At 42.2% G+C, this 144179-nt stretch overlaps 1 protein-coding gene across 2 annotated transcripts; it reads left to right on the plus strand.

Moving 5' to 3' along the window:
- Positions 1 to 24901: 24901 nt before the first annotated feature.
- cacul1 (CDK2 associated cullin domain 1) lies at positions 24902 to 119569 on the plus strand. Of its 2 annotated transcripts, XM_078223240.1 has the most exons (9): positions 24902 to 25413; positions 44765 to 44891; positions 54673 to 54775; positions 80114 to 80209; positions 86506 to 86608; positions 90619 to 90708; positions 98559 to 98697; positions 110850 to 110893; positions 112351 to 119569. In XM_078223240.1, the coding sequence occupies exons 1-9, from the start codon at positions 25098 to 25100 to the stop codon at positions 112398 to 112400; spliced, it is 1068 nt and encodes a 355-aa protein (XP_078079366.1). In that variant the 5' UTR covers positions 24902 to 25097; the 3' UTR covers positions 112401 to 119569. The 2 variants fall into 2 exon arrangements, with proteins under 2 accessions (XP_078079366.1, XP_078079367.1); XM_078223241.1 differs by lacking the exon at positions 80114 to 80209 and having other exon boundaries at positions 24924 to 25413.
- Positions 119570 to 144179: the final 24610 nt, after the last annotated feature.

Below are 144179 nucleotides of genomic sequence, written 5' to 3' on the forward strand. Positions count from 1 at the left end.
GGGAATCGAACCCAGGTCCCAGGTACTGTGAAGCAGCAGTGCTAAGCACTGTGCCACTTGTGCCACCAGAGAGAATATGGGACCTTGTCTGACCTGGGCAAAAAAATGTTGATTTTCACATGATGATGTGCAGTCCAGCTGTGAGGAACAGGCTGAATTAGCACTGGAGGAAAAAATATGTTTTTGGATTTGTGGCATTTTAACATTTCACAAGATGAAACAAGAGAAAATACACCAATAACAGTTTGATTCTGATTCGTAACTTTTTAAACCTTTTGCTACATTAACCAGGTCAGACAAGCCAGTGTAATGGTGCTGTACTCGTGGCATACACTGACAGCAATGAATAATTGCAATGTCTTATGCAGTGCGGAGTAAATCCCAGCCATATTGTTGGTGGGGATGGGGGAGGGGGGGACGAGGCAGGCAGGCCCTTACCGGAGGTAAAATGGTTCCAACAGGGAAGAGGGAAGTAATCCTAATCTGCTTTCATTTGTGTGGCTTATTACAGAAATACATTGTCAAAGGGTGGAGGTGGGTTGCTTATCAATTCTATTGACCAGAGACAGGAGGAAGGGAAATTGAAAACTGGGGGTCAAGGCTCACATTTATTTATTTATCTTTATCGCCACATGGTACAAAGCACATCGGCACAGTATTAAATACAGGAACAGCAACAACAACATCAGATAATGCATATTTGTATAGAAATCACACTGTCTTTCTGACAAGTCTAAAAGTCATTACATTTTCAGCATTCACAACAAGATCAGGCAAAGAATCAACAATTATATGTGGAAAAAAAAATATTGTGAATGTCAAGACCTGAACCAGTTTATACTGATGACCACGCAAAGTCCTGTAATTGCGAGTAAAGGCCTTTTCAGGCTTAGAGATAGTAAGACCATGTATCAATTTAGAAATTTCAACTGAACACATGCTGTAGGGGAGAGGGCTTTAGATTCCTGGATCAATGGGTCAGTTTCTGTGGAAGGTGGGACTTGTACAGGTTGGATGGGTTGCATCTAAACTGGAATGGGACTAACATCCTTGCAGGGACGTCTGGTTTGCTACTGCTGTCGGGGGATGGGGGGGGGGGAGGTTTTAACTAATTTGGCAGGGGCATGGGATATAGCATGATACAGTGTGGAGGTAGAGTATGGGGTGATGCACAGCCAAATATAGAAGAAAAAACTACTCCGTCTGGAAGGCAGAGTGAAGACAAGTGAAGGCTTAAGTGAGTTAACACACGGAAAATGATATTATTGCTATCACAAAGACATGGTTGAAGGTGGGGCAGGACTGGCAGCTCAATAACATAGGGTATAGAATATTTTAATTCCAATACATAGCAGGTCCTACAAGAGAGAGGGTGGTGCTGGACCTAGTTTTAGGGAATGAAGTCGGGCAGATGGAGTTTCAGTGGGGGAGCATTTTGGTGACAGTGACCATAACTCAGTAGGATTTTAGGTAGTTATGGAAAGGAACAAAGATAGACCGGAAATAAAGGGGGAGCTTTGGGGGAGCTCCAATTTTAATTGGATAAGACAGGATCTGGCCATAGTTAACTGGGAGCAGCTATTTATAGGAAAATCTACATCAGAGCAGTGAGATTCATTCAAAAAGGAAGTAGAGAGAATACGGAGCCAACATGTTCCTGTGAAGGTGTGAGGGCAACAAATCCAGAGAACTGTGGATGTCAAGTAATATCCAGGGTTGATAAGGAAAAAACATAGAACATAGAACATTACAACGCAGTACAGGCCCTTTGGCCCTCGATGTTGCGCCGACATCGCAACAAAAAGGGGGGTTTATGGCAGATACCGAATGTTCAAAGCAGCAAAAGCCCTAGAGGAGTATAGGAAGTGCAGGGGGTTACTTAAAAAAGAAATTAAAAGAGAGAAGAGGGTGCATGAAAAAACACTGGAAGGTAAAATAAAGGAAAATCCAACAGTGTTTTATAAATATATTAAGGGCAGGAGGATGATTGGGAAAGAGTAGGGCACATTAGCAACCAATGTCGCAATTTGTGTGTGGAGTCGGAAGATATTGGTGAGGTTTTAAATGAGTATTTTGTATCTGTATTCACTATGGATGGTATAGAAGTCAGGGAGGGGAATTGTGATTGACTTGAACAACTTAACATTGAGAAGGAGGAACTAATAACGGTTTTAACAGGCCTAAAAGTGGATAAATCCCCAGGCCTAGATTAAATGTATCCCAGGCTGCTGTGAGAGGCAAGGAAGGAAATTGCAGCGGTTCTGACAATAATTTTCAAATCTTCTCTGGCCACAGGAGAGGTCAGTAAGAGTTTTAACAACACCAGGTTGGAGTGGAAATGGAAACACATTTCCACTCCATCTGACGAAGGAGCAGCGCTCCGAAAGCTAATGGTATTTGCTACCAAATAAACCTGTTGGACTTTAACCTGGTGTTGTTAAAACTCTTACTGTGTTCACCCCAGTCCAACGCCGGCATCTCCACATGACTACCATCGACACAGGAGAGGTGCCAGAGGACTGGAGGATACCTAATGTGGTACTATTATTCAAGAAGGAAAATAGGGAAAAACCAGGAAATTATAGGCTAGTGGGTCTAGGTTCAATAGTAGGGAAACTGTTGGAAAAAATTCTGAGGGACAGAACTAATCTCCATTTGGGGAGGCAAGGATTAATCAAGGATAGTCAGCATGGTTTTGTTAAAGGGAGATCATGCCTTCCAAATTTGAATTAATTTTTCGAGGTGGTGACTAGGTGCATAGATAAGGGTAGCGTAGTTGATGTAGTCTACATGGAATTCAATAAGGCTTTTGACAAGGTCCCACATGGGAGGTTCATGAAGAAGGTAAGAACCCATGAGATCCAGGGCAATTTGGCAAACTGGATCCAAAATTGGCTTCATGGCAGGAGGCCGAGGGTGATAGTTGAAGATTGTTTTTATGTCTGGAAGCCTGTGTCCATTGGTGTTCCATGGGGATCGGTGCTGTGTCCCTTGTTGTTTGTAGTGTACATTAATGATCTGGACATGAATGTCAGAGGAATGTCAGAGGTATGATTAGTAAGTTCACAGAAGACACAAAAAATGGTGATGTGGTAAATAATGAGGAGCAAAGTCTTAGATTACAGGACGGGCAGAACAATGGCAAATGGAATTTAACCCTGAAAAGTGTGAGGTAATGCATTTTGGGAGGACTAACAAGGCAAGAGAATATACAATGAATGGTCAGATCCTAGGAAGTGCAAAGGATCAGAGGGACCTTGGGGTGCATGTTCATAGATCTCTGAAAACAGCAGGACAGATAGATAAAGTAATTAAGAAGGAGTATGAGGTACTTATCCTTATTAACCAAGACATAGAATATAAGAGCAGGGAAGTTTTGATAGAGCCTGGATAAAACATTAGTTTGGCCATAGCTGGAGTACTGTGTGCAGTCTGGTCACCACACTATAGGAAAGAAGTGATTGCATTAGAGAAGGTACGGGGGAGATTCATGAAGATGTTGCCTGAACTGGAGTGTTTCAGCCGTCATGAGAGACTGAATAGACTGAGGTTGTTTTCCTTGGAGCAGAGAAGGTTGAGGAGGGACTTGATTAAGGTGTTTAAAATTATGAGGGGCATAGATCGGAAGGCACTTTTCCCCTTTGCAGAGGGGTCAATAACCAGGAGGCAGAGATTTAACGGGCAGGAGGTTTATAGGAGATGTGAGGAAAAATGTTTTCACCCAGAGGGTGGTGCGAATCTGGAACTGAAAGGGTGTAGGGGCTGGAACCCTCACAACATTTAAGAAGTATTTAGATGAGCACTTCAAATATCATAGCATATGAACGTATGGACCAAGTTTTGGAAAATGGGATTAGAATAGATAGGTGCTTGATGATTGGTGCAGACACGATGGGCTGAAGGGTCTCTTTCTGTGCTGTAAAACTCTATGAATCCAACTAAATCAAAAACCTGTCTTCTCTTCTCTAAAAGTTATAACCTCAGGATTTTTAAATGCTTCTCATAAGGTATTCCCTCATGCCTTCCATTATCCTGGTAACACATCTTTACACTCTCTATAAGTTGTCTATCTCTCTGAAAATGTGGATTCCAAACTGTGGATGCATACTCCAGATGTGGACATTATTCATCTGGCAGTAAGAATACTTTAGTTGCAAGCAATAAAAGAACTAACTTCACAAAGTAAATCAAAGCAAAAGATTTAATAAAGAAGCTTCATTGCCCCAACACCTGAGTGACACCTGGACCATTCAAGCTGACTACATCATTTTGCCATTGGTTACATTGTCCACCGGGTCAGCTGACCCTGACAGCATGTTACCTTTGGTTACATTATAACAGATTCCAATGTTATCATTGGTTACGTTAGAACAGGCATACTAGTTGCTTATAGATTTTAAGATAAACGCTGAGATTTTGACTCAAAAAGGATGCTTTCAGCGCTTGTAAAACACTTTCTGCCCGCTGTACTGCCTGAGCCGCATGATTCGTAAACTTCAGATTACTTGTAACAGTCACACCCAAATCCTTTTCAATAGTTGAATGTGCTTGTGTGACCATCGATATGGTACTGTGAATTAGGATCATTGTGGTCGAAATAGAGAACAGAACACTTTGCCACATTAAAGGTAAGTTGCCACTCCTTGGACCACTGCACCATATAGAGTGTTCACTCTGGAGAAGTGCATTCGAGAGCCCTGGATTATTTTTCTTAATTTTAACGTCATCCACAATGTCATGACTGTACAATGATGAAACTGACCATCAATGTCATTGATGTGAGCCACAAATAAAAGGGGCTCTAAGACACCTCCGTGAGGGACTATTTGATAATGGCTCCATTAACAGTGACCACTTCCACACGGTCTAACAAGAATGATTCATCCACTGGGAACGTTTACCTTTAATCTCCAGTGCAGATAGCTTGTTGAATGATAAAATATGTGGCATTGAATTAAAGGCTTTTGAAAAATCCATTTAAATTACATCACACCATTGGCCTCTCTCGTGGTCACATCTTCTACAGTGTCAAGTAACTGTGAGACAGGCAGATTCTAAGGCAAATATCTTTTTTTTCATATCAATATGTTCAACTTTTCTTTAATGGCTGGGGTTCTTTGACCTCACCCGGGACTGGGATTCTTCGGTCCTGCTGCTGCGAATGGAGATTTGGCTGAGCGCGACGAGTGACGGGGCGAGTGGCATTGGAGAATTTCAGCCAATATTTCTTGAAATTTCTCATGCATATATTTACAGGAACGTCGATGGTTGAGTTGAATTGAAAGGTTGGTAGTTCATTAATTAGTAATCTGCCTTGTTAACCATTTACTGAAATCACACTTGCAATAAATAAAACTTCAATACCCTGTTTTGATTTAAACCATGTGCCCCAGACGTGGTTTCTAAGCATAGAAGAGATTACGCAGCTCCAGCACAGTGAATAAACATCAGTTCACAAATACTGCTCTGTGCCTGGTACAATCACTGAGTAGTGGTATGTTTCTCATGTTAAAGGTTACGTTTATTTTGGACTGAGATTAATTCAATAATTGATGTGTTTAGTTTGAAAACAGAATCGAGGTGTGAATTATGCAGTGGACAAGTGATGGCAAAACCTTTGGAAAGCAAAATTGTGTCAATAATGTGCATGGCTGTGTGGTGGAGGTAGGATAGGGAAATTCAAAACTAAATCGTTTGATCGTAATATAGAATCCCTACAGTGCAGAAGGAGGCCATTTGGCCCATCGAGCCTGCACCGACAACAATCCCACCCAGGCCCTATTCCCACAACGCCATGTATTTACCTGCTAGTCCCCTTTACACTAAGGGACAATTTAGTATGGCCAATCAAGCTAACCCGTACATCTTTGGAGGGCATTGTGTTTTGCTATCCCAACACACTCTGCCACAAAATGACAAAGGCCAATTTCATACTGATGACTACCCACATAGAAGGCATAGAATCCCCACAGTGCAGCCATTCGGCCCATGAAGTCTGCACTGACCCTTCAACAGAGCATCTTACCCAGGCCCTATCCCCGTAACTCCGTGCATTTACCCCACTAATCCCCCTAACCTTTTGACACAAAGGGGCAATTTAGCACGGTCAATCCACCTGACCTGCACATCTTTGGACTGTGGGAGGAAACCGGGGCACCCGGAGAAAACCCACGCAGATATGGGGAGAATGTGCAAACTTCACATCGACAGTCACCCAAGGCCAGAGGCCGGAATTGAACCTGTTTCCCTGGAGCTGTGAGACAGCAGCGCTAATCACTGTTCCACCAAGTGACAGGCTGTGCTCCAAAAACGGTAATAACTGGATGCCAGGAGGTGCCCACAGTGTGATGGCTGCTGCTGTTGATCTTCTCCATATGCTACATTGAGTGGCTGCGGTTCCTGAAGAGGATGTTTTGAGTTTGGAGCATTGGCGAGTAATCTGCTTATATATAGGCAGATTGCATTTTCCCACTATGAGGGAGTAGGCTGCTTAGCAATGCATCTGCAATGTGTTATTTATATTGGGATGCTAAATACCTGCAAACTAACAGATTTCAGGGCAAGTTGAAAAGTTTGAAAACCAATTAAGAAGCAAGATAAAACCAACACAAAGTCCCATAAATACAAAATGGAGCTGAACAGACCCAGAGGATGGGTAGGTTTTGTTTATCTCCAGTGTGGCATCAGTTGTACTTCCTTACATTCAATAAAAAAAAAGTTAGGTAACATTGTTTGTTAGGCTTATAATGTTGTGATTAGTAATGGAGATTCTTGTTCCTTGAGATTTGATCTGTAATGCCTATGAATATGACTGTTGCTTGTAGAGTAGTACATTCATAACAGTAGTTGCCTCAGACGTAATGAAAATAATAACTGCTATAATTTTGCAAGAACAATTTTTAACATGATTGCCTTTAAAAATTACTCTTGAATATGGTTCAATTGATAAGCACATTGCCAAGTGTGCAATAGGATTGTGCTGAACGCCAAGGACCCAAGCTGAATTGCTGACTCGCGCTGAATGATTGATCTCAGCTCAGGCAGAATTTTGGATGTTGGCCTTACTGACTGGATGTTGGCCTTACTAAGGATGTCCCGAGGCATGGTACATTGGGGAAACTATGCAGACGCTGCGACAACGGATGAATGAACACCGCTCGACAATCACCAGGCAAGACTGTTCTCTTCCTGTTGGGGAGCACTTCAGCGGTCACGGGCATTCGGCCTCTGATATTCGGGTAAGCGTTCTCCAAGGCGGTCTTCGCGACACACGACGGCGCAGTCGCTGAGCAGAAACTGATAGCCAAGTTCCGCACACACGAGGACGGCCTCAACCGGGATATTGAGTTCATGTCACACTATTTGTAACCCCCACAGAGTTTCACTGGCTGTCTTGTCTGAAGACAGTACACATCTTTTTAGCCTGTCTTGATGCTCTCTCCACTCACATTGTTTTATTTCTTAAAGACTTGATTAGTTGTAAGTATTCGCATTCCAACCATTATTCATGTAAATTGAGTTTGTGTCTTTATATGCTCTGTTTGTGAACAGAATTCCCACTCACCTGAAGAAGGGGCTTGCAGCTCCGAAAGCTTGTGTGGCTTTTGCTACCAAATAAACCTGTTGGACTTTAACCTGGTGTTGTTAAACTTCTTAGTGTGTTTACCCCAGTCCAACGCCGGCATCTCCACATCCTTACTGACTTGGGCAGAGGAATTCTCCTTCTCATTGCTATCTGGTGACCCCTACTGGAAAGTCCACATCTGTGTAAATGTTGGGCACATGCACAATAGTCCTCGACAGTGATGATCCCCAGTTGGAACATTGAAAAAAATGTACAGTCTGTTTTCACATTCTCGCATATGAACAGCAGCTACTTGGTTGAGGTATGGGAGGAGGACAGCTAGTATTTTTGGAACTGTGGATTGACACATTCAGGAAATAAGTGGTGGGGGTGAGCGGGGGTGGGGGGATCTTAAGATTGTCTCCCGAGACTGAAACTAGCCACAGAAGGCTGAAGTATTTTCTACTCTAATCAGTGATTAGCACACAATCAAAGGCTTACGTATTTAAACAAATTATTTTAAAAATTCTTCTTCTTCGTATACAATGTTTAAAGTCAAAGGCTTGGATTGCATTGTTGGAATCTGGAGAAATCCTTTTCCTTTCCCTGAGCTTCTCAAACACAAGTCTTGAAGGAAATTATTCATGCGATATGACAATGGATTGTATTTTGCTTTCTTTACAATGAATGAAGGCGATTGAAATAAATTAGCATGGATCGTTAGAATCTACAGAATGGCATAGAGAAATTGAATAATAGTTTTCAGCTCCAAGGTTTACCATTCGTATAGTGACCAGACTAATGGGACAAAAGCCTTCGTCCCTGGGTGGTGTAAGGATAGTATCTGAAATGAATTTGGGCTGCTTCAATTCAGGTCCTGGTGGGCGCTGGCATACAGTACAAACTGCCCAGAACGTTGTACTAATTGGAAACAAACCGGTTGTCCCACGCAGAAGAAAGCCCCAGAATGATGTATTCATTGGAACTTAAACCAGTTGTCCCATACACAGCAAGGATAAGAATGGCGTGCGCCACAGAAATGTTACACCACATCAATAGGCACTGCTATTCGGAGGTATTCATGGAAAGCATATTCTTGAAGGAGGTTCAGCCTTCACTTAAAGGTGCTTTTAGCAAAGGAGGAGCACAGCTGACAGCATCCACAGGGTTCTTCCACCATCAGCTGTGAAAGAATTGACCTTCATTGTTCTGGTAGCAGCACTGACCCAGATTTTTTGGGGTCCCAAGAGCTACGGTGACATTTCTATTTAAAAATAAAAGCAGGCAGCCAGATTGCCTCATTTCTTTTTTTTACCGGTGGGAATTGTGGCTCTACATCTCTAGGCTGCAGTGTTGGCACCAATAAATAGAAAGGCTGAAATGGTGTGTGGAAATCACAGGTCTCCCTTTGAATGCTGCACTACTGGATCCTTTTAGCAAACGCCAAAATACAGTAACATGTCCCGTACCTGACCCAGGAATGCCTGATGCCGAGATATGCGATCACATGTTCCTCCATTTTAAGCTAAAAGGTATGTGGATATGAACGCTGGAAGCATGAGGCTGGGAAACTGACAGTTTATCAATTTATTACAGTGCTCGTGGCATTTCAGTCCTCAGATTATGTATGAAAGGTCAATTCCACTCACGTTATCAATATTTTCTAAGAATGGTCCAGATGTGAGAAGACATTCGTGAGAAGCATTGAGGAAAGGTCAAAAACACAATCTGGGACTTATCAGTCTTGAAAGGGGACAACAAAGACAAATTCATGAAATGATTCATAATCATAAATCCCATTAAAAAAGATAAATCTGGGATGCGAGTATGTTGTGACAGAAAGGGGAATGGTGGCTGGCAAATCTGGACTAATGTCAGAAATGTTGTCTTTACACAAAAAAAGATTAACATTGGGGTGGGGGTTTAGTGAAAATATTTTAAAAACAGTTAAAGGCCGTGATGGGAGGCAAGGAAACCTTTTTTTTAGATGAATCAAGTATTGTGATATAAACCAATGTTGCAGCTTATTATATGAGCTGTGGTACATGTCTGATGACTGGGCCACCAATATGTGATCCTCACTGGATCACTGAAAGCTCCTTCTGATCTTTGTGTATTCTGTCAAGGACAGAATGTAAGCACTGCATTACTACCTGTAATAAGTATGATTTTTATGGAAAGTGTGTCTTTTCTTATCAATCAATATAATTCAGAAGCAAGCTTTCATGAGTTTAAAATAAAGGTTATTTATTCTCCCACGTTTACCCTGAATAAATGGAATGTCATTCACTTGGACACACGCGCACAAAAAGATTGGTTACAGATAAGGATAGTGCACTTTTACAGATTGTGGTCAATTCAGTCTCTGTTCACAACTTCCAATCTTCCACATGACAGGCTTGTAGTTTCTTGAATGGATTGATGACTTAAAGTTGAAGTGAGGTTCTTGTAAAGTCAAAGCTGGTTGTCAGGTTTCTTGTAGTCGAATATCGAGGAGGTTGGTTCTCAGGTGAACTTTGAAACTGGAACAGGTTAAGTACCTTGGCTGCTTGATGACTTGTAGCTAATTTCAGTCTAGTTCTCCAATTGGCTGATGACTAATGGTTCTGATGGATCTGCTGGGTGCTGGGGTGATAAGGGTGCAGTCTCTTTCCCTAAAAGACAAAAAAAAGGGTGCAGTCTCTGAAACCAAACTCAATCACATGACTATTGGGTGAACACTTCTGAGGCTCAGCAAGTTCAGTTTGAATGTGGGAGGCCAATGCAAATGTGAGAGTTGCCAATTAGTTTTGATCTTCCCTTTGGTCCAGTATGAAACATGGAGACAGGCAGTCTAGAAACCCCACAGTCTTTAGATGTTGGCCCACTATTAAGCAATGAGATGTGTGAATTCCACAGATAGCTGTGGAATTGGCTATTTGCTGGAGACTTCACACAGTCTATAATCCAAATGGCAAAAATCACATGATTTGTGGCAGCCATCTTAACAGCTTATTTGCGTCCAATTTTTCAAAGTTCATAACATGACATGCCTTTACTGGGCATGACTCTGCCACACAGCAAGAAATGGAATTCGATTATATTTTAAAACACATTCTGTACTCTTTCTACCATCCACACATTAATCTTATACTGTAATTGTCTGTAACAGTTTGATTTCAAGCTTGGGTTTCTCATTGTCTCTCTTAGGACAAGGCTCAAATGTGATTGTATTTTTATCAGGTGTTGATGTCTCTCCTGGAGACCCCTTTTAAATTTCCTCATTAAATTTTCTCGAGTGGGCTTGGATTTGTAATAACATTTGGTTGCAGCGCTTGTACCACCAGCAGCATGTGACTTCTGGTGAGTGGGGTGTCCAGATTAATCTGCAGTACTGGAAAGAATCCGATTTCACAGGATGTTTAAGGATAATGGGTCAGATTCTCCAACCTCGCCCACAGCTGTGATTCTCCAGATTCACTGCAGTGAACGGAGATTTGGCTGAGCGCCAAATTCTCTGTTCTTGCTGGCAGTGGGGCGTGAATGGTCAGAGAATTACAGCCAATGTTTATAATATGCAAATTTCTGTTCCTACATAGTTAGAACATAGAACTGTACAGCACAGGAACAGGCCCTTTAGCCCATGATGTTGTGTCAAACATGGCGTCAAATTAAACTAATCCCTTCTGCCTGCCTTGGTCCATGCATATTCAAATGTTTCTCTAAAAGCCCCTTAAATGTCCATATCATATCTACCTGCACCCACCCCTGCCAGCGCATTCCAGATACCTACCACTCTCTGTGTAAACAACTTGCCCCCTCACATCTCCTTTGAACATTCCCCCTCTCACCTTCAGTGCATGCTCCCAAGTATTAGACATTTCAACTCTGAGAAGAAGATTCTGACTGTCAACCCAATCTATGCTTCTTGAATGACTTCAGAGTTGCAGCCTCCAGAATCTCAGAAGGACCACAGCCGGGATTTACCATTCCAATTCACAGCCGGTGTGTTCGGCAGCGTAACTAAAAATTATCACGGGAAGGCCCTGGATGTGTTTCTTGGGCCTAAATCCAGAACTTGATCATCCCTTCCCGCCCTTGCCATTCATGGCGAGCTGTGCTTCCCGCCATCCAACTTCAGAGACATTATTATAATACATTTGCATCTCATTATAGTGCTCACACGACAGAATCATTCCCTCCCCTTATCAAGTTTAAATCACATGGCGCAATGCTTTCTGAACGGCACAATTCAGAACTGTTCGTTGAAAGACGAGTACCCGGCATGCAATTGCCAAAGCATTTCAGGATTGAGCATTCTTCCATAGCTGAGACAGTTCAATCTCAGCTGCATTGCCATGCTTGGAGTCTGACATTTGAAACAATTATGCCCACTATTCCTTGCATATGCTTATCTAAAAGCCCCTTAAATGCCCATATCGTATCTACCTGCACCCATCTCTGGCAGTGCGTTCCAGACACCTATCACACTCTGTGTAAAAAACTTGCCTTTCACATCTCCTTTGAATTCCCCCCCCCACTCCTCGCGTTAAGTGCATGCCCCCTAGTATTAGACATTTCAACTCCGGAAAAATGATTCTGGCTGTCAACCCTATCTATGCCTCTCATAATTTGATAGACTTCCATCAGGTCTCCCTCAGCTTCCAGAGAAAACAACCCTAGTTTGTCCAGCCTCTCCTCTAGCTCATACCCTCTAATCCAGGCAGCATCCTGGTAAACCTCTTCTACACTCTCTCCAAAGCCTCCACATCCTTTCTGTAATATGGCAAACAGAACTGAACGCAATACTTTAAGCTACAACATGACATCCTGACTCTTGTACTCAATGCCCTACCCCCAATAAAGGCAAGCATGCCATATGCCTTCTTTACCACCCTAACTACTTGTGTTGCCACTTTCAGAGAGCTATGGGCTTGAACCCCAAGATCCCTCTGTGCATCAATGCTGTTCAGGGTCCTGCCATCAACTGTATACTTCCCGTTAACACTTGATTTCCCAAAGTGCAGCACCTCACACTTGGCTGGATTAAACTTCGTTGTCATTTCTCCGCCCATATCTACAGCTGAACTATATTGGAGAGACCAAGTGTAGACTGGGTGATCGCTTTGCTGAGCACCTTCGGTCTCTGCGCAATCAGGACCCTGACCTTCCGGTTGCTTGCCATTTTAACACACAATCCTGCTCCCATGCCCACATGTCTGTCCTTGGCTTGCTGCAATGTTCCAGTGAAGTTCAACGCAAACTGGAGGGACAGCATCTCATCTTCCTGCTCGGGATGTTATAGCCTTCCGGTCTCAACATCAAATTCACAACTTCAGATGATTTGCTCTACCCCACCTCGGCCCCCTTTGTTTTCATTCTATTTTATTTAATTTTTTACTGTTCTCTACCTTTTATTTCTTTATTGTCTTTCTTCATTTTTCTTCCCCCCCACTCTTTCCCCCCACTTCATTCCCCTTCCTTTACCTTTTCTTCCCCCCGCTTCCTCTTTTCTACATTCTACCTCTGTTCTATTCCTCCCCCCCCCCCCACCCCAGCCCCCCCACCCCCAATATCTTCATCTGTCACAGTTTACAGCTTCTCTGCCATTTAGCCATTCACACCCTTTATTTTCCCTGTGGACAGCTATTAGCAGTCTTTTCCCCTGGTTTCTATGGCTATGACTCATCTTTCATTCCCTCCCCCTGCAGTATAAATATCTCCCACTTTCTATGCCTTTTTTTGACAAAGGGTCATCTGGACTCAAAACGTCAGCTCTTTTCTCTCCTTACAGATGCTGCCAGACCTGCTGAGATTTTCCAGCATTTTCCCTTTTGGTTTCAGATTCCAGCATCCAGAGTAATTTGCTTTTATCCAATGTTGAACTGTATCCTGCTGTATTCTTTGACAATCTTCTACACTATCCATTACTCTACCTATCTTTGTGTCATCTGCAAACTCTCGGTACATGTCTTAATCCTTTGATGGCTGTTTTTGCAACCATGGGTTGGATAATTCTATTTCCTGCACCTTAGTAAATCTTATTTCTATGGCTGATGAACTGATTATAGACCACTGCAAGGTGCCCAAATTCATCTCCTACACTTGTCTTGAACTGTTTAGTTTGGTGATACTTGAATTTTAAACTTGTCCATCTGGACTTTTAGTGTGTAATTTTGCACATGTTGCACTTATATTCCCCTTGTGGTTTTTTACAAGTGCTGTTTGTCTTAGGAGATATCATCTTCTGTTTTTTTCATTTGCCTCAGGGGAGGGATTCTTCCCCAATCTGTCCCCATGTCCTCAGGGACACCACTGTTGGCGATCCAGCTTCTGTTGGGTGAGGTATCCATCACTTTTTGTCAGCCTGTTTAGAAATTCTCGTGGTCCCTATTTAAATCCTGGAAGAAGATTTCTGATAACCACAGCTTAGGTACATTTCTTTCAACCTTTGCTGTTATCCCAGTAGTGTTACTTTCCTCCCTCACTATTTTTGGCTGTTTAATTACTACAGGCCCTACTTTAGCCTCTCTAGATGTGGCTACTTTAAATCCTATCCGCTCTAATCTAGTCCCTCTAGACTCTGCTGGCATCTCTTTAGCCATTTTAGTCCTGACTGGTTCTCAGGTGAACTTTGAAACTGGACCAGGTTACATACGTTGGCTGTTTGATGACGCAGCTAATTTCAGAGTCTGGTTCTCAGACTCGCTGACGACTAATGGTTCTGATGGATCTGTTGGGTCCTGGGGTGATAAGTCCCTGAAACCATATTTAATCACGTGACTGCTAGGTCCGCACTTCGGAGGTTTGGATGGGGGAAACTATTGTGATACAATGGGAAGTGGCCATTGAGTTTCGATCCTCCCTTTTCTCCAGTATGAAACATGGAGATTGTTGGAGGTGTAATTGCCTGGCACTTGTGTGGCACAAAAGTTACTTGCCACTGATCAGTCTAAGCCTGAATGTCACCCAGGGCTTGCTGTATAAGGGCATTGACTGCTTTAGTGCTTGAGGAGATGCAAATGTTGCTGAACATTGTGCAGTCATCCACAAACATCCCCACTTTTGACCTTATGATGGAGAATAGGCCAATGATAAAACAGCTGAAGATGGTTGGCCTAGGACACTGAGGAACTCCTGCAGTGATGTCCTGGCAGTGATGACTCCAACAACCACAACCATGTTCCTTTGTGCTAGATATACCTCCAAGTAGTGTAGCATTCTCCTCCTCATTCCCATTGACTCATTTTGCTAGGCTCTTTGATGCCACAATCAATCACATGCTGCCTTGATGTCAAGGACAGTCACTCTCACCTCACCTCTGGAGTTCAGCTCCTTTGTCCATGTTTGGACCAAGGCTGTAATGAGGTTAAGAGTTGAGTGGGCCTGGTTGAACTCAAACTGTGCGTTAGTGAGCAGGTTGTTGCTGAGCAAGCATCACTTGATAGCACTGTTGATAACACTTTCCATAACTTTGCTGGTGATCAAGAATAGTGATGGGTGGAAACGGGTTGGATTTATCATCCTTTACTTTGTGGACAGGACATATCTGGGCAATTTTCCACATTGCCAAGAAGATGCCAGTGTTTCAGTTGTACTGGAGTAGCTTGGCTAGGGGTGTTGCTATTTCTGGAGCATAAGTCTTTAGTACTATTGCTGGACTGTTGTCAGGGCCCATAACCTTTGCAGTATCCAGGGCCTCCAGCCGTTTCTTGATATTATGTGGAGTGAATTGACTAGGCTGCAGATAGCAGGAGGCAGAGATGGATCATCCATGTGGCATGTCCAGCTGAAGATGGCTGCAAATGTAATTTGCACTGATGTGTGGGGCTCCCACATCATTGAAGATGGGGATTGTGTTGTGTCACATCCTCCAGTTAGTTGTTTAATTGTCCACCACCATTCATGACTGGATGTGGCAAGACTGTAGTTTAGATCTGAATGGTGGGTGTGGGATTGCTTAGCTCTGTCTATCGCATGCTCCAAGAAGTCATGAGTTATAGCTTCACCAGGTGGACACCTCATTTTTAGGTATGTCCGGTGCTGCTCCTGGCCTGCCCTCCTGCACGCTTCATTGAACTAGGGTCAATTTCCTTGCTTCAATGATAATGGTGGAATGAGGAATCTGCTGAGTCACGAGATTATGGATTGTGGTTGTATAAATTCTGCTGATGGCCCACAGTATCTCATGGATGCCCAGTTTTGAGTTGCTAGATCTGTTTGAAATCTATCACATTTAGCACGGTGGTAGTGCTACACAACACAATGGAGGGTGTCTTCAATGTGAAGACAGGATTGTCTCCACAAGTACTGTGCAGTGGTCACTCCAACCAATACTGTCATGCAAGTAGACTTTTTCCTCTTATTAGCTTCCTCACTACCTGCTTGAGACCCAGTCAAGCAGCTACATCCTTTAGGACTCTGCAAGCTCAGTCAGTAGTGGTGCTCCTGAGCCAATCTTGGTGATGGACATTTGAGATTTCCCCACCCAGATTATATTCTCTGCCCTTGCGACCCTCAGTGCTTCTGTCAAGTGATGTTCAACATGGATGAATACCGATTCATTTGAAGGGGTCAAGGTCGAGACTAGGGTGGTAACCAGCAGGAGGTTTCTTTGCCAATGTTTGAACTGATACCATGAGACCTCATGGGTCCGGGGTTGATGATGGGAACTCCCAGGGCAACTCCCTCCCGACTGTATGCCACTTTTACCTCCTCCACCTCTACTGGGTCTGCCCTGTCAGGGTTGGATTAGCCATTATCATTTCCGGTGTCTTGGTGGTCAATCCAATGTCATTCCTTTTAGGCTTTATGTAGGTTTGATACACCGAGTGGCTTGATTGACTATTTCAAAGGGAATTAAGAGTCAACCACATTGCTCTAGGTCTGAGGTCACATAGAGGTCAGACCAGGTAAGGACAGAAGCTTCTCAGATACTGAGGCAGTCCATGTCCAAATGCAGTAAGACCTGCGCTGACAAGTGACAAGTAACATTTGGGCCGCACAAGTGCAAGGCAATGACCATCTCCAACATGAGAGGACTTAACCGTTGCCCCTTAGATGGCACGGTGGCACAGTGGTTAGCACTGCTGCCTCAGAGCGCCAGAGACCCGGGTTCGATTCCTGGCTTGGGTCACTGTCTGTGCAGAGTCTGCACTTTTTCCCCATGTTTGCGTGGGTTTCCTCCGGGTGCTCCAGTTTCCTCCCACAGTTCGAAAGACGTGTTAGTTTAGCATTGGCCATGCTAAATTCTCCCTCAGTGTACCCAAACAGGCGCCAGAGTGTGGTGACTAGGGAATTTTCACAGTAACTTCGTTGTAGTGTTAATGCAAGCCTACCTGTGACTAATAAATAAATGAAATAAAAATTGACATTCAATGACATTACCATCACTGAATTCCCCACTATCAACATCCTGAGGGTTACAATTGATCTGAAACTGAACTGGAGTGGCCATATAAATACTGTGGCTATCTGGGCATGTCAAAGGCCAGGAATCCTGCAGCAAGTAACTGAACTGCTGACTCCCCAGAGCCTACCTACCATCTACAAGGCACAGGGCAGGATTATGATTAAATACCCTCCACTTGGCTGGATGAGTGCAGCTCCAACACTCAAGAAGCTCGACACCATCCAGGACAAAGCAGTCCGCTTGATCACCAATCCTTCCACAAGCATTCACTTCCGCCACTGCTGACGAACAGTGGCAGCCATGTATAACATCTACAAAAAGCACTGCAGGATCTCACCAATGTTCCTTAGGCAGCACCTTCCAAACTCACAACCATGACCATCTGGAAGGACAACAGTAGCAGATACATGGGAACACCACCACTTGGACACTAAGGGACAATTTTAGCATGGCCAATCAACCTAACCCGCACATCTTTGGACTGTGGGAGGAAACCGGAGCACCCGGAGGAAACCCACGCAGACACGAGGAGAATGTGCAAACTCCACACAGACAGTGACCCAAGCCGGGAATCGAACCCAGGTCCCTGGCGCTGTGAAGCAGCAGTGCTAACCACTGTGCTACCGTGCCGCCCTAATAACCTAATTTTATATTTGTAGAGTGTCAAATTTCTCAATTACAATAAAAATACTATGGGAACAATCTTACCTGCGAGGTCAGAGAATTTGGCGCCCAGCCAAATCTCCATTCACTGAGGCGGGATGGGAGATTCCGGTCCACATCTTTTTTAAAAGCTTGATATTTCAGTTTCTACATTAATCTCATGTGTATGTCCTAATTGTTTAAAGTATTAATTAAAAGTGAAGGATAATCAATGCGTTTACTTCCTGGCTTGTTGCCTGTGAGAATATGTGATTGCCTGCTTATGTTGCATGATGACGTTACTATTTCTAGAATCCTGGAGATTGCCTTGACTTGGTGCTAGATTCAAACTGGTGTCAGGAAGGGGGGTGGCGGGGGGGGAGGTGGAATCCATGCCACGGGGATTGCTAGACGAATGGTCTAGTTGGACCAATGAACGGCACAGGCTTGGAGGGCCGGAGGGCCTGTTTCCTGTGCTGTACTGTTCTTTGTTCTTTGCTAGATCTTTGTAGATAGATTTCTTTGAGGTCAATGGCAAGGACCATCACTTTGTCACTCACTGAGAAATCAGGACCATTGATTTCTGGTCTCTTCCAGATTAATGAAGGCAACAGGCTGGAGCATCTTGGAAAATTGAGATGATAGGTAATCTACTCTGTCTTTAAGAACCTACTTGTGCAATCTTATTACGGAACATAAAAGAGTCCAAGATTTTTTTTATTAGAAGTTAAATAAAATCATACAATCATAGAATGGTTACAGGACAGAAGGCCATTTGGCCTGTCATGTCATCTGTGCTACTTTAAGGGTAATATTGTCCAAGCAGTCAAAATCAGTGAATGTTCCCAAATCCAGCTCATCATTGTTCATGTTTTGAGCAACAGAAAGCTCTGATAAATGGGTAGTAGAGTCAGATCAGGGCTTATGATGCATCTTTCTTGAACCTCAGAAGGTGACAGTGCTGGAATCATTACCTACACACAAGCAAAGGATTTTGCCTATGTGTAGAAGACAAATGAATCAGACCAATTTAGGGCCCCACTTGCAACCAAAGTAAGCTCCTGTCATATGGAGTCTAATGTTGCCTTGAAATTGATGTAAGCTACCCAGAATCATAGAATCCCTACAGGGTAGGAGGCCATTCGGCCCATCAAATCTGCACCAACCACAATCCCACCCAGGCCCTATTCCCATAACCCCACATATTTAACCTGCTAATTCCCTGACACTAGGGTTAATTCAGCATAGCCAATCGACCAAACTCGCACATCTTTGGACTGTGGGAGGAAACCAGAGCACCCGGAAGAAACCCACGCAGACACAGGGAGAATGTGCAAACTCCACACAAACAGTGACTTGAAGCCGGAATTGAACCTTTGTCCCTGGCGTTGTGAGGCAGCAGTGCTAACCACTGTGCCACCATGCACCATCTGTAATGGATTTTAATGTTCTTTGCATTTATAGGCTCTGATGCTCAGTCCCAATATTCGATCTGATGGACTTTCCCGACATGCTGTCATCGACCCTTGCTTAAAATCTAAATCCTCCCAAGAATTGTATGTGCAGACCTTTCCCCAAACTTGAAACTGGGTTATTAACTAGTTTCCATGTATGGTTTTGTTCTCTTTGACTGTCCAGACTGTAATGATTATCCACACACCCAAATTCCTATCATTACCTTTTGCTCCCGGGTACTGCATTTCAACTGAAGGACTTTAGTGCATATTTCCTTTCAACAATCATTCCAAATATGCTAGGGAACGTTCTCTCTTGACTTACTGAATGGAGGTGTCTGCTTCCAAGATGGTGGGTGGATCATAGTTAATCTTAGGGTCAGGTGTGGCTTCATTTGCTGGTTCATAGAATCATAGAATCCCTACAGTGCAGAAGCAGTCCATTTGGCCCACTGAGTCTGCACCGACCACAATCCCACCCAGGCCCTATTCCCATGACCCCACATATTTACCCTGCTAATCCCCCTGACACTGAGGGGCAATTTAGCACGGCCAATCAACCTAACCCGCACATCTTTGGACTGTGGGAGGAAACCGGAGCACCCGGAGGAAACCCACGCAGACACGGGGAGAATGTGCAAACTCCACACAGACAGTGACCCAAGCCGGGAATTGAACCCAGCTCCCTGGTGCTGTGAGGCAGCAGTGCTAACCACTGTGCCACCGTGCCGCCCGTTTTCTTGCATGTTTCTGAGAGCCTTGTTAGAGGAAGTTCAGGAGGATTGCAAACCAGCTCTTCCATCATTCCACTTGTTGCCCCGGTGGATAGCAACTGACCATTACTGTATCTGATTGGACTAGCTGATGATACCCGCGACATTCACTTTTCTCCTGTTACTTTCATTTTAAAATTAAGTTACAATGGACTAAACATGTAACATCAGTAACTTTAGGAATAGATGAAGGGCAGGGGAGAACACCAGAGGAGACACACACACACAGCTTTGGTTTTCTTTGACCTTGATGCCAACATGGGAAACCAGTAACTTTATGCTGAGTATATCTTAAACTATGAAGCATTATGCTAGTTATAAGGCTACCTCCTGCAGTTAAAATATCAAAGATATGGCCACTTGGGGAGCACTCCTAACCAAGATGTATTATTTGTGGGTCACAGGTGTGTTGTGATCAGCAACACAATGCAACACATGTGCCCCCTGGTGGCCAGCAATAGTTGCTATTTATATTTCTTTGGTATTTAAGGTAGATTTTATAATGTGATGAAATTTGCACCTACCCATGTTTTGGAAAAGAAGTGCTAATAAATTAATCAGCAGGAAAGTCTCAATGCTGCCAAATGGACTGATAGAAAAATAGTCTCTGTATCTGGATTGGTGCAGTAAGAAGTCTCACAACATCAGGTTAAAGTCCAACAGGTTTGTTTGGTAGCAAAAGCCACTAGCTTTCGGCTTTTGCTACCAAACAAACCTGTTGGACTTTAACCTGGTATTGTGAGACTTCTTACTGTGTTTACCCCAGTCCAACGCTGGCATCTCCACATCTGGATTAGTGACCAGTGTTACGTCACCGACAGACTCATGGTTACATATATGTTTCACTCTGCCAGGATAACCAGTGAGGACAACAGCTGCTCAGGCACATATTGAATCTGTGGTGGCCTTTGGAAAAAAATGTCCTTAAGCATCGTAAAAATAAGATCTTAAGTAAATCAGAATCCCACAAGATCTCATGATGTTGATCCTGTTGGTTAAGCAAAATCCAGTCAGATACTACACATTTAAAAAGTCTAGCTGCTAATTACTTTGACAGCATTAAAGAAAAACTTGACAATTTTTGTTGCTGTTGCTCTGAGTACTGATAGCAGATGTTCGTACCCCAGTAATATGGCAGATTGGGTTGAGACAACCACAAGGATGACATCTTTGCTTTAAGTAATATTTGGTGCCTCTGAATGTCTGCAGCCATTTAGGAAAATAACAATTTGTTCATATTGGCAGCTCTGTGATTCTTTATGAACACTGAACATTTTCCTTATGCGGATCATTTTGAAGCAGAATGAACTGTTATTTTCTGAAATGGTTACTTCTGATGGGTACAAAGGATCCCCCTTCCCACCTGAGAGCAGCCCACACAGTGAAAGCTGCTGGGACGCCTGCTTTGCTTCCAACTAGGTAAGAGTTTTAACAACACCAGGTTAAAGTCCAACAGGTTTATTTGGTAGCAAATATATGGTATAATGGTATTTGCTACCAAATAAACCTGTTGGACTTTAACCTGGTGTTGTTAAAACTCTTACTGTGTTCACCCCAGTCCAACGCCGGCATCTCCACATCATTGCTTCCAACTACCACTGTCACATGTAATATAGCAGTGGAGGTGGAATGAGGTCCTTAAGCAGTTATTAATTGGGCAGGCTGCCTGAATCCACTCACTGTAACATGGGACACATGTTGAGGGTTGGCAGGAAGGTCACCATTTTATTTTACAAGCTGCCCTCCCCCATCCACCTTTGAATACACTGGCAGAATCCATAGAACCCAGCCCATGATTACTAGTGAGCTAGGAGGAATTAAAGTAAAGTTTATTTATTAGTCACAAGTAAGGCTTACATTAACACTGCAATGAGGTTACTGTGAAATTCTCCTCGTCGCCACATTCCGGCACCTGTTCGGATCAGTATACCTAACCAGCACGTCTTTTAGAATGTGGGAGGAAACCTATGCAGACATGGGGAGAATGTGCAAACTCCACACAGACAGTGACTCAAGCCGGGAATCGAACCGGGGTCCCTGGCGCTGTGAGGCAGCAGTGCTAACCACCACTGTGCCACCCAAAAAGAATTAGAGGTTCATGATGTAAATTAAACTTAGCCGAGTTGCATCAGGGCCAATAGCCAAGTTTAGGCAGGAAACTGAAGCGGATCAAGTTTTAAGTAATATATGCATACAATATGCACCAGTAGCAGCACTGTAGCTTCTACAGCTAAAGGTAATATAGCAAGCACTTAAGACAAGTTTCATGATGCTGCATCTCATAATTATGACTCAACAATAGAAGTAGCTAGGATGGAATGAGTGTGCAGTTTATGCCAAAAGACATTTGAAGGACAATGTAAGAATAGATACGCAAAAGTTCATGCTGTCTGATGAATAAATAAAGGCACCGGCTTTATTAAAAATGTTTGCCAATTTTTTCTGCAAAATTGCAAACTATATCATAATGCGCCATTGTCACTGTATAGTTTACACAAGATATCACAATCACAAAAATATCATGCTACTTCTCTGCATTTTCCCCACATTTAAAAACATGGGGTAGATGATCTGAAATTCCTACTCAGTCAGATGGTGTGAATAAGAAAAATGTTGATCATTAATGTAAATGATCTGTGTATCTTTTTACACTGGTACAGCATACCAACTGTTGTGCATAGTATTGCTCAGTAGAATGATTCAACATTGACATTGGCTGAATCACCTTATTTGCATGTGGACATACAGGGCGGGATTTTATAGCCTTACTCGTCCCGAAACCATAAAATCCCACCTGAGGTCAACGGACCTTTCCATGGTCTGCCCCTCGCCTGCTCCGATTCCCGTGGTGGTAAAATTCCGGCTATATTGTGTATATCCTTGCCCTCCAGTGGTTGATATCAAAAATTGGGCATGGCCCAGTCTTTTCATAAATGTTAATAACTAAGTAGTGATTTGAAGCTACAAATGTAATTCATTAAAAAGAAAACCAAGATTATAATTGAGTTCTTATTTTGGAAGATTGGTAGGCTGGAATTCTGAGGGACTAATATCTTTTCACCATAACCCTATGACTCAAAAAATTGGATTCATCATCTGAAGTGATATTGGTATTGTCAATAGGAGCCACATCAACATGGTGTCAATAGTTACGCTGTTTGAAAAAACGTAGACGTTAATTAGAAACAAATACAATGACCACAAATCAATTGCAGTATACAACTCTGGTTGCCCTGTAATAAAAAAAGGAGAAAGGGTGTACAAAAGATTTACAAGATACCAAAATTGCAAGGCCGTACCTCACAGGCTTTGTCCCTTTGCTCTTTTAAGATGAGGCTGAAAAGTGACCTAATAGATGTATTTATCACGATGAAAGGTTTTGATGGAATGGACACAGATGGAATATTTCCATTTTTAGGGAAGAGCAAAACTACAGAGGCCATTAATGGCGGGAATGTGGAACTCTATCACAGGGTGTGTGGTTGGGGCAAATCTGATTGATGTATTTGCAGGGGTGGGGGGAAACTAAAGCATGTGTGCAGAAGGGAATTGAGGGTTACACTGAAAGGAGTTGGGGGGGTTGGAAGTGGGTGCAACATTATTCATCGTTGCCTGGCTGGGCGGTTTCTGTGAAGTTCAGTCAATCACAGCACCAGGGATCCGGATTCAATTCCGGCCTCGGGTGACTGTGTGGAGTTTGCACGTTCTCCCCATATCTGTATGGGCTTCCTCTGGGTGCTCCAGTTTCTTCCCACAGTCCAAAGATGTGCAGGTTAGGTGGATTGGACATGCTAAATGGCCCCTTAGTGTCCAAAGATGTAGACTTGATGGATTAGCCATGGTAAATGCACCGGGAGGTTACGGGGATAGGTGGAGGAAAGATCCTGGGTGAGATGCTCTGTTGGAGAGTCGGTGCAGACTCGATGGGCTGAATGGCCTCCTCTGCTCTTCAGAGATTCTACGAATGCAGGAGCAAATCTCACAGCAAATTGCGGTGGTAATTTCGTGGGTTCCTTTGGAGTAGACAAGCAGGAACTGCAGGAAACCTGAACCCCAAGAGACCTGCAGCCTGAACTCCTCAAACCAGGAATTTTGGGTGCAATGGAGTTCGGCCCAGTGCAGCAGTGCGCCCCAATCTCCTGAACTGACCCCTCGATCCACATCCCACCCCCAGTCTGATAGCAGCAGGGAAGAAGCTGTTCTTGAGTCAGTTGGTGCAATTGAGTTGGTTAACAGCAAGCAGGGCTCTACAAGGGTTTTTTTTTATTGTCACAAGTAGGCTTACATTAACACTGCAATGAAGTTACCGTGAAAATCCCCTAGTCGCCACACTCCGGTGCCTGTTCGGGTACACTGAGGGAGAATTTAGCATGGCCAATGTACCCTAACCCGCACGTCTTTCGGACTGAGGGAGGAAACTGGAGCACCCGGAAGAAACCCACGCAGACACGGGGAGAACGTGCAACTCCACACAGACAGTGACCCAAGCCGGGAATCGAAGCCGGGTCCCTGTGGTGCTGTGAAGCCAGTAAGAAGTTTAACAACGCCAGGTTAAAGTCCAACAGGTTTATTTGGTAGCAAAAGCCTCACAAGCTTTCGGAGCCCCAAGCCCCTTCTTCAGGTGAGCGCTGTGCAGCAGCTGTGCTGACCCGCTGGACAATGATGATGGAGCAGCCAGACAGGGATTTTCCGGCCGCATTCGCCGGTGTGAAACCGGAAAATCCCGCCCGAGATCAACGGACCCTTTCCACATCGTCCGCCCGGCCCGATTCCCGTGGCGGGACGGGAAAATTCCGCCCGGCCCGATTCCCGTGGCGGGAAAATCCCGTCGGCCCATTCCCGTGGCGGACCGGACCGGACCGGACGGGACGGGAAAATTCCGCTTCCCCTCCACCGCGGGGACAGAGTCACTCACCCGCCACCCGAGCCACAGGCTCCGCTCACAATGGCGGCGTTCCCTTGGTTACCGTCGCTAAGGAATGCCGCCGGCTCCCGGCATGCACCGGGCGGGGGGAGGGAGGCGACTGGGCAGCGGCGTCGGGAAAGTGTCGCAAAGGCACAGGTCTGTCTGATCGGCGGCAAAAAGCCGTAAAGTGGAATTGGGTGGCTGGGTTTGCGCGGGGGGGAGGGAGGAGGAGAGCTGGCGATCCCGGGGAGAGAATAAAAACAAACAGTGACATTCATGTCGGAGCAATCTAATCGCATCTGAATATCAATCCAGCGGCGGGGCTGGATTAACAGTGACTCCCCTCCCTCCGTCCCCCGCGGTGACAATGGAGGAGAACATGGAGGAGGACGCCAGCTACCAGCAGCTGATGGTGGACGACCACAACCACAACAACTGGGAGGCCAACGCGGACGCTTATCATCACCAACAACAACAACAACACCACAACCACCACCCCAGCCAGCCTGCCCTGCCCGAGCCGGGGGGCTCGCTGCCGGCACCCCGCGAGCCCAAAGAACTCCTGCCGCATCCCATGTCCCTGAACGGGGAAGAGCGAGGGCCGGCCGCGCACAGGGAGCCTGACACCGAGCCCATGGCCAGCAAAGTAACCCTGAACATCAACAGCTCGGCCTCCAAGTTCTGTAAGTCCCGCCGGGAGAAATCCGAGGCGGATAAGCCCCGTCCACAATCGATGGTTAAAGCCAATAAGGATTTCACAAGTGTGTGGTTTTTTTTTTAATGGGCTGTATGTTTTTTTGAAAGCTCCGATTAATCTGTTGGGAGACCTGGATTTTGCATTTTTTTTTTATACCGTGATCAGTGCCATCTGCATTCTTCCACCTGTTCTACAAGGGGCTTTTAACCATCAACAGTGTGTAGGGGTGGCACAGTTGGGTGGCACGGTGGCACAGTGGTTAGCACTGCTGCTTCACAGTGCCAGGGACCCAGCTTCAATTGCCGGCTTGGGTCACTGCCTGTACAGAGTCTGCACGTTCACCCAGTGTCTGCATGGGTTTCTTCTGGATGCCCCGGTTTCATCCCACAGTCTGAAAGATGCGCTGGTTAGGTGCATTGGCCATGATAAATTCTCCCTTGATGTACCCGAACAGGCGCCGGAGTGTGGCGACTGGGGGATTTTCACAGTAACTTCGTTGCAGTGATAATGTAGGCCTGCCTACACGTGACACCAATAAACAAACTTCAAAAACTTCATGTAATTATTGTAACTGCGGATAAATACAAAACCGGAATGGAGATACAATTCAACTGAGAGGCCTAGCCTCCCGAATGCCAGTCCTGAATCAGCTGTAAACCCGAATAACAACCTATCTGTGAACTCAAAAAAACTAGAAGACTAGATTGTTGTTTTTTTTTTTAAAGAGTAATTAGGAACAAGTCTTGGGATGGCAATAAGGAAGCACAAAAATTAATTTAATCAGAAAGGATTTTATCTGCTTAATAAATGTTCGGATGTCTCCTGTGGTGGCCTGATTGTGTTCTCTGTAGCAATAATTTAGACATTCTGGACGTGTTGGACTTGTCTCTTTGACAACCAACAGTAAACCTAGGGTAATTGATAACTGAGAGTGATTCAATAAATTGATTGTGTTTAATGTAGTGAGAATGGTGTGCCATTCTTTCAGGAACATCAGGACATAAAGACTGAGTACTGCCTTACGACTAATGTCAGACATTTGTTATTTGGTTTTAAAAAATATTTTGAGTGAACTGTGTTGTGAATAATAGAAAAGGCATGAAATAGAACCTGGAATTAATGGGATGACCTAATCATGTTAAATGTTATTCTAATGATGGTGTGCTACTGATTAACTGTGAGCATACAGTCCAATATTGTTGGCTCAACCTATTTAAACATTAATTATTGCAGTCTCTTAAAAAACAGTGTAAACGAAATAGCTTTCCATTTCCATTCTATAAATATCTGAAAATTTGAAGTTCAGAAAATAAATAGTGCCAAAACACACACACAGCAGTGTGTCACTGCAGCCATCCTGATATTTCAGTTTGCATCTGCAAAATCCATTGTAATGCTGAGCCATACAGAGCTGGAGGATTTTGGGCTTGATCCTTGTGCTGAGTTAGCTCTGATCTCCCAGAGCAGTGGAGCTATCGTTGGTTTAGGTATCATGCTACAAGAGGATAAGATGTTACAGGGAAGAGAAAAGCTGGCTGGACTCTCTGCTTGTGAGTGTTACCCCGTGATCCTCTGCTATCAATTGCACATGGGCAGGCCAGCGCCAGAACTTTGCTTTGAAGTGATGTGATGCTCGGTGTCTAGGGACCTTTGTGAAGAATGACTATTTGGATGGTGTGCTAAACTGTACCCCAGCACTGATCAGAGGATTGGTGAGAAGAGTGGAGCAAATTGAAGAACAGAGAGCTCCATGTGGTTCGAAGTTACTGTGTGATTTGGTAAAAGTGATTATAGTAGCCTTTTGGAGTCATTCAATGCCATTAAATTCTTCATGACCCAGCATTAGGGTGAATTTTGTGGAACTATTTGAAATAACCCATGGGACTCCAAGTCTTTTGAACAGATCTGTGACTCTGTTCTGCAACCAACGCTGAACTTATTTACATTTTAGTTTAGTCTCTGGAACAACAAGATTAAAAAATAGGCAACTAATGTGGTTATAGTGTCCAAAAGTGAAATACACTTTTGCAACAGTAATATGTTTAAGAAAGGGAGAAATTATATTTTGATGAAACTTGATCGCTTTATACAGCACAATTTGACCTCGGGAGGTTCAAAATGCTTTATAGTCAATGAACCACTTTGAAGTGTGGTCGCTGTTGTAATGTAGAGACATGGTTGCCAATTTGTACACAGCAGGAGCCTGCAAACAACATTGAAATATTGACCAAGTAAAGGCAGGAATTTCGTGGCCATTCGTGCCGCACCGCTGCTGTAAGTGAGGGTAGAGAATTTGGCGCTCAGCCAAATCTCTGACTGCAGTAGGACCAGAGAATCCTGCTGGCGTGAACGGCTGGAATTTTCCAGCCGATGTGCTTTTGATAATGTTGGTTGGGGAGATAAAGATTGGCCAGAACATCAGAGTGAACTCCGTTGCAGACCTTTGAAATATCGCATTAAATCTTTTATGCCCAACTGTGAATGCAGACCAGGCCGCAGTTTACTCTGCCCTTTCTAAAAAAAATGGTACCTCTGACTGTGGAGTATCCCCTCAGTATTGCACAGAAGTGTCAACCTGGATTATGTGCTTGGCTTTCTAGAATGGGATTGGAACCCACAACTTTCTGACTCTGAAGTGACGGTGCTAGTTCAAGGTTTGTAGGGGCCATTTGTTTGGGATTAGTTCAACCCTTGAAATGTTCTCAAGATTTTAGCAGTGACTGGACAGAAGAAAACATTTTGCACAAGCGAAGTGTGTTCTCTGTTGGGTATATCCAGCTTGAATATTTAAAAAGTTGCCCACTCATCATCAATTAAAATGTTTGTGTCCCCTTTCTGAATTTCTTGATTTTCTTCTTCTGGATATTCTGTTCCAAATGTTTTGCTGTGCGTTTGCTACAAGGCAATTTTTTATTTTTGTCCTTGAAAGATTAAAATGATTTTTATGTTTTTTTTATTCTATGGGCTGGAAATATGTTACATCAAAAGTTGCTGCTCAAAATATTTTTATGGGTAGTGAAGAGCAGAAGATCACTGTCTACCTTGGGATATAAGAACATTGAACTTTTTGATTGCCTCTATTGTTGAGCACTTGAAGAAGCGATAGGACAACTGACTGCCTGCTTGCCAAAAAGAAATATGTGATTTGAAGTCATGTTATTGGAGAGAAAAGGGAAGTAAATATAAAAGGAAAGTTTTGGCAAAATGTGATTGATCACTTGTGATTCTGCAAATTAGACACTTTTCAGTCTATCTCTGCCTTAGTGTTTCTTTCCCTTTAACTGTCTCTCTCTAGTAATTGGTAGTCGCTTAATTTTTTTAATCATTTACTGCTGGGGGTCTTTTCCATTATTTTAATTTATTTTTGTTTTGGTTCTGATGTTGGAACTTGGGGAGGAAGACATTGATAAGGAAAAGAATTACCAAGGAGAGGAGGTGGATCTAATGGAAAGGAAATGGAAAATAAGTTTACTTATTAGCATCACAAGTAGGCTTAGATTAACACCGCAATGAAGTTACTGTGAAAGTCCCCTAGATGCCACACTCCGGCACCTGTTCGGGCACACTGAGGAGGAATTTAGCATGGCCAACGCACCTAACCGGCACACCTTTCTGACTGTTGGAGGAAATCAGAGCACTGGGAGGAAACCCACGCAGGCACAGGGAGAATGTGCAGACTCTGACCCAAGCCGGGAATCGAACCCGGGTCCCTGGAGCTCTGAGGCAGCAACACCTCCTCCACAAACTTCCTCAACGCCGGTGCTCCACAAGGCTGTGTTCTCAGCCCCCTACTATACTCCTTATACACCTATGACTGGTCATATTCCCCCTCCAACTTGATTTTTTCAGGTTTGCTGGTGACACCACCATAGTGGGACGGATCTCAAAGAATGATGAGACGGAGTACAGAAAGGAGATAGAGAATCTGGTGAACTGGTGCAATGACAATAATCTCCCCCTCAATGTCAACAAAACGAAGGAGATAGTCATCAACTTCAGGAAGGCCCCTGTCTACATCAACGGGGACAGAGTAGAAATGGTCGAGAGCTTTCAGGTTTTTAAGTGTCCAGATCACCAACAACCTTTCCTGGTCCACCCATGCCAACATTATAGTTACGAAAACCCACCAATGCCTCTACTTTCTCAGACGACTAAGGAAATTTGGCATGTCCGCTACTACTCTTTTGAACTTTTACAGATGCACCAGAGAAAGCATTCTTTCTGGTTGTATCACAGCTTGGTAGGACTCCCGCTCTTTCGAAGACCACAAGAAACTACAAAGGATCATGAATAAAACCCATTCCATCACTCAAACCAGCCTCCCATCCATTGACACTGTCTACACTTCCAGCTGCCTTGGAAAAGCATCCAGCGTAATTAAGGACTCCATGCACCCCGGACATTCTCTCTTCCACCTTCCTCCATCGGGAAAAAGATACAAAAGTCTGAGGTCACGTATCAACCGACTCTAGGACGGCTGCCATCAGAGTTTCGAATGGACTTACCTTGCACTAAGTTGATCTTTCTCTACACCCTAGCTATGACTGTAACACTACATTCTGTACTCTCTCGTTTCCTTCTCTATGAACGGTAGGCTTTGTCTGTATAGTGCATAAGAAACAATACTTTTCACTGTATACTAATACATGTGACAATAATAAATGAAATCAGTGCCAACCTCTGTGCCACTGGGTAGTCAAGCAGGGATTGGAGGCAGGGAAAAATACTGTTGGAGCTGAAGCCAGGTGAATGAGAAGGGGGGCAGTGGTGGTGATTTGTGGAGGTGACAGGAGAATAGATTAGGTACTTGGTGTGGGGGGGGGGGGGGGGGGGGGGGTTGTATGGAAAATGCAGTGAGGAATAGTTGATGGGAAAACTGATGGAAAGATGGATAAAAATAAGATCTGCACTATTTCTGTCATTGCGCAATTGAATATCTGGGTCTGATTGGTGTGTGATCTCGATCGCAAAGCATTTTTGGGTTGTGCTCTTGTCTGCCAAAACCGCTCTCTATTCCAGGATTATCCAAGGTTTCTTCTTTCTACTGCAAACTCGGTCCTTGAATCATCCATTCTCACCTCCCAACAAGTCAGAGCTGCTCATGGATTTCTTTGTCAGTAAGTTTGAGACCATCCGATCAGATGCCTTTTCCACATGCACAGGATTACACAGGCTTTATGGCACAGAACAGGCCATTCGGCCCAACCAGCACAAGTGGTGTTTACCCTCCACCTGAGCTTCCTATTGTCTGATTTAAGAGAAATTTTCTCTAACTACATAGATGCCAAAGATGTGCGGATTAGTTTGATTGGCCATGCTAAATTGTCCTGGGATGTGTAGGTTAGAGGAATTAGTGTGGTAAATGTGTGGGGTTGTGGGGATAGGGCCGGGGCTGGGATTGTTGTCGGTGCAGACTCGATGGGTCGAATGGCCTCCTGCACTGCAGGGGTTCTGTGATTTCTTGTATATCGAGAAGATCGAAGCCATTACTTGTGGTCCCTACCCAAACTCCATTCCCTCGACTCCATCCCTCTTTTTGCAACTGACCCTGTAGATTTTGCAAACTTGGTGTCATATTTGGCCCAGAGGTGAGCTTTTGACCATATATCTGCATCATCACTAAGGTGGCATATTTCCATCTCCAGCACTTGCTCTAGCATCTCTTTGTATGGTTTGGTTAAACTTCTCTTTGATAATGCTCCTGTTAGAAGTGCAATATCAATACATATTTTTGTTGCTGTAATGACCTCAGGATTGGGTATAAATAATCTCAAGCATGAACCAGTGAGTAGTAGTATTTCGCCAAGGGTACATTCACACATCTTTCCTGGTACAATACCTTTTAATAGTGCGTATATTGATCCATTTTCGTTTCAAATCAGGTACGTGAACAGAGACTCCATCTATGTGAGAAGGTTTGCAGTGACAACTTGCAATAGTTGATGTTGGAACGTGCACAGTTTTCATACTTTTGGTTGTCTATGTCGTGGTGAATTTATTATTGTGGTTACTAAGTAAATATTGTGTAGTGATTTATTGTTGCATGATACTGGATGAATGTGAAACAGTTGATTTTAATTAAAATAGTTCAACATGCATTTGGTTAGAACAATGTGTACGTTAGAGTTCAGAAGATGAAGAAGAATATGTAGTTGGTAATGGTGTCAGATATAAAGCCACTTGCATTTTTGCAGTGCTTCTAATGTCGAAAAAAGGCCCACGGTGATTATAGGAACGTTATCAGAAAATATTAAAATTAAACCAGTGAAAGAGGTTAGGTGACAAAAAGCTTGGTCAGGGAGCTGATCTTTAAGCTGAGACTTAAAAGGAGAGAAAGAAAACCTTTGGAAGGAATTGAGTTTTTAGAGCTTGATTTAGATGAAACTGGTTTTCTTGCTCTTCTCTTGCTGTTTCCTACATAGTCTGTGTATTAGACAGGTGTGAGAATGAAGATAGGATGCACTTGCAGCCAGTTTGATTTTTGTCTAATAGGCTGTGTTCATGGCTGATGTGTTCATGCCCACAAGGCGTTGGTTAGTTTCATCTCTGTAATAAAGATGAGAAGAAAATATGAGTGAAAAGATCTGTACGCTCCCATATTAACTGAAACAAGACATTCTCTTTGCTGGTTCATAATTATGCAAGCATAATTAAGGACCCCACGCACCCCGGACATTCTCTGTTCCACCTTCTTCCGTCAGACAATGATACAAAAGTCTGAGGTCACGTACCAACCGACTCAAGAACAGCTTCTTCCCTGCTCCCATCAGACTTTTGAATGGACTTACCTTGCACTAAGTTGATCTTTCTCTACACCCTAGCTATGACTATAACACTACATTCTGCACTTTCTCCTTCTCTATGAACGGTATGCTTTGTCTGTCTAGCATGCAAGAAACAATACTTTTCACTGTATATTAATACATATGATGATAAATCAAATCAAGCAATAAGTCTATAGTAACAATCTGGAAAGCCTGCTTTTTTTTAAAAAAAGGATGTTTGTGGCCACTTTGATCTGCGTGTGGGTATGATTAGAATGTTTGGAGCTGTTTGAAACTGTATCATGTCACTGGTGGCAGGAAAAAAGTTGAATGTGGAAGTTATGACATATGAAGATTACGTTTTACAGAAAAGGCAGCTATGAAAAATTAAATCGAAGGTCATGAAGATGTGCTTATTTGAAATAGTGACTTTTAATCCATTGGTTGGAAACTTGGACTTGAGCTTTTAACTTTTACTTGAACTTTTAAGAAAACTTTATGAAAGCAACAGGCTAAAGCTGAAGACTGGAATGCCAGCCAAAGAAATGGCTGCCCAAGCTTGCATTACTATGCAGTCCACATTCCACTTCATTCGGATGGAGTTGCCAGCTCTGTGAAAGAGCCCACGAGAGACAATAAACCCCTCCAAGGAATATGAAAGACCTGATCTTCACTGGCATTAACGAGGCATTAAAACAAGTTCCGGACATTCAACTGTTGGAGATGGCATGTTAAATCTAATCAGTTGGACGATGATGGTAACTTTTGTAAAAATGAGCCAATCAAACTATCTTTTGGAATACTTAGACTGCGGCCTTATTTGGATTCCCCCCCCCCCCCCCCCCCCCCCCCCCTTACTCTGACAGTCGAGAGAGCAAGTCATGTGGTCAACAAATCCCTTTTTATGTGTTTAAACAAAGAGACATTTTTGCCGCTGATTGATGCTGAGATGCTGATGAACTGAGTACAAGCAGCTGAAGCTGTTGAGCCTTGCTCTCTCTCTCTCCTCCCTCCCTCGCCAGCTTCCAGTCCTGTTTGCTGATGGAGACCAAGCAGAGGTATACCTATTGCGAACAATGACCTCTTAAAACAGAAATCCTGCTCAACATCACTGTCTCCAGAGAAACACCTAAATTAACCCACCGCAACTTTAAATTGAAACATCAGGACCACTGAAGTACCAACAGAATCACTGACTGGATATTACTTTCACTTGACATTAATTTTATCAACTTACCCTTCCTCACTTTGTAATTTGTATTTATATGTGTGGATCCTATGACTGATGTATGCATATGTAACTTGGTGAGTAATTTATTATTTTACCCAGGTCAAGAGTAAACACAAAACTAATGTGTATTGATAGAATGGATTCTCAGAGGCTTTTACCCAGGGCTGAAATGGTTGCCACGAGAGGTCACAGGTTTAGGGTGCTGGGGAGTAGGTACAGAGGAGATGTTAGGGGCAAGTTTTTCACTCAGAGGGTGGTGGCTGCGTGGAATCGGCTGCTGGTAGTGGTGGTGGAGGCGGATTCGATAGGGTCTTTTAAGAGACTTTTGGATAAGTTCATGGAAGTTAGTAAGATAGAAGGTTATAGGTAAGCCTAGTAGGTAGGGACATGTTCGGCGCAACTTGTGGGCCGAAAGGCCCGTTTGTGCGGTAGCTTTTCTATGTTCTAATGTCTTTCCTTGTTAAACTTAACCTGTCCGATTGGTTATTTTATGCAATGCGTAGAAAGTTAAATGGTTAGAGAACTGTCAAATATATCCTTTTAAATAAAAAAAACCAGTTATAGTCAAACGAGCAGGAAAAGAGGGGAACCATTCAACTCCTGCTCACTTCATTTCGTCATAGCAACATACATTAGTGCTTTAAGGTGTCTGGTCTGTCAGCAAGCTCAAATACATAAATAATGGTGCATGTTTCATGCCTGTGCTGCCTGTTTGAAAGATGTCCAATTAGCTTTTGAAAGTTCTGATTGAATCTGCTTCCAGGACCCTTTTAGGCACCGCATTCCAGATCATCATTCATGTATTTTTTTCCCCCATTCTGCCTCTGTCTCTTTTGTCAATTATTTTGGTTACTGAGCCATTTTCCAGTGGAAACATTTTTTCTTTTCCTCTGTGATTTTGAAGGCCTCTGTTAACTGTCCACCTAACCTTCTCTGCTCCAAGGAGAACAGCCACAGTTCTCTGATCCTTTACGTAACTGTAGTCTTTCACCACCCTCTCTTTGGCCGTGATATCCTTCTAAAAATGTGGTGCCCAAGTCCAGCATGGGCCTAACCAGTGTTTTTAAGAGTTAATGTAACCTCTTGACCTTTGCACTTTATCATATATTTATAAAGCCAATGATCCCGTATTTTATATTTCCAACATTTTTAAAGTTCCTAATATTTGTATCTTGAGTTAAATGTCACTTAGAACTTGTGTGTCCTGTTTCCTCCTGCTGTGTTTTGGTGAAGCTTGAATAAAGGTAGACTATCTCATGCAGCAGACTTGAATAATTTTGTGGAAGTTAAGACTTAACCTAGATTTGCTCACAGTTCTGTGTATGGCTGTTTTTTGCAGAATTCATGGGGAAATTGTACAGGTTATCACTATAGGATAACTCTGGTTGGAATAAACAATGGTTGATATGGAAACACAAAATGCTGGACAATCTCAACAGGTCAGACAGTATCTATGGAGAGAATAGTGCCAACGTTTTAAGTCCGGGTGACCCTTCGTACAGCTCTGACGAAGGATCATCCTGACTCGAAACATTGGCTCGTCTCTCTCCACAGATGCTGTGAGACCTGCTGAGATTGTTTTCGTTTCAGATTTCAGCAGCCGCAGCAATTTGCTTTTATGGTAGAGATGACCTAGTTTCAGTTTGCGAAAAGCTTGATTTGTACCCTGGCCCTTTCATCTCTGTACAATATTTCACTATTAGTGAGATTTTTGTCAGTTGTCATTCTGATACAGTAACCAGTTAAGGTTACAACCTGCGTTTGAGCAATTGGTGGCTATAACAAGCGAATAAAAAAGTAACCTTTGGGTGTCATTGGATTTTCAATGTTGGGTTGTTTAGAATTTTTTTTAGAAATGGAAACATTTATTTGGGCTTTAGTGAGACCTGCCTCTTTTCACAGTTCAACGTTATCTATCCATCTTCCCCAGATATCCTTCCAATCCCTTCTTTTGCACCAGAAACACATCAAATTCCATAACCCTCTGGGTGAAAACATTCCACTTCATATTGTTGACTTCCTAATTTTTAGCGTGGATGGTTATGGAGGCAGTCCAAAACAAAATGATGAGTTGGAAGTAGGCAGAAAGACTGAAAAAGACATGTTTTTCATTTTCAGTTCTGAAAGGAGGCAGGGAAGATATAGGAGTGAGTGACGTGTTGAATTAACATGGGTCCAAGTTGATCTGGCGATTAAACCTGTATCATTTTTTGTGTCTGTCTTTTTATTATGTAATTGCTCTTCATTCCTCATCACCCTCTTCACCTCAGTTTACATTTTCTTTCCTACAAATGTGCTGTTATGTAGATTACCTTTCTCACATCATTCACAAATGGGGACTTTGAAAATTACACAAAAGAATCATAGAAATTTGGAAATTAAGTGCAAGAGTAGGTCATCTGGCCCTACGAACCTTCTCCGCCATTCAGTATGATCATGGCTGATCCTCTATCTCAAGACCATACTCCCACACACTCCCCGTAGCCCTTGATGTCTTTAGAGTCCAGAAATCTATTTATTTTCTTCTTAAATATATTCAGTGACTTGCCTTCTGTGGTAGAGAGTGCCACAGGTTTACCCCTCCCTCTGAGTGAAGTAAATTCTCCTCATCTCAGTCTTAAATGGCGTACTCTGTATCCTGAGACCCTGACCCCTTGTTCTTGACGTCCCAGCCAGAGGAAACTTCACACCTACATTCAGACTGTCCAGCCCCGTCAGAATTTTATAAGTTTCATTGAGATCCCCCCTCGTTCTTTAAAATTCCAGTGAATATAGACCTAGCCAATCCAATCTCTCACACCACGATACTGCCATCCCAATAATCATTCTGGTGAGCCCTCTATGTCAAATATATTCTTTCTTAGGTAAGGACCAAAATTGCACACATTACTCCAGGTGTGGTCTCACCAAGGTCCGGTGCAGCTGCAGTTAGGACATCTTGCTCCTGTACTCGAGTCCTGTTGCAATGAACATACCATTTGTCGTCTTAACTGCTTTCTGTATCTGCATGTTTGTTTTGAGTGATTGAGTATGAGGACACCCAGGTACCATTGTACATCAACCTTTCCCAATCTGTCACACTGAACTACCATTATGATTTTCCTGCCAAAGTGGATAACTTCACACTTATCCCACATTACACTGCACCTGTCATGTATTTGTCCAGTCCCTCAATTTGTTACATCACCTTGAAGCCTCTTAACACTCTCCTCACCACTCAAATTCCCACCAAGTTTCATATTTGCTGTGAATCTCCACCCCATTTCAGCGGGCAGGAAAGCTGGCGATTCATTGGGAGTCCTCCAGTGGCTTTTATGCCAGCAGGATTTCCCATTCCCATTATTTCTGCCAATGACATTTTGGGGTTCCCTCATGAAAGTTAGAACCCCATTACCATACAGTTTAAATATCAAGTGGGCCCCCCGCCCCGTCCCCTGCTGATGACCATGAAACCATTGTCAATTGTCGGAAAAACTCATCTGGTTCATGAATGTCCTTTAGGGAAGAAAATCTGCCGCCCTTATCTGGTCTGGCCTACATGTGACTCCAGGGCCACAGCAATGGTTGGCTCTCAACTGCCTTTGGGCAACAAATGCTGGCCAACCAGTGATGTCCCATGAATGAATAAAAAAAAGTGGGGTTGGGGGGCTTTTCTGTGTCTATGGGAGAGGTGGGGGTGGGGTGGTGGTACTGGTATCCTGTTTGTGGGGGTTGTGCAGCTGAGTCACTTGTGGTGACATGGACTTGGCTTTAGCTGCTTTCCCGTGTGAAAACATCTCCCCAAACTGTATCCAAAATGGAAAATCTCTTGGGAGTAGAGAGACCAAGGGGTCTCCTGCATTACTTGCCCTAGCACTTTTATTTTGTTTGGCAGTCACCCATTCTTTTCTGCCTGCACACTCTTTACCTATGGTGTAATCAACTCACTTTACCTGCTATCCATAAAGATCTCCTTCCCTTTTTCATAGAATTTTCTCACTCACCATACTCCAACTGACACAATCTAATACAGCCCAGAACAGCACTCGAGTGCAATTATCTTGGAGTGAGTTTTAATATGTATATGTGTTTTGACATGGGGTTTGCCTCAAGGGGGAGGTGATGGCCAAGTGGTATTATTGCTAGACTATTAATTTAGAAACTCAACTAATGTTCTGGGGACCCGGATCCGAATACCGTCATGGCAGATAGTGGAATTTGAATTCAATAAAAAATATCTGGAATTAAGAATCTACTGATTGTCAGAAAAATCCATCTGGCTCACTCGTGTCCTTTGGGGAAGGAAATCTGCCGTCTTTACCTTGTCCGGCCCACATGTGACTCCAGATCCACAGCAATGTGGTTGACTCTCAATTGCTCTCAGGCAATGAGGGGTGGGCAATAAATGCTGGCCAGCCAGCGATGCCCATGTCCCACGAATTAATTATGAAACCTCCTAACGCCCTAATAAATACAAAGAGCTCAAAATTAGTGTTAAAATGACACTTCACAATACTTAATTGGTTACTCTCTGATTCTAATCCTTCTGGGGCAGCACGGTGGGACAGTGGTTAGCACTGCTGTCTCACAGCACCAGGGACCTGGGTTCGAATCCCGACTTGGGTCACTGTCTATGTGGAGTTTGCACATTCTCTCCTTGTCTGCATGGGTTTAAGTCCTTACAGTATAGTCTGCCTTTGTGTGTTTTGGCTGCCCTCTCTGATCTTCTGGGCTTCCCTGAAACCCGCTCCGCTTTATTTAAGTCTGCTTCTCGCAGCTCTCCCTGTTTAACTTGGATCCAATTTCTCTGCTCCTTTCTCTCAACTTTACTTAGGATCTGTTACTGACCTCTATCCTTCTCCCTTACCTGGGGCTGACTCCTGGGACCACTTGCTGATCCCTTCCTTTGTTTCTGGGATGTTCTTTTGGGACCTCTCCCTGTCCTGCTCCCTAGGACAATTTGTCCCAGAATGATGCTGGTTCAGGTCACTTGACCTGCAGTTTCATGCCATTTCACCTCTTTGCTTCTGTTCCTTCTGTGCAGGTGCAGAGGTCTGGTCCTTGGTCAGAAGATGATAAAATAAATGAACTGCGTGCGTGTCCCTTTCCTAACTGGAGCATGTGCAGACAGCTCTTGAGCTCCGACCCCCAAACTGTATTTTACTAAAGTATTTGCTTTCTGTCACACTTGTGTATAGTAAAATTTCTTTTATTGGTTTAAAACCATGCAATCCTGTAGCTTTATTCTTTTACTGAGTAACGGGATTTCAAATTTCATCTACTCGACAGCAGAAGTTACTAGGCTTTAACTGACAAAATTTAGGGTCTGTAACAATTTGGGATTGTAACAAGAGAAACTAACCTCCTCCTAATCTTCTCCTTGGATTAGAGGAGATTTGATGAACCAGTGAAAGAGATGTGGGAAAAAAAATGTTCTAAGCAGTGAGTTGTTATGATCCTGAATTCACTGTCTGAAAGGCTGATGGAAGATTCAATCATAACTTTCAAAAGGGAATTGAATCTGTACTTGAGGAAGAAAAATGCATTGGGAAATGGCGGGGGTTGTGGGACTAAGGGAAGTGAAATTAGATTGCTCTTTCAAAGAGTGGTCACAAGCATGATGCACAGGGTAGTGAAGAAGGCATTCGGCATGCTTGGTTTCATTGCTCAGAACATTGAATACAGGAGTTGGGACGTCTTGTTGAAGTTGTACAAGACATTGGTAAGGCCACACTTGGAATTCTGTGTGCAGTTCTGGTCACCCTATTATAGGATATTATTAAATTAGAAAGAGTGCAGAAAAGATTTACTAGGATGCTACCGGGACTTGATGGTTTGAGTTATAAGGAGAGGCTGGATAGATGGGGGCATTTTTTCCCGGAGCGTAGGAGGTGCAGTTGTGATCTTATAGAGGTCTTTACAATAATGAGGGAAATGGATAAGGTAGATAGAAAACATCTTTTCCCAAAGGTAGGAGAGTCTAAAACTAAAGAGCATAGGTTTAAGCTGAGAGGGGAGAGATACAAAAGGGTCCAGAGGGGGAATTTTTTCACAGAGGGTGGTGAGTATCTGGAACGAGCTGCTAGCGATAGTAATAAAGGCAGGTAAAATTTTGTCTTTTAAAAAACATTTGGACAGTTACATGGGTAAGGTTGGTATAAAGGGATATGGGCCAAATGCAGGTAATTGTGACTTGCTTAATGGTAAAAACTGGGCAACATGGACAAGCTAGGTCAAAAGACTTGTTTCCATGCTGTAAAACCTCTGACTGAATGGCTTCCTGTGTTGCTGAGTTTGAAATGGTGATAGCAGCTGAAAACTGCGATCTATGTGCTAACACGGAGAACTGTATTGGCCATAGAATTTCTCCAGTATTTGGAGACCTGGTACTGATCAGAAAAATTGGAGTAATTTCTCTCCTGCTTTCTGCTATTACCAGTTCAATCTTCTGGAGGTAGGATCTGGCATAGCCTGTAACTGTAGAGCTATGAATAATTTGATACCTTGGTGCAAATTAGTGTGCAAGTTGTCACACATGGGTGTTTGAATTAGATACATTTTTTACATTTGAGTTACAGCATGTAACTCTGTGAATATGGTGACTGTCTTTTACAGACCGTTAACTAAACTCCTTCAATGGCTAACTATAAATCCACCACACGCTGTCACACTAAGCGAAGCAGGCTAGGAACGTCTTCATTCGGTGCTTCTTCAATTGGTGTCATTTCACGCTATGATATTATTACAATTGGCTTCAGTGCCTTTGCACCGGGGTTAGTTATGCCCACTTTCGTAAGGGTTAGTAATATCTGATTATCCTATGCGAAATGCTTGATGCTTGTTTAGACTTTCAACTCGTGCACCGTAAAGTTGAGCAGGAGTGTCACTGAACGGCTGCTGACGCTGTTGAGCTAGGAATTTGTGTACAATGAGTTCATAAATTGCAGTTTAATCTCCATTGTTCACATTTGTTTCCTGAATTATCAGACTGGAAATTTTACGGGATAAAGCTTTTTGCAAGATATCACCGGATTATTGTCTACCAACCTCAAATTGCTTGTGCCTGATATAAACTTGATGTCCAGCTTTAATTTCAGTTTATGTTTGCTTTGTGACAGGACATTGCAGCACCAAATGTATCAGACTATAATTTGGAGACTCTTCATGGTCCTGGAGACTTCTGGGGTGAGGGCTGTAGGACCCAGGAGAGAAGAGTGCTCAAGTTGATAATCACCAGGGCTGTCCTCCAGGAGGTCTGTTGATCTGGATGTTCAGTATCCAAAACAGCCAATCTGGTGTGTAGACCAGCTCAGTTGGCAGGCTACTTTGCTAATGATTGCACTTGTTCTGAACAGCAATATTCATCTCCTGAGTAGGAGCTGCCAGATTTCCCAGTCCCTTCTTTGTTGATCACATCATCGATTGTTGTATTTAGGCCTCTGTGGCTGCTGCTTTGGTGCAGAGGGACCTGGGGGTCCTTGTGCATGAATCGCAGAAACTCAGTTTGCAGGTGCAGCAGGTGATCAAGAAGGCAAATGGAATGTTGGCCTTTATCGCAAAGGGGATGGAGTATAAAAGCAGGGAGGTCTTGCTGCAATTGTACAAGGTACTGGTGAGGCCGCAACTAGAATACTGTGTGCAATTTTGGTCCCCATGTTTGCAAAAGGATATATTGGCCTTGGAGGGAGTACAGAGAAGGTTCACCAGGTTGATACTGGAGATGAGGGGGTTAGCTTATGAGGAGCGATTGAGTAGATTGGGCCTGTACTCGCTGGAGTTTAGAAGGCTGAGGGGAGATCTTATAGAGACATATAAGATAATGAAGGGGCTAGACAGGGCAGAGGCAGAGACATTCTTTCCACTTAGAAAGGAAACAAGAACTAGAGGACACAAAGAACAAAGAACAGTACAGCACAGGAAACAGGCCCTTCGGCCCTCCAAGCCTGTGCCGCTCCTTGGTCCAACTAGACCAATCGTTTGTATCCCTCCATTCCCAGGCTGCTCATGTGACTATCCAGGTAAGTCTTAAACGATGTCAGCGTGCCTGCCTCCACCACCCTACTTGGCAGCGCATTCCAGGCCCCCACCACCCTCTGTGTAAAAAACATCCCTCTCATATCTGAGTTATACTTCGCCCCTCTCAGCTTGAGCCCGTGACCCCTCGTGATCGTCACCTCCGACCTGGGAAAAAGCTTCCCACTGTTCACCCTATCTATACCCTTCATAATCTTGTACACCTCTATTAGATCTCCCCTCATTCTCCGTCTTTCCAAGGAGAACAACCCCAGTCTACCCAACCTCTCCTCATAGCTAAGACCCTCCATACCAGGCAACATCCTGGTAAACCTTCTCTGCACTCTCTCTAACGCCTCCACGTCCTTCTGGTAGTGCGGCGACCAGAATAAGGGGCTATACCTCCCAAAAGGTCCTGGCTTCCTGACCTCCCTCAGTTCACAGTGTCTGTGGCCCATAGCCCTTCCTGACCTCCTTAGTTCCTGATGATAATGTGTCCCTGGCCCTGGCTTCGCATGTGTGATTCAGAGAGGGAGGGAGAGGGGGATATAGCGGGGGGATGCGTTAGAGAGGGATATAGTGGGTGGGTGTGTGCGTGCGTGTGCGCGTTAGTATTGGTGAGAAAACTGGTGTGGAACTCTCCAGCTCCACTGGCCACTTTTCTTTCCAGATCTTGTGACTAACTGCAAAAACAAAGTGGACGTGGTTTGTGCCATCACTCTGGCGAGGCAGGGACTCTTAGAGCCGGAAACCAGCTCCACTGAGATCGAGGCACCCTTTTTAAAGAGTATTCTGATCACTGGAAAAAAATTAATCTCTCTCCCCCTCCACTACGGAGGTTTCTGTGGCCTCCCTCCTCCCTCCCCACCCTGATCATCACCGTCATTGGCCCACTTTCCCCCCCCCCCGATCAACGCCGGCATGTCTGCTTCTCCCTGCACCACAAATAAATGAGGCACCGCATGTGAGGCTCCCCGCAGGGCCTGTCCCTGGTAATGCTCCCTGGTACAGATTGGCAGTGCCAACCTGTGCCAGGGTGCTGCCTGGCCATGTCCCTTGGCTCCCAGGGCTATATTGGCTGGGTGAACCTGTTATAAAGCTCGCCGGCATGACATCACGTTGGTGAGGTATGAAAATCTATTGAGGGAGGTGGAAGATTAGGCAGGGGGGGTGTTTATTAATTATATTTAAATTTATTAAAATAAATGCAAATCAGATTATTGCTGACTTTGGGCATGAACCAGATTACATTATCCGGGGGGGTGGTGGGGGATCTTGTTAGTTCAAGATGTTCTCATTTATACATTAGATTGCTTGAGGTTTTCAGTCTTTTGGATGTCAATGTCTGGATATCGCACAGGGCGAGGTTCAAAGAAGTTCCGAATGAGTGACCAAGTTATGTGTACACGGGTCACAGTGGCACAGTGGCTAGCACTATTGCCTTGCAGCACCAGGGACCCAGGTTCGATTCTGACCTCAGGTGACTGTGTGAAGTTTGCACGGTCTCCCCATGTCTGCGTGGGTTTCCTCCCACAACCCAAAGGTGTGCGGGTTAGTTGGATTGGCCATGCTAAGTTGCCCCATAGTGTCAGGGGGATTAGACGGGTAAATATATGGGGTTATGGGATAAGGGCCTGGGTGGGATTGTTGTCGGTGTAAGTTCGATGAGTCGATTGGCCTCTTTCTGCACTGTAGGGATTCTATGTACATATCTAACAAAGACATGGCAGTAAATTGTATCATACTGAAATCCTGAGATTTTGATGGTCTTTATAAATTGAGGTACAGGGCAGGATTTTACAGTCTCGCTCGTTCCGAAACCGTAAAATCCCACTCGAGGTCAATGGATCTTTCCATGGCCTGCCCCTCACCTGTTCCCATTCCCGTGGCGGGTGGGGCGGTAAAATTCCAGCCATTGGTTTCAAAAACCGGGAAGTTTTGCTAAACTACAGTTTGGCTCCACTGTGACTGTGATTCCCAATCCTGGGTGCTTGAAAGATGCGGGGGTGGCATGGGGTTAAATGAATGGCAAGGGGGTGAATGGAAAGGACCTAGAAGCACAAGTACCAGGGCCCCTGATTCCTCTCCTTATCCCTGTAAGGGACTTCATTCAGGTGGATAGACCAGAGAAACGGAGTCGTTCTGCTTAGTAAAGGGAAGGTTGAGAGGAGATTTAATGGAGGTGTTCAAAATCATCAGGGAGGAGATATAGAGAGACTGTGTTTCCATTGGCAGAAAAGTCCTCAACCTGAGAGCACAGATTTGATATTTTGGGCAAAAGAATTGATGATGACATGAGGAAATATTTTATTTTCATACAAAGAGCAGTTGGGATCTGAAGTGCGCTGCCCGGGAGTGTGGTGGAGGCAGATTTAATCATGGGTTTCAAAAGCCAATTGGATAAACATCTGAAGAAAACAAATTGCAAGGTCATTCCAGGAAAGGGTGGGGAGTGGTACCAGCTGGCAGGGACTCAAATTGAGTGGCCGCCTTCTGTGCTGCAACGTTCTATGATTCATTCTGTTCAAGGTGGAAATAAATCTGAGGCCTCAGAATTATGTTTGCTTCACCTTTTTCCATTTGGCATCATTTACTGGTATCTGTTTGTCTATTGAGCAATAAATGGATGGTACAAGATTGTGCTTGCTGTACAGTGACAGTTAACACAACAGGAACCAGTGCTTTAGGTTTAGTTTCATGCAGCTTCCCCCTTTTTTGGTAAAAAGAAATTATCCATTGACAAGTATATCCTGTACCAGAGCATAGTTTTTGATCATCAACACAGGTAGGTGGTCCACTGCTCAGCTTGTAATTTTCTGAAATGGGGAAGGGTATTGGAAAGAAATGGAGCATTTTTTTTAATGGAGAAGCACTCTGACTAACTGGAATTAGGGATTCTCTGGTGGCATTCTGCATCTGTCGTCGTTCCCCGAATTGTTGGACTACAACCTCTGCAGCTATGATTTTATAATTATACTTAACATTTTCTTTTAATAAAACCTATGTAATCTTATCAGGAAATATCTTAAAATATGATGCAGCAAGTGTAACTGTTTTGCAGGAAATATTGATGGTTTGCTTCAGGCCAAAACCATACATGATGAATTAAATTTGGAGTGTTAACAAGAACGTTTCTTCATTATCTTTGCAATTACTGGAGCCACAACTCCCGTGTCTACTGCTGATCCAGATTGCAGTCCTATTTGTTAAGCTTGGGAGATCCATCAATTACTGGCCATCCCAAAAACAAGGAAAAATTACAAAATCATTTCTTGCGACTCTCTTTGAATTTCTTTTCGTCTGCGTTTAATTTGGCAAATTGTGATTTTTATTTTTAATATTTTGTTTAGTGATGAATGTTATAACGACAGAAGACTACCAGCGTACTTATTGGCCGAAGCTGGACAGTGCCATCGATCAGCTCTTGACACAGTCTCCTGGAGATTGCATCCCTATATCTTACGAGCAAATCTACAGGTGAGAGAACAAAGAATTTGGATCATCGATAATACCACGTTTAAAAGAAGTGATCGGAATTTAATGAGTTTGCTTGTAAAAGTCATGCTAGTGATGCCCTGTAGGGCAATGAAGTCCAAAATTTAATTTGCAAAGTTTGAGAGACCCACTAATGTCTGCTCACTCTAGGAACTAGAAAAGATTACAAACAACATGCTGATCTAGTTCCCAGATGGCCACGGGAAGTAGTTTTTACCTCTTATTTACTCCGGAGATTTTATTTAGTGACTTGACCACCTCGTGCCAGCCTCTGGCGCATTCCTGGGATGGCACCGCTGCCTTACAGCGCCAAGGACCTTGGTTCAATTCCGGCCTTGGGTGACTGTTTGCACGTTCTCCCTGTGTCTGCGTGGGTTTCCTCTGGGTGCTCCGGTTTCCTCCCACACTCCAAAGATGTGCGGGTTAGGTTGATTAGCCATGGTAAATTGTCCTTTAGAGTCAGAGGATTAGCAGGGGAAATCTGTGGGGTTATGGGAATAGGGCCTGGGTGGAATTGTTGTTGGTGCAAGCTCGATGGGCCTCCTTCTGCACTGTTGTGATTCTATGATTCCTCTGGCATATTCCTCTGTTTGTATACTTGGGTAGTTCATAGAACAATCATAGAAATCATAGAAACCCTACAGTACAGAAAGAGGCCATTCGGTCCATCGAGTCTGCACTGACCACAATCCCACCCAGGCCCTACCCCCATATATTTTACCCACTAATCCCTCTAATCTACGCATCCCAGGACACTAAGGAGCAATTTTACCATGGCCAATGAACCTAACCCGCACATCTTTGGACTGTGGGAGGAAACCGGAGCACCCAGAGGAAACCCACGCAGACACGAGGAGAATGTGCAAACTCCACACAGACAGTGACCCAAGCCGGGAATCGAACCCAGGTCCCTGGAGCTGTGAAGCAGCAGTGCTAACCACTGTGCTACCGTGCCGCCGTTGAGTTGTTGTTCTTGATTTTGGGTTGGTTCCTTGGCCAGTCTGAAGTTCCAACTTGCCAATCAAATGCAGTTGAGCTGACGACATGTGCTCTATGCCCTCAGCTTATTTCCTGCGGAAATTGGAACTCGTATATGCAATGCTCAGTTTAGACCATTTTTTATTAAATCAACCTTTTCCAAAAGCTCATCTCGCCTTGCTATATTTCTCGCCTGAACTGTTCAGATTTCATAATCATAAAACAGTCTCAAATTAAACTTCAGTTTGAACAATAACAGAAATCTACACTTATAACAAGGGATGACAACTGAACTGTTGGAAAACCATCCATTATTGCAGTATCTTTCTTCAAAGCCTCCATTATTTATTGATTTATGTTCTGTTCCACAGTGTGGCTACTGTCGGGCCTATAGACCACTGCACCAGTGACTTCTTCCCTTTACTGTTTCTTATCTCAATGCAAAATTGATCCACGTTTTGGTCCTTCAAACCAAGATAATTTCTTACATTGCACTGATCTCCTCCTTTACTAGCAAGCTACTCCATTTTATTTTATTGTCCTTCCAATGTGTCAAATACCCTTCAATGTTCAGGTCCCATGTGTGGTCATTTGGAAAACATGTCTGTGTAATGACTAACATATTGGACTCTTATTTCTACTTGTGTCATAAATTCCTCCATCTTATTGTGAATGCTGTGTGCATTCGAAATAAAGAGCCTTTAATTCTGTCTTTTTACCATTTTTCCTACTCAAGTTTATTTGCCGCTACATTCTTAGGTTTGTACACTCTGTCCCTTCCTGTCACAATCTAGTTATCACTGCTTGCCACCCTGTACTATGATTGCTTTGTCTTTCTTTAATTTGCTACAGATTTTTTTTTTCACCCGCCATTTTGGCTTTCCACTTAGTTCAGTGTTGGAAATAAAGTTTGTACACAACAAAAAATGCAACTTGCAAGAAAATCATTAGATTGAATTATAAAACTAACAGAGGCTTGAGCCTGTTGGTAGCCCGAGCATTGAAATCTTACAGTTTCTCAGACATGCAGTTGACTAAAACAAATCTAGCAGCTCTTGGGTTGCACAATTTGTGGACTACTTCGATTGCCAGCAAGTCTGGTCAGTCCGATTATGCCCTCCTTGTTTTTATAAAATCTGTTGCTCCCCTTTCTACTCTTTGTTATCAAAAAATATATCGGAGCCTACAAGATAAAAATACAGTTTCCATATTCAGAGTATAGAATGACAAGCCAAGTACTTGAGTTGTTTGCGCCATTTATTTTTTTAAAAAATAGCAATGGTGCTTTTATTTCCTGTTTCAGGCCATCAGCCTCCTGTTTCTCCATCCATACTATGGCAGAAATACCATTTGGTTTATTTTTGTTGCTTTCAATTTGCTGGCCTAGGCTTAGTTAGGTGACGCCCCAGCTTTTTTATATAGTCATATATTCATGGGTGTCACTAGCTGGTTAGTATTTATTGCTCATCCCTAGTTGCCCGAGGGCAGTTAAGAGTCAGCCACATTATATTATTTGGAGCATTATGGGCCATGATCAAATGGCGGAGCAGACTCGATGGGCTGACTGACTTAATTCTGCTCCTATATCTTATGAACATTGCTGTGGCTCTGGAGTCACATGTAGGCCAGACCATGTAAGGGCGGCAGATTTCCTTCCCTAAAGGACATTAGCGAACCAGATGGGTTTTTCCAAAAATTGATAATGGTTTCATGGTCATCAGTAGATCCTTAATTCCAGATATTTTTTATTGAATTCAAGTTTCATCATCTGCCGTGGCAGGATTTGAACCCGGGGGTCCCTAGAACATCAGCTGAGTTTCTGGATTAATAGTCTAGTGATAATACCACTAGGGCATCACCTCCCCTGCTAACTCCTCCCCCCTACTCCTTACCCTGCCTCCTTTTGGTACATTTGATCAGCAAGAGAAAACAAGTGTATGGAGAAGACTCTGATAGGAAGGTCTCTCTGAAAGGGGGTGGAAGGTTTCTTTTTAAAACTGGGGTGCTGGGACAGGGAATAATGTTTGTAATGATTAAAAATATAACATTTTTGATAAAATTATCAAACTTACCTGTGGTGTGGCCATATAATGGTGTAGTTGAAATGTGTCGAATTGTTTTATTTTGAAAGCCTGTACAGCTCCAAGAATCCTAGAGTTTGAGTTCTTGCCCTCCCACTAAAATCAACAAAGTAGGATGTCACAATTTACAGCATACTTGGATGACTTCTCCCAAGATATTTTATACTTGATGGAAAGGTCAATCACAGCCTGTGCCAAGACCTGCTCACCTGTCTGCCCTCCTCCGTTGCTCTGTATCAACAAATAATTACTGCTGACAAACTGCTCTTTGTGTCCTGGGAAAATCATTTTTCAAACCAATGAAAGTTACCTGTTCCTGATGCTTTAGACACAAAAAGCACAAAACAGGTTCAGCAGAAACTCGTCACTGCTTTCTCACATAACTTTCCTTTTTAAAGTAAAACAGACAGAGACAATGTTAGTTACTCTATTCAAGCAGTTCTTTTACTGGTAAATAAAGCATGCTACCTGTAAAGAAATGGAAATCAGTATTTTGAAATTCCTTCAACCTTGTATGTTGAAATGTTTTAAATTGTTAGACGACCTACATTTCTTTCAGTTAGTATCTGAACTCAAAAGTAGATAGCCCAAAAAATGACACAAGCATGATTGTGCCATTGTTTATGTTTTGAGAGGGGGGGGGGGGTTTAATTTAAACAGTATCTTTTAATAATAATCGATTGCTGCAGAGATATTTGGTAAATGTTAAAAAACAGGAGAATGCTGATTTGATCTTTTTAGGTAAAAGACTGCTTCTCGCCTGTGAGGTAGGGAAGTTTATTTGTGTGATCATGGTATACCAGAAATGATTTATTTACTTGGTCATTGTGGGCAAGAGTAATGTTGTTTATTTTTCAAGATTATGTCATGATTCATGTGGATGTTTGCCACATTTCAGATGTTGCACTGCACAGTGTTACAAAGGAGAAGAGAAGCTGTTATTTGTTCTGATCTGGATCTGGGGATTAATAAGTGTGTGTTTGACTGCAAATTTCCCTCATCAGTAATAACTACCTTCACATTGTCCCAGTGTATGCAGTTAAATGCCCTGACCTTGAAGAGATAGGCCAGGTTCAGCATAACAGCAAATAATATATCGTGTGTTAAACTCATTATGAAACTTGAATTTATATGTGCTTTATGCCAAATACTAATGAATTACTTTAAGATTGCACCAATAGACAAGCGTGAGGAACTCATCGACTGTTTTGTCACTAAGATTAAGATCGTCTGCTTAGTTGCTTCTGTCGCATCCCTTCCATCTGCTTGTCTGCTCCATCTACCTCAGCCCTTAATTTGCATATTTCTCCTGTTTCTGTCGTATTTGACCTCCTGCTCTATCTGACTTTATCTTACTCATGAGACCCATATTCTGCTCTCTCCGCACCATTCCCACTCAACCGCTGATCACCCAACTTTCCTTTTTGTCCTCCGTAGTAACTGATTTGTAAGTAGTTCCTTCTCCTCTGACACTCCACCCTTTCAAATCAGTCATCATCCCTCCACTCTCTCCTCAAAAAACCCACTTTTAATAGTTTGCCCATACAACTTCCCATCTCCAACTTCACTTTACTTCTAAAACTGTTGTCACCTCCCTAATCGATCTCCACAAGAAAGGGCATTAGTGAACCAGGTGGGTTTTTATGACAGTCGATATCATTAGCCTTTTATTTCCAGATTTCTTTTCATTGAATTCAAATTTCACTGTTCCAATTTGGGATTTGAACTCTGGTCCCCTGGTATTACTCTGGGTCTCTGGATTAATAGTCCAGTGACAATATCACTATGCCATCACATGCCCTTTGTGGAGTTGAATGCGACAACTCGTACCTAAAACCAATTAATGGACACTTTTAGCACCTTTCTCAGCCTTTTTCATCATCATTTACATTTCCTTTGTCCAATTACAGCACCCCCTTCCCACTCCCATAATATAAATCTCTTCTGATTTTGTTTGCTCTTAGCTCTGATGAAGACTTATCCAGACTCTCAACGTTGGCTCTATTCTCTCTCCACAGATGCTGTCAAACCTGCTGAGATTTTCCAGCATTTTCTGTTTTTGTTCCACTTTACTATCCAGGTGTAGCCACAGAATCCCTTGCAATCACTTCTCTTCCGATCCTATATTTTTACTTCTGGAGCCCCACAGGATCTTTCCTGGTCCCCTCCTATTTCTCATCAACACGGTGCCCCTTGGCAACATTGTCCAGAGATATTGGTGTTAGTTGCTTAATCCACGCTGGCAACACTCAGCTCTACCTCCTCACCGCCTCTCTGGAAAACTTCATTGTATTTATGTTGTCAGACTCCTTATTCTGGATGGGCAACACTTTCCTCCAATTAAACATTGCAAAGACAGAAGCCATTATATTTGACCTCTGCCAAAAACTCTGTTCCTTGCTACCAGTTCCATCCTTCTCCATGGCTACTACATCAGGCTGAACAACACTCAGTCCTATTTGTTCCTGACCTGAACTTCCAACTCCAAATCCGCTCCAAGAAAAGAGCCATCAACTGCCACCCGCATAACACCTCTTGTTTCAATCCTGTGGCTGAAACCTTCAAGCATGCTTTTATTAACTCCGGATCTTCTGATTGACTTGCAATCTTCCATCTCCATAATCTTCAGCTCTTCCAAAACTCTACTGTCTGTATCCTAACTTAGACCGAGTTTCGATCACCTGTCATCCTGTGCATGCTGATCTATGGTGGCTCCTGTCCCAACATCTTGTTTTTAAAAATCCTGAATCTCGTATTAAAATTCCTCCATGGCCTTATCCCATCCCTATCTCTGTAACCTCTTCGAGACCTATACTCTCCAAGAGCATTGTGTTCCTCCGACTCAAACCTTTGCGTATCCTCCCCTCCCCTTTTCCCCTCTATCAGTGGCCATGCCTTTTGCTCTCTTTGCTCTAAGCCAGAGGGCTCCCAATCTCTCAAATTAGGGAATGAGCTTTATGGTAACAGTGGTGGCTGTGGAGCACAGTCTGAAATTTGACTGTTCTGGGGTCGGCTGCAAGGCCCTTTTAAGAGTGAACAATTTCTTTTTGCCTGTGGGTGTGGCCCAATCAGAGGCCTAATCACTGACACCATCAGAACCTGCAAAATGGTAGGTGCCTTTGTTTCTTTGTGTGTGTGTCTCTGTATTGGCTGAACCCTCCCGCATCTGCAACTTTCAATCTGGGTCGCACCAGGTCTCAAGCATTAAAATGGGGTCACAGCAGAAAAAGCTTGGGAAGCACTGCCCCAAGTTTGGAATTCCCTCCTGTGTATCTCTACACCTCCCCATCTCTCTCTGTCTCCTCTTTAGACACTCTTTCAAGCCTGTTTCTTTGAGTTTTTATTCACCCATCTTAATAGATCCTTCTTTCATTTGCTGTCACGTTTTATCTAATAATGCCCCTGTGAAGCACCATGGCTATTATAGATGCAAGTGAATGCAACAGTTATTGTTGTGTAAGCAAATCATTAAATACAATGGGATGGCATGGTGGCACAGTGATTAGCACTGCTGTCTCACCGCTCCAGGGACCTAGGATCGATTCCCAGCTTGGATCACTGTCTGTGAGGAGTTTGCGCATTCACCCCATGTTTGCGTGGGTTTCCTCGGGGTGCTCCAGTTTCCTCCCACGGTCCAAAGATATGTGGGATAGGTTGATTGGCCATGCTAAATTGCCCCCCTTAGTGTCCCGGGATGTGTAGGTTAAAGGGATTAGGGGGTAAATATGTGGGGTGATGGACAGGGCCTAGGTGGGATTGTTGTCAGTGCAAACTCCATGGGCCGAATGGCCTCCTTCTGCACAGTAGGAATTCTATGAATTCTCGCAGATAAACGATGTATGTGCTGACTGATATTATTCATAGTCAACTTTGGACTATCGTATTCTCTAATATTGTAATGATGATATCACAGTCCTGCAGTTCAGTTTAGATGCTGTTGTCTAATGCTGACATTGTGTATGTGGATAATTTTTATCATTTTGTGAGAGGGAGTCATCCTCATGTAATGCATGCAAGAGTGAATTTAATCACTTTTGGGAATGAAGAATGTTAGGGTACCAGATCGAAAACCCCAAGGTATATTATGAAGCCAGACTAGACACCAACAAATTTTCTATTTTGGCATTAATGTGAAGGTAGGATGTTTCACTCCGTGTGATTCTGACAAACCAAAATATCAAAACAAATTTAATTTGATAACGCAGTTTGACTATAACAAATGAATTAACTTGACTTTTAACAATTGAATAATACTTAAACATGACAAGATATAATCCTTAACTACTAACCTAATACTATGAGTTCCAATCAAACAAAATTTCCCTTATAGACTCAAACCACTCTTTATAATTAGTTAGCAAAACACAGCAATACTTGTTTTCAGAAAACCTCTGGAGAGAGACACTTCTTTCTTCGACCAGCTGCAGGCAGCAACTGCTGTTGATTTATAAAATGAAAATAAAACTGTCTTTTTCCTGCAAGCTTCGCTCCTTCCATTAACCACATGACTCTGTCCCTGTCAGTCAACCTAATCGCGTTACTAATCTAAAATCCCAGAAGAATTTAAACAAAAGGTCCATTAACTCTACAAAGTAACACATCCCTAGCTAAAATCTGTTATCCTGCTCTCAGCATTTGAGCTGCATGTTTTCCCAGACAAATCGACTCTTGTGAAAACAGTCTCACCTTAGACATAAAAGTATAACAAAATAGCACAGTATCTTCAGAAGAAGATGAATATAAACCAGCTATACTTCACTCTGCTTAAATTCTGAACTCCTAAAAGACGTTTCTGCCTTGTAATGTTTTCTGTTTAACCAGTTTTCCAGCTGTGAAAATTCCAGAGCATTTAAGGTTTGGCTTTGGTACTGTGTAACTATATATTACGCTTAATTCCACTTTTACCCATTTGGAATATAGACAGTGTTACAAGGGACTAGGGTGAATCAGTGGGAAAGACGCCACAGGCTTTTTTGTCTCTGGGAGTGATGTTCAAATCAAACCCTAGCTACTGTGATGTAAAGTGCCTGGAATTATGCTCAGTCCAGTTCTTTACACCACCGAACTTCTCAGATTTTATAACAGTGGGATTAAATTGGCAATCTCTTACTGGGCAATAAATATGGATTAGAATTGTCCACCTGTTAGAGTAGGAGATAATCTACTTGGGTCGGTTATCATTCTCCATGTGTAATGTTACAGAATTAGTATCTATAAATTAGACAGTTATAGTAACAATCACAAACCACGGTCTCAAACCTCTGCTAACTACGAGTAATGACACGAGATATATTAATGTTGAATGTGGACAATTGCATGCACCAACATTTTAGAGACAAATGGAAATGAATCAAAGATCTAAAGCAGGGGTCTCCAAACTGCGGCCCGCGGGCCACATCCGGCCCGCAGCGGGCCGTATCCGGATCGGAGTTTGGAGACCGCTGATCTAAAGGATTAATTGTCTGAAGCCACCAAATGAACCCCTTAGATTTGACTGGCAGTGAACTTGAAGTCGACTTATGTCCCTCCAAGTTCCTCCTGGCCTTGCAACAAATTCAGTGTTTGTTGTAGCAGTGGTAGACTTGGAACACTCATCCGCAAATGGCAATTGATGCTTGATCAATTGTTAATTTTAATTCTGAAATTAATAGATGTTTATTAACTAAAGGCAGGTTGATGGAGTTAGGCCACAGATAATCCATGATATCACTGAATGGTAGGATGGCCTACTATTCATGTATACCTCTCCCTGTACCACTGGCAGTGAGGCTGCATTGTGTACCACCTACAAGGTGCAGTGCAGCAACTTGCCAAGCTTTTCGACTGCACCTCCCAATCTGTGACCACTACTGCCTAGAAGGACAAAAGCAGGAGGTGTATAGAAACACCAGCTGCAAGTACCCATCCAAATCTCTCACCATCCTGAATTGAAAAATATATTGTCAGTCATTCATCATCACTGGGTCAAAATTCTGGAACTCCCTACGTAACAGCACTGTTTAAATAACTTCACCACACAGACTGGAGTGGCTCAAGAAGGCCACCTTCTCTTGGGCAATTAGAGATGCACGATGAATATTGGTCTTGTCAGTGACTCCCATATCCCAAGAATGAACTAAAACAAGGGAACAGGCAGTACGAATTGATGCAGAGTAAAACTCGCTACATTGTCTCCACAATGCTCGTTAATCTCAGCGTTGGAAAACCACTTCTACTAATGATTCCTGGATTCATTATGCTATCACTTTCTCAGGGTGGGATAGCTAGATTATTTTCAAATGGCCAGTTTTAATGCTGACTCATAACCGGATTGAGTATTGAAACTCGCACCATTCCCTACCTCCGAGCACTGTGACTGTACCTATATCAATTGGACTGCAGTGGTTCAAGAAGGCAGCTCACCACGATCTTCTTGAGAGAAATTCGAGATGGGCAATAAATGCTGGCCTTGCCAGTGACACTCGTATTCCCTGAATGTAGGAAAAAATAAGATGATTTTAATCTGGATTTGAGCCAAGGTATCTGAAGAGAAAAGACGTTGCTTTAAGTGGTCTTATCCCTTGGTTAATGCAACAGTGGTGCCCGATTTTTAGAAATTTACTTGTCCTCTGCTTATCTGATGCGCACAATGAGGAATAATGTAACATCTAATGAGTAATGTACAGGCTAAAAGCTAGATTATGTTTCTTTTTCTTTATTTTTAGCTGTGTTTACAAGTGTGTGTGCCAGCAACATTCAGAGCAGATGTACTGTGACCTCATCACAAAGATAACCAGTCACTTAAGGCGAGTCTCAGAAGAGCTGCAGGTACATATTATCCTGGATGTTTTCGTTGCTTTCTTTGCACACCGTGTGCAATATTTTACACAGTGAAAGTGGTGGCTGTTATAATAAATCAGCGCAATCATTTTTCTGTTTAAAATGTGAGACTAAGGACATTTCATATGACATTAATATCGAGCTTCAGCACCTGAATCCAGTTAAGAATGCAGAGAATTCGACCAACACAAACTGTTCTCATCTCTGTGATATTGTTTGTTGGAGATTAGATCTAATATTTGACTTCTGCTGGTCAGTATTCGCCATTGTGAGTGCTTTATTCTAGTTTGGTCCAGGCATCATTAGCTTGGAAACTTTTGAAGTATAAACTTTGCCATTCTACAGATGTATCATGTCTTTTCTTGTTTTGAACTAAAATAACTAGGAATTGTTGATGCTTTTCAACACAAGTTTTTTTGTCAATGTGCCTGGTAAAGAAAATAGCTCATCAAACTGATTTAAATATTTGTTTCAATATAAAGCCTTTTGTTATCTAGGACATCCGAAAGTACTTTTTGAAGTGTATCACTATTATATTGTAGGAAACATGGCACTCAATTTGCACACAGCAAGCTCCCACAAGCAGCAATGTGATAATGACCAGGCAATCTGTATTTATTTTATGATGTGGATTTGAGGGATGAAATTGGCCAACATACCAGCATAACTTCCCTACCCATTGAAATAATTTTTACATCCATCGGAGAGGATAGACAGGACCTCAATTTAATGTCTCATTCGAGAGATGGCACCTCTGACAGTGCAGCACCCCCTCAATGGATTTTTACTTTAAGTCCTGGAGTTGGACTTCAACCCACTCAGAGGTGAGAATATTACCAACTGAGCCACTGCTGCCATCAATTTCATGTTACATGGATAGATGGACAAAGCTGAGGATGTAGAGGAGAGAGGGTTGAGAGTCGACATGATAGAGGTGCTCAATATTGTGAAGGGTCAGGATAGAGTAGGTATCGATTTAAGGTGATCTGGAATGCACTGCTCGAGAGTGTGGTGGATGATTCAGTTGTGGCTTTCAAAAGGGATTGGAATTATTGGAAAGTAAAATTTGCAGAGTTGCGGCAAAAAGGCAGGGAAGTGGTACTAACTGAATAGCTCATAAAGAACAGCACAGACACAACAGTCTGAATGGCCTCTTGCTGTGCTGTGAACATTCAATCATTCCAATTCACCTCATTTTCAAATCCCTCCATGGCCTTACCCCTCCTCTTGCAGCCCACAACCCTCGGAGATATCTGCCAAGGCCTCTTGACCATCCTCCATTGTAATTGCTGCACCATTGGTGGCCGCACCTCAAGTTGCCTAAACTCTGGAATACCCTCCTTACACCTCTCTACCTCTCTATGTTGTTCTTGTTCATTAAGACACTCCTTCTAACCTACATCTTTAACTTTTGGTCACCTGAACTAATGTGACTCATGTGGTTTGGTCTTTTGTAATGCTCCTGTGAAGCACAGTTTATTATTTTAAAGATACTATATAAATATGAGTTGTTGATTCTTTTGAAATGGATGCTCAGTGTTAATGTGGAGTTGATAACTAAGACTGTGTTTTGAAACTGTGCCTTTGTGCTGTGTGCCTGCAAAGTGGTGCTCAAGTGAAACCTTGAAATTTCTGGGCATTGCCTTGCTGTTTTACTTTAGAATCATGCTGATAATTATGCATCGCATTGATGGATTATTAGGGCAAAGGGCACCTTTGTGTTTGCCATGCCTTTTGCCTCTAACCATTTGTTCACCAGTGCTGTTGGGATCCCAGAAAGTGGGCTGTTTTCACTTGTGGTAATGTCATAAACACGATGAACTGCTCATCGATGCATATCATGAACGGAAAACTGGATTTTCATCCCAGCGGGCAGTGCAGAGTTCCTGATGGACTTCACCATCTTCATGCTCCCTGTTTGACTTGTCATTTTAAAGGCCTTCTGGAAGGCCCAGGAAGTTCAGTGTCGTGGCATCAGTTTAGTGCAACAATACAATCTGCTGTATGGCTGGTTTAAATTTGATCATACAGGAAGTTGTCACGGTAAACATCTTAAAAGAAAATCCCCTTTTTGGACTTCATGCAAGATTCAGCTAACCAAGTTATGGTGTGAACTGGAAGCCCAATGACTGTCATAAATTGGCCATGGAGCCCCAGTGTATGATGCTGTCGTCAGTGCCTCCAGAGGCAGCTCAACTCCATGGCGCAATCAAGTATGGGTCCCTTGCCTTGTTGGTGCTGATGTTTGGGCAAGTCCTGGGGGAGGGGAGAAGAATGAGAGAGGAGCAGAACATGTCCTGGCCTGATTGAACTTGGACCCCAAATTCTGGTCTTGCACCTGTATGTATTTTCTCTGTTTAATATTAAACCGTAGTTAAGGAGCTTGATTTGTTCCTTATTTGGAATAAGATGATGCTAGTTACAGATCAGGAAAGTCACAGATTTTACTTCTGATCTGTATCTAATGCACTGTTCTTCATTGGGACAGCAATGAGTTCATGTGCATTACAATGGTGAATACTTTTAATTTGCATTTCAATGGCTGAAAATGCTTTGGGACATCTGAGGTTGTGAACGGTGCTATCTAAATCCTTCTAATTGGTATCAGCATTGAGTTATGGAGAAGATTAACTAACATGTATGCTCCTGATTGCTATCAAGTGACTTACTGGAAAACCATTTTGGGCAAATACTGGATTGAAGTTGGCAATCTAAGAAATCAGACAGCCAAACTCCGAAGACAGGACTGAGGTCAGTTTGACTTGTAGCACCCTTGACCTTTGAGTCGGAAAGCTGTGGGCTTGGGTCCCACACCAGGATTTGAACATCTGGGTTGACATTTCATTGCCATGCCAAGAGAATGCTAGGCAGCTGGACATGTTAGCATTTGGGTGAGTTGCTAAACCAAGATATCGAATGCCTGATCAGGTGGAGCTTTGAGGTCCTGTGGTATTCTTCACAGGATCTTTGGTGCCCTTTTTAACACTCCTCATTCAAACATTAAAATCAAATGATCATTCATTTAATTGTTTGTATGGAAAATGGCTGCACCTTTCACCAAATAGCAGCAGTAATTGCATTTTTGGAGTAACTAATTATATGAGATGCATTTTTGAATATATTGAAAGAGATGGATAAGGCATTATACAAATGCAAAACTTCTGAAAAGTGAGAGAGTCTGGAAAAGGATAGGATAAAGTCTTTTTTCACTTAATATGTTATCATTTAATACCTGTTAATGCTTCTTAAAATATGCTCAAAGATATTTAATTGAAACATGTTAAGCATTCATGCTATAATGTCACATTGTGCAATTTCATCATATTATGTTGCTAAACTGCTGGGAGTGTATTTTATGGTTATGCAGTAGTCACTGAATACTTTAGAGGCATCTTCAGTGCTGGTTGAATTGCATTAATGATTATCCATTTAGCTGCTTTAATTACATCCTATAAACGTAGTACCGTCTTTTATTTATGATCAGAGTTTTCAGGAACCTCATCCCACATCTTATGTTCTCCCGACGGAACATTTAGCAGGATCAGTCATTAAGTGTCCATTTTGCAGGGTTTCAGAAAATACAGATGTGGACTGATTCTTCGATTCAACATTGATCATGTTCCAGCAACATTCATGCATTTTAGGTTATAATATTTGACCTCATCAAAGAGGCAATCCCTCACTGTATGCTGGATAACCATAAAGTTAAATGTTAATAGCTGCATATTAAAATTGCTAGGAATTAAATATTTTAGATAGAAAATGATGATGTCCATGCAACTCGCCTTTCAGATTATGCTGCTTCTTTTGGTGCAAATGTCATGTGAAGTGTTTAAACTCCAATAAGTTAATTTGCATTTGCATTTAGAAGTTCAAGAGGTACGGGGAAAAGTACTTGTGGATACAGGATCGAAGATCAGTAATGGAAATGAAAGCATGTGCTTGTAGGGATTTTTGCCATGACAGTAAAGTTGAATGTTAAAATCAGTCCTCCCTGTAACCTATCATGAGAGGATTATTACCGTAGGATGGTCAAGGGACGATCAAGCACAAGAGATTTTTTTTTTAATGAAGCAAGCAAATGGAAGTAAATAGTATTTGTTTGGAACAATCCTTTGTTCCTTTAAATCGACCAGGTTTGCACTGTCTACAATTGTAGTTTTCCATACACTTATTCTATGCTATTCTGGCAAATGTTTTCTTTCTAATTAAGAACATCTTAGCAACACATTTAAACAGCATGCAATAGCTTATAACAACTTGCAGAAAAATTCCTTTTGCCGTTAGCTAATATGTACTGTAGGTGGCACTGAAAAATGCATTTTTTTATGCACAGGTTTTCCTAAGTGTCCTAACTATAAGGCATTTTAACCAGTAGGCGTCAGTATAGTCTGCAGTAAAATGAGGTAGTATCAGGGCACTAACAATTCCAGTGTCGTCTTACGCATCTTTTCTTACCCAGTTTCCCCCTTGCAGTTTCTTCCCTTGCCTTGTCTTTCCGATGGGCTGAGTTCCACAAGTGGCTCTTTATTCCGTTTCCGAGTGGTCGTTCATATGCACGCTTCCAGCGGTGGTCAGTGGAGAATCATCGGTGGTGAAGATTTTGTTTGAGCTCTATTTTAGGAATATCAAGGCCATTGTGTGTTATTGTCCCAGATGTGTAGCTTAGTACCACAGCATGTGATGAATTTCACCTCGATTTCTACTTGGGTGTTTTATCTGCTGTTGTTCATTAACAGATTGTTCAAGAGATAAAAGCAAATTACTACGGATGCAGATTATACAAGAGCTTGGGTACATGGGACCACCATAATAACATATATAAAAAACTAATGAGAGAAACCCTAAGGTCAAAATAGTTCCACGAATAATTAAATCTAATATATTGGGTATGAACCCTCCATCTGAAGGATATTAATTTTGAGCACTTTTCATTTTTATATATATAAAAAGATTAGGAATTCACAAAAGTGTGACAAAACCCAATAACTAAGGGTTAGTATATAATTGAACCTGAATTATTCTGCATACGGTTTGTAGTTGCTTTTTAAATAAATGCATGATAAAACATCTTTTGGTAACATGTCTGCTGCATCAATTCCTCGAATGTTGACTCTGTTTTGAAGTTGGTTTCAAATCAGTTTAAATAAAAAAAGCACCTTTTGAGAAAGCTGTTATTTCTCCTCATCAACTGAATCTACATTTTAGTGTAATATAGGTTTGGGTGAAGCAAAGATAAAATCCTTCCATGTGAGCAGACATGTTATCTTTCTTTCCATCGTCCCATCCCTTCCTCTTTTGAGTGCAGCAACTTATTCCCAATAAAATTATCCATCTTTTGCATGTTTTCTTTATTATTTCATGGGACGTGGGCATCGCTGGCAAGGTCGGCATTTGTTGCCCATCTCTAATTGCCCTTAAACTGAGTGGATTGCTAGATTGTTTCAGAGGGCAGTTGACAAGCTAACCACAATGCTGTAGGTCTGGAATCAAATGTAGGCCACGTGATGGTAGATTTCCTTCCCTTAATGGACATTTAGTGAACCAGATGACAATTTATTGACAATCGATGATAGTTTCATACATTACCAAGCTTTCAATTTCAAGTACTATTAATTGAATTTAGTTCATTCGACTGCTGTGGTGGGATTTGAATTCCTGTTCCCAGAGCATTAGCATGGTCTCAAGATAATAAATTCAGCTCAGTGTGTGTGATTTTTCTTTTGGATGGAATTGACCATATAATGCATAATGTTAATTAAACCAGATACCAGGACTATCTTATTTTTTGCTTTTCCTGTTAGGTTTCTAAGCAGTAACTGAAAAGCCAAGGTTGCCATTCTGAATCAAAGTAGCATTGGCTAGAAATTGTAAGATTGTGCTAATGATGGTGTAGGAGAGAAAAATAAAGCATAGGATTAGGGAGTGGAACTAGATGACTTGCGGGAGCACTGAAGCCAATTCTCATCTCAAAATTCTTCTGGAGGAAATAAAAATGATGCTTATTTTAGTGTGTTTCTATTTAATCATGATACTCAAATGAACTCATAATCTGCCTTAAGTTTTCCTAACAGGGCAATGGATGGAATGTAGTGTAACTGAACAAACCTTTTTCTTTTACCCAGGTAGCAATCCACAAAATAAAATCTGAATATGTTCAATGGGCAAAGTTCCTGAAAGGAAAGAAGGGGTTAATGTTTCAGCTGGGGTCCTTCATCAGAAAGAGCTTGGTGAAGCATTGCACCCGAAATGTTCATCAATCACGTTGTTAGCTATTGACTGATTCCAGCATTCACAGTTTTAATCTTTTATCTCTAATGATGAATGATATTGAACTGATTGGAATGATGGCTGAGATTGGGAATTGAACCACAGTAGTGTCAGGCTGGAAGTCAGATATTCTGCTGAGGAGAAGCCTGGGTAATCTAAGCCAAAGGATAATTTAAAATCACAGTCTTGCTTTCTGAAACTGAACAATTGTACAGTCTCTGGAATTCATTCCACTTCTAAATTTGGCACAGAGATTTGGGTAGTGAAGTTGACTGTTCTGAGTGCAGTGTCGAATCAATAAAATATCAGTGAGGCAATTGTACTGAAATTGTACAATAATTTGGTCAGGCCACACTTTGTATCGCATTCATGCAGGGCATTGAAACTCAAGGAGGACGTCAAAACACTGATGGAGAACAGAGTCAAAAGCTTGGTCCCCACGATCAGAGAGTTAAGAACATAGATTAGAGAAAGACCCAAACTCTTTGGCAAAGGAATTAATTAGACTTTTGTAGAGATGTACAGGATAGTAAGCAGAATGGTAAAGGAAAGAAAAAACTTAAAAACTTGCATTTATATCATGCAACAGACATCTCAAAGTGCTTTGCAGCCAAAGAAGTACTTTCAAGTGTAATCACTGTTGTAATGTAGGAAATGTTGCAGCCAATTTTCACACAGCCAGCTCCCACTACAATAATGACCAGAGAATCTGTTTTGTATGATGTTCACTGAGGAATAAATATTGACCAGAACGCCAGGGATAACTCATGCCCCTTTTCAGAATAGTGCTTTGGGATCTTCCACGTCCACCTGAGTGGGTTGAGTTGGTTTAATATCTCATCTAAAAGACAGCACCTATGACAGCGTCACACTCTGTACTGCATTGGAGTATCAGCTTTGATTTCTGTTCCCAAGTCCTGGAGTGGAACTTTAACCCAGGACCTTGTAACTCATTGGAAAGAGTGCTACCAACTGAGCCATGGCCAACACTGGACCATTGTCTCAAGTTAAATTTGTAAGACATGTATAATTGAGAAAAGACTAGTTCCAAAAAGATTTCAAGAGGCACTCCTTCACTACTCAGAGTGGTATTTTCTGAGTATGTTAGTGGTGGAAAAGAATCTGGAATCATTCAACCTCTAGTTAGTTAGTGTGACTAAGGAAGAGGGAACTGTAGCCCACATTGAAACATTATCTTATATGTCTCTATAAGATCACCCCTCATCCTTCTAAACTCCAACGAGTACAGACCCAATCTGTTTAATCTCTCCTCATAAGCTACACCCCTCATCTCCGGTATCAACCTGGTGAACCTTCTCGGCACTCCCTCCAAGGCCAATATATCCTTTCGCAAATAAGGGGACCAAAACTGCACACAGTACTCCAGTTGCGGCCTCACCAGTGCCTTGTACAGTTGCAGCAAGACCTCCCTGCTTTTATATTCTATCCCCCTCGCAATAAAGGCCAACATTCCATTCGCCTTCTTGATCACCTGCTGCACCTGCAAACTGAGTTTTTGCGATTCGTGCACAAGGACCCCCAGGTCCCTCTGCACAGTCGCACAATGTAATTTTTCTCCATTTAAATAATATTCCAATTTACTATTATTTCTTTCAAAGTGGATAACCTCACATTTGCTAATGTTATATTCCATCTGCCAGATCCTCGCCCACTCGCTCAGCCTATCCAAATCTCTCTGCAGACTTTCCGCGTCCTCCACGCAATTCGCTTTCCCACTCACCTTTGTGTCATCAGCAAACTTGAATACCCTAGATTCAGTCCCCTCCTCCAGATCATCTATGTAAATGGTAAACAATTGAGGCCCCAGCACCGATCCCTGCGGCACGCCACTGGTCACCAACTGCCAACCAGAAAAGCACCCATTTATCCCAACTCTCTGCTTCCTGTTAGATAGCCAATCCCCAATCCACGCCAACACCTTACCCCTAACTCCGTGTACCCCAATCTTCTGCAGCAACCTTTTGTGAGGCACCTTATCGAACGCCTTCTGGAAATCTAAAAACACCACATCCACCGGTTCCCCTCTGTCAACCGCACTAGTGACATCTTCATAAAAGTCCAGTAGATTCGTCAAACACGACTTTCCCTTCATGAATCCATGCTGCGTCTGCTTGATCGAACCATTCTTATTCAGGTGCTCTGTTATTTCCTCTTTAATAATGGACTCTAGCATCTTCCCAACTACGGACGTTAAGCTAACCGGCCTGTAGTTACCCGCCTTTTGTCTACTTCCTTTTTTAAACAGCGGCGTAACAGTAGCTGTTTTCCAGTCAGCCGGCACTACCCCAGAGTCCAGCGAATTTTGATAAGTTACTACTAACGCATCTGCTATTACCTCAGCCATTTCTTTCAGTACCCTGGGATGCATTCCATCCGGGCCCGGGGACTTGTCTACCTTCAGTCCTATTAGTCTACCAAGCACCACCTCCTTAGTAACAGTAATTGTATTAAGGACCTCCCCTCCCACCAACTCTCGATCTCTAATATTCGGCAAACTATTTGTGTCTTCCACCGTGAAGACCGACACAAAGAACTTATTTAAAGTCTCAGCCATTTCCTCGTTTTCCACTATTAAATCCCCCCTCTCATCTTCCAAGGGTCCAACATTCACTCTAGCCACTCTATTCCTTTTTATATACTTGTAAAAACTTTTACTATCATTTTTTATATTTTGAGCTAGTTTAGTTTCATAATCTATCTTTCCTTTCTTAATCGCTTTCTTAGTCGTTCTTTGTTTTTCTTTAAAGCTTTCCCAATCCACCAATTCTCCACTATTTTTGGCCACTCTGTACGCATCTGATTTTATTTTAATACTCTCCTTTATTTCCTTCGTTATCCACGTCCGGTTATCCTTTTTCTTACAGTCCTTCTTTATCACCGGAATATATTTTTGCTGAGTACTTAAAAAAATCTCCTTAAAAATCCTCCACTGTTCCTCAGCTGTCCTACCTACCAGTCTGCTCGCCCAGTCTACATTAGCCAATTCCACCCTCATCCTATCGTACTCCCCTCTGTTCAAGCAGAGGACACTGGTTTGGGACCCTACTTTCTCACCCTCCATCTGTATCAGAAATTCCACCATATTATGATCACTCATCCCAAGAGGATCCTTCACAAGAAGATCCTTAATCCTACCTGTCTCATTGCACAGAACCAGATCCAAGATAGCTCGCTCTCTCGTAGGTTCTGTAACATACTGTTCAATGAAACAATCCCGACAGCATTCCAAGAACTCTTCCTCAAGCCCTCCACGTCCAATTTGAGTCGACCAATCAATATGTAGGTTAAAATCCCCCATGATTATTGCCGTTCCACTTTTGCACGCATCCATTATTTGCTTGTTTATAGCCCTCCCCACCTCTAAGTTATTATTTGGGGGCCTATAGACCACGCCTACCAGTGTCTTTCTCCCCCTACTATTCCTTATCTCCACCCACAACTATTCCACATTTTGCTCCTTAGAGCCTATGTCGTCTCTCACTACCGTCCTGATATTATCCTTTATTAACAAAGCTACCCCACCTCCTTTTTCTACCTGTCTATCCTTCCTAAATGCCTGATAACCCTGTATATTCAGTTCCCAGTCCCGGTCACCCTGCAACCAGGTTTCTGTGATGGACACTAGATCATATTCATTTGTATGGATTTGTGCCATCAACTCATTTACTTTGTTTCGAATGCTTCGTGCATTCAGGCAAAGTGTCTTTATGCCAGCAATTAGGAACTAGTTGTCTCTTTATACCAGTGGTTCCCAAACTTTTTTCACTGGGCCGCACTTTCGGAATAAAAATTTGCTCGCGCCACACCAAATTTTTTATTGATAAGAAATACATTCAAAAACAAAAAAAAAACAACTCCTAGCAGTGCTTGATTCATAACATAGAACACAACTACTTTATAATATGATCATGGGACATCCAGAAAGTATAAAACAATGCTTGTTTAAACCATGTTTAAATGTTTCTTTGATTTGTCCTTGAATCTTCCCGCCACACTTGCCATCCTCTCTCGCCGTACCAGTGTGGCGCGCCGCACCCTTTGGGAGCCACTGCTTTATACTAAACTGAACATGAACGTTTGTTCCAGATAGTTCCACAGGAAGGTGAATGCAGCAAACTTGTGCTCCAAAGATTCATTTACGACAAATCGGAAATTTGGAAAGTGTCCTATCACCCTGACTACAACAAGCTCCGTTATGAGTTACATGGTCAAAGCCTGGACAACATACAGCCTTGGGTTAATGTGTGGCATGAACGTTATTTGCCACCTCATTGCCAGGCAAGCATAAACAACCTGGGAGTCACCATTGAGCAAACACTGTAGCCTCAAGAGTAGGTTAGAAACTGGGAATCTTGCAGGAGTTACCCACCTCCTATCTCTTGAAAGCCTGTCCACCATTTACAAGGCTCAGAAGTGTGATGGAATATTCTCCTTTTTTTTTGAATGAGTGCAATTCTTAACATTGCAGAAGCTTGAGACGATCGAAGACAAAGCAGCCCACATGATTGACACCCCATTGACCACCTTAAGCATTCACATCAGTGCACAGTGGCAGCAATATGCATCATCTACAAGATGCACTGCAGCAGCTTGTCAAGGCTCCTTGGATAGCACCTTTCAAACCCACGACCTCTACCACCTAGAAAGGCAGGGGTATCAGAAGCATGGGAACACCACCACCTGCATGTTACATACCAAACCCCACACCATCTTGTCTTGGAACTATACCGTCATTCCGTGACTATTGCTGTGTCAAAATCCTGGAACTCCCTCCCTAACAGCAAAGTACCTACACCACATGCACTGCAGCAGTTCAGGAGGTTGCTCACCACCACCTTTCTGAGGGCAATTAAGGATGGACAACAAATTTTGAGTTGATTTATTATTGTCACATGTATTAACATACAGTGAAAAGTATTGTTTCTTGCGCGCTATACAGACAAAACATACCGTTCATAGAGAAGGAAAGGAGAGAGTGCAGAATGTAGTGTTACAGTCATAGCTAGGGTGTGGAAAAAGACCAACTTAATGCAAGATAAGCCGATTCAAAAGTCTGACAGCAGCAGGGCAGAAGCTGTTCTTGAGTCGGTTGGCACGTGACCTCCGACTTTTTGTATCTTTTTCCCGATGGAAGATAGTGGAAGAGAAAATGTCTGGGCTGCGAGAGGGCCTTAATTATGCTGGCTGCTTTGCCGAGGCAGCGGGAAGTATAAACAGAATCAATGGATGGGAGTCTGGTTTGCGTGATGGATTGGGCTACATTCACGACCTTTTGTAGTTCCTCTTGGGCAGAGCAGGTGCCATTCCAAGCTGTGATACAACCAGAAAGACTGCTTTCTATGGTGCATGTGTAAAAGTTAGTCAGAATTGTAGCTGACATGCCAAATTTCTTTAGTCTTCTGAGAAAGTAGAGGCGTTGGTGGGTTTTCTTAACTATAGTGTCGGCATGGGGGGACCAGGACAGGTTGTTGGTGATCTGGACATACTGGCCTTACCAACAACACTCACATCCCACAAATTATTATTTTTAAATTATAACTGTCTGCTTACTGTCTAACCAGTCCCGCCTGGCTTCCCTAATGGGCTAGGCGGTGGGTGAAACTTCATTTTTATTTAGTTCTAATTACAGGCACATCACAAGTTCCCATTCATTCCAGGGAACTTTGACCATCTGCAAAGTAAGCAAAGATGGAAGAGCAGTGGGCAGGAATAGAGCAACCTTGGACTGTAAGTCCACTCACCTAATTTTACCCCCCCTTTTGCACACCATTTCCGCATGTCGAATGGGTGGGGTAACTGTCAGTGCCACAGTTTACAGAATGTATTGGGTGAACTTTGTGATTGTATAACATGGGCATCATTTAGGTTATTTAAAGTGTGACAGCAGACTAATATCGCAGTGGTGCCGTCACCTGTCAGAAGTTAAGTAGATCTGCATTTATTGTTGAGTGACAATAAAATTGTGTAGCTGTCATGAAAAATATTGACCTTAAGTGGTGCTGCATACTGAGGAAGGACTTGGGTGTAATGGTTCTGACGGATGAATTATTAAGTAGCACGGCACAGGGGTTCACTGCCTTTTTTCTTCTGAGCACACACCATCCCCTACCACCCGGCAGTGTTGCAAAAATTCCACACCCCTTCTAACACAGTTATTTTTCTGTATGTAGGTTTATTATATGGTTAGGCACATTTATTATCTTTGTTTTGTTTAATGTGGAATTGGATGGGATCACATTTTTAGCGTTTGAAACTGCAGCACCATCCACAATCAACTTGAAATAAACCTGCTGGATCAGAGACCTTACTGGAAACAGATCCCTTCCTCTGCATGACTAAGTGCTGATAGTTATTTTTCTTCTAGCAACTCCTGCACTGCATGAGGCATTGCTGCCTTGCTTTGTGACAGAACCGATCAAATAAACCGTGATCTTACTGAATGATGGAGCAGGCTTGAGGGACTAAGTGGCTTATGCCTCCTCATCCCTACATTCGTATGTCATACACAGGATTTGTGGGAGCTCCCAGTGTGGCGATTGTTTGAGATGTATCTCACTCACCCACGGAATAACAGCACGTACCAGGTGGCTGTTTGATCCCTGCACTCCTCTGCATTCCATCAGTCACAAATGTGTGCTCAGATTGGACAACTTGATTGTCCAATCAGACATCGACCAACAATGTGGAAAATTTCTCAGGTGTGTCCTGGCCACAAAAAGCAGGACAAGTCCAATCCAGCCAATTACTGTTCCATCAGTTTGCCCTCTATCATCTGTAAGGTGATGGAAGGGGTTGTCAAAACTGCTATTAATGGCATTTTGTCAGCAACAACTTGATCACTGATGTTGAGTTTGGATTTTGTCATGGCTGTTCAGCTCCTGACCTTGTCAAGAGTCTTGATCCAAACATGGCCAAAAAATCTGAATTTCAGAGGTGAGAGTATCTGCCCTTGGACATCGAGGCAGGATTTGTGGCATCAAGGAGCTCAAGTGAAATGGAAATCTGAAACACTCCCCACTGGTTGGCATCCTGTCCAGCACAAAGGATGATGCATGTGGTTGTTGAAGGCCAATCGCTCAACTGTAAGACATCTCTGCAGGAATTCCTCAGGATAGTGTCCAAGTCCCAACCATCTTCAGCTGCTTCATTATGAGCTTTCCTCCATCATAAGGTCAGAAGTGGGGATATTTGCTGTTAATTACAGAATGTTCAGTACCATTGGCAACTCAATTGCTGAAACCGTCTATGCCCACATGCAGCAAGACCTGGACAACATTCAGTCTTGGTCTGATAAGTGGCAGCTATTATTTGTGCCAGGCAATGACCAAACAGCAACAAGAGAGAACCTAACTAATTCCCCTTGACATTCAACGTTATTACTATCGCTGAATTCCTCACCATCAACATCCTAGGAGTTACCATTGACTAGATACTTGGTCAGTGACATAAATATTATAGCAGAGCTTGGGAATTCTGTGGCAAGCAACTCCCCTCCTGACTCCCCAAAGCCTGTCCACTGTCTACAAGGCACATGTCAGGACTGTGATGGAATATTCTCCACTTACCTGCATGAGTGCAGCTCCATCAAGATTCGAGAAGCTTGACATGATCTTGGGCAAAACGGCTTGCTCGACAACACCTTTTCCACTACCTTAAGCATTCAGTCCCATCACTACCGGTGCACAATGGCAGCATTTGCAAGATGCACTGCAGCAACTTGCCAATGCTACTTCGACAATACCTTCCAAGCTCTTGACTTCTACCACCTAAAAGGACAAGGGCAGCTGATGCATGAGAACACCACCACCTGCAAGTTCTCCTCCAAGTCTCACATAATCCTGGGATTATTTTGTTCTCACTGTCGCCAGGTCAAATTCCTGGACTTTCCCAACAGTCTACATGCACCACATGGACTGCAACAGTTCAAGAAGATGGCTCATCACCACCTTCTCAAGGGCAATTAGGGATGAGTAATAAATGCCAACCTTGCCAGCAATGCTCACATTCCAGCAACAAATATGTTTTTAAAAATGGATAAAAAGCCTTTGAATTCTGTGTTGACAGTTTAAGCATAATGGTTATGGCTCATTATTATCTTAAAAGATATCAGAAAAAACCGAAGCAACTCCCAGACCTAATTGGAAATAAACCAGTTGAAGTTTATTGGACATCTGTTAATACCAGTGAATGTAAAACGTTGAATGAAAAAATCTACTACTACGTATAGCTTTATTGAAAATGTATTTAATCTATTGAAGCGAAGCTCTGAAAAAAAAATTCACGGATTCCTGAAGAAACAAAGAAACAATCGACACAATTGGAATCTTCCATTAGTTAAAATAGTACTCTGTGTACATGCTTAAAGTAATCCACAAGTAGGAAGTGCTTCCTTCCCATTCAGCAACTATAACAGTCTCTTTGTCTCTCAAATAAAACTCAGATCAGCAATATAATAGTCCATGGTTCTTTTGATAGTTTTCAGTGACAGAAGAACAGCAGCTAATTCAAATTTCCCGTGTTGTGAGGATCTGCTTAATCAGGGCCTAGCTCCTCAAAGAATGGGGAAGTTTGATTTTAATATTTCTGTCGCTCCCAATGACAATGTAAAATCCACGGAGAGGTGTTTGGGACTGGTACTTGGAGAGTCAAACAGGAGAGTGGGCCCAGGTCGGTGTGAACTCCGCATTGTGAATTCCAATAACCCAAACAGGAACATAGGACTTAGGAGCAGGACGAGTCTATTCCGCCCTTCTAGCCTGCTCCACGGTTGGGTTGGGGGAGGAGTGGGGAGAAACCCCATTGGGAATTCAGAAGAAAGCTCTTTACCCAAAGAGTGCTGGAAATATGGAACTCACTGTCATAGAGAGTGGTTGAAGCGAATTTGTGTAGGTGCTATGATATACGAATAGTGATAGGGAAGCTGGACAAGCACATGGGGGAGAAGATAATTGAGGGTTACAATGGTTGATTTAGGCAATGAAACATTGGAGAGGAGGCTCATGTTTAGCATGAACTGGTTGGATTGAATGGCTTGAATCTGTCCCATATATCCTGTGTAATCCTATACAAGGCAGTCAGAATGATGGGGTTCATTTCAGTCAGGTTAGAAAATTATTTTCTGTTGGTAAAACATGGTCCTTGCGGATGTGATACAAGCATTTTGAGGGTGTTGTAATCTCAATAAACCATCCATCCATACTTGTGGGATAGGAAAACAGACTTTGCCTGCTTTGGAACATTTTATAAAGCATTGCGTCGTTGTTTAACATTCATAGTTTAAAGTACTGTTCCCTCATAGTTTTTTTTTATATTGAGCCTATCTCCACTTTAATATCGAGTTTTATGTTCAACGTTTTTGCATCTCCACAAATTTGACTCTTATATTTGAGTCATAATTTTGCTAAGACTTGTGTACCGAGCTTTCTGACAATTACCTGTGAAGGTGGCTTCTCCTGTAAGTGCCAAAGTCCTAACAACATGGATCCATTTGGTCAGCACTGGGACATCTGCCAGGTATATAAAATAAATCAACTAAGTAATTACATATTTGCTTGGGGGAAATGCCTTTCTCACTTTCCCAGTGGGATGGAGATACCAAGAAGGAAGAGTGTAGATAAGAAAAAAGTAAGAATTGATAGGAAATAGGAACGATAAGAGATCCCTTGAAGTAGTTTATAGATCCCCTCATGATTGTATGGTAGAACAGACTATGCAGGAAGAAATGATGGGCTCTGTAAGAAAAGTACTGCAATAATCATTGGCAATTTTAATCAATGTATAGAATCCCTACAGTGCAGAAGGAGGCCATTCAGCCCATCAAGTCTGCACTGACCACAGGCCCTAGTCCCGTAACCCCTCATATTTACCCTGCTAATCCCCTCTGACACCAAGATAGGTAGGAAGCTATCAAGCGGAGGCAGAGAGTCTGGAAAAGAATATAGACAGGTTAAGTGAGTGGGCAAAAATTTGGCACATGGAATCTAATGTGTGGAAATATGAACTTGTCCAATTTGGCAGGAAGAATGGAAAAGCTGTAGACTGTTGAAATGGAGAGAGATTGCAGAATTCAGTGGTACAGAGGGATCTGGGTTTCCTGGTACATGAATCACAAAAGTTAGTCTGCAGGTGCAGCAAATGATTAGGAAGACAAAAAGTATTTATTGCAAGGGGAATGGAATATAAAAGTAGGCAAGTTTTACTGCAGCAGTGTACGGCCTTATTGAGACCACATCTGGAGTACTGTGTACAGTTTTGGTGTCCTTATTTGAACAAAGATATAGTTGTGTTAGAAGCAGTTCAGGGATTCACTCATTATTCCTGAGATGAGAGGCTTACCCTATGGAGAAAGTTTGAACAGGTTGGGCCTTTACCCATTGGAGTTTAGAAAGTTGAAGGATGACGTATGACCTTATTGAAACACAAGATCCTGAAGGGACTCAATAGTGTAGATACCGAGAGGGTATTCCCACTTGTGGGGAAACCTGAACCTGGGGATACATCTTAAGAATAAGAGATATAAAAATAAAATATGGTAGATGCTGGAAATCGGAAATAAAATCTGAAAATGCTGGTTAAGCTCCGCAGATCTAGCAGCATCAATGGAGAGAGAAACCGAGATAACGTTGTGAATCATATGACAGATTCTGTATATTTAAGAATAGAGGCCTACCTTTTAAGATTTTGAGAATTTTTTCTCTGAGGGTTTTAATAGGTGGAATTTTCTTCCAATGAAATAAGTGAAGGCTGGGTCATTAAATTTATTCAAGGCAGATTTTAGATAGACAAGGGAGTCAAGGGTTAAGGGGGACAGACAGGAAAGTGGAGTTCAGACTACAACAAGATCAACCATTACCGATTGAATGATGGAGCAGACCTGAACAGTTGAATGATGTAAATCTCTTCTAAATACTACGTTCTTCGAAGTGTACAACTGTTTCTGCCTGAGTGAATCTCTGAACTGCTTCGAACACAACTATATCTTTGTTCAAATAAGGACACCAAAAATATTTCAAGTGTCGAGGACGTTATAAATGTGTGCGCTTCAGGGATCTGCAAATTACATGCAAAAATCAGAAGTACCGTTCCGTCATTGTGTAGGTAGATTTGGACTGCAGATTTATCATCTTGCACGTTAATGGCCAATATCCAGACATGTACAAATGATATTTTTATTCTGCAGCACGACGACAATTCTTGTATTACTTGTCGAGCCTAGCGAATACACTTGGCTGTCAGGTGATCAGACAATTCTTGAAAGCCATAACTGATGTCCCCAGTTAGAAACAAGGGCAGAATGCAGATACAGTTTAGTCAGTGCCACTTCTTGAGTTTTTGATGGAATAAACTATAGGAATGTTGAAGTAATTATTTTTGGTCAAAGATTTGAGTTTTATAGAGTTTCTTGGAGGAGGAAAGAGAAGAAGAGAAGCGTGCAGAGTTTTTGGGAAGTTAACTCCAGGGTTTGGGGCCTTGACAGCTGACGACAAGGCCACCAGTGTGAAGTTAAAATCTGGGATGCTCAAGAAGTTAGATTTGGAGGAGTGCAGAACAATCTGAGGGTTATTGGGCTGGAGATACACAGCACAGAAGTGCAGAGATAGAGATGGGTGAGGCCATAAAGGGATTTGAACAGATAAGAATATTATATTGGGGAACAGTCAGCCAATGCAAGTCAGTAAGCTTGGATGGGAGGGAACACAATATGGGCAGTAGAGTTTGCATGAACTGATAAAATGTTTTAAAGAGCTTGTACAACGTTGAAATTCAGTATCATTCAATCTAGAAAAACTGAAGCCATTTTTTTTGATATCCTAACACAGATGCATCATGCCAATCTCCTGTGATGAAACTGTTCTCTGATTGTTGCACTGGGGCAAAGGTGGATATCTGGAGTAGGGGCACAAACCAGCCATGATCTCTGTGGATGATGGAACACGTGGTCCTTCCTTTCCTAGTCATATGTTCCTGTGGGAGGGAAGAAATTGGGCGGTATTGTTCAGCTGTGTCCTTGTCAGCTATTTCATTTTGAGGACTTCCTGCCAGAGTGACATCAGGTGCAAATGTGGACGAGTGTACAGGATACAAATGATGGGATAATATATGCCAGGAAAGGTGATTTTTTTTGTGACCAGCACAATAAAGGATTCCTCCCAAAAGCCAAAGAAGGAGGAAAACGCAGAATGCAGTAAAATTCTAATGAGTGGAACCTCAGTGGATCCATCCACAAATTCATCTTAAGGTGATCTTTGTAATTGAGGAGGACTCATTCCAACATGAGTATATTGCTATCTAAACAATATGCCTAAAAACATGGTCTGTGTCAAAAACACCTGATTCAAATCTAAATGGAACACAGTAAAGCAGTATATGTGTAAACATATCTTTATTCAATTTGGTCACGTCTTACAATGCCTAATTTTATCCAAGGTCAGAATGTTGTACTGAAAATTGTTGGGAACTGGCTCTGGAAATACTTGGTTATCTCTTCTGCTTAGCCTGCCTTCTCTTGAATCGGCTTAACCATCTGTTGCTGCAGGTGAACTCGATATGGCACAGCTTCTTTCCCGGGGGTACACCCATTCCTGCAGGATTAGACCGGTGTTGGGAACATGCTCTGCTCAGGCTGCCTTGAACCCATGTTAACAGAGCTTCTTCAATGTCGGGATAAGCAGTCCATAGAACCATAGAAAATTACAGCTCAGAAACAGGCCTTTTGGCCCTTCTTGTCTGTGCCGAACCATTTTATGCCTAGTCCCACTGACCTGCACTTGGACCATATCCCTCCACACCCCTCTCATCCATGAACCCGTCCAAGTTTTTCTTAAATGTTAAAAGTGGCATTTACCACTTTATCCGGCAGCTCATTCCACACTCCCACCACTCTCTGCGTGAAGAAGCCCCCCCTAATATTCCCTTTAAACTTTTCTCCTTTCACCCTTAACCCATGCCCTCTGGTTTTTTCCTCCCCTAGCCTCAGTGGAAAAAGCCTGCTTGCATTCACTCTATCTATACCCATCAAAATCTTATACACCTCTATCAAATCTCCCCTCAATCTTCTACGCTCCAGGGAATAAAGTCCCAACCTATTCAATCTCTCTCTGTAACTCAGCTTCTCAAGTCCCGGCAACATCCTTGTGAACCTTCTCTGCACTCTTTCAATCTTATTTACATCCTTCCTGTAACTAGGTGACCAAAACTGTACACAATACTCCAAATTCGGCCTCACCAATGCCTTATATAACCTTACCATAACACTCCAACTTTTATACTCGATACTCCGATTTATAAAGGCCAATGTACCAAAGGCACTCTTTACGACCCTATCCACCTGTGACGTCACTCTTAAGGAATTCTGTACCTGTATTCCCAGATCCCTCTGTTCACTGCACTCTTCAGAGTCCTACCATTTACCCTGTACGTTCTTCTTTGGTTTGTCCTTCCAAAGTGCAATATCTCACACTTGTCTGCATTAAATTCCATTTGCCATTTTTCAGCCCATTTTTCGAGTCGGTCCAAATCCCTCTGCAAGCTTTGAAAGCCTTCCTCACTGTCCACTACACCTCCAATCTTTGTATCATCAGCAACCTTGCTGATCCAATTTACCACATTATCATCCAGATCATTGATATAGATGACAAACAACAATGGACCCAACACCGATCCCTGCGGCACACCACTAGTCACAGGCCTCCACTCAGAGAAGCAATCCTCCACAACCACTCTCTGGCTTCTTCCATTGAGCCAGTGTCTTATCCAATTTACTACCTCCCCATGTATACCTAGCGACTGAACCTTCCTAACTAACCTCCCATGAGGGACCTTGTCAAAGGCCTTGCTGAAATCCAGGTAGACAACATCCACCGCCTTCCCTTCATCCACTTTCCTGGTAACCTCCTCGAAAAACTCTAATAGATTGGTCAAACATGACCTACCACGCACAAAGCCATGTTGACTCTCCCTAATAAGTCCCTGTCTATCCAAATATTTGTAGATCCTATCCCTTATCACACCTTCCAATAACTTGCCCACCACCGACGTCAAACTTACTGGCCGATAATTTCCCGGATTTCTTTTGGAACCTTTTTTAAACAACGGAACAACATGAGCCACCCTCCAATCATCCGGCACCTCCCCCGTGAATACTGACATTTTAAATATGTCTGCTAGGGCCCCTGCAAGTTCAACACTAGCTTCCCTCAAGATCCGTGGGAATACCCTGTCCGGTCCTGGGGATTTATCCACTCTGATTTGCCTCAAGACAGCGAGCACCTCCTCCCCTTTAATCTGTAAAGGTTCCATGGCCTCCCTACCAGTTTGCCCTATTAACGTAGACTCCATGCCCGTTTCCTCAGTAAATACGGATGCAAAAAAACCATTTAGTATCTCCCCCATCTCTTTTGGTTCCATACACAGTGTACCACTCTGGTCTTCAAGAGGACCAATTTTATCCCTCACTATCCGTTTGCTCCTAACATACGTATAGAAGCTCTTTGGATTTTCCTTCACTCTGTCTGCCAAAGCAACCTCATGTCTTCTTTTAGCCCTCCTGATTTCCCTCTTAAGCAGCTTCTTGCACTTTTTATACTCCTCGAGCATCTGATGTGTTCCTTGCTGCCTGTACATTTCATACAACTCTCTCTTCCTCTTAATCAGTGTTACAATCTCCCTCGAGAACCAAGGTTCCTTATTCCTATTTACTTTGCCTTTAATCCTGACAGGAACATACAAACTCTGCACTCTCAAAATTTCTCCTTTGAAGGCCTCCCACTTTCCATTTACATCCTTACCAGAGAACAGCCTGTGCCAATCCACACTTCCCAGATCCCTTCTCATTTCATCAAATTTAGCCTTTTTCCAGTTCAGAACTTCAACCCGAGGACCAGATCTATCCTTATCCACGATCAGGTTGAAACTAATGGCATTATGATCACTGGATCCAAAGTGTTCCCTCACACTCACATCCATCACCTGCCCTAACTCATTTCCCAATAAGAGATCCAATATCGCATCCTCTCTAGTTGGCACCTCTATATACTGATGTAGAAAATTCTCCTGAACACATTTTACAAACTCTACCCCGTCTAAACCTTTAACAGTATGCGAGTCCCAATCTATATGTGGAAAATTAAAATCCCCTACTATCACAACTTTGTGTTTCTTGCAGTTGTCAGCTATCTCTCCGCTGATTTGCTCCTCCAATTCTCGCTGACTATTGGGTGGTCTATAATACAAGCCCATTAATGTGGTCATACCTCTCCTGTTTCTCAGCTCCACCCATAGGGCCTCTGTAGACAAGCTGCCTAATCTATCCTGCCTGAGTACCGCTGTAACATTTTCCCTGACCAACAATGCCACCCCCCCACCTTTTATCCCTCTGCCTCTATCCCGCCTGAAACATTGGAACCCTGGAACATTGAGCTGCCAGTCCTGCCCCTCCTGTAGCCAAGTTTCACTAATGGCTATAATGTCATATTTCCACGTGTCTATCCATGCCTTCCCCACAATACTCCTGGCATTGAAATAGACACACCTCAAAAAATTATTTCCACCACACTCTACCCTTCCATTTGTGATTTTGCTTGAACTAACCTGTCTTTTTACCCCTGCTCCACTATCTGCTCTGGCACTCTGGTTCCCACCCCCCTGCAAATCTAGTTTAAACGCTCCCCAATAAAACTAGCAAATCTCCCTGCAAGTATATTGGTCCCCTTGTAGTTTAGGTGTAACCCGTCTCTCTTGTACAGGTCCCACCTGCCCCAGAAGAGGTCCCAATGATCCAAGAATTGGAAACCCTGCCCCCTGCACCAGTTCCTCAGCCACGTGTTTATCCGCCCAAGCATCCTACTCCTTCCCTCACTGGCATGTGGCTCAGGTAGCAATCCTGAGATTACTACCCTCGGGGTCCTGCTTTTTAACTTCCAAGCTCTTTGTCCAAGCTCTCCGGTCCTTGCTGGAGAGCCGCCTGCCTGTCGAATGGTTCCAAGATGTTGGCCTTGTGTGTCTTAATGATGGATGAATTTAATGGTGGATTCTCCCACTCCTTCACAATGTCTGCTTTCCGCTTCATGCCATGGTTTTCCATTTGCCGTATCAACTTCATCTCTCTGACCAACAACACTTTTAACTTTCTCGCGGGTTTAGCCAACTCACAGGCTTTAAACTCGTTGGTTTGTAAAATAACTTGTCCTCCTAAACAACCATAGTTTGAGAGAACATTTTTGCACAATCTGACTAGAAATTGTCTTTGACTCACAGCAAGTGTTCAGATGCTCTATTATGATAAAAATTGCTTTGCTCACAACGCAGACAAGATGTAATCTTGGTGGAGGCTGTGATTTTTCCTTTTGTTGTTTCAATGATTGATGTACGTGTTAACATTTACGGTTAACAATATACAATTTACAATAAAGGCAAAATACTGCGGATGCTGGAATCTGAAATAAAAACGGAGTGCTGGAAAATCTCCGCAGATCATCCTGACTTGAAACGTTGGCTCTATTCTCTCTCCACAATGCTGTCAGACCTGCTGAGTTTTTCCAGCATTTTCTGTTTTTGATGCAATTTATAATGTTTGTATTATCAAGATTAAAAATGCTAGAATTTGAGCATGTACTGTCTTGCCTATCTGACGACAAGGAGGAATAGGAATCCTAGGAATGTGATGGCTACATATTTACCCCATCAGTAAAAACTGAGCTCGATGAAGTATTTGCATTTCACTACATATAAAAGGTGCTATCGTCTTCAGGCCCCTCATGCTGCAGTGACTTTGTTACTTTGCACGAAAATGTATACATGATTCCAAGTCACAAAAGAATTTGAGCCCATTTTGTCTCCAACCATTAGTTTTCAGACTTTTTCTTATCTTTCATCACTCTCATCTCTGTAGACGGCTGTTTTAATCTGCTGCATTTAATTGATTGCATTAAGACAGAGTAGCAGCTTCAGATTTTGCGACATTGCAGCAAGATACCATAGTAGTCTCCTTCACCCCCCCCCCAACACACACACACACCACCACCAGCCAACCTGTGGTAGGCAACAAAATCAGTGCATAATACATTTAAAGGAAGCTGAAGTCAGGGAGGGAACAGGTGGAGGTTCCACTTAATGGAAGATCCAACAACATTGCAACAAGGAAGGAACTTTTGGCCAGTATAGTTGGGATTACACTCTGAAGTTCAGGAGACATTTGAGTGGTTAGCACTGCTGCCTCACAGCGCCAGGGACCTGGGTTCGATTCCCAGCTTGGGTCACTACCTGTCCAGAGTCTGCACGTTCTCCCCGTGTCTGCGTGGGTTTCCTCTGGGTGCTCCGGTTTCCTCCCACAGTCCAAAAGACGTGCTGGTTAGGTGCATTGGCCATGCTAAATTCTCCCTCAGTGTCACCCGAACAGATGGAGTGTGGCGACTAGGGGATTTTCACAGTAACTTCATTGCAATGTTAATATAAGCCCTACGTGCGGCACTAATAAATAAACTTAGACATTCTTCCTCCTCTTTCTTATCACCTTCACTTGCTGTCTTTTCATTAAACTTTCTGTCTTTTGAATATCTTTTTCTTTCCATACTGTTATTTCCAGTAGTTTCACCACTTCCCACTTTGTTTGTTATAAATTTATCATTTCTGCTGATTTATTGACATTTCCTGACTCTTCAACAGCCATATTTCTATTCATATGCAGCTTCATGGTAACCAAGTTGGCTTTAAATCCACCGACAGGCAGAACTGCTAAAGGGAGGATAATGGGGAAAATTGACTCAACGTGAAATACTTCTAATTGGTCCTGAACATTTTCGCTTAAAGCAGTTCACGATAAATGGAGTCCACAAAATATTTTGAATAATTCGCACTCAAAAGCTTTATAAAACGTTAGAGTAAATTCAGTACTTCTCTCCCAATGGGGAATAACATCCAAAGCAAGAGTTGATCGGAGCTGGTGCTGAACACGTTAGTAGTTGTCTTGACTTTGTTGCCTATGTCTCCCCAATGTGGGTACGCAATCACTGAATAGGCCTTTGGAATTATTGTACATTTGACATTTTTGTCGAGCAGCACAGCATCAAAATGAATGAAAATGTGAGATTCTGAAATAAAAGCACAACATGCTGGAATTGCACGGCTGGTTTGATGTTACCCGAAAAGAAAACAGTCTGTTTTGTGTTTGGTTAAAGATTTTTAAAAGAATTATTTTCTCTACTTTGCACATAGTTTCAGATCTGTCTTTACCAGATGGAACATTTATTAGAGCACCCATTTCTAGATCATGAAATATTCAATCATGGTGCTGTGAGCTGTGGCTCTTTCATCTGTGAATCAGAAGGACTCGAACACAGAGCTCCAGGACCTGAACACACAAATGAAAGCTGATAGTCCAGTGCATTAAGGAGAGAGTGCTGCACTGTTGGAGGTTTCAGATGAGATGTTCTGCCTGGATTCTGTTTGCCCTATCAGAGAAATGTAATGGATGTTATTTTGAAGAAGAGCTGATGTCCAGATATCCCTGATGTCTTGACCAATATTTATCCCTCAAACGACATCACAACAACAGATTGTCTGGTCATTAGCACATCGGTTTGTGGGAGCATGGTGGGTGCAAATTGACTGCCACGATTTTTACAATTACAACATTGACTACATTTCAAATGTACTTCTTTGGCACATCCTGCAGTTCTTGAAGGTGCTGTATAAGTGACAGTTTAAGGTTAAAGCTAAAAGCAAATTACTGTGAATACTGGAATCTGAAACAAAAATACAAAATGCTGGAAATCTCAGCAGGCCTGACTGCTTCTGTTGAGAGAGAATAGAGCTAATGTTTCGAGTCAGGGTGACCCATCATCAGCATCAGCGAAGAGTCATCCAGGCTTGAAATGTTAACTCTATTTTGTCTCCACAGATGCTGTCAGACCTGCTGAGATTTTCCAGCATTTTCTACTTTTTAGAAGGTCCATTTATTGTACCTCAATGGTATGTTCTTGGTGGTTATTCTGATGTGCAAATTACTTATTCTGCTGCTATCCTGCATTCTCTCTGCAGGTCAGTTCTCCAGATGCATACATTGAGAGGTTTAATGCAGCACTCAGCCAGTACATGGGAGCTCTGCAGAGCATTGTGCCTCTATTCATTTACATGGTGAGTGGGCGCTTATGTGGAAAGACTTGTGTGATTAACTGCTATGACCGTGGGTTGATTTCCTTCTCTCTTAAACGCACGGCATTACAGCACTTTACCTCACTTTGCCTAGCTCCTATTCAAATACTGGATGAAATGGAAGTCTATGACTCCTCAAAGTTATTCAGTTCCAAAGTCCAGACCTTTCAAACTTGAGCTCTATTTAATTCCACTTTTGGGTTTGTGTGTTATTTTGCAGCTCAGTGGGAAATGCTCCTGAAAATGGGCTGCAATTTTTAAACATTATTAAAGAAGCTTTCATCTTTGTGTTTTACTTATTCAGACTGACACTCAGGTTATGATTTTAATGCTACACACTCTTTATCCTGTTGGCAGATGTGCAAGATAAGACTGAGCCACTAATTTTTTCTTCTGTCTCTTACTTATGAAAAACCAGCTTAACCACATTCAATATTGATCCACAGCCTCAGATTAGAAACTCGCCATGCAAAAATCATTCCCTGTGGCTTCCTCCAGTCACATAATTATTTAAAACGTACACCTCGCTACAGCCTGCCCTTGATCACACTTTAATCACAGTAAATGGCACTACATGTATTGTGCACCTAGCTTCAACAACACAAATTCAAACTTCTAACCACTGTATGTGGAAAGAATTTTAATTCTGGACCCCCCCCACCACCACCACTTTGTTTTTATCCAGAATTACAAGTTGCTTTAGAGTATCCAACCACGACAGTCTGCCCTTGCATTTGTTTTGTCATCAGAGGAAAGATATTTATTCCTTCAAAGAAGATGCTTTGAGGTAGAGCCTTTGGCATTTGTCATGAACTGGTTGAAGGATTGCAGCCAGAAATATGCTTAATGAGTTTTCTAACAAACACTGTTGAGATTAATTAGTCTTCAGATAACTCTAATAAATGCCTTGTTTTGACCTGAAGGTGGCAGCTATTCCCTGAAGACAGTTGAAACTTATGTATTCAAGTAAAATGCTAAGGAAACATAACAGCGCACTCCCATCCGCACTGGACCACTCTGTTCTAATAGAACCATGTGTCTTTTGTCTAGTTTCCAAATGCATCTGCCTAGATGCTGAATTTGCCTCTGATCATGTTCTAGTTAGCATGTCCCCTTAGAAGCCCTGTTTTAATGAAGTAGTTCTCCATTTTCTTTTAATTAGACTCTCAATCATGTTAAAGTAAAGCACAAAGGATCTCTACTGAAAATTTTTAACCAGATCAAGTTGGATCCACAAGTGAGAAAATGGTTTATTTAATACAAAATGCTGTCTAAATAGGATCTATTTTTATTCTCGCTTGCATCCAACAGTTTGCTGGTTGTGGGAATTGCTGGCAGCATTGTTGGAGTGAAGGGAATTTACCATGGAGATGATTTATGTTGCACAGGCTTTTCCAAATCACATCTATGCTTTTAATAAGCATCAAGCCATTGTCTTCCAGTTGTGAGCATGAGTTCTTCTCTCTTCTCCTGGCCTACTTTCGACCTGTCCTAGTTCAGAAAAATAAAATGGGTCATTTGCTCCATTTGTGCTGTTATTTTTTTTCTCTACTGGAGCTCCAGTCTAATTCCACTTTACTGCTTGGCCCATTCTGTCGATATTGTTTGTTTTCAAGCTGCTGTATTATCTTTTCTAATAGAATTGAAATGACTTAGTTTTAGCGACAGGCTGTGGCAATGAATTTGACTGCCCCACATGTAAGGAATTTTAATTATAAGTTCAAAAGAAATAGAATTAGCATTCGGCCCATCGAGTCCGCTCCGTCATTCGATCATGGTTGATATACTCCTCATCCCCATTTTCCCCATAATCTTTCAACCCATTACCAATTAAAAATCTGTCTAACTCCTCCTCAAATTTACTCACTGTCCCAGCATCCACCGCACTTTGGGGTAGCGAATTCCACAGATTCACAACCCTTTGGGAGAAGTAGTTTCTCCTCAACTCTGTTTTAAATTTGCTACCCCTTATCCTAAGACTGTGACCTCTCCTCATGTCTTGGGGTTATTGCAATTTTATAACCTCCTATTACTGTCTCTGGCCAGGTCAGTGCTAAAGTCTGCTACTGTAAATACAGTAGCTGATAACAACGACCAGTCAACATTGCAAGTTGGGTGGTGATTAAGTAATGCGACCACCTCCATTAGATGTTGACTGCTTAAGGTTGGAATTTTACCGTCCCGTCCGCCATGAGAATTGGAGTGGGTGAGGGACGGACCATGAAAAGACCCGTTGACCTCGGGTGGGATTTTATAGTATCGGGACAGGCGAGGCCATAAAATCCCACTTTAAAAGTATGTCTGGAGAAGGATCATCATTAGCTATTTCTTGATTTGAGGATGATGTCAACTCAGGGTCACGTTTTTTTTTCATGGCTTTCACCCAGGAGAAGGGTAATGATACCCTTGATGGAGAAAATGGCAGCCTTCAGCAGAGGAAGCAGCTCAGAGCCAGCCAAGGCTGATGCTACCTACCAGGAGCCTTCACTGGCAGCTGCTCCAGCGCAGCCTCAGAGCCAGCAGGATGAAATGAGGCAATTCCTGGAGTGCGCCCAGAACCAGCACCACCTGACTCTTGGTGATGGTTTCAATAAGGAAATTATGCAAATTGTCAACATGGTCGATCCTAAAGTGGGAGCTGCTGGTTGGAAGTCTGGGGGATGTGAGATGGGAAAGAGATGACAGGTCAAACCCCTTGCGATGATCAAATCATAGAGTCCCTACAGTGCAGCGGTGGCCATTCGGCCCATTGAGCCTGCACTGGCAGCAATCACACTGGGATTGTGGAGATCTCAGTGGTACATAGTCATTCAATGTGAATAAAATTTTCTTACGATTGGGGAAAAAAAAGGTAGATGAGCTAATCCCAGACTTAGCCAATGGCATCGCTCAAGCTTATAACACTGCCGTACAAAACAAGTCAGTGAAAGAGGACCAGTGGACTCTGAGATACAACAGCAGCTTCAAATCCCTACCTTAATGTGGAAGACAGCCATAGAAATTCCGGCGATGCTTGAAATTATCATTATTGTCTCAGCACTCGGTGAAAACAATCTCACTATTTACCTAAATGTAACTCTTCATCATCTTGATGTCTTCTGTCAGGTTGCTAATTGACTTAACCTCTCCTGTCTTTCTTCATTACTCTAAATACTCACCCTTAACAATGTATTAATGAATCGGCAATGGTGCTTCTGACTTTTTTGGAAAGACTTTTTTGTCAAGTATCTGGGTGACTTGCTTTCAGTCTTAAAATACTGCTTTGAATGATGAAGAATGACATGGGAGAGATTATGCATCTGATTGATTTTGACTTACTCATGTGAAGCTGTACTTTACTCATTATCATTCTCAAGAAAACATTGAGACTGAGAGCTCAGTGGCTTGATAAATTCAAGCTGTGTTCTGGTGCTCCAGCTTTCTGTTCTATTACACAGCGGCTGTAATAACTTGTGTTGCTGTTGTTTCTCACTTTTCTTCTTCAGCTTATCTGATTTAATCAACAGTCTTTTTCTTTTGTTTTCTTAATCTTTTCCTACTTTTGTGCATCGAAGTTTAGCAAACATTGGCCATACTAGCCAGAACTTATTGGCAGTTCATGCCGGTGCAATTTTCTAGTCTTATCGATGGTGCCCCCCCCCCCCTGCAAGTTTCCCAACATCACGAAGTGCATTCAATGTGAAACCCTGTTGACAATAGCAGGACCAGAAGATCCCGCCGCTAGCCAATGGCAGACTATCTCTGCCGTCAGAAAACAGGTGGTTGGTTGTTCAGAAAATCCCGCCCAATGTTTTTGATTAATAACCGTTCCACACCGACAAATTCTACTGGAACACAGTTTTAGAGGTAATTTTCATTCTTAATTTTGTCTGCAAGGCAGAGTCTAAAAGCAACGGAGTGAGGTGCTTACAGCAAATCTCAGTTAGCGATGTTAATGTTACTTTGATATCTGATTTGCCATTTTCATCCTGGCTGCTCTACATAATGCCCTCTCAAACACACACAGCTGAACATGCATTTAGCACCTGAGGGATGACCCATCAGTGCTATTTAAAAACATCATCATCCAACAACTTTATTACTTTCTATTGGCTCTTGCTGAGTTTTTGGAAGTAGTGCATGTTTGGAGAAACTCAAAAAAATTGGTAAAGTCTGCAGTAAGTGGTACTGAACATTGCAATGGTGCTGTTTGTTATTGAAAGGGTTCCAAGCACACCACTTGCTCCATGCCATGGTGGCTATAGTTGCAGCATCAGAGAGGGATAGAGCAGAGGCAGCAAAGAAGACAAGCTGCTCTCAGATGGAGGGGGAGAAGAACTCTTAAGCAGGAGGCCCGAGGGCCTTCTCCCACCTGCACTTGCTCGGTGACTGCAATTTACCAAAGATTGTTCACAAAACTGTGAAACCTCTTGAAATCAGACCTGTATCTGGACTGCCAAGTTGATTGGTGGCCCAGAACACTTTCTCAAATGGATCCTTCCAAGTTGGAACGAACGACATAGCAAACATCTCATGGCTCGTCATTCACTGCTATATCCCCAAGATTACAGCCTTTATGGCTAGAGAGGGGCTTCATTGCCTTCACTGTAAAGGAGGGGCCAGGATAGTCTTGCCCATTGGTTGTTCAGGGTGCCACCAACTGTATAAATAAACTGTGACTCATGCATCACTTTGGTTGTGGCATAATTATGCACCACAATCCCTGTGCCTGAATTCAGGGGCTATCTAATTTAGCCCCCACTGTTTGCTTTGAGAAAAATGCACTTTTCCAATCATTATCAGGGAGTGGTTTAATTGTAACTTATGGGGATATCACATTTGGAATGGCTGGCACTTCAGTGAAGCAGTTACACTAATTTTTTTCCTGGACTTTCCATTTCTTGAGGTGACTTGGACCTTATAGTCTCTTTTGTATTTGTTAAAACTGTCAAATGAGTGATACCTAATTCTTCTGCATAAACAATGGAAACACTTCTAAGGCCCTATTGAAACTTCTACAAAGGTTGGCACAGAGTATGTTTTGTGCAACTTGCCCTGCTTCACATTTCTTCATTAATGATGGATCTCTTCTCAACTTGGCAGGCAGGCGATTCCCACTGCTGCCAGTAATTACACTGATTGACTCAACAAATAATTAAGACCAAAAAAGAGCAAAGCCTATCTTAATATTGTTGGATGAATCTTGCTACACTCAGCATCCTACAATTCTGGATAACCCCTTTATTTATCAAAAAAAGTCTAATTTGTAGCCAGTTTGGTTGGGAAATAATGCAGGAAATTTAATCAGGTCACTTCCTCCTCTCCAAAAACTGCCATTTACAAAGGACAGAGATTCTGCACAATTCACTGACCATTCCGGTGCCATCCCGGAGCAGTGATAAGTATTGGCTACTCCAAAACCGTTGTTTTTATCCTCACTATTACTGATTCCATCCCCCTCCCTGGCAACTGCATGATGCTGAACTAGACTGTTTACAACCTTGGTGTCTTGTTTAACCCAGCGATGAGCTACTGACTACGTATCCTGGCTACCATCAAGAATGCCTATTTCTACCTCTGTAACATTACTTGGCTCCAGCCCTCTCTCATCCCATCTGCTGCTGAAATTCCTATCCATGCCTTTGTCACCTTTGGGCTTGATTATTCCCAGGCCAGCCTCTCTCTCTAAATTTTGGTCATCAAAGATCTGGCCATACTCTTGCTTGCAGCAAGTCCCATTCACCTAACCACTGCGTGCACCCTCCCCCCGCTAACTGACACTGCCGTCTGTTCAAACAATGTCTTGATTTTTTAAATGCTCATTCATGTTTTCAAACACATCCATGTCCTCACCCCCCCCCGCCCCCCCAAACCCCATTTCTGTAATCTCCTACAGTTTCACAACCCTCCAAAATATCTCTACGTTCCTCTAATCCTGACCTTTTGACAATCTCCAGATTTAATTGCTGTACCATTGGTGGTTGTACCTTCAGTTGCCTAGTCCCTCAACTCACCCCACTTCAAAAGACACTTCTTAAAACCTCCTTAACCAAGCTTTTTGCCATCAGTCCCGAATATTGCCATATTTGGTTTGGTCTCAGAATTTGTCTTTATAAAGTTGCTGTGAAATTACCTTGGGCTGTTTTCCTTCCATGAAAAGTGTACAAGGTATTGTTGCTGTGGGAGCAAATCTACATAATATTCATGCTGTTGCTGATGCGGTTTGAGGAATTGAGTTTTTAAAATTGCTCTCTTATAACACTGAATCCTGCTGATAATTTTTGTCTTCATTCTTGCAGAACAAATTTTACATTGAAACCAAACTTAACAGAGATTTGAAAGATGACCTCATAAAGTTGTTTACAGAACAGGTTGCAGAAAAGCATGTTCCTACCTTAATGCGTGAGTAGTGATTCTGTTTGCACTTTGGTTCCTGTGCCAAAGTTGGGTTATTTCTGAAGCTGCGAAGTTCGGAATTGTACTTTTGTCGTGAATTTTATCAAGCATTTGTCTTTACACAAACTAAACGTTACCAGTAATTTGGTGTAGGCACTCAAATGAGGAGCCACCCCAGGGGGAAGAGAATCATTCCCTTTCCTAAATCCTGATCTTTGCTGTCAGCCTGTTCTTCCAGCATTTCCAGGATGTGTCTTTGGGATATAATTTTTTTATTTATGACAAAGCCAAGATTTATTGGACAGCTAACGTATTGAATAAGATGGTTAGATTGTCATGACAGACAAGTTTCAGCTTCCAGCTCATAAATTTTGTCTACTTCATTTCTTCTATTCATGGGAAATTAGCAGTGAGCTTTTATGTGACTTTTGCTTTTGAATTCTGCTGCTTGGATTATTCCTGTATTACAAAACTGCAGTTCTGTTAACATTATTCATGACAACAAATTGTAATTAAAACTGGGAGTGTAGTTGTATATTTAGTTCTGTCATTTGATGCAACCTTAAGCTCGAAGGCAGATTCGCGTCGAAAAGAAGGATACTTTCCTGTTAACGGAAACATTCTCTGATAATGTGTACTAGTTCATTTTCATTTCCAATTATACAAGGCTGAAATAGAAGAGGAGAGACAGTGGATGCAATTTGCAGATGAATTTGGGTCAGGAATTTGGTTGAACTAAATTAAATTTTGTACCCCAGAATTTAAAAGATTCAATTTGGGTAAAAATGAATGACGCAAGTATATAATAAAAGGAATAGCAATAGAGCAGGAAAGCTTGGGGGAAAAAAAAAGACTTGAAAGTCAGTAAGTTTTTTTAATTTTCAAAACATATCAAGGAGCTAATGCAAAATTAAATCAGATGCAGCCATAAAGTCAAATCAATTGAGTTACAAGTCTACAGAGGTTATGTTGAAGTGTTAGAATAATTTGGTCATTCCACATTTGGGATATATGGCCTTGATCACCAGATTTCAGAATAGAAGTGCAAGCATTGGAAAAAATGTACAGAAGAGCAATAGGAATGTTCCTAAATATGCAGAAACTCAGCCGTAAAGATAGATAGGAAACGCTTGGTCTGTACAATCCAGAGTGAATGAGGTTAATGGAAAACCTTGTCAAGATATGTTGAGCGTTAAATTACATCAATAGCAATAGTGAACCTGAAATATTACTGGACTAGGACGTGTCACTTTATTATATTACATACGATAATTGAAAATTTTAAACATTCGCAATTACCCACCAGGTAAGATCTGTAAATTTTGAGAAGAAAATGACAGTGGCCGACACAGTGGTTAGCAGTGCTGCCTCACAGTGCCAGGGACCTGGGTTCAATTCCTGTCTCTGCGGAGTCTGCACATTCTCCCCGTGTCTGCATGGGTTTCCTCCGGGTGCTCTGATTTCCTCCCACAGTCTGGTTAGGTGCATTGGCCATGCTAAATTCTCCCTCGGTGTACCCGAACAGGCGCTGGAGTGTGGCGACGAAGGGAATTTTCACAGTAACTTCATTGCAGTGTTAATGTAAACCTACTTGTGACACTAATAAATAAACTTTTAAACTTTAAATTCTCCTTATGTCCTGACCAACATTCCATTGTCAACCAGTTGTATCAAAAACAAAGATAAATAGTTATTTCATCTCGTTTGTTATTATTAAGGAGGCTATCACAAAACACTTAGAAAATATCAATGTGATAAAGCAGAGTTAGCATGGTTTTATCAAAGAGAAATTGTGTTTGACTAACTTACTAGTTCGTTGAGGAAGTAACACTCAATGCCGATAAAGGAGAACCTGTAGATGTGATGATATATTCGGATTTCCAAAAGGTATTTGATAAGGTGTCACATCAAAGCTTCCTACACAAAATAAGAGCTCATGGTATAGGTGGTAACATATTAGCATGGATAGAGGATTGATTAACTTATAGGAATCAAAGAGAAGCGTTCAATGGGTTATTTGCAGGTAACAAGCTGTTATTAGGGGAGTACCACAGGAAGTACCAAAGTGCTGGGGCCTGAACTATTTCCAATCCAAATCAATGATTTTGGATGAAGGGACCGAAGGTATACTAAATTTACTGATGACACAAAAGTAAGTAAGGTAATAAGATGTGGAGAGGGCATAGTCTACTGAGGGATATAGATAAGTTAAGTGAGTGGGCAAAATTTCAGGAAATGGAACGTAACGTGGGAAAATGTGAACTTGTCCATTGTCAGGAAGAATGCGAAAGCAGTATATTATTTAAATGGAGAGAGATTGCAGAACACTTATGTTGCAGAAGGATCTGGGAGTCCTGGTATGTAAATCACAAAGTTAGGATACAGCAAATGATTAAGAAGATAAATGGAACATAATTGGCATTTATTAGAAGGGAAACCAAACGTAGTTGTAGGTAAGTGTTGCTACAGCTGTACAAAGCCTTTGACTGCACCTGAGTACTGTATACAGGCTCCTTACTTAAAGGATATAATTGCAATAAATGCAGTTTAGAGAAAATTCACTATACCGATTGCTGGGATGAAGGGGATAAATATGAGGAATGGTCGGATAGGTTGGAGTTTAGTGGAATGAGAGGTGATCTTGAGGGGAAAAAATCCTGAGGGGACTTGACAGGGTGGATGCTGTGAGGATGCTTCCCCTTATTGGAGAGACTGGAACTGAGCGGCAGAGATTAAAAATAAGGAGTCTCTATTTAAGATTGAGATGAGGAGAATTTTCTTTGTCTGAGGGTTGTTAGGCTGAGGAGAACAATGAAAGCAGGGTTGTTGAATATCTGTAAGGCTCATTTAGTTTTTTAATGGACAAGGAAGTCAAAGGTTATAGGGGTTAGAGAAGAAAGTAGGGTTGGGGCTGTAATAATATCAGACATGATCTTATGAAATGGCAGAGCAGGCTGGAGGGGACTAATGGCTTAGTCCCAATTCTTGTGTTTTTGTGCTATAAGTTTGCGTGAGACGTTACTATATGCAGATTAGTGATTGATTTACTTGCATTACAACAGTGATTTACTTGCATTACAACAGTGACTATATTTCAGTAAGAAGTCTCACAACACCAGGTAAAAGTCCAACAGGTTTATTTGGTATCCTGAGCTTCCGGAGCGCTGCTCCTTCATCAGATGACTCACCTGATGAAGGAGCAGTGCTCCAAAAGCTCGTGATACCAAATAAACTTGTTGGATTTTAACCTGATGTTGTGGGACTTCTTACTGTGCCCACCTCAGTCCATCGCCGGCATCTGCACATCATGACTCTTAGGCATCAGTTAATTAGTTTTGGAGTGTTTTAGGGATTTATTTATTTTCATAATATGCTTATGAAAGTAAAACCATAATTGTTAGATTTGAGCTGACTTTTGTTCCGTAAATCTAACTGAATAAAATTTGTCTCAAAAACTGATTCATATCAACTCCGGGTGGAATAAACAAAAGGAAAGAGAAGGTTGTTTCTCTCCTCTCCAGTTTTTGACTGTGTAACACTGATACAAAAAATGTCCGCCAGAGACCAATGTCACATTACACACTGATTTCTGATCTTGGCAATGAAGTTTCACATCCACATGCTTTACATTGTGTACCTTTGGTTTTTAGATGTTGGCAGTGCCTGGCTAAGAGCATCCAATTTTAAGCATACCATTAAAAAGGGAACTTTTACATGTATTTTCTTTGGGTTACAGTTATATGGAAGCCAGTGCAAGCTTTGATTGATGTGAGCAGGCCTCTGCAGGATTGTGTATTTGGCTTTTGTATACTTGGGTATTCCATCAGGATCTGGTTGTTCTTTTTGTTACATTTCAGAATGGATTATACTCCATTTATGCCAAAGTTAAATGACTTTAAGGTTGTCTGCTGATGGCCTCATTCAGAACTTGAATGAATAAATGCTAATAGGTCTAATTCAGATGAAGTACTGTAGTCCTCCTTGCACTTTATCTGTTTCCTTTGCTTCTGTTTCAGCTTTACTAATAGAAGCTCAGTCAACTCCATTTAAGGTCACTCCTTCAACCATGGCAAATATAGTTAAAGGCTTATATACGCTTAGACCTGGTAAGTAACAGAAAATTAGAATTTTCTTTTCAAGAAAACAAAATGATTTGCGACATGGAAATTGTACTCCCTAAGGCTAAGCTGAAGTTATCTCTTTGTGAAGTAAATTCAACATCATTTTCTCCCTTCAACAACAAAAACAGAAAATGTTGGAACATTTCAGCAGGTCTGACAGCATCTGTGGGGAGAGAATAGAGAATTTTCTTCCTTGTTATTCTTAGGCTTCAAATAAACCATCCTACTCACTCCTCCTCCTCTCCATATGCACGGTGTTAAAATCAAAATCTGTCCCACTGTTCTTTGAATTCCTACTATCAAAGAACTGAAAAATCATGGAGCTCTCTTGGCTTCCTCCTATAACTGACCAGTATGTAAAATCTCAGCATACCACTGTTTTACTTCCACTTGTTTTATCTTTTGACCTACTCTCTTTGCTTTTGATGGAGCCCTCTAAATATGGTCTTGGTCCTTCAATCTAGTTTCTCACACACAAAGAACATACGTTCATACATGGAGTAGATTTTACCATAATATATTTGAAGTCAAATACTTAAAAAATTTGTATAACACTGGGTGGTTTGGTGGGGTCCATAGCATCCCAATTTAAAAATCAGACGAGTTGAAGTTGACTATACTTGCAAAATGGATGGACATAGGTTAGATTTTAAGGTCAGAGGGCGAGGTATAAACACTCAAACAATGGATGACCCATTTTCTAAACCTTGAGTAGAGCCAGAAATTCTCCATTTAGATCATTTAAGTCTTTTATTGAGCTATGTAGTTTCCAGATCAAAATTAAGCTAGAAGCAAGCAGCTTTGTAGAAATGGGGGTTTCTTCTGGTCCCAGGAAATCCAGAGAAAGGGCCATCATATCTTTTAGCAATATAAATTATTCACCAAGTTGCAGAATCAGAATAGCATTGAATAATTTGTTTATATTTCTGTTTGAGAATATCCCAAAGCATGCCACATTACCATAGAGATGGGTTGTGGGAGTTGGGAGGTCTCTAATTCATCTGGGTGTGTGCTCACAGAGGCAGATGCCATTTTGATTTGATGCAGACTACATCCCAGAGAGGAGAGAGCTAAGAGGCGATGAATATTAGTCAGGCTTGCATGAAAGCAGAGAAAATACTAACTTTTTGATCACCTCATGGGTGGGAAAAGCACCGTATGCTTTTCATGAGGGGAAAAAGCACCTGGAAAGTTTATCTACTTTGAAGCTGGAGGAAGAAACCTACATTGGTCCCCATAGAGCTTTGTGGAAGAAAGCAGTCAACAAGTTAGCTTGGAAACTGTGAGAAGGAAACCAGAACAAGAAGTTGAGACATATGCAGTCATAACATCTTACCTTGAAGAATAACTGGAATACTGAGGAGAATTAGTGAATTCTGGAGGGCTGTAGCATATCTTTGGTTCAGTTCCTAGATAAATAAACAGACCTTCCAAGATTGAAGTAAAGTATAAGGAGAAATTATAATGTTGAGTTAATAGTACTTGTTTTGTTTAATTCTTTTTATTTGCGATAAAGTTTGTTTTTGTCCAAAGCTATGAAATCTTGTTGTGTATTTCTGTTGGTTAATCACTGGATATTCGGCTTTCTGTTTAAACGTTATGGACCCTAATTGGATTGTAACAAACTAAAGGGATAAAAATTATATCTCCTACCTATTTTAAGATGCCAGACAAGTCATGATAAAGGCCCAATTTTGGCGATGAACGTCTTGCACAACTAGGATACCTGAAAAATTATCGATGCAAGATTTGTTTGTGCCATTTTTGGGGATCTCGGCCAGTCGTCTAAAATAAGCTTTAGGCCTGTTTTAGAATGTCTCGGTAATTGGGCATTCTTGAGCTGAGCAGGCATTTGGCCTTCTCTGGTTTTCGAGATCTGGATTTGGACTACCCAGGGACTGCCAAAAAGGTAAGTTTTATTTTGTTTTTAAATCAAAGTGGTGCCTGGAGGAGCAGGAGTGCTCCACCAACTCCATTATACTCTTGTTGCCATTGCTGGCTGCCATTGCCAGCCCCCTCCCCAACTCGTCCAATTTTCCAGGATCTACTGGAAGGGCAGCTACCAATGAAGCTGACAGTCTAAGAATAACTTATTCAGCATGATAGGGTACGGTAACATAGTAGTTATGTTACTGGACCAGCAGTCTGGAGGCCTGGACAACTAATCCAGGAATATGAGTTCAAATCCCAACAGTTAATTAAATAAATCTGGAATTGAGAAAAGTACCAATATTGTTAATATTGCTATTGAGGTTAATAGATTGTCATTAAAAACCCAACTATTCACTGGTATCCATTAGCATGTAAACAGAGCCAAACACATTTCTTAGCCAAAGTGTCTTGGCTCCGAACAAATATTGGAATAACAATCTGTTGTGGGCTATATAGATTTAATTAAATGTGCGGGTTTTACGGGTGGGAACATTTAAAGGCTTTTTTTGACAGCTATTATTACACCCACAAAAGAAGATCTACTGAATTTTCCAAAGAATGACTGTAGAGGAAAAGATTCTTGTCATTCTGTTGCCAGGTTGACTATTTCTAATTAATTGTGTTTAATTTTCTGGAGTGTTTTTTCACATTAAAAAAATCTCCTTTATTGATCAAGTGATGAAAGTTCGAATGAGTTTGGTCGGTGACTGAGAGAGAGAGAGAGCAAGTGTGTTTTTAGAAGATGCATTCCAACGTGATTACATTAGGTTAATTGATGTCAGAGAGCTTCTCTCCTTATTGTTGTTTTCTGCTTGTAGAATCTGCATGTTTTTGTGTCCGTGCAGAAGGCACAATATCGATGTTTATTTGCACAGAGCTCTGACACGTAGCTGTTGATTCCCTTCATTTTTGTTTTCATTGGGCTTTGCTTTTCAATTTTGCTTTTTCCGATTTGAGTGGTTTGTATTTAATATCTTTAGTGTCAGAAAATTTATTTAATTCCACATTTTCCCCCCAATCCTCTAAATAGAACGTTGACTAATAGGATATTAACCTCATCTTACTTATGACTATACAATATGAGAACTGATATCAGGCATCAATTGGGCAGATTTTTTGAATTGTAGTCTGCTCACTTGTATCTGAAATGGCAACACCTAACAACAAGGCAGCTGCTTCTCTTTATAGTACAGTAGAAATATATATGTAAGTCTATTATATAACCATATTGTTGTATAATTGTTATATTTTTAATCACCAACTATGCCAATTTAGTACCCTGATCCATCATCCTCCTTATTCTGACAGCTTTAGTAAGTTAGGTCCAGGTGAAATATCCTTGTAAATCACTGATAATGAGCAGTTTAGAAGTGTTTCCCAATCGGAACTCAATAATAGTTTTTTTTTAAAGGAGAAGGTTACTTATCATACTAGTATAGGGCTTGCCAAACTTTGAATTAACATGAAGATGTGGCCCATCCAATTGAAGTTAGTGCAGCAGAAGAGCTCCCTGGCTGCCCGATAAGGCAAGTGTCAAATAACTCCTGCTTGCTGCCCCTGTAAACTCATTTGTTAAGCAGTGTGTCCAGGCACATCTTCCCAGCAGCTTGGAATTCAATGCATTAGCACTGTTACCGTGGTTAACGGTTCAGCTCAGTCACCATGGTACATGTTCCTTTTCTATTCATGTGGGCCTTCTATGATCATGTGTCTACCGCCCGAAATCAGCAGGAAACTGGCTCATCTCATAAGCATATTTAATACACTCCTGGCCATGTACGCATCAGCTCAGATACATTCCAGCTCTAGCTAACCTGATAGAAGGGGGGATGGTCAGGAAGGAATATCTAGCGAAGCATGCAGCACAAGTGCAGAGGAGCAAATGGATAAGGCTTTAGGATTGGGAGCAACCAGAAAAGAAGGCCAGTTGACTTGTTTTGAGTGCTGCTGAAGACAATGAGACTCTAAATGCAACCCTTTAAAAATTTGGCTAAGATCAAGCCCAAGATGGAGTGCAATGCCTTTTCTTGTCAGCTTGGATCTTTTATGTCTCTCTTGTGGGGACCATGAATTGGATTCAATTTGAATTTGTTTTTTGGAGCAAGCAAGAAATGGATTTGGGTATGCCTGGTCCACTCTGCACTTCGTAACTTTAAGAATGGAGTAAAAATTAAAAATAGCTATTACACATTGGGCCACTCGTCTGTTTGGGTGCAGCTGGAACAAAGTCACAAAGTAGCACAAAGCACTTTACAGGTTGGGTACCCAATTCACCGGTGCAAACTCAGTCCACCACAGTACCAATCTGTAAAGGATACACTGCAGCAACTTGCCAATGCATCTTTGACAGCATTCCCAATCTTGCAGCCTCCACCATCACAAAGGCAGGGCCAGGAAGTACATGAGAACGCAATCACCTTCAAGTCCCTTATAAGCCAGACACCGTCTCACCTTGGACATGTATCATCATTTACATCATTTTTGCTGCATCAAAAATATGGAACTCCTTCTCCAATATTACTGTTAGAATATAGATTACAGAATAGATTGTTAATATTGTTAGAATATGGATTACCTTCAAGTTAGATCCACCACCACTTTCTTGAGGGCCTTGCTAATGATGCATGAGATATCCTGAGAATAGATTATAAAATGCTGCATTAACTTGTGAAAGGAATTGGAAAATATGCTGATCATACTAGGTGGCCTTTCAGAAGACTGAAGAAGTAGTAGTGGACAAGAGCAAACATCCACAGTGTTGTCCTGGCAGTAGTTGACAAAATTGACATTTTATAAAAATCTCAGAACTTGAGCAAATTGCTGTAAATCTATGAAAAGAAAACCATAGAAAATTACAGCTCAGAAACAGGCCTTTTGGCTCTTCTTGTCTGTGCCGAACCATTTTGTTCAAAACTATGTTTTGAACAAATTCTCCTAAACTCTCCCTTCATTCTTTAGGTGTTCTTGAGTTTATGTTTCATCAAATGCTCTTTTCATATTTGTCTCCCAAAACCTTTTTTAATTTGAATTCTTATTTCAGATCTATTATATCCTGAGTTCTAGTTTTATTAATCATTTATCACTATAGCTGCTCATTTCTGAATCTTAGTGAATCTCTTCCAAATCTTCAAGGAGCCTTAACTTTCTGCATAACATGGGGTATACTAAACTAGACACACAATTCTGTGCTCAAAATGAAAATCTGTACAGCTTTCGCTTACCCTTTTTGAACTATTTGTCCCACTGAGGAAATTTATGATCCTTTCTATATAGCTTTATCAACTTTTCTTCTAATTTTTTCCTACTTTTAAAAGTTTGAATATCTGAAGTCCTATGTCTATCCCCAAAGCCATTAGAGACTTGTTAATGTGGGAAATTGAAAGGGCAACCTGTTTAATTCTTGATGGGTGCTTTTGACAGTGAAAATCTAAATATGCAATTTGAATTGGGAAGAAAAATGAGCTTGCTGATCTGCAGAATTTCAAACAAATCTCTTCCGTGGGCATTTAAGTAAATAATTTGAAATGCTGGTAGGAATTTAACTCTGGGAAATAAATTACTGAGATGTCAAAATTGTATAAATTTGTGTATTGAGTGCTTAAAATTTTCAACAGAACATTGAACAAGGCTAATCATTGTTGTGCATTCCCTTGTATTCTGAAACAAATCTACAATAAGCTTGTTACCATTCATATAGCTACTTCATGTAATGTTTTACTGATCCTTCTTTTGAAGTACAGTTGCTAGAATTACGCCAAATGTCATGTATGATCATTGCAAGATCATGGAAAAAGTACAGGCTTTTGTAAATAAATTATAAAATAAAATAGTACATAATATAAGAGCAAATAGAGGTTCTCAAAATATAGTCACTAAATAAAATTTAGTTTGAAGCTCACATTTCAAGAATAGAAGCAGGAAAAGAATGGAGCAGTTATCAAAGAAGGAATATCTTTGTATTGGAGTAAATGTAATCTTTATTGTCCAAGTGGAGAGGAAGACTATTGTAACATATATAATTGAGGTGAATATTTAGTATCAACAGCGCAGTACAACAAATTTGATTAAGTTTCCACATAATTTTTTTATACTAAAAACTAATCTGTTCTATGATAAAGTAATAATTTTGTTTTTGTCAACTTCAGCCAATTTAAGTTTGAACAAGAAATTCTCAAGATAATGTAACTTAGTAAGAGGATGATTTTATGCTGGGGTTTGCATTGCTTTTAAAATATTTAAATTCAGTTTTAGATCACTGTGTCATACTGTTCAGAAAATAATTTGGAACATTGAATCTCCCTGATGGTTCGGTTAATAAATGCACTAAGCTCCACAGGCCAGGAAAGTCCCGAGTTTAATTTTCCATTGTGTGCTTGATCAGCTAGCTGTAGTCGGAACTCCATGGACTTCAGCAGTAACCACGCTAGTAAAATCACAAGTTCTCCATCATTTTATGAGAAATTCTGTTTTATGGCCAGTCGCCTTTTACTACTTTTACCCCTCATATTATTTTACTTTTAAGAGCATTGTGGATTAAAATGTGGAAATTCATTTCTGTACATGCAGAGTAAATTGTGAACTTCAGAAAGCGAGAAGGGTGCAAAATGTGAATTAAAACAGAACTCCAACACAAGCCGCATTGTTCAAAGCCCCCTATTTATTTGAGCACATATATTCAGCTACAAATAAATTACTGGTTCATGTAATATTTATTTGGTTTCAATATTTAAAATATTTCACCTGTTAGATATTGTAGAGTCCTTGGGTATAAAGCTGCAGTTGAAAATGTTCACTTTACAACTGCTGAAACAGATGAATAACTTGTAACTAAGTGTAACGAAGTGCAAGTGTTTTTGAGTACACAGGATTCAAAGTTTAACACTTGATAGATATTCAAGTTTATTTATTAGAGTCACAAGTAGGCTTATATTAGCACTGCAATGAAGCCTAGTCGCCACATTCCGGCGCATGTTCAGGTACACTGAGGGAGAATTTAGCATGGCCAATGCACCGAACCAGCACATACTTTGGACTGTGGGAGGAAACTGGACCACTTGGAGGAAAACCATGCAGACACGGGGAGAACGTGCAAACTCCACACAGACAGTGACCCCGGGAATCGAACTCGGTCCCTGGTGCTGTGAGGCAGTAATGCTAACCACCATGCCACAATCAGATTCATTTAATGGGGAATGAAGCCCCAGTGAAGATTTTTTTCCTTAGCATAATACAGCAATGAAGGAGCTATTCAGCCCATCATGCCTGGTCACTCTGAATGAGAAAGAATGGGACAAGTAATTATATATTTTAAAAAAAGTTTAGAGCAACTATTTATGATGATGAAACCAGGATTAGTCAGCAAGTTTTTTTGTGGCATTTACTTCTCAGCGTTGTGAATTTTATAATTAACCAGCGGTAGCTGCAACTAGCTTTCCCTGCATTTACTTTAATTTAGAAAAGTTACATTTGCTACAATTGAGAATGAATCTCTTTCTGCAGTGTATCCTGACACAGGTTGCAGTTGTTCATGTCAAGCCATTGGTGTGACATCAAATTAACAACCAAAATTATGACTGTCAGTACTCAGTTTCTGTATTTCCCTGCATTGTTTTATGAGGTTCCTGTAATCATGGAGATGTTTAAGTGATTTATGGAAATTTGATCCTCAGATGCCTCCAGTTTAGAAGGAAAAGTGAAGGAAGGGCAAAATCTAATGTACTTTTCATTCAGGGCACCAACTTGATCATCGGGAAGAGTTGTCAAATGCATACAATTGTGGGACAAAAATTAGAAAAGCATTATAATTTTTATATGGTTGTTGCAACAAATTATATTTGCTGTACTTGCATAAAAATACAGATGTTGACCATGGTAGTAACCTTTCTTGTTCTCTATTTTCCCAGATTGGGCACAGCTGGCACCCAGTCTCTTTTCTAAATTTATCCCAAATATCCTTCCCCCTGCTTTGGAATCCAAGCTCTCAGAATATGCTGCTCAAGACCAAAAACTCCAGCGAGAATTGATGCAGAATGGCTTTGCCAGGTAAAATTTAGACTCCATGGTTCAAACCTACCATTGTAAATGTGGTTGCTTATTTATTTATTTTTATTCATTCATGGAATGTGGGCAGTGCTGGCTAGGCCGGCATTCATTGCCCATCCCTAGTTATCCTTGGGAAGGTGGTGATAAGCTGCCTTCTTGAACCGCTGCAGTCCACGTGATGTAGGTGGACCCACAGTGCTGTGAGGGAGGAAATTCCAGGATTTTGAGCGACAGTGAAGGAGTGGCAACATATTTCCAAGTCCGGATGATGATCAGTTTGGAGGGGAGTTTCTAGGTGCTGGTATGTATCTGCTGTCCTTGTCCTTCTAGGTGGAAGTGGTTGTGGGTTTGGAAGGTGCTGTCTAAGGACCCTTGGTGAGTTCTTGCAGTGCATCTTGTAGTTGATACGCATGGCTGCCACTGTGTGTTGGTAATGGAGGGAGTGAATGTTTGTGGATGCCATTCAAGTAGGCTGCTTTGTCCTGGGAGGTGTCAAGCTTCTTGAGTGTTGTTGGAGCTGCACTCATCCATGCAAAGGGGGAGTATTCCATCACACTCCTGACTTGTGCCTTGTGGACAGACTTTGGGAGTCAGGAGTTGAGTTACTCACTTAAGGATTCCTAGCATCTGACCTGCTCTATAACCACAGTATTTATATGACTAGTCCCATTCAGTTCATGGTCAATGGTAACTCCCAAGATGTTGCAAGTGGGGGAATTCAGTGACGGTAATGCCATTGAATGTCATGGGGCGATGGTTAGATTCTGTCTTGTTGGAAATGGTCATTGCCTGGCACTTGTGTAGCACGAATGTTACTTGCCATTTGTCAACCCAGGCCTGAATATTGTCCAGGTCATGCTGCATTTGGACACAGACTGCTTCAATATCTGAGGAATTGCGAATGGTGCAGAACATTGTGCAATCATCAATGAACATCCCCACTTCTGACCTTGTGATGGAAGGAAGGTCATTGATGAAGCAGCTGAAGATGGTTGGGCCTCGGATACAAACCTGAGGAATATGTAGTGATTTTCTGGAATTGAGATGAATGGCTACCAACAGCCACAACTTTTGTGTTAGATATGACTCCAACCAACAGAGAGTTTTGCCCCTGATCCCCATTGACTCCAGTTTTGCTTGGGTTCCTTGATGCCACATTAGTCAAATGCTACCTTAATGTCAAGGGTAGTGACTCTCACCTCGGGAGTTCAACCCTTTTGTCCATGTTTGAACCAAGACTATAATGAGGTCAGGAACTAAGTGGCCCTGGCAGAACCCAAACTTGAGTGTCAGTGAACGTCAGTTATCTGGGGCCACAGTTAAATTTACCTGTTTCTTTTTTTCTTGAAGTTATTAGTTAATCCATCCAGACAGGTGCTAAAGTTGCTTCCTTCCCCCAGAACTTTCCCAACTTCTATTTAAATGACTTTCACCTGCATGCTACTTATAACTAATTGTAGATATTAATCACTTTATGAAGTAAAGCTACCCAGAATCAATCCCAATGTTGTATTTGAACCTGTGCCTCTGTTCTACACTCTGTTTAGTGCTCGGGATTACTTCTATATTTCTACAGTAAACAGCTCACAGGGTTTTGCGTGCTTGTTGTCTTTTAGTCTTAATTAACAGAAATGAATGCAGTGCTCAGTCTGGTATAAACAAGTGCACTACACGATTCCGCCTCCTGTTTGCTTTATTGATAGTCATTTTGCAGTGATTGGGTATGTTGACTGGGTCTCTTAATACCTATGGATCTGTCAACCTGAGCCTTGGCTATTTCAGCAACATTTTCTGTGGTATGTTGTCTGATTTTTGTTTTCCATATTCTATTTTATACTTACGCTAATTACATATTTAATTGGTAGGTCTCAAGCTGCTCCTCCGATTGAGCTGTTTTCCTAGAATCATACAGTGCAGAAGAAGCCCTTCGGCCGATCGAGTCCTCACCGGCACATTAGGAACACCTAAACTCCCACCTAATCTCATCTGCCAGAACTTGGCCCATAGCCCTGAATGTTATGATGTGCCAGGTGCTCATCCAGATTCTTTTTAAAGGATGTGAGGCAACCCACTTCCACCACCCTCCCAGGCAGCGCATTCCAGACCGTCACCACCCTTTGGGTAAAAGTTTTCCTCAAATCCCCCCTAAACCTCCTGCCCCTCACCTTGAACCTATGTCCCTTATTGACTAACCCTTCATCTAAGGGGAATAGTTGCTCCTTATCCACTCTGTCCATGCCTCTCAATCTTGTACACCTCAGTCAGGTCACCCATCAGTCTTCTCTGCTCCAATGAAAACAACACAAGCCTACACAACCTCTCTTCATAACTTAAATGTTCCACTCCGGGCAGCATCCAGGTAAATCTCCTCTGCACCCCATCCAGTGCAATCACATCCTTCCGATAATGTGGCAACCAGAACTGCACACAGTACTCAAGCTGTGGCCTCACCAAAGTTCTATACAACTCCAACATGACTTTCCTGATTTTGTAATCTATGCCTTGATTGATAAAGGCAAGTGTCCCATACATATTTTTCACCACCCTACTCGCGCGCCTTTCCACTTTCAGAGATCTGTGGACAAACACGCCAAAGTCCCTTTGTTCCACAGAACTACTTAGTGTCCTACCATTCATTGAATGCTTCCTTCTCCAATTACTCCTTCCAAAGTGCATCATCTCACACTATTCAGGGTTAAATTCCATCTGCCACTTATCTATCCATTTGACCATTCCGTCTATATCTTCTTGTAGCCCAATACACTCCACCTCACTGTTAACCATGTCCAATCTTTGTGTCATCCGCAAACTTACTAATCCTGCCCCCCACATAGTCATCAATGTCATTTATATAAATGATGAATAATAGGGGGTCCAACACACATCTCTGTGGTATGCCACTGGCTTCTAGTCACTCAAGCAGCTTTCTGTCATCAGCCTCTGTCTCCTACAACTGAACCAATTTTGAATCCACTTTATCAAATTATCCTGTATCCCAGGTGAATTTACCTTCTCTACAAGTGTCCCATGTGGAACCTTGTCAAAAACTTTGCTGAAAACCATATAAACTACATCGACTGCACTACCCTCGTCTACACACCTGGTCACCTCCTCAAAACATTCAATCAAATTTGTTAGGCATGACCTCCCTCTGATGAAGCCATGCTGACTATCCCTCAAAAGCTTTGCCTCTGCAAGTAGAAATAGATGCTCTCTTTCAGAAGTTTCTCTAATAGTTTCCCTACCACTGATGTGAGACTCGCTGGCCTGTAGTTTCCTGGTTTATCTCTACAACCCTTCTGAAATAGTGGAACCACATTATCTGTTCTCCAGTCGTGTGGCACCTCCCCCGTGGCCGGAGAGGAATTGAAAATTTGGGTCAGAGCCCCTGCAATCTCCTCCCTTGCCTCCCACAGCAGCCGAGGGCACAATTCATCTGGACCTGGAGATTTATCCACTTTTAAGGCTGCCAATACCTCCTATACATTGTCCTTCCCTATGTCAATTTGCACAAGAACCTCAGTCCTCATCATCCTCATTCTCTTGGGTGAAGACTGATTCCTAGTTTAGCGAATTATATTAGAAATAATTGAGAGAGCAACAGTGTGCTCAATTGCTCCACTTTACACTCCGCCATGACCTAAACTTGGTATTCCACACTGGCCTAACTCTTCCAACAAGTATGGCCGCATCCTATCTGCCAGTTTTTTGAAACCTCATATTAAGTTGATCTTTCTCTACACCCTAGCAATGACTGTAACACCACATTCTGCACCCTCTCCTTTCCTTCTCTGCAAACGGTATGCTTTGTCTGCATAGTGCGCAAGAAACAATACTTTTCACTGGATGAAGCAGCAGTATAATATGAAGGGTACCATTCTTAGCAGTGTAGAGGATCAGAAGGACCTTGGGGTCCGGGTCCATAGGACTCTTAAATCGGCCTCGCAGGTGGAGGATGCGGTCAAGAAGGCGTACGGCGTACTAGCCTTCATTAATCGAGGGATTGAGTTTAGGAGTCGGGAGATAATGCTGCAGCTTTATAGGACCCTGGTTAGACCCCACTTGGAGTACTGCGCGCAGTTCTGGTCACCTCATTACAGGAAAGATGTTGAAGCCATTGAAAGGGTGCAGAGGAGATTTACAAGGATGTTGCCTGGATTGGGGGGCATGCCTTATGAGGATAGGTTGAGGGAGCTTGGTCTCTTCTCCCTGGAGAGACGAAGGATGAGAGGTGACCTGATAGAGGTTTACAAGATGTTGAGAGGTCTGGATAGGGTAGACTCTCAGAGGCTATTTCCAAGGGCTGAAATGGTTGCTACGAGAGGACACAGGTTTAAGGTGCTGGGGGATAGGTACAGAGGAGATGTCAGGGGTAAGTTTTTCACTCAGAGGGTGGTGGGTGAGTGGAATCGGCTGACGTCGGTGATGGTGGAGGCAAACTCGTTGGGGTCTTTTAAGAGACTTCTGGATGAGTACATGGGATTTAATGGGATTGAGGGCTATAGATAGGCCTAGAGGTGGGGATGTGATCGGCGCAACTTGTGGGCCGAAGGGCCTGTTTGTGCTGTGGCTTTCTATGTTCTATGTATACTAATACATGTGACAATAATAATTCAAATCAACGATTGCCAGATCATGGAAGCCTTGATACACTCGGTCCAAAGCTGTGTGTGAAGAAAGTTCTTTAATTCAAGGGCTTCACTCTCTGGACTGCACCCATTCTAGTGTGTTGGGCACTCAACTTGTCCTGCAGGAAGAATGTTACATGAGTTTCTGAGTGTGAAAGACTTCTTTTCAGATATTGACGTCTTCTCAAGCGGGAAAAATGGCTGCAAATTTGTCACTGTGGAGAGGCTGCTCTCATGGCAACTAACTGTTACAACTTATTTGTTTTTGAACTACCAAATAATGCCTAGCCAATCTTCACTCGCCCATTAAACAAAAATACATACACATTTTATGCTTTTAATAGAGAACTTTGAATTGAGACTGTGAGAATGCTTAACTTGCTTTCCCTGGTCAGATCAACAAACGTTTCCTTGCCTTGGCTTTCTGTCCTTGGCACTGTGAAGGTTTTAATGAAGTTTCATGCCATTTGCCTCAATGTTAGAATGCTAATTCAGCGGGGAGTCTTCAACCTCAAAATTCAGCAGCTAGCAACTCTCCATTTAATTCAGGGAGACCCATAGCTCCTTCCCTCCTGAGCTTTGGAATCCATTCTTGGATGCTTTTTCTGTGGAAAAGTGTACGCGCAAAACACCTAAATATTTAAAATGTTATATTTTTCAATTTTTGATTCGCAGCTTTTTCAGACGTCACACGTCACTTACCTCAGCGGTGCCATACCTCAGTCAGAGTTATGGCAATTGATTTTAGATTTTTATAGTGCCATGTAATTAGTGTCATAGAGGTTTGCAGCATGGAAACAGGCCCTTCGGCCCAACTTGTCCATGCCTCCCTTTTTATTAACCCCTCAGCTAATGCCAGTTCCCCGCATTTGGCCCATATCCCTCTATACCCATCTTACCCATGTAACTGTCTAAATGCTTTTTAAAAGACAAAATTGTACCCGCCTCTACTACTACCTCTGGCAGCTTGTTCCAGACACTCACCACCCTCTGTGTGAAAAAATTGCCCCTCTGGACACTTTTGTATCTCTCCCCTCTCACCTTAAACCTATGCCCTCTAGTTTTAGACTCCCCTACCTTTGGGAAAAGATATTGACTATCTCGCTGATCTGTGCCTCTCGTTATTTTATGTGGGGAGTGGGGAGCATTCTTCACACAAAGGCAGGGCTAAGGCTTTCACAGTGTGAGGATCGTGGCTAAGCCACTGGGCACAAAGTTCATAAAGTCATCGATGCAGCAGTAAAATTACCGTGTCAATAACAAAGTGACATTCCAGCAGTTTGCAGCACAAATATAGTCCGGTGACAATGAGAACCTAATTAGTGTCATTCACTGCCCAAACTGCCATTGCAGTAATTTTTGCCTCATTGTTGCCCTGTTACTGTTTTTCAAAATAATAATAGAATAATTTCAGTTGACATTTGCAACAACCTGTGAAGTGACAACTGCCACTCCCATGTAACAGTATAATTGCAGGATAAATTGTACATAATTGCCATGCTTTTGCTTCACTGCCCACCTACATGCAATAGCACTTATTTTGAAATGGAAAGTTAAGGTATTTAAATGTGACTATTAGTGACCGACCTATTTGGAACTAAATTTACAGGGAAAGACTCATTTCCAAGAAGTGTTGATAACAGTAACTAGGACAAATAAACATTCTTTTTATGATAAATTCACAGAATCTATTATTCAGACACCTGTCGCAAGGGCATGTTTCCTGCTTTTCCCTTTTCAATTGCTCCTTAATGTGTCTCCACATTCATTTTCAGGTTTAATTTGAACCACACCAACTCATTTTGTTCAAAGAACACAAAACTATGCATTTAATAGATTAAAATGCAGGGCTCTTTGTATTTGCGGGAAAATTGATAACACATGCGGTCGAACCGTCTTGAATTATAAATTGCTGATTTCAAGGAGATGTAGACTCTATGGCCGGAATTTTACCGTTCCGCCCACCACGGGAATCTGAGCAGGCGAGGGGCTGACCATGGAAAGGTCCACTAACCTGGGGCGGAATTTTATGGTTTTGGGACAAGCGAGGCCATAAAATCCCACCTATTGATTCCATACTTACTAATAGATTACCTCCATGTGTTCGCGGATAAAACAAAGTATATGATTATAATTCAAGTATACGGTCTGAGTAAGAGCAGAAGGTTTTTTTTAGTTTAGTTAGGGCATCGTGATCAGCATGGGCAAGGCTGAAGGGCCTGTTTTTATGCTGTACTTTTCTTTGTTACTCATTTGCTTAATGAGAATATTTTTCAGTCGCTGCTGAAGTTATAAAGTTTACTTTGGTAAATGCCAATTAATAGGGGCAGCACGATGGCATAGTGGTTAGCACTACTGCCTCACAGCGCCAGGAACCCGGGTTCGATTCCTGGCTTGGGTCACTATCTGTGCGGAGTCTGCACGTTCTCCCCATGTCTGAGTGGGTTTCCTCCAGGTGCTCCAGTTTCTTCCCACAGTCCGAAAGACATGCTGGTTAGGTGCATTGGCCATGCTAAATTCTCCCTCAGTGTACCCGAACTGGCACTGGAGTGTGGCGACTCGGGGATTTCACAATAACTTGATTGCAGTGTTAATGTAAGCATACTTTTGACACCGACAAATAAAAAAACTTTCTGGAATGAACTCCATTAGATTTTAAGTAGCAATTTTTTCCTAATTGTTTACTTTCTCCACTTGTCTCCTGAAAGCGCTAACTCAGAAAGCAGTGCTGGAGAGGAGGTAGCCTTGCATCCCTTGAGACTGACATCACAAAGGGTATAATAAATAGATTAGAATGTTGTGTCACACCTAGCTTATTAAACTCTCGGGATCAAATATCTACTTGTGTGCAGCATACAATTGAAATGCTCCAGAGTATTATCCTTGCTACAGATACAAAGTAATTTTTTTTTAAGAAGGGTAGGATACTGGAATGTTCGGACGTGGCTCCAATTACTTGGATTAACCTGTTTAGAATGGGGTTATCCTACCCACAGGTCATTTCAATTGACCTGCTGACCATCTCTCGGTTTGAAGAAAATTGCCAATATAAACAACTCGTGACAACAAATCGGGCAGACATCATTACTGGCTGTTGTGACCCTCCTGTTCCAACAATGATCTTCTCCAGTCCGGACTTTCAGCACTGCACATTTCTAAACAAGTCACGCCAAGTTTGTTGCTGGACACATTTACTGATGGTTGAAATGCAAGTATGGCAGCCGCAGTGGAAGGAGTTTTCTTTTTGTCTTTGCATCTGCTTGAAAAGTCGACACAAATGTTGCCTAGAATGGACTCATAACTCGTTATGGGGAATTCTCCAGCCTTGTCCCAATGCCCCTCTGAATGGAGTCTTGGCTAAAAATTGGATTTCCGATGGGCGTCAAGGCAATCGGGATTCACCTGACCTGTTCCACCAGCCCTGATTCGGTTCCTGCCCAGAACAGGCAGTCACCCGATTATTATGCAAACTCACTAATAACAAGACAATCAGTGAACTTGACGGCCCATTCACCGACCCCCTGCCATTCACCTACCTCTCCAGCAGAAAATGCACTGGCTTCGGTGTTAATAATGACCATCATGGACCTGGCATACTGGACCCCAAGGATCCAGGGGAGCACCACTAATACCTCAGCAAAGACGGGCATTCTCACTCCCACACCCCCACACCAGCACTCAAGTAACGTGTCAGCACCCACCCCTCACATGCAGGCATGAGGGTGACCTGATCCAAACCCTCACTCAGTCCCCCCCCTTCCTGTTCCCGGCCCTCAGGCTCCCACTCAAATCCACCTTCAGGCCACATGCCTTGATAGTGCCAGCAGTGCACTGCTCCCTGGCACTGATACCCTGGCCTGAGGGGGGGAAGGAGAGGGAGTGGGGGATGCAGAGGAAGGGCCCATCAAGTCTGCACCAGCACAATAGAAACATCTGAACTGCCATCTAATCCCAGCACTAGGCCCATAGCCCTGAACGTTATAATGTGCCAAGTGCTCGTCCGGACACTTTTTAAAGGACGTGAGGCAACCCGTCTCTACCACCCTCCAAGGCAGCACATTCCAGACCATCACCATCCTCTAGTTAAAGTTTTCCTCACATCCCCCCTAAACCTCCCGCCCCTCACCTTGAACCTATGTCCCCTCATGACTAATCCATCAATTAAGGGGAACAACTGCTCCTTATCCACTCTGTCCATTCCTCTCATAGTTTTGTACACCTTGATCAGGTTGCCACTCAGTCTCTCTGCTCCAATGAAAACAACCCAAGCCTATCCAACCTCTCTTCATAACTTAAATGTTCCACCCCAGGCAGCATCCTGGTGAATCTCCTCTGCACCCCCTCCAGTGCAATCACATCCTTCCGATAATGTGGCGACCAGAACTGCACCCAGTACTCTAGCTGTGGCTTCATCAAAGTTCTATACAATTCCAACATGACTTCCCTGCTTTTGTAATGTATGTCTCAATTGATAAAGGCACATGTCCCATATGCCTTTTTCAGCACCCTAATAACATGCCCTTCCACCTTCAGAGATCTGTGGACAAACACGCCAAGATCCCTTTGTTCCACAGAACTTCTAATGTCCTACCATTCGTTGAATACCTTCTTGTCAAATTACTCCTTTCAAGTGTATCACCTCACACTTTTCAGGATTAAATTCCATCTGCCACTTATCTGCCCATTTGACCATTCTGTCTATATCTTCTTGAAGCCCAAGGTCTCCGCCTCACTGTTAACCAACCGTCCAATCTTTGTGTCATCCACAAACTTACTAATCCTACCCCCCACATAGTCATCAATGTCATTTATATAAATGATGAATAATAGGGGGCCCAACACAGATCCCTGTGGTATGCCACTGGACACTCGTTCTCTTCGGTGAAGATGGATGGCTCAGACTGGGGGCAACGGGTGGCAGGATGGGGATTTCATGGTGGAACTGCCCCTTTTAGCCCTGTCAGACCTGAAGATCACCCCTGGCGTGCTGATTTCAGGGTGATTTCAGGCAGTCTGTGATCAAAATCTGCATTCCTGTTTATCAGCTGTGAAAATTCTGAAGTGGCCAGGTCACTTTAATCTCCATGCCCGCTGGACAGCTGGCAGGCTTGTAAATCACAGCAGCACTCCATTCTGCAGCAGGGATTGTCCTTACTATGTATCAGAAGCTTCAGGTGTCAGCAGTGTCCTCTGACATCCTCTGACAGAGAGGAAATGTCAGTTTCACTGAGGGGTGGTTCCCTTCTCCACAACCGTTCACTCAGCCCTAATATATTCGAGCTTTTATTTGAAGTCTCTGAGCCTTTCTAGAAAGCTGAAACACTCTATTCCATTGAAAATCTTTGATCTCTTTCAATTTTTTGGTCCAGTGCTTTAAAGTAGGTTTTAAATAACAGCTCAATGGATTTCTACTCCGCCTCCAGTCAGCTGTCCTTATTTTTTACCTCCCCCTTCATGCTTGAATGCATCACAAGTACCCCAATTGTTCCTGACCACAATGTTTACAAAGACTCCAACCCTTATTGACAGCTGTGGTATCTTCAAAAGAAATAAATAGTTTGGGGTGCAGGAGTGGGGGGGGGAGGGGGGTGACCGGTTATTTGACAGTTGTGGGGAAGTATGCCCTTCTTTGCTGAGGAGTTGGTGATACTCCACTGATCGGGCAGTGGTGGGGGAGGGGTCACCATTTCGGTTCAGGCGGTGGGGTGGGAGACCTATCCGCAAAGGCGGAGATTGGGGCTCCCTTTAAAAAGTTCTCTGAACTGTGGGGCTGGCTGGCATGAATCACATGATGCATTAATACACACACACACACCCCTCTAATTCTGGTCTTTAGAACATTCCAGAGTTTAATTTCTTCACCGTTGGTGGCCAGACCTTCAGCTGCCAAGCCCTCATAAGCACTGGAACACCCTCCCTTAACCTTTCTGCCTCTCAACCTACCTCTCCTTCCTCCTTTAGGACACTCTTTAAAACCTACCTCTTTGACAAGTTTGTTGTCATCTGCCCAATCATCTCCTGTAGTGATGCTGTGTCAAATTGTGCTTAATCATCCTTCTCTGAGGCACGTTGTGACATAGTATTTTGTTGAATCAGAGCCACGCTATCACTTGCATTGGCTTCTGTTTCGTCCTCCTGCACTTTTATCTTGTGTGTCCCCCAGCAAAGTATTCTTGCCCCACTTCTGGTGACATAATGATGGTGACATCATCTGAAAGCACAGAGTTAATTTTCACAAATATGCTGAAGACATTCAGCCCTACCTTACCGCCACCTCTCTTGTTTTCTCCAATGGATGGCACGGTGGTGCAGTGGTTAGCACTGCTGCCTCACAGCGCCAGGGACCCGGGTTCAATTCCCAGTTTGGGTCACTGTCAGTGTGGAGTCTGCACGTTCTCCCTGTGTCTGCTTGGGCTTCCTCCGGGTTCTCCGGTTTCCTCCCACAATCCAAAAGATGTGCTGGTTAGGTGCATTGGCCATGCTAAATTCTCCCTCAGTGTACCCGAACAGGCGAGTGTGGTAACTAGGGAATTTTCACAGTAACTTCACTGCAGTGTTAATGTAAGCCTACTTGTGACACTAATAAATAAACTTTATTGCTAAGTTTACCCAACATCCAGTACTGGACGAGCAGAAATTTCCTCCAGTTAAATATTGGGATGTCTGAAGTCAGGGTTCTCAGTCCTTGCTCAAATCTTCTATTCCTAGCTACCAACTTCACCACTCTTTCTGCCAACGTTCTGATGCTAAGCCAATTTAGGTGTTATATTTGACTTCCAAATGAGCCTCAGACCACATATTTCGACCATCACTAAGACTGCCTGTTTCCACCTCTGTAACATCTCTCATCTCGGCTCATCTGCTGCAGAAACCCTCCAAGATATCTGTCTTCCTCTAATTCTGACCTCTTGAGCATCACTGATTTTAATTGTCCCATCAATGATGTCTGTGCCTTCAGCAACATGTTTAATTAAGTTCCCTCCATACCCCTCTCTACCTCACTTTCCTCCTTCAAGATGCTCTTTAAAACCAGCCTCTATTTGTTGTTCCAAGACTCCGAGGAAGAGGAATCGGGATCTGCCTCTGCCATTGTAAACACATTAAGTCAAGGTTGCTTCGTTAATTATCTCAGCCTTGTGAAATGGTGAACTTGCACTGTGAGAAGAAGCACAGCTTGATCTCCATAATTACTACACACATTAAGGGGGGCACACTTGCTGACTTGACCAGTGTCTAAAGTGGTAGGCAGAATTAATAATTAAATACTATAAACATGCTCCACATGCCAGACATCTTGATTTCTGGAAAATTATCTGGTTGATAACTAATATCGTTATTTTTTCACAAAATATAAGTTAATGCTATTTTTCCCCTAGTTGTAAGTGTAGTGGCACATGGAGGTGCAATTACTTTGCTGCTACTCATATGTTTTTTATTTCTACTGACAGTATAGCTTGTACTACTGTTCCGGTCTCAAATGTGTAGAGATTTTGACTCTTATTTTTCACCTTCTCATTTGATTAGAGGGGATCAGTCACGGAAAAGAGCTGGAGAGGAGCTAATGTTTAGTAAGTGACCTTGATCTTAAATATTTTTTTTCAAGTTTGATCTTGTAACATTGCAAAGTATGTGAATGGAACGTGAGATCTAGTGTCCTGGGGTTTCCACTAACTTGTGCTTGTTTATGGCAATCTGGCCAAACCAATGCCAAAGATGGAAGAGTCTCGAGGGCAAGTTATGTTTAATGCAAATTATGTTTCCACAATGGGTTGTACCAGTTTAAATGTGCATTATGCTAGAAGGTAGCCCCACTCAAAACTGGCCAGAAACCTATTGCCATCTGGAATTTCCACTAATTGTGCTGTTGCTGACCTTTGAGTGAGTCTTATTGAGCTCGCTCTTATGTGCAAGATCTCTAATGGGGATGTTTTTAAAAGCTTTAAAAAAATTTTGTTAATTTGTTAAGAAACTGACTACTGTACATTAATGAATCTAGTATATGGTTTGATGTAGTTTTTTTGAGTTATTTTCATTTTTTTTATATTGGGTTATTCACAAGTGATGGTCTCGATAGTGATTGAGAATGTTTATATTTAGCGACTGTATTAATAAAACTGCAGCAGGTTAACACTCGTAAGTACATCAAATAATACTTACTAAAGCCTTTTTTTTAAATGCCTTCTAAAATGTTGCCCGATTGCACTGGTTCAGGGATGATTTTGGGGTGGATTTTATTTTGTGGGCCCAATCCTGTTGTCAGGTGGAATTGTTGATCAGGAAAGCCCCACATGACTGTGCCAGACTCCAGAGGATGATTCTCAAATAGGTGGTCAATTAAAGGCCACCTCTGGGATTTCAGGACAATGGGCAGACTCGAGGCTAAGGTTCAGTAAGATTCCTTCCAGGACCGAGAGACTGGTGACTCGGCCCTCAGACCTTGGAGCTGCAGATGTAGATTGGAAGAAAAGAGGGATCTTCACGATGGAGGTACAGCAAGGAGCTTTTATAGTTTAAAAAAATAAAGAGGCCTCAATTACCAATCTCTCATCATGAAGGGGCCAGAAGTATTGCAGTTGCAGGGAGAGTGGTAAGGATGAGTCCCCCAGCTGAATGGAGCATGGCTCTCATCCCAGTCTGCTGCATTGAACATAACTTGCCCTTGAGACTCTTCCTTTGTCCAGTTGCGGTGCATGGAGTGGCCTCAATAGGCCCTTTAATTGACCACCTGCCATTTACAGCCAAACATTTGGCCCTTTGTATTTGATGATGTGCAAATAGATGGAAACTTCAGTTCGATATTTTTTTTAAAAGCCTTCGGGAAGCCAGAATGATTTGGGGCGCAGTTTGTACCTGGATCGCTAATTGCACCCAAAGCAGATACACCTAGCTATAACTTAGTGGCTTATTTTAGTTTCTTGTAGAAAAATGTGTAGTTTGTTTAAATATCTTGTAGAAAAATGTGTAGTTTGTTTAAATATTGGTGTTAATCCAACTATTCTTGTTTTCCCTCCCCTTTGTGTCTTAGATGGGTCAGCATCAGCATCATCATGTGCAAATACAAGAGGATTCAGATAGTGAAGAAGTGAAAACTTGTTTTCTGTTGCCTTGGAAGAAAAGGACTGAACTGAAGGCATAAACCATACAGGGAGTTATGCAATGGAGTGGCATCTGCTGAAGCTCAGGCCTGTTTTACTCTTGCCCTCCCCCCTTAAAAAGAACTTGTCATCTTTTAAGTTTTGATTCCGATGATCATGCTGCTAATAGACTTGGAATTACTCTTTCCAGTGGCTCAAAATATGGCACCGTGCCTGGACCGGTTGTATAGTGTAAAGGTTCATATTGAGAGAGCTTCAGCATCCTGGCGATGGTTTCTGAATGGAATTTAACTTTTTTTTTGCAAGAAGCACAGTTTCCAGCAACCTTCTAGCATGCTTGCCATTTTCATGACTTTTTAATCATTCAACACCCTATAAAGGTGCTCCCTATTACTACGTCGGTCAGGGTACGTTTCTTTTTTTTGTCTGTTTACTTCCTAAGGATTTGCTTTGGACAAACAGGGATTATAACTCTTCGGTATTTGCTGTAATTTCCACACTAGATCCCATCCTTGCATGTTTTTAAACTGTCGGACCACTCTTCTGTCAGAATCTGAACTAAAATCTGGTCCATTTTACAACTCATTTAACTAACTGATTTTGCAATAGTGAGAAATCATGAATATCCAAACGTGGATGTATGTTGACCTGGAGATAGTTGTTTAAAAGAATTGAAAATTCACTATTAGTAAAGGATTAACCAAACAGTGTGCACAAAAGTAATCATAATTAGACTTAATACCAAGTTGATATACATAAAACCCCAACTGCAATATTTTCATTGAATGTATTTCCTTTTGAATACAGTATAATTCAATGTTTATGTAACACTGTGCTAAATAATTACCCTCCACCACACCAATTCTGGAGCATTTTATCAGTTTTAGTAATGTGATATAATTTGCTATTGTAGGTATTTTGACTGCGTGAAGACTGTGCCATTTATTACATTATTCCCGTTGCCTATCGTCCTGAATCTGGTTAACTGAGCGGCAGTCAGAATGTAAAATATTTTTTCCTCATACAGTCGGTCTGCTATATTAAACCTGTGCAGGTAATGCATCGCTGCATTTGCTGCGAATGTTTTCAGTGTCACCGCTGCTTCACTGTGAAGGAAGGGCAGTAATTTTCAGGATACGGAAGCAGAGGACAAAAGCACAAGATGGAAGCTGTCCTGATAATTTCACATTCAACACTTGCGTGGTCTTACTCTTGCTTCATGGGTAACTCTCTAAGTTAGTTCAGTGTGGCTGTAAAAATGTATGAGAGAACAAATAATTGTAATTTTTGGGTTATAATTGAACAACTCTTGCCCATCTGGCTATAGCAGTTATTTCAAATGTGCAATAAAACCCAAAATTGGATTTTGGATATTATAACGCTCTTTTGCTCACTTGTGTAACTGCTTACCTTTGCAGTCCTTAACTGCAATCTGTTTGCATATTATCAGCTACTGAATCATCAGGCGTAAGAGTGTTACCCATGAGTGAAATTTTAATGATAAGGCGTTTTCTTATGCACCCATGAAAATTGGTGTTAACCAGAGGTACTGGCAGAGTGTAGAACCCTATTGAAATTAATTTAACGTGCAAGTACTATAGGCTATTATTTCTCATGTTAAAACATGCTGCAACCAGTCTAACAGTGCTTTGAGGCTTCTATGCAAGCTCATTTTTGCAAGCTAGAAGACATGTTTAACATTATAGATGAATCAGCTTTTTATTTGAAACATAATGATATGTTTCCCAGCACTTGACCCTCGTATTGAACATAATAAAATTAGGGATTCATTGACAAAAATGGAGACACAACTCTTTGAGTTTGGTTGAAACGTTCTTGTGGCTCCAACAGATCAAGGATAGAACATTACTCTGGTTCCAGATGCCCCTTAAGTGGCTAACCATGCTTTCACTGCTGTTTTTACTTATTTCTAATATAACCTTCTAAACCTTTCTATCTCATGTACTTAAGCAGCTTGCCCTGAGATACATCAATACTATTCACCCCAGTTGCTCTATGTGGTAACGCATTCCACATCCTAACCACTCTTTGGATAAAGAGGTTTCCCTGAATTCTTTAATGGATTTATTAGTGACTATCTTCTATTTATATCCAAAGGCTTTTGACTCCCCTAGCTGATGTAGTGAGGGTCTTGAGCTTTCAGTCCTATGGCAGAACTGGTCATTAATCTCTACGTTAAAAAACAGGTCGAAAGACCGGGGGTTTTAATGGCACTTTGCTTTATAGTTTTACGTTTCTTCCCCCAGCAATGTGGTGAACAGTGTCAACGACTTAAATACTCATCTTGCAGCATCTAATTTCATACCATGCGCTCCGCCAATTTTGAACCATTTACCTTTGAATTTGATTTGATATTGTCACATGTATTAGGAGACAGTGAGAAGTATTGTTTCTTGCGCGCTATACAGACAAAGCTCATCCTAACCACCATACAGATGGAGAGTGCGGGAGGGGTGCGTTGGAGCCGGCGATTTTACATGCCTTCACCTGAATTTGCTCCCAGTAGTTACAACAATTAATGCTAATACCGCCATGTAAAGTGAAAATAAGTTTTTCCTTAACATGTTTTCACTGTGTTATTTTGGGTAAAATTTTTAAAGGGAAGTATTTTGATGTACAAGTACACATTCCAGATGTGATTTGTGGTGCTTCATGTAAAAATGGAAGGTGATGAGAACACAAAGTGGCTTTCTGTCTGACTGAGTGGTGTTCAATTGTCAATAATTAATCGTGATTTTGTAACATTGGTGCCGGTTTCTAATATTTATGAAATTTGGGTGGGGTAGCGGAAAGGTTTCCCACTGTACATTATTTGTACTGAAATTATAAATTGGTGAGTTAAGAATGCATTTATAGTTGATCAGAAATCAATTAGAAATTAATTACAATTATGAAGTATTCTAGTTTCAGAAATGATCGAAAGGCTGTTGAAAATCATAGTTTGTTATTTTTTAAGCATGTATAAAATTAAGAGATGAGAATTTGACTATTTAATACACAGTTTCTATGCATTAAAACATGACAAGGGCAGCGAACAGGCAAGGTGATTTGCACAGCTTTGAGCATAGCCTCCAGGTTGGATTGCTTACGTATACTTCAAAGTTATGTCTGAAATAAAAAGTATTTGATTCTTTATTAATAATCTGTGCAGCCTCAGCCTGCGGTTCACTTTAGCACTCCCTCAGGGAAGACTCCAGGCTGCAAACAGAATGTATTTAATACGCCTAAGACTTCGCTATAATTAATTCCTGGCAGAATTTTGACAACATTTCATGTCTGCAGGTGTTTTTCACTCATCTGACAGCTGCCAGTAACTATCATGGAAAGGTTATCTGACACAATAAAGATATGATGTCGAGATGCCGGCGTTGGACTGGGGTAAGCACAGTAAGAAGTCTCACAACACCAGGTTAAAGTCCAACAGGTTTATTTGGTAACACGAGCTTTCTGCACCTTCATCACCTGAGTTCCTCACCTGATGAAGGAGCAGCGCTCTGAAAGCTCATGATGCCAAATAAACGTGCTGGACTTTAACCTGGTGTTGTAAGACTTCTTACGATAAAGATACAGTAACAAAGTTTGCAAAAAGGTGTCACATGTAAAAAAAAAACGCCATAGCAGTACTAAATGCTGATATCTTAAAACTATAATAATGTTTCAGCTTAAGGATGCCAAGATGTGAAGACCACTGCTTATGATGAGATTTCATTTTTTGAAGCCCATTTGATTGGTATTGTTGCTTATTGGAGCACTGGTGACCGAGTATTTGGAAAGGAGAACACAGGTTCAATTTTTCCAGCCGCACACAATAAAAGTTGGGCGATGGTGGGAGGGAATTGCTAATAGATTTCCAAGTATGTCTCCCATCAATTGCTGCTTAAAACTAAGTCATCTACCCCAGTCTCTCAGCTGCAAAATCCTTTGCCTTAAAGATAAATAAGATCGGTGGGGGTGGTTGTTGCAGGGGAGGGGTGGGGGTTACAATCAGAGATAATGCACAGAAAATGAGATGTATGGGCAAGGTAAATACCCTTAAATCGATATATCAGTTGAAACTTGAATTAACAGTGCACTTGTACATTAATATTTAAAGTCCCAAATTTATATGCTAAGATTTACTTTTTTGTCAAAAGTGGGGTTGTTCCCTCCTTGTCGAGAGTTGTTCTGCCAAAGGTTGTTACAGATATAGCATTTAGTGCAAGGAGCCAGCAGGGATTTAAGCCATGGCATCAGTGGAATTGTCTATTCACACTCTTTTCAGCAACTTAAAATTTTAAGATTCACAACATGAAAACTGTAAAACAATTTAAATATGAATAAAGACAGGCTAGGCAGGCAATGAACAAACAGCCGGTGCATCGTGTTTGTGCTATCAATTCTGTTACAACTAAGCAACATGCGTCTCAATGCTCCACACCTATGAGCAGCCAAGTCGTTTGCAGTGATTCAGCACTTGTTGCACAAGCCAGCGATATATTCTAAATGTCTGTGGTCCTGTTCAAAAAAAAGACCTCGTAATATCTGTTCTAGTCTTGGCTTTGTCACACTTCAGGCATGTAGCTCCTTTTAAATACAAATCTTTCCTGGACTTTGAAAAGAGAGAAACTTCAATCTTCTGGGGAAGGAAGTATTTTCAGCGTAATAAAGATTTTCATAAACCTTGTTGAAAACATGACTAATCATATCTCTTCCCTAAAGATAATTATATGCAGCACGGCGGCGCAGTGGTTAGCACTGCTGCTTTACAGTGCCAGGGACCACCTGGATTCAATTCTGACCTCAAGAACTCTCCCCGTGGCTGTGTGGGTTTCATCTGGGTGCTCCGGTTTCCTCCTGCTGTACAAAGATGTGTAGATTAGGTGGATTGGTCATGCTAATTTGCCCCTTAGTGTCCAAAGATGTATAAATTAGGTGGATTAGCGGGGTAAATATGTGGAGTACTGGGACAGGGAGTGGGAGGGCCTGGGTAAGATGCTCTTTCAGAGAGTCGGTGCAGACTCAATGGGCTGAATAGCCTCTTTCTGCACTTTCGGGATTCTATGTATTGGATTTTATACCGATTGGACCTTAGTCCAAATTTCTGAGGAAAGACTCCTATGTGATACATCTGTGTTTTTACCCTCCCTTTCAGAGGTTTGTCTCTGTAGACCACTAGGCTATAGTACATATGATGGGAGATCCAGAATGCCGACCTAAAGTTTATGTATTAGTCACAAGTAAGGCTTACATTAACACTGTAATGAAGTTACTGTGAAATTCCCCTAGTCGACACATTCTGGCGCCTGTTCGGGTCAATGCACCTAACCAGCACGTCTTTCAGAATGTGGGAGGAAACCAGAGCACCCAGAGGAAACCCACGCAGACACGGGGAGAATGTGCAAACTCCACACAGACAGTGACCCAAGTCGGGAATCGAATCCAGGTCCCTGTGAAGCAGCAGTGCTAACCACTGTGATACCGTGCCGACCTGTGGGACTGCTTCCCTATGTTTACCTTAATCTAAGTTGCTAACCTTAACCCAATAGTATTTGATTGATATATGATATCATTGGTGCCTGGAACATCTGATCCGTTGTTTATGCTGGAGTTTTACACATGGGCAATAGGCTGAACTCCTGTAGTTAGGTTAGGATGATTGGCCACGCTAAATTGTCCCTTGGTGTTAGGGGATTTGCAGGGTAAACATGTGGGGTTACAGTGATAGGGCATGGGTGGGATTGTTGTCTGTGCAATGGACCAAATGGTCCCCTTCTGCACTGCAGGGATTCTATGATTCTATGAATTGTAAATAGTATAGGTCAGAAAGTCTCTAGACTGTTTACTGAATGGGAATAAAGCCACTTGGTCGGCAAGTCCTCTAGCAAGGTGATCCTGGAGAGAACCAGCATTAAAATCCTTCCTGTTCCCAACTGTCACTGAACATGCGACTGATGCAAGGATATCAATCTCAGCTGTCCTCAAGGGGCTTCTCCAATGGCTGTCTGTGTTAGGTTGATTGGCAATGATAAATTACCTCTTCGTGTCAGAGGGACTAGCAGGCAAATACGTGGGGTTACAAGGATAGAACCAGGTTGAGATTGGATCGGTGCAGGCTCGATGGACTGAATGGCCTCTCTGTGCACTGTAGAGATTCTATTCTATGATTCTACGATTCTATAATGAGGCTAATTGAAATTTCTTCACAGGCAGAAGTTACATGCACCCACCTTTTCTAATGGATCTTTATGGAGAGAATACTTAACACTGAAATCCCTTTGTTCATTCAAAAATATATTCTGTCGTGTAGCCGAAGCGATTAAATGATAGTTTCTAACCTCGAGATGTTCTTTAATATGGCACTTTAAATAAATTGGTACCACCTTTCTGTTTTGATTGAAAGAGTCCAGCACGTACCTCACACAGATTTCCAAGGTTATGAGACTATAAGAGATCATTAAAGCTCCTAGGAGGTTACAGCATAGGAAATAAGGGAGTATCATTATCTCTTGTGCTGCAAATTGCAATGAGGTGATATTCATTTGTCATGGTGTAACTACATTCCCATTCAAATAGTTAATTAGCCCTCTGCAGTGCATTTTCCCCCCCAAAATGCTCAAGCCTACACAACAACATCCAAATGATTTCTGCGAAAATCTATTTCCATAGTAGGATTGCTTAGTATGTCTTCAAATGCTGTGGTAATATATATCCCTTTTAATGTATTTTTAAATATGGTTGGAGAAAAAAAATAAAACAGGTGTAGGAAATAAGAATATCTGGGTTTAAAATTCAGCCGATAGAAACTGATACACTTTTAAATACAAAAAAAATGAAAGCAAGGTGATATGTTACATCAGATAGAGTAATTAAATTCATGTTTGCACTAAAACAAACTCATACTATATGATGAAGTCGCGTATTTTATTAAAGGAGAAGTGATTGTTAATTTGGTATTGGATGTCTGAATTGTGATCTGCAGTATCTTGGGTGTGTACCGCTCTTTCAATAAAATTATCCAGTTTGCTGCAATTTTGCCAGGATTTGTTTTTGTAACCATGAAGATGTATATAAATAATGACATTTATTTCTAGTTCAGAATGTCTCTGATAATTGTTTTGTGGGACAATAAAAGTTTAGGTTTTTATTTTAGTTTTTGTTTGTCTAAGAGTGTGGCTTATGGTCTGGATGTGGTTTTTATTTCTTCCATCACGTTAAGTGGTTTTATGACATTCAACCTCCTACCCAAGCTGGACCCTGGTTTGGACCAAACTTCTTCTGACTCAGTTTGCTAATTCTGTGATGATTCCATACTTTTGTATTATAATTTAAATTCCGTCATATGCTATAACCTTTATAAGACTATTGTTTTGTGTGGAACATATTGATTCTTCTTTTATTCCGTGTTTATTGAACTTCAGAAATGCACACTTCAACTTTGATGATGACTTATTTGTCATTGCATTTGGCTAAACCTTACTTGCCTGGCTGAATTCTTATGATATGGGGTATTGTAAATTTAAATTAAAACAAAAACATTTCAATTCATTGAATCCTACAGTGCAGAAGGAGGCCATTCAGCCCATCAAGTCTGCACTGACCACAAACCCACCCAGGCTCTAACCCCATAACCCTTTGCATTTACCCTAGATAGTCCCCCTGACTTAAGGGGCAATTTTAGCATGGCCAATCCACCTAACCCTCACATCTTTGGACTGTGGGAGGAAACCGGCGCACCCGGAGGAAACGCATGCAGAGACAGAGAGTACGTACAAACTCCACACGAACAGTGACCCGAGCCAGGAATTGAATCCGGGTCCCTGGCGCTGTGAGGCAGCAGTGCTAACCACTGTGCCATCCAATTCAGTATTCTATAAATTAGTCATAGCAGGAATTAAATATTTTCCCATTTTAACCGTGACCAAAGTGCTCTAACTACAACATGGACAGTCAAATCCTGGTTGATAGTTTCCAATAACATATAGTGTTTAGGTAACACGTTTAACATTATATAACATCTGAAAGTGCTTCGCTGGAGTATCATAAAACAAAACAGGAAAACGGTCATATGAGCTATTAGGGTGGATGGCAAAAAGCTTTGCCAGAAAGGCAAGTTTTAAGGAGTGCTAAAGGGCAAAAGCAAGTGGAGAGAAGGAGAGGTTTGGGTAATGAATTCCAGTGCTTAGGTCCCAGACAACCGTAAGCACGGCCACCAATGGTGGACGGATTAAAACTGCTCAGCAAGCAGAATTTGACGAGTGCAGATACCTCAAAAAGATTGTGGGGCTGGAGATTATTATCGAGGTGGTGAGGGATGAGGTTATTAAAGACTTGAAACCAAAGTTGAATATTTTTAATGAGGCATTGCTTAAACAGGAGCTAATATAGGTCAGCAAGCATAGGGCTGATAGGTAAGTGGAACTTGGTGCAAATTGGGACCCGGGCAGCAGAGTTGTGGATGAACTCGCGGGTAGAACGTGGAAGGTTGGTCGGGCCAGATTTGGAAAACCCAAGCCCAGAGATGACGAAGGCATGTTTGAGGATTTCAACAGCAGATGAGCGGAGGCAGAGATGGCATTGGATGATGCTATTCAGGTGAAAATAGGCAGTCTTGGTCATGGCGTGGCCATGTGGTTGGAAGCACATCTCAGACTGAAACATAACATTGACGTTGCAATAGTCAGGCTTGGCCTCAGACAGTTGCCAGGGATGGGGATGGAGCCAGTAGTTGAAAAATAGGGTTTGTGGCGGGGAGCGAAGATAATGGCTCCATCCTTCCCTATATTTAGTTGGAGGTGATATCTTTGACAAGGTACCGCATGGTAGGTTGTTGCACAAGGTTGAACCTCATGGAATCCAGGTTGAGGTCGCTAAATGGATACAAAATTGGCTTGATGACAGAAACCAAAGGTGGTTGTAGAGGGTTGTTTTTCAAACTGGAAGCCTGTGACCTGCGGTGTGCCTCAGGGATCGGTGCTGGGTCCACTGTTATTTGTCATTTATATTAATGATTTGGATGAGAATATAGGAGGCATAGTTGGTAAGTTTGCAGATGACACCAAGATTGGTGGCACAGTGGACGGTGAAGAAGGTTATCTCTGATTGCAATGGGATCTTGACCAATTGGGCCAGTGGGCTGACAAATGGCAGATGGAGTTTAATTTGGATAAATGCGAGGTAATGCATTTTGGTAGATTGAACCAAGGCAGGACTTATTCAGTTAATGGGAGGGCGTTAAAGAGAGTTACAGAACAAAGAGACCTAAGGTTACAGGTTCATAACTCCTTAAAAGTGGAGTCACAGGTGGGCAGAGTGGTGAAGAAGGCATTCAGCATGCTTGGTTTCATTGGTCAGAACATTGAATACAGGAGTTGGGACATCTTGTTGAAGTTGTACAAGACATTGGTAAGGCCACACTTGGAATACTGTGTACAATTCTGGTCACCTTATTACAGAAAGGATATTATTAAACTAGAAAGAGTGCAGAAAAGATTTACTAGGATGCTACTGGGACTTGATGGTTTGAGTTATAAGGAGAGGCTGGATAGACTGGGACTTTTTTCTCTGGAGCGTAGGAGGCTGAGGGGTGATCTTAGAGGTCTATAAAATAATGAGGGGCATAGATCAGCTAGATAGTCAATATCGTTTCCCAAAGGTAGGGGCATCTAAAACTAGAGGGCATAGGTTTAAGGTGCGAGGGGAGAGATACAAAAGGGTCCAGAGGGGCAATTTTTTCTCACAGAGGGTGGTGAGTGTCTGGAACAAGCTGCCAGAGGTAGCAGTGGAGGCGGGTACAATTTTGTCTTTTAAAAAGCATTTAGGCAGTTAACTGGTGAAGATGGGTATAGAGGGATATGGACCAAATGCGGGCAATTGGGATTGGCTTAGGGGTTTAAGATAAAAAGGGCGGCATAGACAAGTTGGGCTGAAGGGCCTGTTTCCATGCTGTAAACCTCTATGATTCTATGCTTATCCTGTACATTCTGCAGGGTCGGTCATGATATGGTGAGTTCTAAGAGTATTTGCATTGCATTCTCTGTGCAGTGAATTCACCTTTTAACTTCGTTTTCATATCTTTATCTTTTAATTACCCTTTCACACTTGCGACCTCATCAATTTCCTAATTGTCTTGCAGTTATTCACTTTGTGTCTACCTTCTATTCCCGACTGCTTTTTTCCTCTTCCCGATTTAATGTTTTAAATCCTTCACTACTTGATTCCTAGTTTAATTTCCATCTGCTTTTTGATTCCCTGCAATTCTCTTTCACTGTACCTATCTTCTATCCCCTGTTCTTCTTTCCTCACCTACAATCAACTTTCTTCATTTCCAATTTCCTTCTGTTTCATCCATTCTACCCCCCCCCCCCCAACCATGTACAAAAGATGTTCCCCTTTATATATGTGTCGTACATGCACTTTGTGGACCAATTTTTAATAGCAAAGCAGTTCATAAAGAGAAAATCAAGGTCATGTTTCAAGCTAACAGCTAAAAGCATCACTTTGAATCTGGGTTTCAACTGAACTTATTGTTGAGAGATAATGTTGATGCCAAATTGAGACCCTAACAATGTTCATTTGTATGAATGTTATCAGCTAGAAATAAAAAAACAGAAAGCTCATGGATTAATGGAAATCTTCAAGAGCTGTTGAGTGCATTGCACTTATTTTCTGTTATCAGAAATACAGGGCGGAATTCTCCCCAAAGAAAAGTTAAATTTGCGTGAAAATGAGTAATTCACATTTTTCTTTCATTGGGAGTTCAGACAACAATCTCCCACGCTCTGTGCACTACAGAGGCCACCAGTGTGAATATCATTAAAAACTAGGGGACTAGTGTGCTGAGAGGGCAACTGTGCATGTGCCGATCTGTCAGTGCTGAGATCGGCGCATGCGCAGTGGCCCCGTACTGATGGCCTTCTGATTGCTGGCAAGCTCGATCGCTGGCCAGCTCCACGACCGTCAAAATGCCAGCTCTCCGCCCGCCCGATTGCCCCCCCCCCCCTTCACTCCAGCAGGGTTGAGCCACTATTTCCCCGTTAGTGGGGAGCTACTCTAAACTCTGCTCGAGTGAACCACTCTGGTGGGGGTGGGGGAGATGCTAACGGGCCTGAAGACTTAGTCCCGGGCCCATTAATCACACTTAAATTATATGCAGATGACCATTTCAATAGTATTTGGGCCTCCCTGCCAATTTCCAACGTGCATCTGACACCGCTGGAAATCTAACACTGGGAAACGCTTGTGAGGCACGAATGCACGTGCGAACCCCACAAATCGGCCGATATGGGAATCTCCCGGCCCGCTACACCAAAAATAATCAGCGCAGTGGAATGGGAGAATCACGGTCATGATCTTTCCCCCTTGTAACTAATCCATTCATGCCTGGGAATCTCTCTCTGCCAAGGTCCCATTTGTTCAAGTTGTTAAATTTAAATTCCCATTGTGGGTTGATGATTTCATGCCTGACAATCCTCCATTGAATATTCCAGATTATTGCCTTGATGCCTTGCTAATGGGGAATGGATATGTGACTCACTCATTTTCCTGAGGCCATTGTCCTTGATGGGTCTTTGCAGACTTGGTGTCTCCATCTCAGTGGATTGGAATGTCGATGGTACAGTAATGCGAATTGGGTAGCCATCTTTGGCTGTGAGTTCAAGTCACATTTATTCTTTATTTTTAAAAGATTAATTCAGGTTTCCAGCTGGTGAATCTAAAAAAATCATTAGTTGGCATAAAGTATGATTTTGTGACAATTTTGTATAAGTACACCCACAATGCTATTGGAGAGTTCAAGCATTTTGACCTAGTGACTTGAAGGCATGGCAATATATTTTCACATCAGGGTGGTGTGTGACACAGAGGGAATTTGGATGTAATGGTGTTCCTGTGTACCTTCTGGGTTTGGGCACGACTCGTTCTGGATGGTAGCGGGTTTGGAAGGTGCTGTCAAAAGGGTTTTGGTGAGTTATTGCATTGCATCTTGTAGATTGTATACACTTCAGCAAGTGTGTACCTGTGGTGGAGGGAGTTCACGTTTTAAAGTAGTGGATATAGTGTCAATCAAGCGGGCTGCTTTATCCTGGCTGATAGCAAGCTTCTTCAGTGGGGAGTATTCCATCATGCTCCTGACCTGTGCCTGGGAGATAATGGATAGGCTTTGAGGAATCAGAGGATAGGATTTTTGCCGTAGAATTGCCAACCTCTGACCTCCTGTAGTTACAGTATTTATGTGGCTCATCCAGTTAAGTTTCTGGTTAATGGTAAGTCCCAGATCCAGCCCATTGAGTTTGCACCGACTCTCCAAAAGAGTGTTCCACCCAGGCCATCCTCTCCACCCTATCCCCATAACACCACGCATTTACCATGGCTAATTCACTTCACCTACATATCTTTGGATTGCGGGAGGAAACCAGAGCACCCGGAGGAAACCCACACAGACAGTCGCCCAAGGTCGGAGTTGAACCTGGGTCCCAGGTGTTGTGAGGTCGCAGTGCTAACCACTGTTCCACTGGGTGATATTGATGGGCCATTCAGCAATAGAAATGCCATTATGTGTTAAGAGAAAGTTGCTAGACTCTTTTATTGCAGTTGGTCATTGACTGACATTTGTATGCCACTTAACAGCTCAAGCCTAAATGACAAATCTTAATGCATGCATGCAGATTGTTTCATTACCTGAGGAGTTGTAAGTGAAACCAAACACTGCAAATATGCCCACTTTTGACCTTATGACGGAGGGAAGGTCATTGATGAAGCAGCTGAAGATGATTGGGTTTGGGATACTGTCCCGAGGAACACCTCCAGCAATGTCCTTGGGCTGAGTTGATTGGCCTCCAACCACATCTACCCTCCCTTGTGCTAGGTAAGACAAAAACCACTGGAGAGTGTTTTCCCCTGATTCACATTGAATTTAATTTTTCCAGGACTCGATGTTAGTCTTGGTCAAATGCTGCCTTAATGTCAAGGACAGTCACAGTGCACTTCTGGAATTCAGCTACTTAGTCCATGTTTTGACCAAGACTGTAATGAAGTTTAGAGTAGTCCTGGCAGAACTTAAACTGAACAATGCTGAGTAGGTTATTGGTGATTAAATGCCACTGGATAGCAGTTGCAACACTTCCATTACGTTGCTGATGATTGAGAGTGGCCTGATGGAGTGCTAATGTGATGGATGGGATTTGCTATGGCCAATTTGCAACTGGCAATTTGCTGGGTAGATACTGTACTGTCAAGAGCACTGCTAAATCAGGAGCAACAACTCCCGGAGGTTCCCTCTAAGTCACTCACCATCTTGAATTGGAAATATATCACCGTTCCTTCATTGTCGCCAGGTCAAAATAGTCATAGACTCATAGAGGTTTACAGCATGGAAACAGGCCCTTCACCCCAACTTGTCCATGCCTTCCCTTTTTAAAAAAATACCCCTAACCTAGTCCCAATTGCCCGCATTTGGCCCATAGCCTGAAAAATCCTGAAACTGCCTCCCTAACGGCACTGTCCCACAGGGACTGCGGCGGTTCAAGAAAGCTGCTCACCCACCACCTTCTCATGGGCAATAAATGCTGGCCTAGCCAGCAACGCTCACATCCTGTAATGAATTTTAAAAGAAGCACAAGTCTTCGACACTTCAGCCAGGATGTTTTTGGACCCATTTGCTTTATCCAATGCGCTCAGCAATTCTTTAATGTCACCGGGAGTGAATTGAATTGTCTGAAGACGGGTATCTGCAATGATGGGGACTTCAGGAGGAAACTGAGATGGATCACTTAGCACTTAAGGCTGAAGGTGGTTCCAAAGGTTTCAACCTTATCTTTTGCACTTGCAGTCGGGAATGGGTTAATGACCCTTATCACACTTAAGCATTAAGACCCGAACTCTGTGATTTTGTTTAGAACACTGCAGAGTCCATGTTTTTGTCAGAGTTCGGTGTTTTTCATGTCTGTGCCAGATAAGAGGAACAGCTATTTTTTGCTGTCTCCACTGTTATTCAGAAATGCGATTAACCCAGCTCGAAATAAGCTAAACAGTCTCCATTTTCATGTACCTTTGTTTAACACGATGGAGTTGACATGTATGCCTTCTGTCTTTGTATAACCATAGATTCATATATATATATATTCATCATACGTTATTCATCTTATCCTGATATAAAGTATTATACAAACCTGTATGTATATTAGTTAACTTGTTTGTGCAAAACCTGTGATGTTGTTTCAAGGATATAAATGACGAACAATCGTGGCCTTGGAGATCGAACAAACTACGCAGAGGAAGATACTGCTAAAACAACAAGAATCTCACCATGAACAATGACAGCCATCTCAGAGAATTGCAATGTAATGAGGGCGGGGCCCGGGACATATATAAACTCTGTTCTTACTTGTGTTCGATGAGAAGGCTGGGGGTCCACTGTTAGGAACCTCACTTCTCCCACAATTGTGAAAATAAACCTGCATTTTGATCTACTAATAGTATCAGAGGTTTTTTACCTACAACAGCACTGATATTCCCCCATCATTGAAGATGGTGACATTTGTTGAATCACCTCCTCCCATTTTTCCTGCCCTATAACACAGTGAACCAGAGGTGTTCTGACAACAATCCAGTGGTTTCATGGTCATCATTACTGAGACTAACTTTTTTTAAATTCCAGACTCATTTTAATTAAATTTTAATTCCTTCCGACGCCTTGGTTGATTGGAATTCATGGGCTGGACTTTGCGGAGTGTAGTTGGGGGTGAGACTATCCATGCCTTGGGCAGCTATTCTGTGGGCATTGAACCCTGAGCAGTGTCAAATGGCTGGAGGTAGGATGCCTACTCCTATCTGGCAGGAAGTCCCACCTCGGAGAGTTGATGGCCAGCAGCTCCCTAGTCTCAGCAGCACCATGGGGAGAGGTGGCCACTGCTGTGACTGCAATTTGACCTGATGGACTGGAGCCCAAACTCCTGCTTGGTCTAGCCTCTCGCAGGGGCTAAGCTGACAGGCCCCAGTTGTGGGTGGGGGATTGGATTTGAGAAACTAGAGTAAAAGGAGGGGATGACCTCGTGTGTGTGTGTGTGTGTGTGTGTGGGATGGGTGGGTGGGGAGGTGGGAAGAGGGGGAAGCTGGGAACCCTCAGAAGATGTCATCACCACCATTTAAATGAAGTAAAATATAAAGATGTTGGGAAGAAAGTTACCTCAGTGATGTGCTAAGTGTAGTGACTGTAGTATACCAGATCTGACACCTGTTTAGCTATAGCACCACAAATAAAATCTTAGTTCATAACTTACATGACGCTAGTGTACCTTTAAGAAATGTTTTTTTTTAAATCATGCTCTCTGCAGTTTGTAAGCAGGTTTTTTTTCATTGTTGCTGGGATGTCTGGTTAGAACTCCTTTTTTTTGCTGCTTCAATGGTTTAAATGGGGTTTTGTTTATTTTTATTCTGGGCCTCAGGTACTTTCTGGCATTTTTTATGATCCTGCATTGTGAGGGGGATATTGATTGACCATTCAAAGTCAGGTGGTTCCTCCGCAGAAGAATTTAAGGACCTGCTTTCAGTTTTAGTTTTCGGGTCAGAAGCTGCCCTGGTTGTCACGTGGCAGGCCGTTTTTCTCTCTCTTTCTCCCTGGTATTCTAGATTCTGCTGGCTAGCTGGAAGGAGGTGGCCTCACCTTCCTGGAGTGGTTGGCTTTCCTAAAGTCTCCCTCTTTCTCTCCCTGGTGTTTTGGGAAGTGGTTTTGACTCAAGCTGGTCTGAGTGTGTATCAAGCGGGCTGCTAGAAGTTACAAGGTTGGGAAGTCAGAGTTTCAATTCTCCAACCGAAGGACTAAGTTTTAGCATTACGTGAGCATTTGTATTTCTGTGCTAAACTTGTGGCAAGGGTTTTGTATAGGGAAGTTTGTTGGATTGCAACATTTTGTTTACTTGTTAAGGGTAAGACGATATTATGGTTGTGTTTTTTGTAATTAGTAAAAGTTATTGCTAATTTTCTTTCTATACATATTGTATTCTTAAATAAACTTTCTTTGATAAAAGCTCCCTCGTGGGTCAGTTGAATCATACCTGAAGTGAAGCTTCTTATGCTTACCCTAGCCAAATTCAAAGTGCAAAAACTTATGATCCAAATGGACTTCATAAAACGCTTTGGAGTTTCTGATCTGAATTATAACACTTAGGATAACAACTCATTCCTCATTATTATCCCTACTGACCTACATTGGTTAACTATCTCCCACTGTTCCCAATTTTCAAATCTGATCATTATCCCACCCCATCTTTAACCACCTTCACTCCTAGCCTCTCCATCCTCCGAGCCTGGTATTTTGTGCTTCCTCCTCTCCTTCATTTCAGCCTTGGGTGTGCAGAACATTTAAGCCCCATCCTCAGAAATTTTCTCCCCAATTCCACCACCTCACCATGTCTCTCTCTTCTCCTTCAAGAACTGTCTTTTTGGTACCCTATTCAAAATCTCCTTTGGTATCTATTTTGTCTGCATGAGACACTTTTCTAAGTTCAAGGTTGTTGTATAAATACACAAATTGGATCAAACTGACAGGAATGCAGCTTCCTGATCACAGATACCTTTTCAGTTTTCTGTCACATAGATAAAAATATAACCTAATTGTGTTTATTGCCAGGCACTTTGATTATTTTTCTTAATAATGCTCTTTTATTCTCCCTGTATATTAGTTTATGTGGGGAACAGCTTTGATTTACATTTGATTTGAACGCAGATTGGTACAGGACAAGCAAACGACACTAATGTCAGATCAGTTGGATAAGGTAATTTAATCATGTGCCACAAAGGGCCTTTGGCATCTTTCTCCATTAGACCTAGACAGTTAGTTATAGGTAAATTGAGAGGGCACTGCTTCCCAAGTGTTGGGGCAAGGAGAGGGGGCAGGCCTCCGTGAACTACCAGAACCACCATGGGGATTGAACCTGTCACATTGGCATGTTCTGCATCACACTCTAGACTTCCAGCCAACTGAGCACGTGCCAGCCCCAATTCTAAGTTGTGTTAATTGAAGGAATTTTCAATTTATAATAGCTGTGCTTCATTTGAATCAGATGCTAATTACCACTTGACTCATTTGCACACAAGTCATCAGAACTCATCGTCAGTGATATCAAGTCCCCACGAGTACTTTTTAATTCTATTCTAATTTCTCCAGTGTCAAGTTAATTTAATGAAAAAAGTGGACTGGATTCAGAGGCTTGTCTATTGTGATAAATCCAATAACTACTCATTGCTTCATGAGCTGTGTGTAGGCTATAAAAGCACTATACTTCATTATACAGCTTACCACAGGAGACAAAAAAAGCCTCCCAGGAAAAAAGGAATGAACTCACTGGCCCTACACACACACTCAAATTACTTCAAAGACTTACATATTGATTTTATTTTTGTTTGTTGCTTTATTTTCATAGAATCTACAGTACAGAAGGAGGCCATTTGGCCCATCGAGCCTGCACTGACAACAATCCCACCCAAGTCCCATCCCCGTAACCCCTCATATTTACCCCTAATCCTCCTGACACTAAGAGGCAATTTATCATGGCCAATCAAACTAACTCGCACATTTTTGGACTGTGGGAGGAAACCGGAACACCTGGAGGAAGCCCATGTAGACACGGGAAGAACTTGTGAACTCCACACAGACAGTGACCCGAGGCTGGAATTGAACCCGGGTCCCTGGCGCTGTGAGGCAGCAGTGCTAACCACTGTGCCAACGTGCCGCCCGTGTAATTTTGAATTACAAACTTGACAGTGACTAAAACAAATGGCCAATACCTTGCTTAGTCTATAATACATACAAATAAAAATACATGAAAATTGATATAGCTTAATAGATGTGCTCCAAACATTTCTACCTCTGGCTGCAATTAGTAAGGTGCACCTGTTTTACCTTGCTTCATTTAAAAATATTCTTTAACAAGAAGATTATGGGTCAAGCCAAAGGAGAATAAAAAGGCTTTCAAATCATCAGGTAGAACATATTCGGAGATTGGGCAGCACAGTGGTTAGCACTGCTGCCTCACAGTGCCAGGGATCCGGGTTCAATTCCAGCGTTGGGTGACTGTGTGGGGTTTGCATGTTCTCCCCATGTCTGCATGGGTTTCCTCTGGGTGCTCCAATTTCCTTCCACACTCCAAACATGTGCGGGTTAGGTTAATTGGCTATGCTAAATTGCCCCTTAGTGTCCCAAGCTTAGGAGAGTTAGTGGGGCATATATGTGGGGTTACAGGGATAGGGCATGGGTAGGATGCTCTGTCAGAGAGTCGGTGCAGACTCAATAGGCCAAATGGCCTGTTCTGCACTGTAAGGATTCTATGATAACTTGTGTGTGCTAAAAAATGTTTGCTTCTAATCTCAAATGAATCCTCAATTAATATTTCTCATCAGTATTCACTGTTCAGAAAAGCATGGATGTTAGTGAACTTGGGGAAATAAATAGTGATGTCTTGAGGAGTGTACATATTACAGAGAAGGAGGTGCTGGAAGTCTCAAAGCGCATCACGGTAGATAAATCCCTGGGACCTGATGAAGTGTATCCCAGGACATTGTGGGAAGCTAGGGAGGAAATTGCGGGTTCCCTAGCAGAGATACTTGAATCATCGATAGTCACAGGTGAGGTGCCTGAAGATTGGAGGGTGACAAATGTTGTGCCTTTGTTTAAAATGGGCTGCAGGGAAAAGCATGGGAACTATAGGCCAGTGAGCCTCACATCTGTGGTGGGTAAGTTGTTGGAAGGTATTTTGAGAGACGCAGGGACTGATTAGGGACAGTCAGCACGGCTTTGTGAATGGAAAATCATGTCTCACAAATTTGATTGAGTTTTTTGAAGGGGTAACCAAGAAGATAGATGAGGGCAGTGTAGTTGATGTTGTCTACATGGACTTTAGCAAGGCCTTTGACAAGGTACTGCATGGTAGGTTGTTGCATGAATTTAAATCTCACGGGATCCAGGGTGAGGTAGCCAAGTGGATGCAAAGTTGGCTTGATGACAGACACCAGAGGGTGGTTGTAGAGGGTTATTTTTCAAACTGGAGACCTGTGACCAGTGGTGTACCTCAGGGATCGGTTCTAGGTCCAGTTATTTGTCATTTATATTAATGATTTGGATGAGAATATAGGAGGCATCATTAGTAAGTTTGCAGATGACACCAAGATTGGTGGCATAGAACCACAGAAACCATAGAAAATTACAGCTCAGAATCAGGCCTTTTGGCCCTTCTTATCTGTGCCGAACCATTTTTTGCCTAGCCCCACTGACCTGCACTTGGACCATATCCCTCCACACCCCTCTCATCCATGAACCCGTCCAAGTTTTTCTTAAATGTTAAAAGTGACCGCACATTTACCACTTTATCCGGCAGCTCATTCCACACTCTCACCACTCTCTGCGTGAAGAAGCCCCCCCTAATATTCCCTTTAAACTTTTCTCCTTTCACCCTTAACCCATGCCCTCTGGTTTTTTTTCTCCCCTAGCCTCAGTGGAAAAAGCCTGCTTGCATTCACTTTATCTATATCCATCAAAATCTTATACACCTCTATCAAATCTCCCCTCATTCTTCTACGCTCCAGGGAATAAAGTCCCAACCTATTCAATCTCTCTCTGTAACTCAGCTTCTCAAGTCCCGGCAACATCCTTGTGAACCTTCTCTGCATTCTTTCAACCTTATTTACATCCTTCCTGTAACTAGGTGACCAAAACTGTACACAATACTCTAAATTCGGCCTCACCAATGCCTTATATAACCTTGATGTACCATAACACTCCAACTTTTATACTCGATACTCCGATTTATAAAGGCCAATGTACCAAAGGCACTCTTTACGGCCCTATCCACTTGTTGCATCACTTTTAGGGAATTCTGTATCTGTATTCCCAGATCCCTCTGTTCAACTGCACTCTTCAGCGTCCTACCATTTACCCTGTACGTTCTACTTTGGTTTGTCCTTCCAAAGTGCAATATCTCACACTTGTCTGCGTTAAATTCCATTTGCCATTTTTCTAGTTGGTCCAAATCCCTCTGCAAGCTTTGAAAACCTTCCTCACTGTTCACTACACCTCCAATCTTTGTATCATCAGCAAATGTGCTGATCCAATTTACCACATTATCATCCAGATCATTGATATAGATGACCCAACACCGATCCCTGCGGCACACCACTAGTCACAGGCCTCCACTCAGAGAAGCAATCTTCCACAACCACTCTCTGGCTTCTTCCATTGAGCCAATGTCTAATCCAATTTACTACCTCCCCATGTATACCCAGTGACTGAACCTTCCTAACTAACCTCCCATGAGGGACCTTGTCAAAGGCCTTGCTGAAATCCAGGTAGACAACATCCACCACCTTCCCTTCATCCACTTTCCTGGTAACCTCCTTGAAAAACTCTAATAGAGTTTTTCTAATAGAGCTCAGAACATAGTGGACATAGTGAAGAAGGTTATCTCGGATTGCAACGGGATCTTGATCAATTGGGCCAGTGGGCTGACGAATGGCAGATGGAGTTTAATTTAGATAAATGCGAGGTGATGCATTTTGGTAGATTGAACCAGGGCAGGACTTACTCAGTTAATGGTAGGACGTTGGGGAGAGTTACAGAACAAAGAGATCTAGGGGTACAGGTTCATAGCTCCTTGAAAGTGGAGTCACAGGTGGACAGAGTGGTGAAGAAGGCACTCAGCATGCTTGGTTTCATTGGTCAAAACATTGAACACAGGAGTTGGGACATCTTGTTGAAGTTGTACAAGGCCACACATGGAATACTGTGTACAGTTCTGGTCACCCTATTATAGAAAGGATATTATTAAACTAGAAAGGGTGTAGAAGAGATTTACTAGGATGCTATCGGGACTTGATGGTTTGAGTTATAAGGAGAGGCTGGATAGACTGGGACTTTTTTCTCTGGAGCATAGGAGGCTAAGGGATGATCTTATAGAGGTCTATAAAATAATGAGGGGCATAGATCAGCTAGATAGTCAATATCTTTTCCCAAAGGTAGGGGAGTCTAAAACTAGAGGGCATAAGTTTAAGGTGAGAGGGGAGAGATACAAAAGGCCCCAGAGGGGTAATTTTTTCACACACAGTGGTGAGTGTCTGGAACAAGCTGCCAGAGGTGGTATTAGAGGCGGGTACAATTTTGACTTTTAAAAAGCGTTTAGACAGTTACATGGGTATAGAGGGATATGGGCCAAATGCAGGCAATTGGGACTAGCTTAGGGGTTTAAAAAAAAGGGCAGCGTGGGCAAGTTGGTCCGAAGGGCCTGTTTCCATGCTGTAAACCTCTATGGCTTTATTCTGCAGCTACCTTCTCTTTGAAAGCTAGTTGAAAATGCATTTTATAGGTAATGTTACAGATGTGGGTGGGGGGACACTGGAATTGTGCTGCATCTTTGTTGCCTGAAGATAGATTAGATATGGCAGCAGACCCTAGTGTTACCAGGATGAAGTCTTAAATTTTATCAAATTTCACTCAGAGAGTGGTGAGTGTCTGGAACAAGCTGCCAGAGGCAGTAGTAGGGGCAGGTACAATTTTGTCTTTTTAAAAAGGCATTTAGGTGGTATGGAGGGGGATATTGACCAAACGCAGGCAACTAGGACTAGCTTAGTGGTTAAAAACTGGGTGGCATGGACATGTTGGGCCAAAGGGCCTGTTCCCATACTGTAACCCTCAATGACTCGATGTATGTAATTAATCAAAGGGAAGATAATTTTGCATGGCTTCTTGTAGTTGTCTTTTAAATAGTAAACAGGTGTCTAATATTCTTGATTCAAGCAACCAATATTTAACTTAAATATTTATGCATTTGGAGAAATAGAAATACTGAGATGTTTACAAAAACCAAAAATCCTGAATGTCATTCCCGTGTTCATAAACCGGATAGACTTCATTATAAAAGGCATCGACTGAGTATAAGCTTTGTAAATTATAAGAGCAAGAATACATGCACTATATTTTTAAAGACACATTTATAGGATGGCAAACAAATAATAGGTTTTAAATTGTTTTTTAAAAATTAAGTATGCTTTAAATTTCATTTCTATCAGCTTTTTATTGGAAATGACATGGAGCTGGTGGACAAGGGTGCGTAAAGAAGAGGAAGCAATAAATGGAATGGTCCTGTAAAGATAAGGTTGGGGGTGAGAAAGGAAAGGCAGGAAGTGTTGGTGGAAGTGCCTTTTGCAGAATCATAGACGTGGGTCAAATGGTGAAGATGTGGGATGGATCAGTGCTTCAGAATTTGGAGGTGAAGATTATATACAGTGAATTTTCCATCCAAGGGTTAAAAGTATATGGGAAGAGAACACATCATATAAAGGCAGATATTGAAAGTATGGAAGAAGCAAACATGTTGGATTGAATGGTCTTATGTTATGCTGGTAATGTTATCGATAAATAACATTCCTTTTAAAGTTAGTTTATTTATTAGTGTCACAAGTAGGCTTACATTAACACTGCAATGAAGTTACTGTGAAAATCCTCTAGTCGTCACACTCCGGCACCTGTTCGGGTACACTGGACAAGCTAAATTCTCCCTCAATGAGCCTAACCAGCACGTCTTTTGGAATGTGGGTGGAAACTGGGGCACCCGGAGGAAACCTATGCAGACTATTATAGATTATAGAAACCCTACAGTGCAGAAGGAGGCCATTCGGCCCAGACATTGGGAGAACATGCAGACTCCACACAGACAGTGACCTAAGCCGGGAATCGAACCTGAGTCCCTGAGAGGCAGCAGTGCTAAGCACTGTGCCACCATGCCACTCAATCTATCGTTCAAGATCATTGACCATTTAACAATATATCTAAGTCATTAAATCATGACCCAAGGCATTGCATTGTAACAATTTTGGTTATTTTAAGTTTATACCTTATGTACCTTGTGTACCTTGTGTACAGTAAGAAGTCTCACAACACCAGGTTAAAGTCCAACAGGTTTATTTGGTAGCAAATACCATAAGCTTTCGGAGCACTGCTCCTTCGTCAGATGGAGTGGATATCTGCTCTCAAACAGTGCACAGACACAGAAATCAAGTTACAGAATACGAATCTCTACAGCCAGCCAGGTCTTAAAGGTACAGATCTTAAAGGTAAAGGTAAAGATCTTAAAGGTAATGGTCCACATCATGACTACCTTGTGTACAGACAGATGACCCTTAATTAAAAATTGGTCTATTTTTGTTTAAAAAGTTGCATCAGAATATTGTATTTTTTTCATTTAGTTAAAGCAGAAACTATAGTTCCAGTCACATCTCTGACTGACCGGAACCCTTCACATTGATAAATGTGAGGTGATTCATTTTGGTAGGACTAATTTAAATGTGGATTACAGGGTCAAAGGTAGGGTTCTGAAGACTGTGGAGGAACAGAGAGATCTTGGGGTCCATATCCACAGATCTCTAAAGGTTGCCACTCAAGTGGATATATGCGCAGACTTGGAGGGCCGAAGGGCCTGTTCCTGTGCTGTACGTTTCTTTGTTGTCTACATAGAAAAAGTTACATTCCGAGGTGCTTCACTATAACAGAAACAAGTAATATTCATTAAGTATTCAGTGAGTCATTCAGCCTGAGGAGGTTCTATTCCCCTTGGTTCACTGTGGTTGAAAGGTCTTAGACAGCAACCTTCCCCATCCGCAGTATTTTGTCTTTAGCTAAACCATCGCAGTACCTTGCCAAACATAACCATTGACCAACACAGAAGTCCCTGGCCACCAATGCTCCTTCAGGTCATGATACCTGAAGAGAGAGATTGCAACATTAATATCACAGCGCTTAACTGAACTATAACAACCTGCAGCCTAAACCCTTTGCAATGAAGAAAAACAATGTCAAAACAGTTCGACCAATGACATCTTTTGGCGAAACATTGTTGTCCGGTGTGTCAAATCAATGATAAAATGGTGGTGATATTGCTGTTGATGTCCTGAGGACTGGTGGCATCTTCATTTAACAATGATGCTCTCAGTTATTGAGAAAGTTGTGGAGTTTGATTCCAACTTTGGCCATTCCTAATAAACGTGGCGAGAATGGCCCAACCATGTCTTGTGCTCACTCTCCTGGTGCTGCCATCTATTGCTGGATGGTGGAATTGCCTGCCTATTTTAGGCGGTTGGCCATTTTAATAGGCAAATCAGGGTCTGGCAACACACATGCGACCCCAATTGAAATTTCAGGTCTGAAATGAATGGGGCAGGCACCATGCAAGTGCACCCACAACCCCCATCCTACCACTGCTCCCCCCCATCACCCCGCCCCCCCCCCCCCTCCCCTCCACTTCCCGCCACCCAGCTTCGGCCGTGGACAACCTGAAACAGGAGCCCAAAGGTAAATTAGTTTTGTGCGGCCAAGCCCATCTTGAGTGTTCTTCTGGGTTGTTCAACGGTAACCCGAGCCTCTGCCACAACAGTGGCTCCTGTTCATCCAGCAGAAGGTAATCTTCAGTTATAGGCAATGAAATGAAAGAAAACTTACTCCAACAGATAAATCAAAGAAAAAGGTTTAATAAAGAAACTTTGTTAGTCCAACACTTGAGGTCTCACCCTGGGCCATTCCAAGCAATCTAACAATTCCCAACAGTTTCTTATTTATACTGAGTCAGATGGTCAGCTGATCATCACATCATTTTGTCATTGGTTACATAGTTTATTGAGTCAGCTGAACCTTACAGCTTGTTACCATTGGTCACACTACAACAAATCCAATATTATCATTGGTTACATTCGAACAGCTCCCCTCATTGCTGAAGCTACCCTCTACCCAGCTGGCCAGCCTCCGAGGTTATATGCTGATATTTCATCTGAGCCTGTGACTGCCCCATTTTCTGTCCACAGGGGTGTTGTAATTGGGATTGGGCATCAACCTGGACTGGGTCCCCTGCCACAGACTCTATTGGATATCCAGCTGGCGCATTCTGCCCATCAACCAACCAGATATCAAAATCTAGCCCATGGATTCAAATCCCACTGTTGGACGTATCCTAGGCTGGCTCTTCAGCACAGGGATGTGGGAGGCCTGATTTGTTGGAGAATGTGAGATCCCATGACATTATTGGAAGAAAAGCAGAACTTTGGCAGCATGGTCAACACTCATTCTTCAACTCAAATCAGTAGAACAGGTTTGTGGGAGGCGATGGCCTTGTGGCATTATTGCTAGACTATTAATCCAGAAACTCAGTTAATGTTCTGGGGACCTAGGTTCGAATCCCGCCATGGCAGCTGGTGGAATTTGAATTCAATAAAAAATATCTGGAATTAAGAATCTACTGATAACCATGAAACTATTGTCGATTGTCAGAAAAACCCATCTGGTTCATTAATGTCCTTTGGGGGAGGAAATCTCCCTTCCTTACCCGGTCTGGTGTACATGTGACTCCAGAATCACAGCAATGTGGTTGACTCTGAAATGGCTGAGTGAGACACTCAGTTCGAGGGCAACTAGGGGTGGGCAATAAATGTTGGCCCAACCAGTGATGCCCATGCCCCACAGGTTAATCAAAAAGGGTTGACAGGTCATTTATCTCTCTGGTGTTTCTGGGGCCTTGGCTGTGCTTAGATTGGTCCACGTGAGAAGGATGACTGCATGGCAAATATATTTAATTGCGTATCAAACACCATGGGACTGCCTGTGGATAATAATGTTGCTATTTTAACACATTTTGGTCGGGGACTGTCTGGGTGACTGTGTGGAGTCTGCCCGTTCTCCCTGTGTCTGCGTGGGTTTCCTCCAGGTGTTCAGGTTTCCTCCCACACTCCAAAGATGTGCGGGTTAGGTTGATTGGCCATGCTAAATTGCCCCTTAGTGTCAGGGAGACTATCAGGGTAAATATGTGGGGTTACGGAGATAGGGCCTGGGTGGGATTGTTGTCGGTGCAGGCTTGGTGGGCTGAATGGCCTCCTTCTGCACTGTGGGGATTCTATGATTAAGGTGGCATGGTGGTACAGTGGTTAGAAGCTGGGGTTGTTACCCTTCGAGAAGAGAATGTTGCATGAAGATTCGATGGAGGCCTTCAACATCATGAAGGGTCTGGACAGAGAAGATGGAGAAGTTGTTCCCATCAGTGACAGCAATGAGAATCAGAGAACACCAATTTAAGATGATTAGCAAAAGAACTAAATGCAATGTGAGGAAAAGCTTTCTGATACAGCGAGGATCTGGAATGCAATGGCTGAGACTGCGATAGAGGCAAAATCTGTCATGGCTTTCAAAAGGGAATTGGATAATTATCTGAAGAAAAAGGGAATTGGATAATTATCTCAAGTGGATAGAGCTGTGAATTGCCACTCAAGTGGATAGAGCTGTGAAGAAGGCCTATTTTGTGTTAGCTTTTATTAACAGGGGGTTGGAGTTTAAGAGCCGTGGGGTTATGCTGCAACTGTACAGGACCTTGGTGAGACCACATTTGGAATATTGTGTGCAGTTCTGGTCACCTCACTATAAGAAGGATGTGGAAGCGCTGGAAAGAGTGCAGAGGAGATTTACCAGGATGCTGCCTGGTTTGGAGGGTAGGTCTTATGAGGTAGGTTTGAGGGAGCTAGGGCTGTTCTCTTTGGAGCGGAGGAGGCTGAGGGGAGACTTAATAGAGGTTTATAAAATGATGAAGGGGATAGATAGAGTGAACGTTCAAAGACTATTTCCTCGGGTGGATGGAGCTATTACAAGGGGGCATAACTATAGGGTTCATGGTGGGAGATATAGGAAGGATATCAGAGGTAGGTTCTTTACGCAGAGAGTGGTTGGGGTGTGGAATGGACTGCCTGCAGTGATAGTGGAGTCAGACACTTTAGGAACATTTAAGCGGTTATTGGATAGGCACATGGAGCACACCAGGATGATAGGGAGTGGGATAGCTTGATCTTGGTTTCAGATAAAGCTCGGCACAACATCGTGGGCCGAAGGGCCTGTTCTGTTCTGTACTGTTCTATGTTCTATAGTTCTATCACTGACGTTCAAAAAAAGCCTTTCATCCTGTTACATGACAAAGTGGGTCAGTAGAACCTTACACCCAGAATTATTATGGATATTGATGGGAAGAGAAGAATGTCAATTTCCTCACAACTCAAACCTCAAATACATTCCCTCTACCATGGTGGCCTCAAATTCTATTTTAGATAACCCTAATGTCTTTGTCTCCAATACCTTGCCTAATAAATTACTCCAAATATCATTCTCTTATAGCCAAGCCCCAATCCAGAAACTTGTGAACATCAGCTGACACACCAATATGATACTGAGGGATTGCTGCACTGTTGGAGGTGCCACTTTTTAGATCAGACTATAATCAGAGCCTCTTCTACCATGATGGTAATTTAAAGTTCAACTTCTAACTAATTCTCAAACAGAAATGTTTTGAAACAAGAAAAAAATCTGTTGCAGATAGAAGTGTCTTAGAGTCTTCTTACTTTATAGTGTTACATTAGCACCTCAAGTTAGTTGCATGGAACTCTCATTTATATGGTATTACTCATATCTTCAGGATGTCCCAAAGCATTTCATGGTCAATTAATTCCTTTTAACATGTGACCTAGGAGAGCTTGTGGAGCAGTGGGTAGTGTCCCTGCCTCTAAACCAGAAGCTTCGGGTTTGAGTCCCATCCCAAGACTTGATGGCCAAGGAACATTCATAATGTAGCTAACAGTTTGAGTATCAACCTGCGAAATCCTTCCAACACATGCCAGTGGCAGGCAGTAAGAGTGGGAGAGACCCCTAGGACAGCCATGCTTAATGAGGAATGGCGCCCCTCAAACTATAAGCCTCTGGTCACAGCTAGTGACCTGTCCCAGGAGAATCCTTCCTGTGGGAACAGATGAAAGCCTGCCTTGTACAACACTAGGAGCAGGAAGAGAAACAACAGCTGGAATTTTCTAGCCGTCCCCACTGACGGGATCTTCCCGTCCCGCCGATGGTGAACCCCTGTCATGAGTTTCCTGGTGGCGATGAAGGGGATGTGTGCATAAAATAGGAAACTCCACTGTCAATGATTGGATCAGAAGATCCCGCTGCCATCTAATGACAGGCCACCTCCGCAGCTGCAAAACAAGCTGCAGGAGGCACAAAGAATCCTGTCCTATACATGACCGGCATTGTTCTTATGCAGACAAACACACCATTTTGCTCACAGCAAGTCATACACACAGGGATGAGGTAAATGACCAATCTATTTTGATGTTGATTGAAGGATACATTTCAGCCAAGATACTAACAACCTGTGCTCTTATTTTTTCTATCCACCAGAGCAGGCAGGGAGTTTAATGTCTAAAGATAAGACTTTAAAGAGAATGCACAGAGATGTCATCCTAGATTATGTTCCTGCATGTTGCCACAGGGATTGCACCTAATGAATGTGAAATTAATCTTGCAAGGGAATGTAAATTGTGTGACAGAGAATTGGTCTCCATCTGATATCCTTTTCTATTAAAGGCAAATTGTAAAGGCGATCGGATAGAGTGTAAAATGAGTTGTCAGTTCACTACAGCCCATTTCGTGATATTGCCAGATATGAATTCCACCCCTGTGATCTTTAGAATGAAATACTACTTGCAGTGTACTCACTGGTGTAAGGCAGGAAACACAACTGCCAATTTGTACACAGCAAGGTCTCTCGATCAGCATCGTGATAGTTGCATAAAATAGGAAACCCCACTGTCAAAGACATGCTGATCCAGACCTCAAATACATCTTGTCTACTATGGTGGCTTGGAATTGTATTTTGGATAACCCGAATATCCTTGCTTCTAATGCCTTGCCTAATAAATTACTCCAAATAGCCCCAATCCAGAGACTTCTGAACATCAGCTGACACACCAATATGGTACTGAGGGAATGCTGCAATGTTGGAGGTGCCACTTTTCAGATTAGACTATAATCAAAGCCCTTCTACCAACTCATGTGAACTTGAAGGATCCCGTAGCTCTATAAAGATGAGGAGGGGACCTTTCCCCAGTGTACTGGGCAATATTTATTCTTAAAAACAGATTATGTGGCAACTATCGCGATGCTGATCGAGAGGCCTTGCTGTGTGCAAATTGGCAGGTGTGTTTCTTGCCTTACACCAGTGAGTACACTGCAAGTAGTATTTCATTGATTTGTAAAGTGCGTTAGGATGCACTAAGTTGTAAAAGCATTATATAGACTTGTCTTTCTGTAACACATTTGAACTGCCTTCTCTATAGAATCACTACATGCATTCATTTTGTGTGTATCTATCTGTTTTATGATTGTCACATCCTAACTATGTTAAGGGTTGTGGGTTTTAACAAAAAGAAAATAACATGGTTTGCACGTGTAGATTCGAACTAACACACTGCGGGTTTTATTGAAAGAGATGTTCTCTGCACTGCAGAGCACAAACTGAAAGTTAACCAGCAGCTCACAACACCCTAATGACATCACCATCAAATCATGTGATCAGCTCGTAAAGCAACCTGCAACCCTAAACTCTGAAATCTCTCAATTCTACTGTTCCCCACTTTAAATATAGTTGTTTCAATATTTTCCCCTGAAGCAAAAGTAGTATGAATGTTAATTCTTAAAAGAATGTTTTTATGTCCAAGAACACATTATTTGGAATGACTGTGTCTGAGCACTTTATATCCACACAGTGCTTGGATACAGCCCAGTGTTTAGACATCAATACCATGAGAAAGAACAAGGTCAGAATAAAGTTGATGTTAAATTTAAAATCAGGTCTTGCGTAGAGGGATGAAGAGGGTTGCTTGGAGCCTGCACTCTCTGACAGAGATCCTGCTGCCCACTTCCTTCCTAAACCAATGTTGGTTGATAAAAGTGGCCAAAGGCTTGGCTAGGAGCTAATCACTTTTAAGAGGCTCAATATTCAAATAGGAAGCAGGACTATAAACAAATGGACCACTTAGTGGCTGCATTTTTAATCTATCCAAAAATGCCACTCAAGAGTGACTGACACTTCATTCAAACCCTTTATCCATTCCAGTCCATAGTAGGTGACAGCAGTTATTGGACCTCAAGATTAAAATTCCTACAAGACCTTGCAGATGCCTCAATTGTCTGCAGAAGTCTATACCAGATAATTAAAAATCTGGCGTTGTGAGGTGAAGACAGATGGGTTTCACGTCAATTAGTTACTTGGATGGGATACAGAGCACCAGTCTATAAAATAGGCACCAACATTTACTGCTTCCCAAGAGCAAACTGCCGGCCAAGTTCCAGCTGAACAGACTGACAAAACCATCCTCTTTGGCTGTTTTTTTCTATCTCAGAGGTCGTTTCCATTTCTTTACCTGTTCTGGTTTGCAGAAGCTTGTCGGATCTTTTCTCAATGTTCTCGATGAATAACAATCCCAATTTGCCACCAATTTTGTTTTTGCGCAATGTCCCAACTATATTAAGGGTGGTGGGTTTTAACAAAAAGAAAAGAAAATGTTTTGCACGTGTAGATTCAAAATAACACACAACAGGTTTTATTGAAAGAAATGTTCTCTGCACTGCAATCTGAAAGTGAAGCAGCAGCCTGCAACACCCTACTGACATCATCATCAAATCGTGTGATCAGCTCTTAAAGCATCCTGCAACTCTTTTAAATATATAACAATGGCCTTTTAATGTCATAACTTGACAATTAATTTCTGACCACATCTACCTCAGAACCCAGACTCTCCGTATCTATAACAATTGTCTTCCATTCATGGGGGTAACTCACAATTATAAGCAAGGAGGAAACAATATCCCTATACATCCAATGTAAGGTTAGTGTGGGAATAATGTTCAGACATGTATAGAATCCCCATAATTTGTCGATTGTTTACAAGACCAAAACAGGATTGTCAATATTTTATCCCAAACAATCCTTCACTTGTATAGAAACAGAAAATGCTGAAAATCTCAGCAGGACTGGCAGCATCTGTGGAGAGAGTTCATGTTTTGAGTCTGTATAACTCCTTCTGAGCTCTGAAGAAGAATCATATTGGACTCAAAGCATTAATTCTGTTTCTCTTTCTACAGATGCTGCCAGACCTGCTGAGCTTTCTCAGCTTTTTTTATTCAGTTTCCAGCATTTTGCTTTTCATTTAATCCATTACTAGTAATGTGATCTTTTATGATCAAAAATGTTTTGTTGAAATATTTATGAAAGAAGCTATTTACCTTTAAATTGATATTTATTGGTATTCAAATTGATGGTTTATTAAAAATGCTTTCTGTAAGCCTAGGATTAATGGACTAATAATTACTTGTGAACATTTCTGTTAAAACCTGTGATCCAGACATATTTATAAGTTCAAACCCACAAGTCTGTGAGCAACAATTGTAAGCTACAGGTGCAATTGTATATCATTGCTGCAGAGTAAGGCGAATGCATCAATTTCCAATCTGGATTCTATTCAGAGCTGCTGCCAGTGCAAGATCTTTGTAATTAATTCTTCTGTGCCCTAGCAGGGAATCATGCTGAGGCTCTTGATGTTAATGGTGCAGGATAAGGTGGACAATAATGGTCTTTATTAATTCTTGTCAGCATGTCCTGAAGCCATTGTGTAAGTTCAGCAGTGTTAGAAATCCATGCACGTCGACAGCAGGCACTATCAACTGGGGAGCTTGCATTGTGACTGCTATATATCTGTAAAACCAATGACAGCGCTGGTTATAGTCATAGAGTCGTACGGGTTTACAGCATGGAAACAGGCCCTTCAGCCCCACTTGTCCATGCCGCCCTTTTCTTTAACCACTAAGCTAGTCCCAATTGCCCACGTTTGGCACATATCCATCCCTCTATACCCATTTTACCCA

The sequence above is a fragment of the Mustelus asterias genome, chromosome 11, assembly GCF_964213995.1.
Source record: "Mustelus asterias chromosome 11, sMusAst1.hap1.1, whole genome shotgun sequence".
NCBI lineage: Eukaryota > Metazoa > Chordata > Chondrichthyes > Carcharhiniformes > Triakidae > Mustelus > Mustelus asterias.

Excerpts from the sequence above, each read along its gene's own strand:
- cacul1 (XM_078223240.1), top strand. The coding sequence starts at position 25,098 with ATGGAGGAGAACATGGAGGAGGACGCCAGCTACCAGCAGCTGATGGTG. Across the intron at positions 25,414-44,764 it reads CAGCTCGGCCTCCAAGTTCT|TGATGAATGTTATAACGACA; the intron begins GTAAGTCCCGCC and ends TATTTTGTTTAG. Across the intron at positions 98,698-110,849 it reads ATGCAGAATGGCTTTGCCAG|AGGGGATCAGTCACGGAAAA; the intron begins GTAAAATTTAGA and ends TCATTTGATTAG.